The sequence below is a fragment of the Grammomys surdaster genome, unplaced genomic scaffold, assembly GCF_004785775.1.
Source record: "Grammomys surdaster isolate TR1022 unplaced genomic scaffold, NIH_TR_1.0 513, whole genome shotgun sequence".
NCBI lineage: Eukaryota > Metazoa > Chordata > Mammalia > Rodentia > Muridae > Grammomys > Grammomys surdaster.
The window spans coordinates 258704-402882 of NW_021604932.1; the positions used below are offsets into that span (position 1 = coordinate 258704).

The 144179-nt window shown below is 37.6% G+C and overlaps 1 protein-coding gene, 1 long non-coding RNA gene and 3 pseudogenes across 2 annotated transcripts; 2 read left to right on the forward strand and 3 right to left on the reverse strand.

Annotated features, from left to right (window-relative positions):
- Positions 1–22903: 22903 nt before the first annotated feature.
- On the forward strand, positions 22904–59435 carry LOC114633062 (annotated as a pseudogene).
- LOC114633064 lies at positions 40840–49041 on the forward strand (annotated as a pseudogene).
- A 4573-nt stretch (positions 59436–64008) lies between the features above and the next one.
- On the reverse strand, positions 64009–64495 carry LOC114633045 (annotated as a pseudogene).
- Positions 64496–73710: 9215 nt separating this feature from the next.
- On the reverse strand, positions 73711–92262 carry LOC114633065. Its single transcript, XR_003713164.1, has 2 exons — positions 92028–92262; positions 73711–74112 (listed from the first exon to the last, which is right to left on the reverse strand). It is a non-coding gene; the product is annotated as an uncharacterized LOC114633065 (long non-coding RNA).
- Positions 92263–101084: 8822 nt separating this feature from the next.
- Positions 101085–143332, reverse strand: LOC114633054 (cytochrome P450 2C13, male-specific-like). The gene is given in 10 exon segments (XM_028781675.1): positions 101085–102297; positions 107512–107653; positions 113009–113196; positions 115694–115835; positions 129077–129253; positions 130344–130504; positions 134555–134704; positions 140768–140930; positions 143166–143248; positions 143251–143332. Coding segments are annotated over 10 exon segments (1470 nt in total). The 3' UTR covers positions 101085–102115.
- Between the last annotated feature and the right edge of the window lie 847 nt (positions 143333–144179).

The following is a 144179-nucleotide window of genomic DNA, read 5'->3' on the forward strand; positions in this document are numbered from 1 at the left end:
CACACATCATATCTACTCACTGCTACATGGATATTAGCCCAAAAGTTCACGATGCCCATGATATAAAACTCAGACCATATGGAGCTTAGTAGGAAGGAAGGCCAGGGTGTAGATGTTTCAGTCATGCATAGAGTGGGAAATAGGATGATCTCAGGAGGTGGAGGGTGGGGTGATCTGGGATGGAGGGAGGAAGAGGAGGGAAAAGCTTTGTTGTTGTTGTTTTTGTTGAAAGTAAACCTAGGCACAACCCCCAACCTGCATATCTATTCCTCCCTTTTACTTGTCTTCATTATGTTTCTCTACAGAGTACTTATGCTTCTGGTCATTGTTCATCTGTTTCAAACACAAATAATGCCAGTAATTATAGTTAACACTCAGTCAAAGGGCTATCTTACCATCCTTTCTTTCACATTCTCTTTTTTGTTGGGGAAGAAGAATATAGTGTGTGCATGACTAGGTTCCTTGTTTTTTTGTTGTCTCAAGTAAATCTGAGAATCGCTCTTTCTATCTCTGTGAAGAATTGAGATGGAATTTTGATGGGAATTGGATTGAATGTGTAGGTTGCTTTTAGCAATGTGGCCATTTTTACTTTGTTAATCTGGCAAATCCATCAGCATGGGAGATCTTTGCATGTTTTAAGATCTTCTTCGACTTCTTTTTTCAGATACTTGTATTTCTTGTCATCCAGATCTTTCAATTGCTTTGTTAGAGTCACACCAAGGTATTTTATATTATTTGTGACTGTTTTGAAGCATGTCATTTCCCTAATTTCTTTCTCAGATCATTTATACTTTGAGTAGAGGAAGGCTACTGATTATTTTGAATTAATTTTATATCTAGCCACTTTGCTGAAGTTGTTTACAAGGTGTAGGAGTTCTGTGGTAGAATTTTTGGGGTCACTTAAAGCATACTATCATATCATCTGCAAATAGTGATATTTTGATTATTTCTTTACAATTTGTATCCCTTAGAATTCTTGTACTTGTCTAATTGGTCTGGCTAGAACTTCATGTACTCTAATAGATAAGGAGAGAGTATGGGCAGCTTTACCTAGTCCCAGATTTTAGTAGGATTGTTTCAAGTTTCTCTCCATTTAGTTCATTGTTGGCTATTGGTTTGCTATATATTGCTTTTATTATGCTTTTGTATATGCCTTGAATTCCTGATCTCTCCAATACTTTTAACATGAAGGGGTATTGTATTTCATCAAATGCTTATTCAGCATCTAGTGAGATGATCATGTCTTTTTTTTCTTTGAGGTTTTTTTATATAGTGGATTACATTGATGGATTTCCATATATTTAACCATCCTGCATCACTGGGATGAAGCCTATTTGATCATGGTGAATAATCATTTTGATACGTTCTTGGATTCAATATGTGAGAATTTTGTTGAGTATTTTTGTATTGATATTCATAAGGAAAATTAGTGAGATGTTCTATTTCTTTGTTGGATCTTTGTGTTTGAGGTATCAGTGTAAATGTCATTTTATAGAACAAATTATGTAATGTTCCTTCTGTTTCTACCTTTTAGAATAGTTTGAAGAGTATTGGTATTAGGTCTTCTTTGAAGGTCTGATAAAATTTTGTGCTAAAACCATCTGGTCCTGAGCTTCTTTTTTGGTTGGAAGACTTTTAATGACTGCTTCTATTTCTTTAGGGGTTATAGGACTGTTTTATGGGATGGTTTATCTGATAGTGATTTAACTTTGGTACCTGGCATCAGCCTAGAAAATTGTCCATTTCATTCAGATTTTCCATTTTTTTTTTGAGGATAGGCTTTTGTAGCAGGATTTGATCATTCTTTGAATTTCTTCAGTGTCTGCTGTTATGTCTCCCCTTTCATTTCTGATTTTCTTAATTTGAATACTGTCTCTGTATCCTCTGTATCCTCTGTCTAGTCTTGTTAAGTGTTTATTTATCTTGTTGATTTTCTCAAAGAAGCAGCTCCTGGTTTTGTTGATTCTTTGCACAGTTCTTTTTGCTTCTACTTGGTTCATTTTAGCCCTGAGTTTGATTATTTCCTGCCATCTACTTCTTTTGGGTATATTTGTTTCTTTTTCTTCTAGAGTTTTCAGGTGTGCTGTCAAGCTACTAGTGTATACTCTCTCCAGTTTCTTTTTGTAGGCACTCAGAGCTATGAGTTTCCCTCTTCATACTGCTTTCACTGTGTCGCATAAGTTTCGGTATAATGTGCCTTCATTTTCATTAAATTATAAAAGTCTTTTCTTTTCCTTTTTGTTCATTGACCAAGTTGTCATTGAGTAGAGCATCATTCAGTTTCCATGTGTATGTGGGCTTTCCATTGTTTCTGTTATTATTCAAGACCAACCTCAGTCCATGGTGATCTGAGAGGATGCAAGAGATTATTTCAATCTTTTGTATCTGCTGAGGCCTGTTTTGTGACCAATTATATGGTCTATTTTGGGGAAGGTACAATGAGGTGCTGAGAAGGTGGTATATTCTTTTGTTTTAGGATGAAATGTTCTATAGATATCTGTTAAATTCATTTGGTTCATAACTTCTGTTAGTTTCACTGTGTCTCTGTTTAGTTTCTTTTTCCATGATCTATTAATTGATGAGAGTGGGGTGTTGAAGTCTCCCACTATTATTGTGTGAGGTGCAATGTGTGCTTTGAGCTTTAGTAACACTTCTTTTACAAATGTGGTTACCCTTGCATTTGGAGCATAGATGTTCAGAATTGAGAATTTATCATTGCAGTTTTTTCCTTTGATGAGTATGAAATATCCTTCCTCATCTTTTTTTGATAACTTTTGGTTGAAAGTTCATTTTATTTGATATTAGAATGGCTATTCCAACATGTTTCCTGCAACATTTGCTTGGAAATTTGTTTCCAGCCTTTTACTTTGAGGTACTGTCTGTCTTTGTCACTGTGGTGCACTTCAGCAAATTACTGAATCCTGTTTCCCTAAACAGTCTCTTAGCCTATGTATTTTTATTGGGGAATTGATTCCATTGATGTTGAGAGATATTAGAGACCAATATTATTGCTTCCTGTTATTTTTGTTGTTAGAGTTGGAATCATGTTAGTGTGTTTCTCTTCTTTTGGGTTTTTTAATGAAAAGAGTAATTTCTTGCTTTTATGGGGGTTGAGTTTTCCTCCTTGTGTTGGAGTTTTCTATCAATTATCTTTTGTAGGGCTGGATTTGTGAAAAGTTTTTTTGTCTAACTTTGTGTTTTTGTCATGGAACATCTTGGTTTTTCCATTTATGGTAACTGAGAATTTTGCTGTGTATAGTAGTCAGGGCTGAAATTATTGTTCTCTTAGGGTCTGTATGATATCTCCTCAAGGTCTTCTGGCTTTTACAGTCTCTGTTTAGAAGTCTGGTGTAATTCTGATAGAACTGCCTTTATGTGTTACTTGACCATTTTTACTTACTGCTCTTAATATTCTTTATTTTTTGTTTTTGTTTTTGTTTTTGTATATTTTATATATATTTCAGATGAGATACCCTTTCCCCATTCTTCCCCCCCCGCCAGGAACCCCCTATTCCATCTCCCCTCCTCCTGCTTCTATGAGATTATGCTCTCACCCACTCACTCCTACCTCCCCACCCTAGAATTCCCTCATAATGGGATATCCAGCCTTCATGGGACTAACAACCTCCTCTCCCACCTATTTCCAACAAGACCATCCTCCCCTACATACACAGCTAGAGCCATGGGTCTCTCCCTGTGTCCTCCCAGGTTGGTGGTTTAGACCCTGGGAGCTCTGGTTGGTTGATGTTGTCGTTCTTCTTTGTAGGGCTGTAGCTCATGCATGGGCGTGGGTCCTGTTGTGTTGTGTTGTGTTGTGGTTCCTGTGTGTCTATCACGGCTCAGGGAGGCAGAAGCTCAGAATTTGACTGAGTTCACACCATGCCGTACCAGGCAGATGCTGGGCTGAGAAGCCTCGGGGCTCCACCAGGGCATGGATTGTTCTCAGCCTGAAGTCCCATGGGAGCAGAGGTCCTGAGTGGGGATCTATTTCTTTTAGTGCTTTCTGATCATTCAAGTTTTCTCAGTTGAGAATTCTTTATTTATCTCTATACTCAATTTTTAAAATAGAGTTATTTGATTGTCTGGAGTCTAATTTCTTGTGTTCTTTGTATATGTTGGATATGAGCCCTCTATTAGATGTAGGATTGGTAAAGATCTTTTTCCAATATGTTGTTTGCCATTTTGTCCTATTGACAGTGTCCTTTGCATTACAAAAGCTTTACAATTTTATGAGGTCCCATTTGTCAATTCTTAATCTTAGAGCATAAGCCATTGTTGTCCTGTTGAAGAACTTTTCTCTTGTGTCCATGTGTTTGAGGCTCTTCCTCACTTTCTCATCTATTAGTTTTAGTGTTATCTGGTTTTATGTGGAGGTCCTTGATCCGTGTGAACTTGAGCTTTGTACAAGGAGATAAGAATAGATTGATTTGCATTCTTCTACATGCTGATCTCCAGTTGAACCAGTACCATTTGTTCAAAATGCTGTCTTTTCTCCACTGAATGGTTTTCACCTTCTTTGTTAAAGTTCAAGTGCCCATAGGTGTGTGGGTTCATTTCTGGGTCTTCAATTCTATTCCATTGATATTCTTGCCTATCTCTCTTCCAATACCATGTAGTTTTTATCACTACGGTTCTGTAGTACTGCTTGAGGTCAGGGACTGTGATTCCACAGAATTTCTTTTATTGTTGAGAATAGTTTTCACTATTCTGTTTTTTTTTTTTTGTTATTCCAAATGAATTTGAGAATTTCTCTTTGAAACTCTGTGAAGAACTGAGTTGAAGTTTTACAGAGGATTGCATTGAATTTGTAGATTGCTTTTGGCAAGATAGCCATTTTTACTATATTAATCCTGCCAGTCCATGAGCATGGGAGATCTTTATATCTTTTGAGATCTTCTTCAACTTTTTTCTTCAGTGATTTAAAGTTCTTGTCATACATATCTTTCACTTGCTTAGTTAGATCCACACCAAGGTATTTTATTTTATTTGTGACTATTGTAAAGAGTGTCATTTCCCTAATTTCTTTCTCAACCTGTTTATACTTAGATTTTAGGAAGGCTACTGATTTGTTTGAATTAATTTTATATCTATCCACTTGCTGAAGTTGTTTATCAGGTTTAGGAGTTCTATGGTGGAAGTTTTGGGGTCACTTCAGTATACAATCTTATCACCTGCAAATAGTAATATTTTGTTGTCTCCCTTTCCAATTTGTACTTCTTTGACCTCCTTTTGTTGTCTAATTGCTATGGATAAGACTTCTAGTACTATATTGAATAGGAAGGGAGAGAGTGTACAGCCTTGTCTAGTCCCTGATTTTAGTGAGATTGCTTCATTTTTCTCTCCATTTTAGTTTGATATTGGCTACTGGTTTGTTATATATTGCTTTTACTGTGTTTAGGTATGGGCCTTGAATTCCTGATCTTTCCAGGACTTTTTTTTAACATGAAAGGGTGTTGAATTTTTTCAAATGCTTTCTCAGCATCTAGTGAGATGATCATGTATTTTTCCCCCTTTAGAAAAAAAATATATATAGTATTGATGGATGTCCATATGTTGAACCATTCTTGCCTTCCTAGGATAAAGCCTAATTGATCATGATCGATTGCTTTGATGTGTTCTTGGATTTTGTTTGTGAGAAATTTATTGAGTATTTTTGCATCAATATTCATAAGGGAGATTGGTCTGAAGTTCTCTTTCGTTGTTGTGACTTTATGTGGTTTAGATGTGAGCATAATTATGCCTTCATAGAATGAATTGTGTAGAGTTCCTTCTGTTTCTGTTTTGTGGAATAGTTTGAAGAGGGTTGGTATTAGGTCTTCTTGTAAGATCTGATAGAATTCTACACTAAAACCATCCAGACTTTGACTTTTTTTTGGTGGGGAGACTTTTAATGACTGCTGCTATTTCTTTAGGGGTTACAGGACTCTTTAGATGGTTTATTTGCTCCTGTTTTAACTTTGGTACCTGGTATGTGTCTAGAAAATTGTCCATTTCATTCAAATTTTCCAGGTTTTTTTTTTTTTTTTTTTTTTTAGTATAGGCTCTTATAGTAAGACCTAATGATTTTTTGTATTTCCTCAGTTACTGTTGTTATGTCTCACTTTTCAGTTCTAATTTTATTAATTTGGATACTGTCTCTGTGCCCTTTTGTTAGTTTGGCTAAGTGTTTATCTATCCTGTTGATTTTCTCAAAGAACCAGCTCCTGGTTTTGTGATACTTTGTATGGTTCTTTTTGTTTCTACTTGGTTGATTTCAGTCCTAAGTTTGATTATTTCCTACCATCTTTCCTCTAGGGTGTATTTGATTTTTTTGTTCTAGAGCTTTCAGATGTGCTGTCAAGTTGCTATTGTATGCTCTCTCCAGTTTCTTTTTGTAGATACAAAGCTATGAGTTTTCTTCTAGATACTTTCTAGTTCCGTTCATTAGCATGCAAAACTCACGATGTCCCCATTCTTAATAGCTGAATAGTATTCCACTGTGTCAATGAACCACATTCTGTTGTTGCACATCTGGGTTGTTTCCAGATTCTGGCTATCACAAACAAGGCCACTATTAACATAGTGGAACATATGCTCTTGTGGCATGGTGGGGCATCTTTTGATATATTCTCAAGTGTGGTATTGCTGGGTCTTCAGGTAGATCTATTTCCAATTTTCTGAGGAAACTTCAGATTTACTTCCAGAGTGGTTGTACCAGTTTGCAATTCTGCCACAGTGGCGGAGTGTTCCTCTTTCTCCACATCATCACCAACATGTGTTGTCATCTAAGGTTTTGATCTTAGCCATTCTTAGCCACCTTACACCTAAGGTGGAATCTGAGGGTTGTTTTAATTTGCATTTTAATCTAAGTGTGGATGTTGTTTAGGAAATTACAGGAATAGAGCTTTGGAGAGTAGTCCCTAGGCTGGTGTGTGTGTGTGTGTGTGTGTGTGTGTCGTAGCATTTCTTCATCATCTCTGCTTCAATTTCTACCTCCATGTTCCTGTCCTACCTTCCCTCAATAAGTTTACAAGAGAATTAGGAAAGGATTTTTTTTTTCCCCAGTAAGTACCTTTAGATGATTACATGGGTTTAGTGGTTTGCTGTGCCCATGGCAGGCAAGATCTTTAATGGTGAAGGCCCTTATCAGATCTGAATGAATTAAGCTGGTATGTAAATTGTACTTCTAAAGTACAAAGTTTATCAAAAGGGCACAAGAATGGGGCAGAGCAGACAAAAGGAGAATGCTGGGGTTACTTGAATGCAATGTGTCATGATGTGTTGAACTGATATTTCTAAGTGGAAAATTGACAGAAAGTTGAGAGCTGTGTTCATGAATATTTGGATGTCTTTAAAACTTTTCACCAGGTCATGAAAGATAAATATGATAAAACGGTACAGATATATAAATGTGAAACTACTCCTATGTGTGGAAAGTTATTCAACTAGAGCATACAGTGTACATTTATCTCCTCTAAATATTCTAGATAAAGACTGTTCTCCAAGTCAAAAGTACCTTAAACAGAAATATATGTCCTGTAAAATAGACAGATGGATCAGGGAGAAATATTGTGCACCATGGAGAACTCACTAAGGCAAAGGCCCCCTCTACATTCCTGTATCAAACATTACTCTTTTGGCTAAAATGTGGATAAAAATTACAAGAGATTTTCATTATGTGTTGGGGCTTGTTAGTGTTTCTTTTAAACAATGCCCTTACCTGACCAAGACCAATTGTATTTTCTTAGAGAGGATAGTAGTGGGTCTTCAGAAATATGTTAAAGAAATTTTTAACATAATGCTAAGTTTTGAGTGCCTGTAGATTTAAAATAATTTTGAACAGCAAAAACCACACTTTTGAGGTATATACAACAAAACTGTGTGAGTTGAAAGAGACAGTCAGGAGCCATAATGCTGGTAGGTCACATCCCAGAAACAAGTGAATGTTACTTTATGTTATTTCCCCAAGAATTATTGACTAAGAAGTCTACAAAATTCCCCAGATTATAAGGCTATTACTACTGTTGTTAGCTGCATTATATATGGCAAGGCCTCATTTCTAAAAGCACCTCACTTTTTGGGTACATGACATGGAGAAATCTAATTAAAAGTGAGGTGGAACTTTCCTCCTTTATGGGTAGTTTTTATACTACTTGAAAGGAACAAACCAGATCTCATGGAAACACTGTCACCAACAGTCCTATTCAGTTGAGGACCCCACATTTGTCACTCCCACCATACAGTGAAGACTTGTCAGTTGATATAATAATGAAGTTTCCTGGTAGAGTGTGAGAACCACTACATAGGAAGGAATTTACATATGACTATGTAAGTCAGGGTTTTCACCTATGGCTAGGAAGGTTAGTGATAGTTTATGTCCAAAGAATACCATTTCAAAACCTCTGGCTCAGTTCATTGCCTTGCATTTTTTATGTTGGTTCTAATTTTGTGTGGAGACTTGGGTAACTATGTGGGACTATAAAATCCTGGGTGTTCGGCCACACCCCCAGAGCCCTGCCACGAGGTCTTCATGTCCCAAGTAGAAGGCGGGGGCGGGGGGGGGAAACAAGTCCCTGCCTCGAGATTTCCCTGGCCCTGCCCTTCTCCCCCCCAACCCCCGCTTCTGATATATAAACAAACACCTTCTGACATGTTTCAGGAGAGCTCCACACCATCCAAACCTGTCTGTTAATAAATCAAGGCATCTTAAATCTCCACATGTCTCATGAAATCTTGGACTCATTGCATACGCCAAAACCCATGCGATGGGGCGGGAGTGGGAGAGAGCTAGTGAGCAGCCGGACACTTTCTCCTGAGAGCCGAGGTTCCCAGAGTGTCTCAGCACGCTGTCATGCTCTCCCTAAGGGCGGCATGCGGGACATTCTCCTCCCACTTTTGTTTGAGCCCCAGCGACTCGTCTGGTGCGCAGCGTCCGGGTGTCTCTGCTCTTGGGACTCTGCAGCTGCTTGTGCCGAGGTCGCGGCTCCTGGGACCACCCTGACATCTGTGTGTGGGCACATGGGTGCTGGCCCGCGCCCATGCCCGGGCCACCCCTGCGTGACCTGGGCGGGAGATCTGCATGACATAACTGGGGTTAGGTTGATGCATGCAAAGGAAGGCCTGGAATTGAGATCTCAGGGACCCTTTATTTATCAGTGCTGTAACTAAGGGAAGGGCAGAAGTTTGGGCCAGAGAATGAGGTTCTAAAGTCCTTTGACCTGTCAATATTGAGGGATATGAAGACTGTAGAGAGTAGGCCAGGATCTCCAGGTATAGGGAGTTTTATGTAGGGATTATTGAAGATAGAAGAACAGTGGAATTTCTTTTTTAATAACAGGTAAGCTTACTATGAAGAGTTCATATACTTCATTCTGGTTTTGATTAGTTCTTTCTTTATATGTTTGACACTATTGTCTCAGCATACAAACACATGGTGCCATGTGTTTGTGTTTGCCATAAGATAGGCCTCTGTCATGGAGTTTTTCTTTATTACCACTAGAGGGTGATCTAATCTAACTACACAGGTGGTATATTTTCAGCATGAACTGGATTAAAAAGACAGAGTGGAGAAGCTTAAAGATCCCCAGGCATCTATGGCACTCAGACAGCATGGAAGTACAAGAAAAGTCACAGCAGGGGCTAACTTTTATTAACTGGTTGAACATATTGCTTAAGAATTCTTGCGCAGGTGGTGTCATGTGGCATGGGAAGCCAGAGACAACCCCAAGCCCAGTGTCATAGGTCCTGGACAGGAAGAACACCCACAAGATGACCCCTGCCTAGTCCCATTAGGCCCAGGTGGGAAAAACAAACCTTAGCGGACCTCCATCTTGGTGCTATGTGGCATGAGTGAGCCATAGAACTGCTGAGACAACCCTAGCCACCCAGAGGCCCTGGGTATCACTAAGATGATCAAGTAAGTGGTAGAAAAATGAAACACAGAGTAGTAGAAGGATGTGGGACTAATGAAGAGAGGCAGAAGTGGAGACTCCAGAGTAGTGAGGAGGAGCCTGATGTGAGTAGTCAGAGATACTACCTAAGGCCAAAGAGGGGTCATGACCTCCTGTACTGCTACCTAAGACCTTGTCTGGGTTCATGGCCCTACAAACAGTGTGTGTGTGTGTGTGTGTGTGTGTGTGTAAATTTCTGTTATCACCAAAAGCTAAGAGGCTGTTCCTGGCCTGGGCTGCCACGTGGGGCCATGTTGACGTCTGAGGGCTGTGTAGAGATCGATTCATTCTTTGCTTGTGCCTCATAGGAGTGGGAGAGCTGGCCTTGAGAGTATCAGAGCAGAAGAGCTGATCCTATCCCTTTCCAGATGCAGCACTCTGAGAATAAACTCTATGCCTCACCTAGGACATACAGTTCAATTGGGCCTGGTTGCTCAAGAGTATATCAGCTCTGAGCATGTGAGACTGGAAAAGCTGAATGAGTAGACATTTGCCTACCATGAAGTGGAGTGGGCACTGGGGAAATGCCCTCTCCACCTGCCACAGTTGAGAGGCTGACCCTGGGGTCATGAGAGTAGGTGAGCTGGCCAACCCAACCCTACCTGTAGCACAGGGAGAGAGGCCCTGCACCTTGACTTGCATGGGTGAGCCAGATTCTACAGTATGAGATCTGGCCTTGTCTCTTGTTGATTACAGCATTGGGTGAGCTAGCTGGAACAGTGTTGAAGAGCTTGCCATGGTGGTGTGGGCTCAGAAGAGCTGGTAGGATTACCAACCTAGCTACCACCCAGGCCTAAATACAAGGCTTTGAATTGGCCCACCCCAACATCTACCTTATGTATGAAATATTGGAGTGAAAAAAAGCAGGCCTTGCAGATCCAAAGCTATAGGATCTCTATGACAAATGGTAACAAGATATCTGAGAAGAGTCCCTGTGTGTACCCATTATTGATGGTGTAGCAGAAGCCACAGTCCTTCAAACAGACCAATGACTCATTGCAATTAACAGTTGTAAGTAATGATGTGTTAACAAAAGTGTGCACCGTGGGGCACATTGTGATAGACTACATCTTCTGCAACAGGATTTTATTATTTTTTATTTTTATTTTTATTTATTTTATTTTTTTAAATTTTTTACTTATTCACTTTACTCACTTCCTCATTTCTGGTCACCTCCTCCCACAATCCTTCAATGATTGGGTGAGGGCCTCCTAAATATCTTCTCAGCCTGCCGTTTCAAGTCTCTGCAAGGCTAGGTGCTTCCTTTTCCATTGGCCTGACAAGGCAGCCCAGATAGAATACCTTATCCCAAGTGCTGGCAAAAGCTTTTGGGATAGGCTCCACTCTAGTTGTTCAGGACTCACACGAAGACCAAGCTGTGTATCTGCTACATATAAGCAAGGAGACCTAGTTTGGGCCTGTGTATATTCTTTGGTTGGTGGTTCAGTCTTTGAGAGCCCCGAGGGTCCAGGTTAGTTGATTCTGTTGGTCTCCCTTTGGAGTTCCTATTTCCTCAGGGGTTGGAATTCTTCTTCCTATTCTATAACAGTCCCCAAGCTCCATTCATTCTTTGGCTGTGGGTGTGTGTATCTGACTGAGTTAGTTGGTGGGTAGAACCTATCAGAGGAGAGCCATACTAGGCTCCTGTCTTCAAGCATAACAAAGCGTCAGGGTTTAGTGCTTATCCATGGGATGGGTCTCAAGTTGGACCATTATTGGGTGGCTGTTTCCTCAGTCTTTGCTCCATTCACAATTCCCACATTTCTTGTAGACAGGATAAGTTTTGGGTGGAAAATTTTGTGGGTGTGTTGGTGTCCCTGTCTCTCAACCTGGGTTCCTGCCTGGCAACAGGAGACAGACTTCCCAGACTCCGTATTCCCAAACCTGTGAGTCACAACTAAGGACACCTCCATCTTGAGAGCCTCCCCTGTCTCAGGTCTAAGTCTCTTCATGGAGATTATGCCTTCTTCCATGTCCCCTGTCAGTTGTAGCTTTTGATTCATTATCATGGTCATCCAGTTATCCCCTTGTCCCTCCCCATACCTGACCTTGAACCTCCCACTCTCCTCCCCATTCCACTTCCACTCAGTTCCATGCCTTCATCTGTCTTCTGTGACCATTCCATTCCCCCTTCCAAATGAGAGTCAAACATGCTTGATTGTGCCTTCCTTCCTGTCCAGCCTCCTTGGATCTGTGGAGTATTGCATGAGTATCCTGTATTTTATTGCTAATATCCACTTATAAGTGAATATATATCATGCATGTCCTTTGGGGACTGGATTACCTCACCCAGGATGATATCATCTCCATCCAATTGGATATAAGATCCATCCAATTGCCTGAAAAATTGAAGAGGTCTTTGTTTTTCATAGTTAAACAGTATTCCATTGTGTAGATGTATCACTTTTCTTTATCCATTCTTCAGTTGAGGGACATCGAGGTTGTTTCCAGTTTCTGGCTATTACAACTAAAGCTGCTATGAACATAGATGAGCAAGTGTCTTTGTGGTATGGTGGAGTACCTTTTGAGTATATGTCCAAGAGCGGCATAGCTGGGTCTTGAGGTAAAACTATTCCCAGTTTTCTGAGAAACCACCAAATTGATTCCCAAAGTGGCTGTACAAATTTGCACTCCTGCCAGCAATGAATGGAGGATTGTGGTACTTGTTCTACATCCTCACCAGTATGTGCTATCACTAGAATTTTTGTTCTTAGCCATTCCAATCTATGTAAGATGGAGTCTTAGAGCCATTTTAATTTGTGTTTCCCTGATGACTATGGACTTTGGACATTTCTTTAAGTGGTTCTTCATCAATAGAGATTTGTCCTGTTGCAAATTCTGTTTAGCATTGTGCTCCATTTTAAATTTGGGTTATTTAGGTTGCTGTTGTCTAACTACTTGAGTTCTTTATAAACTTTGAATATTATCCCTCTGTCAGATATAGAGTTGGGGAAGATCCTTTCCCAATTTGTAGGCTGACATTCTTATTGACAGTGTCCTTTGCTTTGCAGTTTCATGAGGTCCCATTTATCAGTTGTTGATTTTAGAGTCTGAGCTATTGTTGCTCTGTTTAGGATATTTTCTCCTATACTAATGCATTCAAGAATATTTCTGACATTCTCTTCTATGAGATTTAGTGCGCCCACTTTTATGTTGAGGCTTTTGATCAACTTACACTTGAGTTTTGTGTAGGGTGATAAATATGAATATATTTTCATTTTTCTACATGTAGATGTCCAGTTAGATCAACACTATTACAAATTATTTATTCTTTACCATTGTATGGCTGTGGCTTCTTTATAAAAAAATCAACTGTCCACTTCATTAAGATTTTCTAATTTTACCAAGTAAAGGCTTTTGAAGTAAGATCTAATGATTTTCTTTCAATTTCTTCAGTGTCTGGTTATGTCTCCCTTTTCATTACTGATTTTGTTTTTTTGTATACCATCTTTCTGTCTTTTGTTTAGTTTGGCTAAAGGTTTGTCTATCTTGTTGATTTTCTTAAAGAACCAGCTCGTGGTTTCCTTGATCCTTTGTATTGTTTTCTTTGTTATTAACTGATTAATTTCAGCCTTGATTTTGAGTATTTATTGCCTTCTATCCTTTTGGTGTGCTTGCTCCATTTCTTTTTCTAGATATTTCAGATGTACTCTTAAATTGCTGGTATGAAAACTTTCTAATTTCTTTATGGAGGCATGTAGTGTTATCTACTTTCCTCTTAGCACTGCTTTAATTGTGTCTCTTAAATTTGAATATGATATGCCTTAATTTTCATTGAATTCTAGAAAATCTTTTATATCTCTCTTCTCTCTTTCTCTCTTTTCTTTTTCTCTCTTTTTCTCTCCTTTCTTTCTTCTTTTCTTTTTTTCTTTCTTTCTTTCCTGAAACAAAGATCACTGAGTAGAAAGTTGTTCAATTTCCACTGAGTGTGTAAGCTTCCTGGTATCTCTGTTGTTGAAGCTTTAATTCATGATGTTCTGATAAGATACAAGGTATGATTTTACTTTTCCTGTAAATATTGATGCTTGCTTTGTGACTGTCTATATGATCAGTTTTAGAAAAGGAACCATGAGGTGCTGAGAGGGAGGTATATCCTTTTGTGTTTGGGTGAAATATTCTATAGATTTTTGTTAGATTCATTTAATTCATAATTTCTTTTAGTTTCATTACTTTCCTGTTTAGTTTTTGTCTGGATGACCTGTTGTCTCAATGACTTGTCAGTTGTTGAGAGTTGGGTGCTGTAGTCTCCCATTATTAATGTATGGGCTTAGATGTGAAGTTTAAGCCTTAGTAATTTTTTTAAAATGTGGTTGTCCTTGGTTTGAGGCATAAATATTCAGAATTGAGATACCATTGTGGTAGAATTTCCTTTGATGAGCATGAAGTGTCCTTTGTCGGTTTTGATTAATTTATGTTAAAATTCAATTTTATTACATATTAGAATGTCTATTCCAGCTTTCTTCCTGGGTTTATTTGCTTGTAAAACTTTCTTTCAGCCTTTTACTCTAAGGTAACATCTGTATTTACTTCTGAGATGTGTTTCTTATATGTAACAGAATGATGGATTCTGTATTCATATCCATTCTGTTAGCTTTTGTCTTTTTATGGGAGAATTGAGTTCATGGATGTTGAGAAATATTAATGACCAGTGATTGTAATTTCCTGTTATTTTGATGTTGATGATGTTTGTGTGTGTATGTGTGTATGTGCTTTTCTTTTCTTCTTTTCTTTTCTTTTGTTTTCTTCTCTTCTTTTCTCTTCTTTTTTTCTTTTCTTTCTTTTCTTTTTTTGATGGTATGGAATTATCATCTATATATGGTGATTGAGAGTTTTGCAGGGTATTGTATCCTAGATTAGCATCTGTGTTTTGTTTTGTTTTATTTGTTTTGTTTTTGTAGAGGCTACAAGATATCTGTCCAGGCCCCTCTATCCTTCAGAGTCTGTTGTAAGTCTGGTGTAATTTTGATAGGTCTGTTTTTGTATGTTACTTTCCACTTTTCCCTCTCTGCTTTTAAAATATTTTATTGGTTATTTTATTTGTTTTCATTTCTTTTTTTAATTAATCATTCCATTAGTTTACATCTCAAATGATATTTTCCTTCCAAGTTACGCCTCCACAAACCAGCCATCCCATATCCACTCTCTCCCCTGTCTCTTTGCCTCTATTAGGGGGCTCCCCCACACACCCATCCACCCCCACACTACAGCCCCAGCATCTCCCTATGCTGGGGCATCAAACCTCCACAGAACAAAGGGCCTCTCCTCTCATTGGTGTCAGACAAGGCCATCTTTTGCTACATACATATCGGGAACCATGGATCCCTCCCTGTACACTCCTTGGTTGGTGATCTAGTCCCTGGGAGTACTAGGTTATCAGGTCTACTGACTTTGTTCTTCCTGTGTGGTTGCAATTCCCCCCTTGTTGCTTGTAATATTCTCTTCCACATTGATGCACCAAATGTGGGAAAAGGCCCTGTGGGGGTGCCCTGGACTGGCACAGCAGAGACCGGTGGATGGGCAGGGGTGGAGTCCCAGATGCTTCCCATGCCAGTGGGTCCCACATACATTAGAAGGTCCAAGGTTCCAGAGGCTGGAAGCTTTGGTGGGAGCAGGCCCCAGAAGACACATGGAGTTTGTGGGCTTAAAAGTTTATTGTTCATGGTGTGTTAGTTGAGTCTGCATTTGCGTGCCCTCCCCTCCACCAAAGCCAAGAAAAAGCTGGCGTAAATAGAGGAGGGGAAGAGAGGCTTGGAAAAGGAATAAGTTAATTAGCTATGCCCTCCCCCCCAACCCCCCACCCCCGCCTTAGGTAGCTCATAAATATGGAAATCTCTGTTAGTCACAGCCTCTACCTGGATGGTGACACAAACTTACTCTGAACCAAAGGTGTCTGCAAGATGCAGGCTAATGGAGATGTAGGCTGCATGTGGGAGGAGTCTGGAATCGAGGTGCATGATGAGATACGATGTCCCTCACAGGCCATGTCCCTGTTGGGTCTCTGGCTATCTCAAACCCAGTGCTCTACCGGGAGACCAAACCGTCCCTTTGCAGCCCCATAATATTCTTACTTTGTTCTTTATGTTTTGTGTTTTTAAGCTAGGAAAGTTTTCTTTTATGGTTCTGTTGAAAATATTTAATGGGTCTATAAACTGGGACCTTCTTATATTCTTATTATTCTTAAGTTAGGTCTTTTCATGATGTCCCAGATATTGTGGATGTTTTCTTTTAGGGAATTTTTAGATTTAATGTTTTCTTTGACTGATGTGTCAGTTTCTTCTATTGCATACTCAACACTGGAGATTCTCTCTTCCATCTCCTGTATTCCATTGATGATGCTTTCATCTGTTGTTTCTATTCTCTTCCCTAGCTTTTCCATCTTCAGGATTCCCTCAGTTCATATTTTCTTTATTGCTTCTACTTCCACTTTTAGGTTCTGCAAAGTTTTATTTGTTTCCTTCACCTGTTTAATTGCATTTTCTTGTATATCTTTAAGGAATCTATTTGTTTCATCTTTAAAGACCTCTACCTGTTTGATTGTATTTTCCTTTATTTCTTTAAGGAATTTGTTGGCTCTTTAAAGGCCTCTATCATCCTTATAAGATTTGATTTAAGGTAACTTTTTTGTGCTTTGATTGTATTACAATATTCAGGGCTTGTTGTAGAAGGGTAGCTGTTCTCTGAAAGTGTGTTTTTCTGAGGTCCTTTAGCCAAATGGTTGGTTTGGTCCATGATGATTCTGCTTTAGTAGGTATTTAGAGGGAGGTTAAGCTCAATGGTCCTGGTGTGCCAGGCATCTGATGGATATCCATACATTGTATGGTTCAGAATCTATAAGTGTGTATGGTTCAGGAGCAGCAGATCCAATGAAGGTAAGCAAAGTGATGACAGGGACAATGGATGTCTACCTGGGCTATGAGGCTGATCAGAGCAGCTTGGTGCTTCTAGAAGACTCGACAAGCAGGGAAGATGGGTTGGGAAAGTGAATTTTACATGTTCAGTTCAGAATCAGCAGATCTCTTCAAGGTGGGCAGAGAGGTTGGGGGTGAATGAAGATCCCCCTGACATAGCAGGCTGATCAGGGCAGCTTGGTTTGTTCCAGAGGACAACAGTATTTTTTATGCTTTATTTTGTTTTGTTTTTTTTTTCTCTATTTGTGTTTCTTATTTTATTTTGGGGGAGATGTTGCAAGGGTAGATAAAGTATATGAAAGGATGGGAAAATGAGTAGGATTGGGTTGGATGATGTGAAACTCACAAAGATTCAATAAAAAGTTAAAAAGATAGCATTTTCAATGAGAGGAAAAGAAGAGTTCAAGCAACATGAACCAGGCAAAAGATTATTGCTACTGTGTGGAATGGGAAAGCAAGGAATACTAGGAGGTATGACTACCATTGAAGACCTAAAGACATGCTTGAAGTTTCAGAGATGCAGAAAATAACCAGGTATTAATCTAGAAAATTTATATTTTTTGCTGAAGGTGGAATGCATATGTATGTTGTGAGCTATAATAATGATCATTTGGAAAGATATGCCTGCTGGTTCAATAGTAGCAGAGATGTAATTTGAGTATCTAACTATTTTATGATTAGATTTATGGCTTTCTCCATAAAGTGGAACCAATATAGGGCACAGCTGTTAGTTCTAAGAACCTGTGACTTAGATAGGTCACAGGAGAAGTGGAGAACCCATTACTGTTACTTTGTTAGTGATATGTAGTATTAAGCCAATTTCTAACAACTTCTCATTATATCATAGTTCAAGTGAATATATCAACCCTCATAGTAGAAACATCTTTTTGCAGTGGAGGTCAGTCAATTTAGAAATATATAACTGGTAAAAACACAGAGAATAAATAACAGTGTCCTTAAATACTCCCCTCCCACAAACACACTCACACACTCCTACGTATCATGGCTCAGAGATCATTGGGGAAGAGTAGATAGAAATGGTCTAAAACCCAGAGGTTGTAGATGACTATAGTGAAGCAATGTTTTGCTGACACAACAAAGCAGTTGTACATATCAACTCAAAGCAGCTATACCAGCATAGATAAGACCTGACTAAGCTCAAGCCAGACAACAAGGAGCTGAGCAATAGGCATGAAGCCCCACTTATATATCAGAAGCTTTAGCAATTGATAGCTTCTGTAAGATAGTAAGAGACAGTTTTCTTTAAGAGTGTGGGCCCTCAGAGGTCTAAAACACAACAGTGGATTGTCACACACTCAAGGCTACAAAGGCAATATTCATTGGAATCTATGGGTTAAAAACAAATATGAATAAGGACACAAATTTGGACATATTTGGAAAAAAGACCAGATCTAGGAAAATATGGAAAAGAATATATCATCAAATTATGTATAAAATTATCAAAGAATTAAAATATCTTAAAAAGAAGAATAATCTGTCCTCTGGGTTGGAGTAGTCATCTATTTGTGATTACACACTGTATGATCTTGCCCTGCAAAAGACATAATAACTATGATGGGACCGGTTATAATTGTAATGGACCTCCAGATCTTAGCACAACTGACTTCATGATGGAAGTACCATTCAGGCCATAAAATTCAGCACACAGAAAATATTACTTGCCAAAATGAAAACAAAACAAACAAATGATAACAACAAAAATCTCCCCAAAACCCAAAAACAAAACCCCAAAATGATCTTAGTCATAAAAGTCTAGTTCTAGGAAAGTCTCTACATGTATTAACCTTTCATTTTTGGCTTCTGTAGTTCTGCTTCTGGCTAACCATTGTTAACTGAAGTATGTCAACATAGAAAATGGCTTTGTGTGTGTGTGTGTTTACGGCACATCATGAGAAAGGCACAACGATATACTTAAATCCAGTACCAGCTGTCTAATAGACTCTCTATTGGCTTAAACATATGCTTGAACAGTCTTCCTTAGTGGATACCCTTCAAAAGTAATCTTGTATGTTTCAATTTGTTATCTGCTTCCCATATTCTCCTCTTCTATGAAGACAATTACTTTCCATTGAGTTTCCTGCTATTGAGGGAGGTATGGTGTGGGCAGCCCTTTTGAAACCAGTGTTGTTTGTTGGAACTCATCCTAAACCTGTATCTCAGACCAGTTCTGAGACCAGTTCAGAAAAGGTGAAGGACCAAGGTCATGCTGCTTATGTACTGATACTTTTGAGGGTGACATGTCACTCAAGATTTGATTAGTTACCCACATTGGTTCTGGTGGGAAATACAGCAGGTAAGGACATATGTCTCTAACTGTCCCATAGACTCTGTTCTTAGCTAGTACTCTGGGTATTGAGGGCCCCAGGATCTCACCAATTTAAGATTTTACAAACTTTCAATTTTTGTCTAGCTTATATTCAGTAAATGCAACTTATTTATTTGGAATTTTTGGTCAACATGAATCAGGCAACAAATTCTACTTCCCTTGCACAAGATAACAGAGCAAGATGACTGGGTCACCAGAGGTCTAATGATTATTAAAATAGAACTTTTCTGATCTCAATGTCAGAAAATAATAATCTAATCATTAACTAGTTTTGAAAGATCATTAAGATCAAAGTTTTCTGATCTCTATGTCAAAAATGATGATGTAATTATTAACTAAACTCATGTTTGTTTTGAATAAGACTGAATAAGCTCAGTATTGACTCATAGTATACAGTCAGTAAAGGTTGGTGGATGCAATAGAACTGAATGTCTATATGGAGGAAAACGGGCAAGATAAGGACTCAAACCCTGGCTCTACTACCTATAATTTCTGTCTGCTTAACCAAAGGACAGAATCTCCAAGGCTCGGCTTTTAATCTCTAGTGGGAATAATTTTGCCTTAGACAAAGAAAGTAGAGAAAATAAGAAGAATACTGATATGAGCATGTTAAGAATATCCACAGAGTTTTTATAATATGATTAATGAAATACTATACAACATAGCCTTAAAAGACATTTTTGTGCTAAGAGAGCTTAGCAATATTTGCTTAGTCAATTTAGAACATCTATAAGGCCATCTCTACAAATCAAGCCTTTGCTTGAGCTTTGCCATTATAATTAGAATAATACATATCATTCTATTTATATTTGAATTTTTATAATGTCTGTGTCATCACATTCCATTCTGGACAGTCTGGTCCTATTCTACTATAATTTCTAATATCACCAAACACCTATGATTTAAAAAACTGCTCTTTATTCAACCTTCTTTATTCCATAACAATTTCTTATATCCTTAAAAATTGCAGAACTATGATGATGAAGTTTATGTCAACTTGACACAAGGTAGAGTTATTTGGAAAGAGGAACCTTCAATTGAGAAAATGTCTCCCTAAGATCTGGCTGTAGGAATATTTTTAATTAATGATTGACTGAGGAGGGCTCAGAACATGATGGATGGGTGCATCCATGGGATGGTGGTCCTGGGTTTTAGGAGAAAGTATGTCATTGAATTAAATTTCTTTTTCTTTCAATGAACTGTGTGATTGATTCTTCTGTTTGTCTTTTCACCATTAGGACAAATAGCCTCTGTCATAAATTTCCATGACTTGTGTTATATAGTTGTCAAAGACAGGATGATGCATCATCTTTTATTCAAGATGTCTGAGTAACACTAAACACAATTTATTTACTTAGTTGTAGTTGTCAGAGTCTGTTAAATACATATAAAACTACAGTTATTAAGAATGCATGTGTAAATGTTTAAGGTAACAAATAAATATTTTAAATATACAGTAGTTAAACGTGCACATAGTCACTCATAAATAGACTAACCTTGAGAAGATAAAGCAGATGAGTATAGTTTGAACTATATCATGAGACTTGGTTTAAGCATGAAGAACATATTAGTTTTGTCTTTATCACTAGGATAAAATCTACATAAAAGGTAGATTAAAGAGTAGCAGCTAGATGATTAGTCAATTATGATGTCATATTAATTCTGTAGCCACAAGATAAAAGCTCCATGCTGCCTGATCACAGCTGTGTCAGTAAAGAGGCGCTCAATGGATCTAGTCATGTCCCTGGTACTCACACTCTCCTCTCTCTCTCTCCTCTCACTTTGGAGACAGAGTACTGAGAGAGGGAAGCTTCCTCCTGGCCCCACCCCACTTCAGATTATTGGCAATTTACTCCAGCTAGATGTGAAGAACATCACCCAATCCTTAACCAATGCAAGCATGCCTTATGTTCCTCTAGCACCCTGTAAAGAAAGATAACTCAAACTCTTAAAAGTTTATTTTCATTTTGAGATTACAATTACAGAATTATTATTTTGGGATTATATTATATTCCCTCTTCCCCTAACTTAGTGGAAAACATGATGTACTCTTTACCAGAGACAATTAGTAAAAAAAAATTTGGAAATGGCAGTAAAATAAAAATGGGGAGAAGTATGCACAGCCTTTTCATTTTTGCAAGCCCTCCCATATACTCTTTCTTATTCTTTTTAAAAAAATCTATGTCCTATTTTTAAATTAATTGCCATTACATGCATATATGTACATTTATATACACATATTCCTAAATATAACCTATGTAATCTGTATAATGATATTTTTGTGTATCTTTTTAGAACTGGCCAAACAGTATTGGAATCAATGATTGTAAAGTTGAATTTCTTGTCCCCATCAGAAATTGAGGGTGATTTCAACAACTTTGGGTCTTTGCATATTATAATAACATTTGCAAACTTGCAAAAGTTGTGTATACATTTTCCAATTTTTATTTTATTGTTGTTTGTCACAAATTTTTTGCTAAAATTCTGTAGTAGAGGGCACATTACATCATACACCAAGTTAGGCAACACTTTAGAAATGTGTTTTTATTGGACTTATCCTTTGGTACTGATGTTCTCTTAATAACTGATGATTTATTAAAAGAAAATATCTATAGGTATGGCATAATACAGAAAATAATAGAACTAAATATATTTGATAGTATCCAAATTAGTTTTTATTCTGTGACCAGAACCATGAATGACCCAGGGTAAGAAATTGTTCTCCTAGGAGATGCCCATACTGTGTGTAGCTTGTAGTTATGATGGAATGAACTTGGGGTCCTCACTATGGAATTCTACTCTTCTTCTTGGGACAAAGCTCCACAAGAAAAGCTTTGCAGGTGTTTCTGAAAGTTATCTGAGCATTGATTCTTATTTTAGTAGGAATGAACATGGAATTAGATTGCCTAGACATCAAGTGATAAAAGAGCAGAGTACCAATATTGTTGTTGTTGTTATTATTATTTATTATTATTATTATTATTATTATTATTATTATTTATTCACATCCAAAATGTCATACTTCATCCCCTTCAGAGAATTCTTTTCCCAATCATCTCTCCCTTTTGTTTCTGAGAGGGTACCTCCAGGGATACTCCCTCCCTGGGGTATCAAGTTTGTATAGATTCCAGCATATCCTCTCCCACTGTAGCAAGACAAGGCAGTTCTCTCCTACATATGTGGCAGGGAGGGAAGTGGAGGGGTGGGAGGTTGTTGAACCTGCCGGGTATCTTTTAAGTTGGTGACTTAGTCTTACAAGCTCCCAGGTGTCCAGGTTAGTTGACACTGTTGGTCTTCCTATGGGGTCACTATTTCTTTCGGTTCCTTCAATCATTCCCCTACTTTTCATTAGGGGTCTCTGTTCAGTGCCTGGCTGTGAGTGTCTGCATCTGATTCAGTCAGCAGCTGGAAGAGCCTTTCAAAGGACAGGCATGCTAAACTCCTGTCTTTAAGCACAGTATAGCATCAGTAACAATGTCAGGGTTTGATACACACCCATGGAATAGAGGCTTTGATTCATGAGAAATTCATCCCCCAAATGAATCTGGAAAACTCTTGCCTTAGTTACTTATTGAAACAAGATCCAGAGAACTGTTGAATATTTTGATGTGACAATTCACTGTAATCTAAATATCATTTGCCTGGGCTATCACAGTGTACATGTACCCACTGACAAGTGACAATTACCTATTGCTTTGCTTTCCAATTTTCAGTTCTCAAAAGTCTATGGCCCTGTGTTCACTCTGTACTTTGGCATGAAGCCCACTGTGGTGTTGCATGGATATGAAGTAGTGAAAGAAGCCTTGAATGATCATGGGGAGAGTTTGCTGAAAAAGGAAGTTTCCCAGTAGCTGAAAAAGTTAATAAAGGCCTTGGTAAGTAACTGTGTATGTTCATGTGTGAGCTGGGCAGCATTCACAGTGAGGAAAAAGAAAGCTAAGGATAGACTTGATCCTGGGGCTCAGAATGGACCTCTCTATGGTTGTGTCTTCTCAGATACTCTTTCTTTTTCTGTTCCTATTTGTTTAGGAATTGTTTTTAGCCATGGAAGCAGATTGAAAGAGACAAGATGCTTCACACTGATGATCCTGAAGAATTTGGGCATGTGGAAAAGGAACACTGAGGACCATGTTCAAGAGGAAGCACAGTGTCTTGTGGAAGAATTGAGGAAAAACAATGGTGAGCAAAGCTTTGTGCTTTGATTTTTCCATTCTGTTATAGGTTAGAGTTCAAAGGATCTACTGGTATTATTGTGTTTCAAATGTTTTTCTGTTGTTTTTAAATCAGATAACATGAACACAGCTTTTTAAAAATCTTTAATCTCTTTTTTACATTTCAGTTATAACCCTCCTCCTATTCTGCCTTCTGACTGTTCCTCATGCCATTCCTCCTTGCCCATCTCCAAGAGGATGTCCCTACACCTCCACACCTCCCAGTCCTCCACACCCTGCCATTTCCTGGAGCCTAAATTCTCTTAAGAGTTAGGTGCATTTTCTCTCATTGAGGCCATATCAGGCAGTTCTCTGCTGTGTATGTATCAGGGGCCTCTGACCAGCTAGTATATACTGCCTCGATGGTAGCTCAGTGTCTGAGAGAGCTCAGGGTCAGGGTTAGTTAAGACAGTTGGTTTTCCTATGAGGTTGCCCTCCTCCTTAGCTTCTTCTAGCCTTTCTAAAATTTAACCACAGTGGGCCCTGGTTTCTGTCCATTCGTTGGTTGTAAATATCTGTTAAAGTCTCAATCAGGTGCTTGCTTGGCCTCTCGGAGAACAGCCAGCTAGGCTTCTGTTAGTAAGTAAATCATAGCATCAACAATAGTGTCAGGCCTTGGAGTCTCTCCTGAGATGGATCCCAATTTGGGCTAGTCACAGGACCTCCTTCCCCTAAGTCTCTTCTCCATTTTTGTCACTGCAGTTCTTTTAAAGAGGAACAATTCTGGGTCAGAGTTTTTGATGGTGGGATGGGAACCCCATCCCTCCACTTGATGCCCTGTCTTCTCCTGGAGGTGGATTCCACAAGTTCCCTCTCCCCACTGTTTGACATTTCCTCTAAGGTCCCTCCCTTTGAGTCATGAGATTCTCTCACCTCCTAGATCTCTGGCACATTCAGAGCTCCCCCCTCCCAGCCATGTCCTGAGGTTGTATATTTCCTTTCATTCTACTGGCCTTCAGCGTTTCTCTACTTGTCTCTGACCACGTACTTGATCATGATTTCCTTTCCCCCTGCCCTTCCCCCTCTGCTCTACCACACAGTTTCCTTCCACCCTTTCCCCCACTCTGGTTTCTTCTCCCTCCCAAGTTGGATTGAAGCATTCTCACTTGGGACCTACTGCTTGTTAACCTTCTTGAGTTCTGTGGATTGTATCCTGGGTATTCTGTGCTTTTTTTGTCTAATATCCACTTATTAGTGAGCACATACCATGCATGTCCTTTTGGGTCTGCAATATCTCACTCAGGATAATATTTTCTAGTTCTGTCAATTTGCCTGCAAAACTCATGATGTCCTTGTTTTTAATAGCTGAATAGTATTCCATTGTGAAAATGAACCATATTTTCTGTATCCATTATTCCATTTTGGACTTCTGGATTGTTTTCAGCTTCTGGCTATCACAAACAAGGCCAGTATGAGTAGTGAAGCATGTGCACTTGTGGCTTGTTGGGGCATCTTTTGGGTATATACCCAGGGGTAGTATAGCTGGGTTTTCAGGTAGATCTATTAACAATTTTCTGAGGAATCTTCAGGTAGATTTCCTGAGTGGTTGGACTAGTTTGCAATCCCATGAGCAATGGAAGAGAGTTCCTCTTTCTTTGCATTCAGATGACCACAGATGCTGTCACCTTTGATCTTAGCCATTCTGGTTGGTGTAAAGTGGTATCTCAGGGTCATTTTGATTTCAGCCCTGAGTTTGATTATTTCCTGCCATCTACGCCTCTTGGGTATATTTGCTTCTTTTTCTTTTAGAGTGTTCAGGTGTGCTGTCAAGCTACTAGTGTATGCTCTCTCCAGTTTCTTTTTGTAGGCACTCAGAGCTATGAGTTTCCCTCTTCATACTGCTTTCATTGTGTCATATAACTTTTGGTATAATGTACCTTCATTTTCCTTAAATTATAAAAAGTCTTTAATTTGTTTCTTTTTTTTTTCATTGATCAAGTTGTTATTGAGTAGAGCATTGTTCAGTTTCCATGTGTATGTGGGCTTTCCATTGTTTCTGTAATTATTGAAGACCAGCCTTAGTCCATGGTGATCTGATAGGATTCAAGAGATTATTTCAATCTTTTTGTATCTGCTGAGGCCTATTTTGTGATCAATTATGTGATCTATTTTGGAGAAGGTACAATGAGGTGGTGAGAAGATGGTATATTCTTTTGTTTTAGGATGAAATGTTCTATAGATATCTGTTAAATCCATTTGGTTCATAACTTCTGTTAGTTTCACTGTGTCTCTGTTTAGTTTCTGTTTCCATGATTATTAAGGTTAATAGTTAAAACAGCATGCCCAATCTGGCTTGTTCTTATGGGGCTTCCATGTTCCTGACTAGGCAAGGCTTGAAGCCACAAGTAGCTACCTGCTCTTGCCTTTGCCTTGGCTCAAGCCGGCCAGAAGCACTAGCTCTGGCACTCACGAGATGCCAGCATGAGAGATGGCTCTGCCAATCTACCACTCTGTCTCTGCAAGCTTGGCTGAACCCCAGAAAATACCCACGATGTCCATGGCTCCTAGTAGAATGAAGACTCTCATGTTTACTAGCTAAAACCAGCTAAAGCAAGCAGGACTGCTACCTGTTAACTCCTCTCAGCTATTTCTAATTAAAATCTAGAAAAATCCTAACAATAAACTCAGAGCCATGCAATTGCTATAGACCCTTAACTCACAGGCTAAACCATCGCAGATCATTTAAAAAGAATTTAAAGTAGGACTGGGTCTAAGTCTTGCACCCACCAACGTTGAATTAATAGAAAAAAATATACCAATGAAACACTAGAAGTTGCAATGAAAATAAATTTGTACTATCTAAGAAATTAAGACTTCAGCTTAGTAACAACTATACAGGTTTGTACCACTAGTTTATGGCTATGTAATCAATTCTAGTTGTTCCTCCTTGTTCCAATAAAACCATTTCTTTTCCCTAAAAAGACAGCCTAATATTAACCACCTCAGTCCTCAAGTCCAGGGAATTGGGCTGCCAACTTTCATTAACTTCCTCAAGCTTAATATGGGCACTGAGATATTACAAGAGGAGTGGGGGGAGGGTAAATTGATAAGTCTCTGATGCCTGTCTTCATTGGATCCAGCTTTCATCGTAAGTCCAGGACTTCAGGGGTTCAAACAGGTCTTCTCAGCTTGTTTGATAGGAAATACACCAAGGCTGTGTATTCTGCAATATACAATTCTCAAAACAAATTTTAATATCAAGACAATTTTTTGTTGGAATCTAGACTTCTGGAGGCCTACCTCTGTCATGTCTGATCCATATAATTCTGGGAGATAGAAATACCTTAATCATCTCTTCTGAAAATACACAGACAAAACTTTTTTCCAAAAACAGCATATCCTTGGGCTAGTAGCCAGCATATTTATCTTGACCTCTTTCCCAGAGGAAAAATATAACCACAAAACTGAAAATCACACCCATTTTGAAAATTAAATCAATCTAAGACAAATGAAGTAACCAAAGTACTATATGTGGCTATTCGTAGGCCTTTACTATTGTGCCAAGCAGGAAATAAACCCAGAATTCCCATGGGGCCCATGTTAGATAGAACCCCCAGGTCTCCTCTGAGGCAATATATCATTTATCTTTGTATCTTTTTGTTTGGCTCTCTGTCTAGAACAGTTTTTTATTTCCACCATCTGTTTGGCTATCTCAACCAGCCTCTATTTATACACTGTACTCTCTACTCCAGAGTGAGTGACAATTTCCCTATCTTAGTTCCGAACCCCAGGTGAAAGTCTTCATATGATTCAGACATTTGTTTATAAATGTTTCCTAAAAGCAAATAATCTCTATATTGTAACTTTACACTTAAATCAGTAACTGCTCCACAAAAGAGACTTATTCATTTGGCTGTCTTACTGCAGCAGCCTGCAATTTCTCTCAGCCAGGACCTGCCTGCAGCAGTTTCTTTGTTCAAGCTTCCCGTGTTAGGAGTCATGGGACCTGTTTCAGCACTACTAACTCACTCACTTTCCTTTCTTAAAAAAAATAAAAATACAACTTTTACTCTCAGGTGGATGACCAAAATTGGTGTATCACTTGTTGAGTTTAATATTTATAACAGCAGCATCCAACCTGGCTTGTTCTTATGGGGCTGCCATGTTCCTGACTAGAAGAGGCCTGAGACCATGAAGGGTGGCATGCTCTTGCTGCTGCCCTGGCTCAGGCCAGCCAGAAGCACCAGCCCTGGCACCCACAAGATGCCAGCATGGGAGATGGCTCTGCCAATCTACCACTCTGTATCCACAAGCTTGGCTGAATACAAGAAAATACCCACCATGCCTGTGGCTCCCAGTAGAATGAAGACTCTCATTTTTAAAGATTATCTAATGGCTTTATACATTTAGAAATACTCAAAAACTTGCCCACATAATTAGAGTTGTTTCCCAATAGCTAACCTTAAGATATAAATCGTTACCCAGGACTTTTCTGGACCCGGGTGTGGTTCTCCATGGCTGAAGTATCCCACTATTACTATGTGAGGTGCAATGTGTGCTTTGAGCCTTAGTAAACTTTTTTTTTTATGAATGTGGGTGCCTTTGCATTTGGAGCATTGATGTTAAGAATTGAGATTTCATCCTGGTAGATTTTTCCTTTGAGAAATATGAAGTGTTCTACCTTATCTTTTTTGATAACTTTTGGTTGAATGTCACTTTTCTTCCATACTAGAATGGGTACTCCAGTTTGTTTCTTGGGACTATTTGTTTGCAAAATTGTTTTCCAGCCTTTTAATCTGAGGTAGTGTCTGTGTTTTTCACTCAAGTGTGTTTCCTATATGCAGCAAAATGCTGGAGCCTGTTTACATATCCAGTCTGTTCGTCTATATCCTTTAATTGGCAAATTGCATCCATTGATGTTTAGAGATATTAAGGAAAAGTGATGTTTGCTTCCTGTTATTTTTGTTGTTAGAGATGCAATTATGTTTGTGTGGCTATCTTCTATTGGATTTGTTGAAAGATTAGTTTCTTGTTTCTTCTAGAGTTTAGTTTCCATTCTTGTGTTGAAGTTTTCCATCTATTATTCTTTGTAAGGCTGTATTTGTGGATAGAAATTGTGTAAATTTGGTTTTGTCCTGGAATATCTTGGTTTCTCCATCTATGTTAATTGAGAGTTTTTTCTGGATATAATAGTCTGGGCTGGCATTTGTGTTCACTTAGGGTCTGTATAATATCACTCCAGGATCTTCTGGCTTTTATAGTCTGGGGTGAGAAGTTCAGTGTAATTCTTATAGGTCTGCTTTTATATGTTACTTGACCTTTTTCCCTTACTGCTTTTAATATTCTTTCTTTGATTTGTGTATTTGGTGTTTTGATTATTATATGATCGGAGGAATTTCTTTTCTGGTCTAGTCTATCTGGAGTTCTGTAGGCTTCTTTTATAGTCACGGGGCTTCTCTTTCTTTAAGTTAGGGAAGTTTTCTTCTATAATTCTGTTGAAGATATTTTCTGGTCCTTTAATTTGGGAATCTTCACTCTCTTCTATACCTATTATCCTTAGGTTTGGTTTTCTCATTGTGCCCAGGATTTCCTGGATGTTTTGGGTTAGGAGTTGTTTGTATTCTGCATTTTCTTTGTCTGTTGTGTCAATGTCTTTTATGACATCTTCTCCACCTGAGATTCTTTCTTCTATCTCTTGCATTCTGTTGGTGATGCTTGCATCTATGACCTCTGATCTCTTCCCTAGGGTTTCTATCTCCAGGGTAGTCTCCCTTTGTGATTTCTTTATTGTTTCTACTTCCATGTTTAGATCCTGGATAGTTTTCTTCAATTCCTTCACCTTTTTGGTTGTGTTTTCCTGTAATTCTTTAAGGGATTTTTGTGTTTCCTCTTTAAGGGCTTCTACCTATTTACCTGTGTTCTCCTGTATTTCTTTAAGAGAGTTATTTATGTGCTTCTTAAAGTCCTCTATCACCATCCTGAGAAGTGACTTTAAATCTGATTCTTGCTTTTCCAGTGTGATGGGGTATCCAGGACTTGCTATGGTGGGAGCACTGGGTTCCGAGGATGCTAGTTATTTTTGGTGTCTGTTGTTCAAGTTCTTGAGCTTGTCCTTTTTCATCTTGGTATCTCTAGTGCTATCTGCACTCACTGTCTCTGAATGGAACCTATCTCTCCTGTTATCTTGCTTATATCAGAACTCCTCAGAGTCCAGCTGTCTCTGTGATCCTGTGATCCTGAGATCCTGGATATAAGAGCTCCTGGGACTCAGACTGCGTCTGTGATCCTGAAATCTTATGATCCTGGGTATGTTAGATCTCCTGGGTGTTCAGGTTCTGTTGGATATTTTGGCACTGTAGGCAGAGCTATGATCCTGGGTGTTTTAGAGCTCCTTGGAACTGCTATGAGTGTAGTGGATCTTCCAGTGCTCTAAGTACAGTGGTTTCTCCACTGCTCTGAGTATAATGGTTCCTCTAGAATGGGTCAGGATATAGTGTCTTCATGGAAGCAGACCAGTTGGGAGTCTTCCCCAGCAACAAAAACCATGTGGATGGGTTGGAATTGGAGTGGTATCAAGGAGGGTGGGGTTTTGGTGGATAATGGGTCCTCAGTGACCCAGACTCTAATCTGCTGCTCTGGGAATTTCAGGTTGTGGGAGAGGGTTCTTATTTGCTGCTCTGAGTACAGTTGTTCCTCTAGGATGGGTCAGGATATGGTGTTTTCACCTCAGCACACTAGCTATGACTTTACCTCAGCAACAAAACATTTCCCTGATTTCTTTCTCTGTCCATTTATCCTTTGAGTAGCAGAAAGCCACTGATTTGTTTGAGTTAATTTTGTATACAAACACTTTGCTAAAGTTGTTTATCAGCTATAAGAGTGCTCTGGCAGAAGTTTTCAGGTCTCTTACATATACTATCATATCATCTGCAGATAGTGATATCTTCACTTCTTCCTTCCCAATTTGTATCCCTTTGATCTCCTATTTCTGTCTAATTGCCTTGGCTAGGACTTCAAGTACTATATTAAATATATATGGGGGGAGTGGGCAGCCTTTTCTTGTCTCTGATTTTTTTCTGTGGGATTGCTTCTTTTTATTTAGTTTTTTAAATTTAGTTTGATGTTTGTTATTGGTTTGCTGTATATTGCTTTTATTATGTTTAGATATGGATGTTGAATTCATGATCTCTCTAATACTTTTAGCATGAAAGTGTGTCTTATTTTGTCACAGGCTTTTTCAGCATCTAATAAGATGATCATGTGCTTTTTCTTTTGAGCTTGTTTATATAATGGATTATGTTCATGAATTTCCATATATTGAACCATCCTTGCATCCCTGAGATGAAGCCTATTTTATCCTGGTGAATGATCATTTTCATGAGTTCTTGGATTTTTGTTTGTGAGAATTTTATTGAGTACTTTTGCATCAATATTTTAAGGGAAATTGTTCTGAAGTTCTCTTTCCTTGTTGGGTCTTTGTGTGGTTTAGGTATCACCCTAACTGTGGCTTCATAGAATGAATTTGGAAGTGTTCCTTCTGTTTCTGTTCTTTTGGAATAGTTTGAGAAGTATTGGTATTAGATTTTCTTTGAAGGTCTGATAAAATTCTGCACTAAAGCCATCTGGCCCTAGGTTTTTTACTTTTTGGGACACTTTTAATGGCTTCTTATTTTTCTTTAGGGGTTATGGGATTGTTTAGATGTTTTGTCTGATCTTGATTAAACTTTATTACCTGGTGTCTGTCTAGAAAATCACCCATTTCTTCTAGATATTCCAGTTTTGTTGTGTATAGGCTTTTGTAGTAAGATCTGATGATTTTTTTGAGTATCTTCTGTTTCTGTTCTTATGTCTCCCTTTTCGTTTCTGATTTTGTTAATTTGGATACTGACTCTTTGCCATATGATGATTAGTCTGGCTAAAGGTTTATCTATCTTGTTGATTTTCTTAAAGAATCAGTTCCTGGTTTTGGTGATTCTTTGTATAGTTCTTTTTATTTCTACTTGGTTGATTTTAGCCCCAAGTTTGATTATTTTCTGCCATCTCCTCTTTTTGGGTAAATTTGATTCTTTTTGTTCTAGAGCTTTCTGATGTGCTGTTGCACTTTTAGTGTATGATCTCTGCAATTTCTTTATGAAGTGTTTTCCTATTAGTACCGCTTTCATTGTGTCCCATAAACTTGATATGTTTTGCCTTCATTTTCATTAAATACATTTGGTTTATAACCTGTATTACTTTCACTGTGTCTTTGTTTTGTTTCTTTTTCAATGACCTGTCCATTGGTGAGAGTGAAGTGTTGATGTCTTTCACTATTATTGTTTGGGATTCAATTTGGTTTTTGAGCTTTAGTAAAGTTTCTTTTATGAATGTGTGTACCCTTGATGTTGGAACATAGATAATCAGAATTGAAACTTTCTCTTGGTGGATTTTTTTTCCCTTGACGAATATGAAGTGTCCTTTCCCATCATGCTTCACTACTTTTGGTTGAAATTCTATTTAAATGAATAGGAGTATGGCAACTCTAACTTCTTCTTGGGAAGATTGCCTTGAAAGACTTTTTTCCAGCCTTTAACTTTGAGGAAGTGTCTGTCTTTTTCACTGAAGCATGTTTCTTTTTTATAGCAAGATGCTGGATTCTGCTTGTGTATCCAGTCTGTTATCTGATGTCTTTTTTATTGGAGAATTGAGTCTGTTAATATTGAGAGATACTAAAGATAGATGGTAACAATCATCTTGTTATGTTTGTTGTAGGTGGCATTACATGAATGTGATTTTCTCCTTTTGATTTTCTTTTGAGACGATTAATATCTTGTTTTTTTTCCCTTTGGTGTAACTATTCTCCTTGTATTGGAGTTTCCTTCTAGAATCCTCTATAGGGTTCGATTTGTAGATACATATTGTTTAAATTTGGTTTTGTTGTGGAATATTTTGGTTTCTCCATCTATGTTGAGAGTTTTGTCTGGGTTGGCATTTGCATTTTCATAGGGTCTGCATGACCTCTGTCCAGGCTCTTCTGGGTTTCAGGGTCTCTGATGAGAAATATGGTGTAATTCTAATAGGCCTGACTTTATATATTACTTGACCTTTTTCTTTTACAGCTTCTAATATTTTTTCTTTGGTCTGTGCATTTTTTCTTTTGATTATTACCTAATGAGATCATTTTTCAAATGCCCCTCTTATCCTTCTTCCCTGTTTCCCCTCTGTAAATCTCCCATACTATCTCCTCTCCCCTTTGCCTTTAAGTGGTTGTTCCCCCACACATCAACTTCCTCATCACCTCCTTAGCATACCCATACCTGAGGCACCAAGCCTCCACATGACCAAGGGCCTCCCCTTCTATTGATGTCAGATAAGGCAGTCCTCTGCTACATACATAGCTGGAGCCATGGATCCATCTGTGTATACTCTTTGGTTGATGGTTCAGTCCCTGGGATCTCTGGTGAGTCCTATTAGTTGATAACTTGTTCTTCCTATGGGGTTGCAATGCCCTTCAACTCCTTCAGTCCTTCCCTTAATTCTTTTATGCAGTGATATGCAGAACCGTAGGAACATACAAAGTGATTCCACTGATTCAGATAGATTTGCAGTTTGTGCATGATCATGTGGATCACTTTCACTGCCCATGCACTCTCCTTTATAAGGACCACCTTCTCTGTCAGGATATGAAAATGAGGCTTTTACTTGTTCATCCATTGTTCAGAAATTGAGTGTAAGGAATTTGTTTTCTTTCTTTAGGTACAACACAGAGATACCAAAGATACCATCTTAAAAACCAAACTTCGCTTATACTCTACTCAATTACCATGAAGGTGGAGACTTCTTCATAATTTTAGTTCATATCTTTGCTCTTACTCACCTCCAGGCTGAACTAGGCAGTTATGTCTTTAAAAACACAGAAAATCACCAAGGGCCTTGAAGCATTTTGGGGACATAGATGAGTGAATATTTCATATAAATGCAGTTAGACTAATGCATGTAAGATCAACACATATTCCAGGGCTAGAAGATTGTTAGGAAGAAGTTCATACCTTGCTCTTTCATATATTATATTTTGAACAAAACATGGAGCAGCATTCTCATAAAAGATGTCCGGCTTCCTCAAATGGCATAGGTCACAAAAAATATTAAAAAGAAAATGTGTATCATTTCACAGAAGTGCCTGAACCACTGGAACGGGACATTTCTCTGTGTTCAAAAATTTCCAGATCACCTTGGGATGAAGAAGACTTTGTAGATTCGCTATGATGCCCTGCAGTGGCCTCAGGGTACCCCTTCCCAAATTTAGAGTATTAGCAATGGATATTGGATGCATATGTGCAATATATGTGCTACCTAGAGACAGAGGTCCCTTTATTTGCTTTATGATCTTTATGAAACATTAGTAGTCTCAACTCCACAACCTTCCTGGTGCTTTGAACACAGGTGTGAGCAAACATATCCAGATGACAAGTGTTTTTGAATGATATATTTCTCAATACCATATGTTACTTGGAAATATGGCCCCCTTTGTCTATTTGTCTAAAAAATCTCCTCCTCACTCATCCATTTTTCTTACCACATACTCTTTAACTCAGCAGTTAGTGTTATTGTCTTGTAGTTGTATCAGTGCAATGTATATGGGGCTAACGCTTATGTACAAGGAATAATTATCTTCCTTACCATTTCCCTCTCAGTAAAATGGATGTGTGTAGACGGCCTGTCCCACATGGAGCTATTTTTATTGCTGACCATGGTTTTACAAAAGTTTAAGCTGAAATCTTTGGTACACCCAAAGGACATTGATACAACTTCAGTGTTCAATGGAATCTCTGTGCCACCATCTTACAAGCTCTGCTACATTCCTCTCTAAAGAGACCAAATTGCCTGTCTCCTAATGTATGCTCCTTTCTCCTTTAAATAACTCAAAATACCTCAAGATTTAAGAAATTCCCACATTCCATTTTGTAGTTTCTGGAGATATATGTACACATATATCTGCATTTCCCTATTCTCTGTAACTCTGTTCCCATCCCTTGTGCCTATGAAAATCTAAATTTGAGCTGTCACTGTGGCTTAGTTCTCACACCAAGAAATTATTATCTTATTATAATTCACAGTGATTTATCTTCTGCATGTTCTCAATAATAAAATCTTATAATTGATGTACCATTACTCAGAGTTTTATTATAATTCACACTAGATACAAAACACTATAGATTCTCAATATATCATGCTGTTCCATATAATTAGAACAGAACATGTAAAGTAAGAGTGCTAGGGAGAGAGCTTAGATGCCTCATGTTTTCTTAGTCATTCAAGCCTGAAGACTCAATTTTCATCTCCAGTGAATGTCTCAAAGTCTAGACACCACAGCATATACTTTTTACACCAGTGTTTAGGAGGCAGACACAGGAAAATGCCTTGGGATTCCTGGTCACAAATACTAGATCAATTGCTATGCCAGGGAGACACAATATCTCACAAAACAAGACAAGAAGTTCCTGAGGAACAGCATCCAAGTTTTCTTCTGGCCTCTACCACTCTGTTTTCAAACATGCACCTAGTCTTGTATACACTATCTTCCCCTTCCACAACACAAGAGAATGTGAAAAGAAGGATGGTAATATAGCTCTTCTGCTGAGTGTTAACTATAGTAATTGGCAGTGTTTGTATTTGAAATAGACCAACAGTGACTAGAAGCAAATGCACTCTGTAGAGAAACATAATGAAGACAAGTCACAGGGAGGAATAGACATGTAGATTGGGGGTGGTGTCCAGGTTTGCTGTCAACAACAACAAAAATCAGTTTAATGTCTTTTTTTGTTTTTATTTATCCTTTCCTCATATAATACATCCTGACTGCAGCACTCTCCCATTTCACTTCTCCCAGTGCCTCTACCACCACCCTTCTCCCCTAGATCCATTGCTTCGCCATTTCCCTTTAGAAAATAGCAGGTCTCCCAGAGATAGCTATCAAATAACAATACCATCTTGTATAACAAGATGTGATAAGACCAGGCACAAACCCCCATATTATGGTTGGCCTCAGCAAGCCAGGTTTACCTGGTGACTGGCATTACGAGTGGCCACAACCTGGGGCCCACATTCAGAGAATGCCAGGTGTGGGTGCGCAACCCTCGTAGCCTAAGACAGGGAGCTCACCATTCTTTGGTGCTGGCTATGGAAGAACGTCAACTAGCCTAAGACACGGGAAATGGCCAGTGCCTGTGATTCTCATTTAAAACAAAAAGGGGGAGATGTAGAGAGCCGTGACAGGCAGAGTTTTTGCTGGCAATCTGATGCTCTCACAAGTTCTATAATTTACTGCCCTTGTGTAAGGGAAAAGCGCTCGAAGTCACAAGCCCTTCCCAGGGCATATAGGATTTTATGGGCTAGCAGCCAACCAGATATGTACACGTCGCTCCAGGGGGTATTTAACCAGGACCTTCTCGGGGCTCGGGGCCTTCTTCCAGCCGGTTTTCCACCAGCCAGCCTTCTTCCAGCGGGTCTTTCTCTATAACATTCTAATAAAGATCTGCAGAAGAACTTTGGTGTCTGTGTGTGACCTCACTGGCGAGTGCACACGCGGAACAGAAAGATACTGTGTAAATTTGTTTTTATCGTGGAATATTTTGGTTTCTTCATCTACGGTAATTGAGAGTTTTGCTGGGTATAGGAGACTGGGCTGGCATTTTTATTCTCTAAATTGTATGTTTAGCATGTGCCCAGGATCTTCTGTCTTTTATAATCTCTGGTGAGAAGTTTGGTATACTTCTCAGGTCTGGCGTTATATGCTATTTGACATTTTTCTCTTTCTGCTTTTAATATTCTTTCTTTGTTTTGTGCATTTGGCATTTTGATTATTATGTGATGGGAGAAATTTCTTTTTGGTCTAGTCTAGGTAGAGATTTGTAGGCTTCTTGAATGTTCATGGGCATCTCTTTCTTTTGGCTAATGAAGTTTTCTTCTATAATTTTGTTGAAGATATTTTCTGGCCCTTTAATTTGGGAATCTTTGCTCTCTTCTATACCTATTATCCTTATGTTTGGTTTTCTCAACGTGTACTGCAATTCATGTATGTGTTGGTTAGGAGTTTTGTGCATTTTGCAAATTCTTGGATGGTTGTGTCAATGTTTTCTATGGTATCTTCTACACCTGAGATTCTCTCTTCTCTGTCTTGTATTTCTTTTATCCCATGAGTCCTACCCCAAGAACTCTTAGGGTATCACCCCCTTTTCCTTTGTCCAATGATAGGATGCTAGGAACTTTATTTAATGATCAAATATCAAATGGGGACAAGGACCTCCATTGTTTCCAGAAGCAGATTTCCAGTTGAATCAAAGCATTAGAACTAATCTCTCACACCTCACCTTCTTGTCAAAAAATAATCAAAAAGAAACAAATAAACAAAAAAACACACAATACAAAACTCTTCTCTTAGACATAGATTGAGTATAGCCATAACAATTATGTAAATCACAGAGTATGGTATGCAATTAGCATCCTACAATTATTCCATTATACTTGTCAATTGGATAAAGTATTTTACCTTCAATCCTAACTTAAAGAGTTTTCAATTCTATACCTGAATTATGTTTTGATTTTAGCCTTTCCACCCTCTGAATACCATGCTTTTAACTCTATATTATATTTCTCAATGCTAAGCAACTTAAGTTTGCTTATGAGACCATAGCTAGCCTTCAACCCTCAGAAATCTGAGAACAAATTAAATATTTCTTAAATATATAGGAAACATAAAACAGAGCTTCTAAAACATAAAACAATTGTAGAAACAGCTGACTAACTGGGAAGCTCATATTCCTTATAATATTGGAATATCTGACTTCAGCTTTCTGGCCAGAATCACCTGAAAGACTTTGAAATGGAGCAGGAACGATGAAGGACTAGTTTGTCCTGTCTTTGCAGAACTGAGTTATCAAATCTCTCTTATTGTGTGTCCTTTATTGGACAGTATTTGTTTTATAAGTAGATGGATAGGTTTTCTGGGCTATCTCTGTCACATGACTACCTTTTCATGATAAGCACCCTCACCTGTAGATAAAGTTGCTCAATTCTTTTTTAAGGAGAATGGGGAAGGTTTTATTAGAAGACACATCTCCTTGTTAAATGATTCTTAATAATGAAATAACATTAAATGTCACATTCTGTAGATTTCTGGTGTTTTTGAAGACGATTTATTTATGTAAAGTACATTTAAACTGGTAAACCTTAGCTACTCTTAGCCATTCTATTGGATTAAGTTGAAAGCACTTTACTATAATTAAATTAGAATCTAACATAACATGAGATTACTATCTGGCCCTTAACCTGTGTTACTTAATCATCTTAGTTTATTATAACAGCTATTAGAAAGACTTTGTCAGTGCTTTGTATTCTTTTTTTTGTTTTGTTTTGTTTTTTATTGGATGTTTTATTTACATTTCATATGTTTGTCCCCTTACTCCATCCCCCACCCACCCAGAAACCCCCTATCCCCTCACCCCTCCTCCTGCTTCTCTGCGGATGTACCCCTACCTGCCCCCCACTCCCACCTCCCCACCCTCAAATGCCCACTCCCTGGGGCGTCCAGCCTTTATGAGGCCAAGGATCTCTTCTCCCACCTATGACCAGCAGGGCCCTCCACTCTTACATATACAGCTGAAGCCATGGATCCATCCCTATGTGGTCCCAGGCTGGTGGTTTAGACCCTGGGAGCTGTGGTTGGTTGGTATTGTTGCTCTCCTCATGGGGCCACAAACCCTTTCAGCTCCAATGGTCTTCACTCTAACTCCTCCATTGGGAACCCAATGATCAGTTCAATGGCTAGTTGTGAGCATCTGCCTCTGAATATGTCAGACACTTGCAGACCTCTGAGGTGACATCTATATCAGGCTCTTATCAGCATGCACTTCCTGACTTCCACATCAGCATCTACCTTTGGTGACTGCACATGGGATGGATACTCAGGTGGAATGGTCTTCAGACGGCCCCTACTTCAGTTTCTGTCCCTCACTTTGTCTCCATATTTGCTCCCTTGAGTATTTTGTTGCTCCTTCTAAGAAGGACCGAATCACTCCCACTTGGTCTTCCTTCTTCATGAGCTTCATTGGCCTGTGAGTTACATCTTGGGCATTTCAAGGTTCTGGGCTAATATCCAATAATCAGTGAGTGAATACAATGTGTGTTGTTTTGTGATTGGCTTACCTCACTCAGGATGATAATTTCTAGTTCCATCCATTTGCCTAGGAAATTCTAGAATTCATTGTTTTTAATAGCTGAGTAATACTCCATTGTGTAAATGTACCACATTTTTTAAATCCATTCCTCAGTTGAGGGACATCTGGCTTCTTTCCATCTCCTGGCTACTATAAATAAGGCTGCTATGAACATAGTTGAGCATATGTCCTTGTTATATGTTGGAGCATCTTCTGGGTATATTCCTAGGAGTGATATAGCTGGATCCTCAGGTAATGCTGTGTTGAATTTTCTGAGGAACCGCCACACTGATTTCCAAAGTGGTTGTACCATCTTGCAGTCCCACCAAATATAGAGGAGTGTTCCTCTTTCTCCACACCCTCGCCAGCATCTACTGTCACCTGAGTTTTTAATCTTAGCCATTCTGACTGGTGTGAGATGGAATCTCAGGGTTGTTTTGATTTGCATTTCCCTGATGACTAAGGAAACTGAACATTTTTTTAGGTGCTTCTTGGCCATTCAAGTTTCCTCAGTTGAAAAATCTTTGTTAAGCTTTATACCCCATTTTTAAAAATAGGGTTATTTGGTTGTCTGGAGTCTAATTTCTTGAGTTCTTATCATATATTGGATATTAGCCCTCTATCAGATGTAAGATTGGTAAAGATCTTTTCACAATTTGTTGGTTGTCATTTTGTCCTATTGACAGTGTCCTTTGCATTACAGAAACTTTGCAATTTTATGAAGTCCCATTTGTCAATTCTTGTTCTTAGAGGATATGCCATTGGTGTTCTGTTCAGGAACTTTTCCCCTGTGCCCAAGTATTTGAGGCTCTTTCCCACTTTCTCTTCTACTAATTTCAGTGTATCTGGTTTTATGTGGAGGTCCTTTATCCACTTAGACTTGAGCTTTGTACAAGGAGATAAGAATGGATCAGTTTTCATTCTTCTACATGTTTTCCTCCAGTTGAACCAGCACCATTTGTTGAAAATGCTGTCCTTTTTCCACTGGATAGCTTTAGCTACTTTGTCAAAGATCAAGTGACCATTGGTATGGGGGTTCATTTCTGGGTCTACAATTCTATTCCATTGATCTTCCTGCCTGTCTCTGTACCAACACCATGTAGTTTTTATCACTATTGCTCTCTAGTACAGCTTGAGGTCAGGGATGGTGATTTCTCCAGAAATTCTTTTTATTGTTGAGAAAGTTTTCATATCCTGGTTTTTTTGTTATTCCAAATGAATTTGAGAATTTCCTTTTCTAACTCCGTGAAGAATTGAGTTGGGATTTTAATGGGAATTGCATTGAATCTGTAGATTGCTTTTATCAAGAGGGCCATTTTTATTATATTAATCCTGCCAATCCATGAGCATGGGAGATCTTTCCATCTTCTGAGATCTTCTTTGATTTCTTTCTTCAGGGACGCAGGGATGGTTCAATATTTGGACATCCATCAATGTAATCCACTATATAAACAAACTCAAAGAAAAAAACCACATGATCATCTCACTAGATGCTGAGAAAGCATTTGAGAAAATTCAACATCCCTTCATGATAAAAGTCTTGGAAAGATCAGGAATTCAAGGCCGCTACATAAACGTAGTAAAAGCAATTTACAGCAAAGCAGCAGCCAACATCAAACTAAATGGAGAGAAACTTGAAGCAATCCCACTAAGATCAGGGACTAGACAAGACTGCCCACTCTCCCCTTACCTATTCAATATAGTACTGAATATCCTAGCCAGAGCAATTAGACAACAAAAAGAACTCAAAGGGATCCAAATAGGAAAGGAAGAAGTCAAAATATCACTATTTGTAGATGATATATTAGTATACTTAAGTGACCCCAAAACTTCCACCAGACAACTCCTAAACCTGATAAACAACTTCAGCAAAGTGGCTGGTTATAAAATCAACTCAAACAAATCAGTAGCCTTCCTCTACATGAAAGATAAACAGACTGAAAAAGAAATTAGGGAAATGATACCCTTCACAATAGTCACAAATAATATAAAATACCTTTTTGTAAATCTAATCAAGCAAGTGAAAGACCTGTATGACAAGTGCTTTGTATTCTTAAATGAGTTGCATAGGCACAGTGCCTAGCTAAGAGTAACATTACTAATTTCAAATTTCATATCAATATACAGATTTATACTCATGTAAGATTATGGCTACACATTGCTTTGTTCAAAAAGAAAATTTAGTAATCTATCCTATTTATTTCCTCCCTGTTTAAAATTAGGACCATTTTCAAATTATTCTTTAAAATGGCAACTTATCTATAATTTGGAAAATAAATATGACTGGGCAACCAAACACAGGGATTGGAAATCATGACATTCTTTGGCTTCTTCCTGCTGAATAAGGGTGATGAGAATTTCTTTAACGAGGTAGAGAAGTGTATGAAAGTTAGAAGGACTGATTACACTTAAGAAAGCTAATTTAGCATTTGTTATCTAGTCCCTATATGTTTAAAAGGGTTAGGGCATGACTGAAGTTCTGACTGGATCCATTTGAAAGGTTGGATAAGGTGAGATCATTTGGAATCAGTAGCAATTTTTTAAGCTGTTTTGCAAGCAAGTCTCTGGAAAGCATCAGTTCAGCATCTCTGAGGATGAATCTTGCCAAAGCTGTACATTCTGTTATATGACTCTCACCACCAAACTTTTAGTACCATTATCATGTTAATATGGATTGTGCAATGGGAACAGATAAACTAATGATGAAATTTTGTTCCTGGTTTGAGCATGTGAAAGACAACTATCTTTTTGATGAGTTAATTTTATGAATAGCCAATTATGAGAATCCTTCCTTTATGCCATATGAAGGATGGCACTATGAATCTTAAGATTCCATAATCAACAAGATTTATTTTCTCATTTTAGCTGAAGTTTTGGCTTGAGACATATTTTATGTTTAAGCCAGTTATTGGGCTGTTGCCATGTGGAAGAATTAGAATATCAAATTACCTATCTTGTGTCAGGCTGTAGACATCTTGGGTTGGCACGAGCCTGGAACCCGAGACTGCAGGTGTTTGGCCACACCCCCAAAACCCAGGGCCCAGACACATGGTCTCATCTCCATTTAACCTGTATGGTCAGTCATGTAAGACACAGGTAGAGGGAATGACTAACAGGCCTTGAGATTTACACATTAATGAGTTATCTAAAGGCCAGGGGACATAGCTAATTAAGTTATCCCCTTTCTAGCCCCTCCTCTTTCCCACTCTCCACATAAGAGAGCTCCTCCTGGCATTTGGTGGGGGCGAATTCATATCTAGATCCAACTACCATCATGAACAATAAAATTTTCATCTTGGATTACACATGTCTTCTGGACCTTGGACTTTCTTGCATATGTGGGAACCTCCACTGTGGGAAAAGCCTCCCGGACCCCTCCGGCAAGGTCCATGGGGGAGCCCAAGCCACCCCCTGCATGTGCATGTTCAAACCCACAATTGTGTTCCATTTTCTTGATTTTTGTTTTCTTTTTGAGATCTTCAGGAGTTTTTACCCTGTCATATTTGACCAATACCACACTGGAAGGCATCCAAAGCCTTTTCTCCTTTCCTTTCAACGCAAAGTTGAAAGTCTCCTAAAGTAGAATTTTTGGTCCAGTAACTGGAAATCATTAAAGTATAGCTTGATCTCTCTCCCAGAGGAATTTTAATGTAATCATCAAACTCATAACCACACACATTTTGAAAATTAAAGCATTTTAAGGCAATTAAAGCAATCTAAACAAATATTAACCATTGAGATAGTGCTTCATCACCATCTCCTGCTTTTTGACCTATAATTTAAGATCTAAAGCCTCAATGTTTTATATATCTACATATACTTAAGTCCTCCCTTCTATGAAGATTATTATCTCTATGGTACGATATGATTGTATATCCTATTGAAGTATGCCCCTTTCTCCTATTATAATTCTCAAGGCCTAAGTTTATACTGTCTGAGATAGGTTATGCTTCCTATCCCCTGCTTTCATCCTTATTTTTTAAGGATTGAATGCTTCAATGTTAATTATCTATTTCTACTTACTATATGAGCCTATTTCTAGGCTCTATTTATGTCAAACTAGGCAAAAGCAATTCCAGAAATTACAAGTGGAACATGTTAAAAAATTATGAGACTTTGCCTTGGTGAGATTTAATTTTTGTGTAAAGCATTTTTCAATTCAATATCCCTTCTGTCCTTGAAAACAATTAAGTCAAATTTATTTGTCCTTATCCTTATATGTTTGTAGAAAGCAGGTTGAGGTAACAATCTGCCCCTCTGTCTCTTATTGTGTTCCTCCTCCAGAAAGTCTCTTTGCACAGCATGGAGCTCCCAGATTCCTAGTTTAAGCTCTTTGTATCAGTTTTGAACCTCAGGAAGAAATCCCTACACGTCATGGGTAAACTCTGTATATTAACTTATATTATTCAGACCCAAAAGGACATGTATGGTATGTACTCACTAATAAGTGTGTATTAGCCAACAAAAAGTACAGAATACCCAAGATACAGTCCACAAAAACAAAAAAATTCAGCAAGCTGAAGGGCCTAAGTGAGGATGCCTATATCTTACTTGGGAGGGAAAAGAAAGTGACCACAAGGGGGCAAGGAGGGACCTGGAAGGGAAAAGGGATGGAGGCCTGGTCAGGGGTATATGATCTGGTATTGGGTGTGGGAAAAGGACTGAAATTCTGGATGGTCAGCAGAAAGAATGGAAACAGAGAACCTCGGGAGTTAGGAGGTTGGGGGGACCCTCCAGAATGCACCAGAAACCTGAAAAGTAAGGAACTCTCAAGACTCAAAGGGAGGATCCTTAGATGAAATGCCTGACAGTAGGGAGAGGGAACTTAGAGAACCCACCTCCAACAGGAAGACAGGGCACTAAGTGAGGGAGGGGGTTGCCTTCCCTCAGTCAAAATTCAGACTCATAATTGTTTCTGTCTGAACAAACTGCAGGAATGGAAATGGAGAAGAGCCCGAGGAAAGGAAGTTTCAGGAAAAGACAGGCCCAAAGTGTGATACTTCAAGGGGAAGTCCTAAGGCCTGACACTATTACTGAGACTGTGGAGTGAGTACTCATAAAAAGGAACCTATCATGACTGAGCTCCAAAAGACCCAACAAGCAGCTGAAAGAGTCAGATGCAGATATTTGCACCCAGACAATGAACAAAAGCTGCTGACAACTGCCGTTGAATTAGTGAGAAGCTGGAAGAAGCTGAGGGGAATGGCAACCCTGTAGGAGGACCAGCAGTCTCAATTAACCTGGATCCCAAAGATCTCTCAAACACAGGACCACCAACCAGGCAGCATACAGCAGCTGATATAAGGCCTCCAATACATATACATACAGCAGAGGACTACCAGGTCTGGGTTCAGTCTGAGATGCACCTAACCCTCAAGAGACTGGAGGTCCCAGGGAGTTTAGAGGTCTGGTGGATTAGAGGCTGGGGACATCCTCTTGGAGACAGGACTGGGAGGGAGAAGTTACAGGATGTGGAACAGTCAGAAAGTGGACTGGGAGGGAAATAAAGTCTGAAGTTTAAAATAAATAAGTAAATAAATTAAAACAAAACCAATTCAATAAATTTATAAATGCCCATCCTTTATTCATCTGATGGGTGGAGGCAGGCTGATTTTATTGTCAGCTTGTGACTGTCTTCCTCCCAGCATGTGGTAAATCCCTGCCAGGGGCTACATTCCTTTATTCTAGTGTCCTGCCCTTCTGGAGAACCATGTGACTTGTGACTCAGCTTGGCAGGATGAGAAACCAAATCTTCCCTCTTTGTAAATTCATCTCATAGTGCTTGTGTTTTATATCTTTCATTTGGAAATCTCTAAATTATTTTAATAGGGAGTTCTCCCACTACATTGTACCATATATAGCAGTGAGTTTGGGCTACACCACTTTGACTCCTGGTGGATCCCATGCAAGTGCCTGCACAGGAGCTATCTGGATTCAGAAATTGAAGACACAAACACATGCAACTTAATTTTTAAATACCTTGGCAACATCAAATTCTGGGCACTCTTCCACCTTCCCCTGATACCCTAAACCCAATCTAGGAAGTGGTCAGTTGCCACTTTCCTGAATTCTTACTTAGCTCATTGGCTTTATCTCCTGCAGCTCTCTACATTCATCCATATCCCACTGCTTCATGGTGATTTCTCCTTCTCCTACTCACTGCAGTCTAGCTTGAGCAACTCTAAGAATCCTGCCTTGTGTCCTTTTCCAGTGATTGACTGCTGACATCTTTATTGATCAATCAAAAATCAAATGGGGACAAGGATCTTTTTATGTTTGGACAAGTAGATTCCTGATTATAACCAAGCATTAGAAACAATCTCCAACATATATCTGCATCAGAATCAGCTAACAAAACATCATCATTGTAATAATAAATAATGGACTGAGCAACTTGCCTATGAATTATTTCTAGTGGTTGTAGCATAAAATATTGACATAAAGTTGTACTATTTAACATTCCTTGTAGAAGAACTTTTCATTGATATCTTTTTACAGCGTGAGCATCTTTATAAGTGGGCATTGCTATTGTGTTGGAATGGCAGCTTCTGTTTGAATAGACCATACCAGGGTGAAGCATTTCCTTGTGGTAGAGGTTTTATTAGGGAAGAACAGGGACAAAGAGGAGAGAAAGAAAAGACAAAGAAAAAGTTCAAAGGTGGGGAAAGGTTTTCCTTACCTAGGCTGTGACATAGGCAGTTCCAAGGTAAGTGTGAGTAGTTGGCTCCAAGAAGGTATGCAGAGTTGTCATGGCAACAGATGTCACCTATGTGTGACATGAGTTTGGAGCTGGTTTGTTAAGCTGGCTCTGAATACCAACATACCTCCCTTTTTCTTATTACAAAAAGAACAGAAAAAATAGGGGAGGAGGAAGCTGATGGTGGAAAGAGAATAAGAGAGTTGTGACTCCTAGAGTGCTTCCTGTTGTCTAGAGGCATTGTTAATTTTAGGGTACAGCTCACTTTCACCATCAGAGTCCACTGGTAGAGGTTCAGGTCTTGTGACATTAGGAATTGGTACACTGAGGTCAAGGTCTGAAGCAAAAGGTAAAATGACAAGTTAGTGCCATTTATGAGGGGTGATGTCAAAGAGGTAAGGACTTAGAAGGAGTGTTTACTTCTCTTACTTTCCCAATATCTAGAGGTTGGGCAATTGAGCCATATTTTCTCTGGATGTGTACTGATGACCTGAGTTGATTTTTGTGATAGAGCTTACCAACAACTCCTCTCTCCCACCTGGGATTCCATGAGTCTTGTATGTAGAAAAAAAGTGTCTTGCAGTGTTGAAAGAAGAGATGATTGGTCTGTTATCCTAGCATGTGTATCTGACAAGACCATTACGGGCAACCCATATTCATCTGGTATTTTCTACAATAATCTTTTTTTCTGGTCAAAGAAAAAGCAAGTTGAGAGATCATAATATTTAGAAGGGATAATAACAGATACAAGGATGACAGAAATTTGGATTGGTTCCTTGCATCTGGCTATGGAACAGTTTCCTGACCCTATTTGGAAAAACTGTTTGTTATCTGTGGGGGTTTCTTGAACCTCGAATCTCTAGATGTAAGGGCTACCCTGGATGGAAATGAACAGCAAGTGAAGGAAGGGAAACCCATGGCCAATTCAGTCAGATAGAGCACAGCTGCTAGAGTGGAGTCTCATTTTCTGGGATTGGAGACAGGGTAGGTGGTCTCGACATCTTCTGGAGCTTTACAGAGCACTGTCTTGTTAGGGTCAATGAGTATGAAGAAGAGTCATTTTTAGGTGGATGAATGAAAGGTTTGAGATGAGACAGGTGGACCCAATGAGAGAGTCCCTCAAGTTTAGCAGCTGTACGGGTCATGAGAATTACCTTAAAAGAGTCCTGTCTTTAGGAGAGATGGTAAAAGAGCCTTTTCATTTAGGGGAGATGGGTGAGGGCCAATGGTCTGGAGGGGATAAGAGGACCTGGTCACCAATGTTGACAGACAGTAGATAGGACACAGTGTGTGGTTGCTGTAGATGGTGGTCAGCAAAGTTCCATAGGAGAAAATGGAGGTGGTAGAGTAATGGGTGAGTAGTTGGTCTGGGAGGAGAGAGCATTTAGGGAAAGACCAGGGGTTAGGACCAGATGTCCATGTGTAAGTTCAAAGGGTGAGATGAAGAGAGGTCTCTTGGGGAGATCTCATATCCTGAAAAGAGCCAGAGGTAAGAGTTTAGCCCAATCAAGATGAAGTTCCTATGATAGCTTGACAAGAGTGGTTTTTAAAGAGAGGTTAGTTTTTCCACCTTACCTGAAGATTGAGAGTGGTAGGGAATATGAAAATGCCAAAGGATGTCTAGGGCCTTAGATAGAATTTGAGAGATCTGGGAAGTAAATTCAGTACCATTATCTAACTGGAGGGAGGCTTGGACATCAAATAGAGAGATGATATCTGGGAGGAGGAGATTAGAGATGGTCTGAGCTCTTTTGTTAGTTGTGGGAAGTGTCTCTACCCACCCCAAAAATGTGTCTACCAAGACAAGGAGGTACTTGGCATGTTTGACAGTGGGCATGTGGACAACATCAAGTTGCCAGTCAGTTCCAATAAAGGAACCTCTAGCTTGATGGGTAAGAAAAGGGGTGTTAAAATACCTCCAGTTGGAATCTGACATATGACAGATTTTGCAAGAAGCAGTGGTAGATTTTAAGAAACTTAACTCCTCAAGAGTAGGCTGTAGGTGGATCTTAACAAAATAAGACAACACTTGTCTGTTAGGATGAAAGAGTTGGTGAAGATAGGACAGAGTTTGACTAGTGTCAGGGGCTGAAGGTGGAGATGTGGGTTGCACTGTAAGGATGTCTTTAAGAGGGTGAGACAAGTCTAAGCCCCTAAGGGCTGCAGTTCTAGCTGCCTCATCAACTCAGTTGTTTCCCTTGGAGACAATAGAGTCATCCATCTGATGGGAACTGTAGTAAACAATCTCAATAACTGTGAGGTGATGGGAGGCCTTTAGCATGGCCTTAATTTGGTTTGGATTAGTTACTGACTGTATAGGTTAGAAACACATATACATATTGGATATTTTCTACAACACATTGGCTATGGCTTCTATGTTAAAAAATCTCTGTTCATACTTTCTCTTCCTCAAACTTGTAACAATTTGACACTAAAACTGATTGATCTCTCTGTTCAAAATTAAGTTGAAAATGTTTCCTGATGTGGTTTTGTTTTTACTTATTGCATTTTTGTGCTTATGTAGTATTGCTTTCAAAATACTGAAAAATTTCTAATTGAGTACATGGTAGTACAGATAAAAAATACCAAATTTTTATAGTAATAATTTCATTCAGAAGGAGTTCATTGCTCTTTCCTGGAAAGTCTTATGTTTTGAGAAGTGGGGACAAAAAGACATCGGTAGAGGTGAAGTTACTAATGTCTTATGGGAATCATGGAACTAACTTTGGTATGTGACAATGGAACTTGCTCTGTAATGACTGATGTAGTATAATGTTAGGATATCAGTTTGCTCTCTTTAGCTGAATGAGATTCTTGAGATAACACTGTTGTTTCTTACAGATGAGGTCCACGGCTAATATTCAAAACTTGTAAATGTTTATGTCCGTAGACAGAACTAAATTGTAAATAGAATGAAGGACAAAATAGGAATGACATATCACCTCACAAATTCCTTGTGTTTATAAGCCTAGTTTGAGGCTAATGTTGCATCAGGTAAACTTACAACCCTTCATACTGACGCTAGCTCATGATATTATTAGAATAAAGTTCTTAGTGGAACTAATAAGATAATAAGGAACCAGTTATCTTTTCCATAATTAGCCTGACAGGCTTTAGGCTTTCTAGGCCATGAGAATCGTGCCTCCTTTTTAGAAGCTCTGCCATGAGTAGTAGAGAAGCAGTCATAGGTAGTCTGTAAACAAATGATTATGAATAAAATACATTCCACATCTATTGAGACTACAACTTAATTTTTCCAATTGCTGGACACTTTGGGGAGTTTCGCAGCTTGTCTTCCCTGAATGTGGAGACTGCAAGCAGTTAGGATGCCGCACTTCCGGGGTGACTTCTCTGGCTAGCTGGGTCTCTGGGCTGCTCCCAGAAAAGCACCTCCAGCTCAGCCTCCAGCAGCAGCTGCACCATCTGCAGTTGGCTCACCTGCTGCTGTCCCCCTACCCCTGGCAGCCAGGCCTCATGGCCCAGATGGCTACCACTTGTTGCCGGTGTAGCTGTGGGCTCTGCAGTGGGGCACAACCTGGGTCAGGCCATCACTGGGGGCTTGAGCGGAGGTGGAGATGCTGAGCCTGCAAAGCCTGATATCACTTACCAGGAGCCGCAGGGATCCCAGCTACAGAACCAGCAGTCTTTTGGACCTTGCTCTCTAGAAATCAAGCAGTTTGTGGAGTGTGCCCAGAACCAGAGTGATGCCAAGCTCTGTGAGGGCTTCAACCAGGTGCTACGGCAGTGCAGGATTGCAAATGGGTAATCTAATCAAGAAGTTCAAGGTGAAGAAATGTAAAATTGCTTCTGTAGTATAAGTGTGGACCCTTATTCTAACAGCTCCATTGCTTCGGAATGGCCATGAAAGAGTTATAACTATAGATGTTTACTGAGGCTTGTAGTGTTGGTTACTGGGCAAATGTTTGGCCTTCTTGAACTTAACTGTATTGTAATTGTGAGCTAAAAACAATAAATTGGTTTATTATGAAAAAATACTATTCATTTTAGTTTTAAAATTTAATCATATTTAGTTAAGGTGCATTCTAATAAATGTGACAGGCTTGTAAAAGCTTTGAAAAGAACAATCCTAGAAAGCTTCAATAACATAAGGTCAATTTGTGTTTTAGTTGAAAAGAACTTGGCAGTACCAGCTCCCCAGATTTTTTGTGAATCTTCAGAAATTTTATGATTTAGCTCCCACCAAGTCATGACTATTGTAACTTACACTTTGCCTCACTTTGTTTCATTTTAATTTCTCTTTCTACTACCCTTTCTATTTCTTCTTAATATTTTCCAAAATAGTCCTTATCTTTCTTTCTGTGTATATGCACATATGTACATGTACATATACACATATGTACATATATGTACATATACACATATTTCTGTATATATACATATATTTCTCTGTTCGTGTATCTGTGCATTCCTGTAGACATATAACTTACATTTATGACATCACACATCTACTCTGGCACATATCGCTTCATTTACATTCTTATCATATAAATACAGAGATAGATGGAGGAATAGTTAGATTTTTGTACATGAAAAAAAGTGGTATTTGTCCTTACAAATATTCCTTACTGTGCTTAATGACTGTTCTATTCCATTTAACATTCTTGATGAATTATTACATTTGTAGTCTGATTCATCTGAGGTGTATGCAGTCAGATGTGATGAGCTAGAATTGCCAGTGTTAAGAGAAGCATGAGTCTTTAGGAAAGGAAGAAAACAGAGAAAGTGGTAAAGCTGGGTCCTCAGGTAATACTATGTCCAAATTTCTGAGGAACTAACAGACTGATTTCCAGAGTGGTTGTACCAGCTTAGAATTCCACTGAAAATGGAGGAGTGTTCCTCTTTCTTCATATCCTCATCAGCATCTGCTGTCATCTGAGTTTTTGATCTTAGGCATTCTGACTGGTGTGAGGTGGAATCTCAGGATTGTTTTGATTTCCATTTCCCTAATGACTAAAGATACTGAACATTTCTTTAGGTGCTTTTTGATCATTTAAAGTATCTCAGTTGAGAATTCTTTGTTTATATCTGTTTCCCATTTTTAAATAAAGTTATTTGATTGTCTGGAGGCTAATTTCTTGAGTTCTTTGTATATATTGGATATTAGACCTCTATTGGATGTTGGATTGATAAAGATTTTTTCCCAATCTGTTGGTTGCTGTTTTGCCCTATTGTTGATGTAATTATTTAAACTGCCTCTGGCTCAGGTCAACTATCTAAGCTGCAGAGGCTTTGCCTAGCCCAGCCGCCATGTTTCTCAGCCTGAGGTCACCTGCACACCGCAGATAGAACCAGCCCACTAGAAACACCAGCCCTGCCACCCACTAGATACCAGCATGAGAGATGGCTCTGCTAATCTTCTACACTGTCTCTGCAAGGCACGGCATTGCCCAGACCATTTCTCCATCCATGTGGGCCCAGTAAGAGAATGAGACTCTAATTCTTATAGATTAATCAAAGGCTTTATATGTTTGATAATGATTAATAACAAGATGCCCATACAAAGAGAGTTGTATCACAATTAGCTAACCTAATTGTAAGTTTATAAGTTGTTCCCCACAAGTGCTCTCCATACCTGTGTGATTCTCCATCCTCCTACATCTCTACCCTCTCTAGCTTTTCCTCTTCCTTTTTCTCTTCCTCTCCCAACTCCTCCTCTTCCTCTCTGTACGCCTCCCACCTTAGTTCCTCCTACACCATTTGCTTTTCAGAATCTTTGAAATTTTGTGATGTCCCATTTGTCAATTTTTGATCTTAGAGCAAAAGACATTGGTATTCTATTCAGGAGCTTTCCCCTTGTGCCAAGTATTTGAGGCTCTTCCCCTCTTTCTCATCTATTATTTTAATGTATCTGATTTTATGTGGAGGTCCTTGACCCACTTGGACTTGAGCCTTGTACAGGAAGAAAAGAATGGATCAATTTGCATTCTTCTCCAGTTGAAACAGCATCATTTATTGAAAATGCTGTCTTTTTTTTCCACTGCATGGTTTTAGCTACTTTTTCAAAGATGCAGTGACCATAGGTATATGGGTTAATTTCTTGGTCTTCAACTCTATTCCATTGATCTTCCTGCCTGTCTCTGTACCAATACCATGCGATTTTTATCACTATTGCTCTGTTGAACAACTTGAGGTCAGGAAGAGTGAATCCTCCAGAACTTCTTTTATTGTTGAGAATAGTTTTCCCTATTCTGGGTTTTTGTGTTATTCCAAATAAATTTGAGAAATGGTCTTTTTAAAGCTATGAAGAATTGAGTTGGAATTTTGATGGGGATTGCATTGAATCTGCAGATGGCTTTCTACAAGACAGCCACTTTTACTATGTAAATCCTGTCAGTCCATGATCATGGGAGATCTTTTTATTTTCTGAGATCTTCTTTGATTTCTTTCTTCAGAAACTCGAAGTTCTTATCATACAGATCTTTCACTTGATTGGTTAGATTCACACTAAGGTATTTTAAAATTGTTGTGACTATTGTAAAGGGTGTCATTTCCCTAATTGCTTTCTCAGCCTGATTATCCTTTGAGTAGAGGAAGGCTACTGATTTGTTTGAATTAATTTTATATCCAGCCACTTTGCTGAAGTTGTTTATCATGTTTAGGAGTTCTCTTGTGGAGGTTTTGGGATCAATCACTTAAGTTTACTATCACATCATCTGCAAAGAATGATATTTTGACTTAATTTTTTCGAATTTGTATCCCTTTGACCTTCCTTGATTGTCAAATTGCTCTGGCTAGGATTTAACGTACTATGTTGAATAGGTAGGGAGAGAGTTCGCAGTCTTGTCTAACCATGATTTAGTGGCATTGCTTCAAATTTAATTCCATTGAGTTTGATGTTGGCTACTGGTTTGCTGTATATTGCTTTTACTGTTTTGGTACTTGTCTTGAATTCCCAATCTTTCCAGGTCTTTTTCCTGTAAAAGGATATTGAATTTTGTCAAATGCTTTCTCGGAATCTAGTGAGAAGATCATATGTTTTTTTTTTCTTTGAGTTTGTTTATATAGTGGATTATATTGATGGATTTCTGTATATTGAACCATTCCTGCTTTCCTGGGTTAAAGCCTACTTGATCATGATGTATGATCAATTTAATGTGTTCTTGGATTTGGTTTGTGAGAATTTTATTGACTATTTTTGCATCAGTATTCATAAGAGAGATCGGTCTGAAATTCTCTTTTTTGTTGGGTCTTTGTGTAGTTTAGGTATGAGCATAATTGTAGCTTCAGAGAGAGATTTGAGTTGTGTTCCTTCTGTTCTATTTTGTGGAATACTTTGAAGACTATTAGTATTAGGTCTTCTTTGAATGTCTGATAGAATTCTGCACTAAACTCATTTGTCCCTGGACTTTTTTTGTGGGGAGACTTTTAATGACTGCAGCTATTTTTTTTAGGGGTAATGGGACTCTTTAGATAGTTTATTTAATCCTAATTTAACTTTGGTACCTGAAATGTCTAGAAATTGTACATTTCATCTACATGTTTCAGTTTTGATGACCATAGGCTTTTGTAGTAGGATCTGATGATCTTTTGAATTTCCTCAGTTTCTCTTATTGCGTCTCTCTTTTGAGTTCTGATTTTATTAACTTGGATACTGTCTTTGTACCCTCTGGTTCATCTGGGTATGTGTTTATCTATATTGTTGATTTTCTCAAATAACCAGTTCCTGGTTTTGTTAATTCTTATGTATAGTTTTTTGTTGTTGTTGTTTCTACTTGGTTGATATCTGCCCTGAGTTTGATCATTTCCTGTTACCTACTTTTCTTGGGTGAATTTGCTTTTTTTTTTTTTGTTCTAGAAATTTCAGGTGTGCTGTCATACTGCTAGTGTATGTTCTCCCTAGTTTTTCTTTTGTTTTAATTTTTGTTTTTTTGTAGGTATTTAGTGATATGAGTTTTCCCCTTAGCACTGCTTTCATTGTGTGTCATAAGTTTTGTTATTTTATGGCTTGAATTCCATTAAATTCCAAAAAGTCTAACTTCTTTCTTTATTTCTTCCATTACCAAGTTATTATTGAGTAGAGTATAGTTCAGTTTCCATGTGTATGTTGACTTTGTATTGTTTTCATTATTATTGAAGAGCAGCCTTAGTCAATGGTGATCTGATAGGATCCAAGGGATTCTTTCAATCTTAATATATCTCTTGAGACCTGTTTTGTGACCAGTTACAAGGTCTGTTTTGGAGAAGGTACCATGAGGTGCTGAGAAGAAGGTATTTTTGTTTTGTTTTGTTTTTAGAAGAAATGTTCTATAGATATTTGCTATATCCATTTGGCTCATAATTTCTGTTAGTTTCACTGTGTCTATGTTTTGTTTCTGTTTCCATGATCTGTCCATTGATGAGAGTGAAGTGTTGAAGTCTCCTGCTATTATTGTGCGAGGTGCAATGTGTCCTTTGAGCCTTAGTAAACTTTCTTTTATGAATTTGGGTGCCCTTACATTTGGAGCATAGATGATCAGAACTGAGATTTCATCTTGGTTGATTTTTCCTTTGATGAGTATGAAATGTCCTTTTTAACTTTTTTTTTGATAACTTTTGGTTGAAAGTCAATTTTATTCAATATTAGAATGGCTACTCCAGCTTGTTTCTTAGGACCATTTGCTTGGAAAATTGTTTTCCATCCTTTTAAAATGAGGTAGTGTCTATCTTTGTCACTGAGGTACATTCCCTGTATGCAGCAAAATGTTTGGTCCTGTTTATATATCCATTTCATTAGTCTATATCTTTTTATTGGGAAATTGTGTCCATTTATGTTAATAAATATTAAGGAAAAGTGATGCTTCCTGTTATTTTTGTTATTAGAATTATGTTTGTATGCCGATCTTCTTTTGGGTTTCTTTGAAGAAAATTACTATCTTGATTTTTCTAGGTTGTAGTTTCCCTCCTTGTGTTGAAGCTTTCCATTTATTATCTTTTGTAGGACTGGATTTGTGGAAAAATTTTGTTTAAATTTGTTTTTTCTCATGGAATATCTTGTTTTTTCCATGTATGGTAATTGAGAGTTTTGTTGGGTATAGTAGCCTGGGCTGGCAATTATGTTCTCTTAGGGTCTTAATGACATCTGAGCAGGATCTTCTAGCTTTTATAGTCTCTGGTGAGAAGTCTGGTGCAATTCTTAAAGCTCTGCCTTTATATGTTACTTGACCATTATCCCTTACAGCTTTTAATATTCCTTTTTGTTTTGTGAATTTCAAGTTTTTATTATGTTATGGGAGAAATTTCTTTTCTTGTCTACTCTATTTGGAGTTCTGTAGGCTTCTTGAATGTTCATGGGAATCTTTTTCTTTAACTTAGGGAAGTTTTCTTCTATAATTTTGTTGAAGTTATTTACTAGCCCTTTAAGTTGAAAATCTCCACTTTCTTTTCTACCTATTATCCTTAGGTTTGGTCTTCTCATTGTGTCCTAGATTTCCTGAATGTTTTGGGTTAGAATCTTTTTGAGTTTTGCATTTTCTTTGACAGTTGTGGCAATGTTTTCTATGGTATCTTCTGCAGCAGAGATTCTCTCTTCTATCTTTTGTATTCTGTTGGTGATGCTTCCATCTATGACTCCTGTTCTCTTTCCTAGATTTTGTATCTCCAAGGTAGTCACCATTTGTGATTTTTTTTATTGTTTATACTTCCATTTTTGGATCCTGGTTGATTTTTTTTAATTCCTTCTCCTGTTTGGTTATGTTTTCTTATAATATTTTAAGGGAGTTTTGTGTTTTCTCTTTAATAGTTTCTACCTGTTTACCCGTGTTCTCCTGTAGTTCACTGAGGGAATTATTTATGTCCTTCACAAAGTCCTCTATCCTCAACGTGAATGTGATTTTAAATCTGAATCTTGATTTCTGGTGTGATGGGGTATCCAGAACTTGCTACGGTAGGAGTACTTGGTTGTGATGATGTCAAGTAACCTTGGTTTCTGTTGCTTATGTTCTTGTGCTTGCCTTTCACCATATGGTTTTCTCTAGTGCTACCTGAACTCACTGTCTCTGACTGGAGCCTGTCTCTCCTGATATCTTGGTTGTCTAAGAAATCCTCAGAGTCCAGCTGTCTCTGTGATCCTGTGATCCTGAGATCCTGGGGTCAATAGCTCCTATGAGTCAAGCTTCCTCTGGGATCCTGAAATCCTATGATCCTGGGTGTGTTAGAGTTTCTGGGAGTCCATCTTCCTCTGGTTGTTGTGGGATTGGGTACAGACCTAGAATCCAAGATCTGGTCAGGGGACTGGCTCAGACTGTAAAAAACTGGTGCCAATGGACCAGGATATGTTGTCTTCATAGGAGCAGACCAGCTAGGAATCTGCCTTAGCAGAAAGGACCAGGCAGAGGTGGCAGAAGGGGAGTGGTATTTGGGAGGGTGGGGTTTTGGTGGGTGATGGGTCCTGAGTGTGCCAGGTTCCCAATTGCAACTCTGAGACTTAGGGTTGGGGGGGCTAGGGTTCTTACCAACTGCTCTGAGTACAGTAGATCCTCAAGGATGGGTCAAGATATGATGTCTTCATGAGAGCACCCCAGCTAGGAGTCTGCCCCAGGAGAAAGACTTGTACCTCAATTTTACATGGCAATTTTTCCTGATGTCAATTTTTTTTAATTCTTTATGTTTTGTAGGTATCAGTTTTCTATATGATGTGTTGTTGGTAAAAATCTTTTCTCATTCTGCAGGCTGACACTTTATTCAAATGATGCTGTCTTTTACCATACAGGAGCTTTTCAGTTTCATGAGGCCCATTTTGTTAATTGTTCTTAGTGACTGTGCTATCTGTGTACTGTTGAGAAAGTCTTTCCTATGCCATTGAGTTTAAGACTGATTCCTATGTTCTCTTCCACCATAGTCAGTGTATCTGACTTTAGTTTGAAGTCCTTATCTATTTGGAGTTGAATTCTGTGCAGAGTCCTAAGTATTGATCTATCTGGATTCTTCAACAGATAACTATCTAGTTTAGCGAATACTATTTGTTGAAGATACTGTATTCTTCCCAGTACATATTTATGGCTTCTTTTTAAAAAATGGCGTGTCTTCATAGTTATGTAGACTCATGTCATAGTCTTTAATTTGATTCTGTCATTAAGCACTTCTGTTTTAATTCTAAAACCATGATGTTTTGGTATCAGGAATGGTGATGATAGCAGAATCTTTTAAATTTAGGGTTGTTTTAGCTATCCAGGTGCTGCTGCTTCTGCTACTGCTGCTGTGTGAGTGTGCGTGTGCATGAGTGTGTGTGTGTATGTATTTCCATGTGAAGATGAGAATTATCCTGTAAAGATCTGTGGAAAATAGTGTTGGAATTTTGATGGGGACTGGACTGAATTTTCAGATAGCTTTTGAAAGAATCATTATTTGAAAGATTCTACGTACATGAGAGATGTATTCATTTTCTCATATTTTTCTATTTGGAAGCTATAAAGGCATGAAAAAGATTTCCCACCTTTTTCTAGTAGGCTTAAATTCAAGATACAGAGATAGTTTAACATTCATAGATGCAATCTACCATATAAATGGACTGAAAGAGAAAAACCACATGATTATCTTTTTATATCAGTGGTTCTTAACCTTCATAGTGCTATGACCTTTTATTTTAATACAGTTCCTCATGTTGAGGTGACACACAACAATAAAATTATTCTGGTTGCTTGTTGGATGATAAAATCATGCAAGGAAGCTTGGTAAGGCAGATCAGGTTGACACCCAGAGACTATGTGGGCACATACCTGAGACTTAGGGAATTCCATGCTTACTGCCAGACTCTTGGATTGGAACATATGCCATGCTCCTCACATAAAAGAAATGTATCCTATGGTCACATAGGCCCAAAACAGAGTTCTTCATGCTAATGAGATACCTAGAGGCACTGAGCACTTAGCCAATTAGCTTCCATACATTTCTCCCTGCAAAAGGTACTTAATCTCTGGCCAGACCCTGAGAAAGGGGTTATGCATCTATTTTCCATCATGAATAGCTAATAAATGATTGGTAAAACATGGACTGTCACTTTCATCAAGGTCCACTGTGGGGAACCTGGGGAAGTCCTTTGTCTATAGACCCACAGCACAACTCTCCAATCAAAGGCCCATTTGTATTTCGAATCTCCCTCTGCTAAGTTAAGGACAAATACTCTTGGGACAAGCCAGAGCTCCCCTTTTCCCCACTCACACCTGGGTTAGATGCTGTCCCTCAGGCCATGGGACACTAACTTTGTTCTCTGCTCTTCTGTGACTCCAAGAATCACCTGGGTGTCCAAAAGTCTGAGAACCCATGGGCCCAGCCTCTTTGCAATCTTGGGAACCCCCAAACCAATTTCATCTTTACCACATTTCAGACTGTGCTATTCAACCCTGGAGTGGTGTCTCAGCATTTCCATACAGCCCAACACTGTCCTATGAGTGGCATCATGGGACAAGCACACTTAAACTCCCTGTCTTCCACCTTCCCAAGAGGCTATTCCCAGCAGTGGGGCAGGTATGAGCTCACAATTGTTACTTCATAACTACAATTTTACTACTAAATCATGATGTAAATATCTGTTGTGTAAGATATCTGATACGTTGATTATTCTATCCACAAAGAGCTTGCAACCCACAGGTGGAGAACCACTGCATTAGTTGAAGAGAAGGTTTTTGAAAAAATTCAACACACCTTCAAAAAAGGTCTAAAGAGACTATGCCTGCATAAGGGATATACTTCAAATTTATAGAGGTAATTTACATCCAGCCCACTTCCAACATTAACCTAAATATACTGAAACTCAAAGTATTTCCACTATAAGTAGGATAGACAAATTTATCCCCCTCTCAATATTTATTTAATATAACACTTGAATTATTAGGTAGAGTAGTAGGCAACTGAAGGAGATCTAGGAAAAGGAAAGGGAAGAAATCAAAGTATCTCTATTTGGAGATGATATGATTGCATAATAAGTATAAAAATTACATCAGACATCTCCTATAGCTGACAAATATTTTTTAGCAATATGGGAGGGTATAAAAATTAATATAAGTTCTTTTGCTTTGTTTTAGGTTTTTTGTTTGTTTTGGCTCTCTGAGAAGCACTACAGTGGTGGGCATGAACAAACATCTTGTAAAAGACAGCATGAAAGCAGCAAGAAGAAAGTGGTGGAATCATTTTCTAAGAAGGACTAATATGATATAAAATCTCTGCCAATATTTATTATAGAACCACTGGAAAACAACTTATCAGAAAGACTCAATAAATCAAAATTTCATCTGATATCCTTATAAGGGTCATGCACTTGGAGTGAGCCTTGCTAATCTACAGAATGATGAATTTGCATTTAGAAAATTCAAGCTAATTCCTGAAGATGTTCAGGGCAAAAACTGTCTGACTAACATCTACAGCATGGATCTTACCCAGGAAAATCTGTGTTCCGTGGTCAAAAATTGGAAGACCATGATTTAAGCTCATGTTGATGTTAATACATCGGATAGGTATCTGCTTCATCTTTTCTGTGTTGGTTTAACTACAAAGCACAACAACCAAAAACACAAGACATCCTATGTGCAGCACCAGTGGGTCTGCCACATCTGGAATTAAATGATGGATCCACGAAGTTCCCACAAATAACATAAAAGACATGGTTAATAAACTGATTCAGCACTGGGAAACACATTAAAAAAAGGTTGCCAGTCCATTTATCCTCTTTGTGATTTTTTTTTAATAAAAGCATAAATGCTGAAGAAGTACAAGCTTGAATTAGGAAAGCTCATGGAGCTCCATGGTAACGGTGGTAATTCTAAAAAGTGACTGGTGAGGAGGGATGCGCTAAAGTATAATGGATATGAACATCCAGCCCAAGAATCTGTTTAAACTCAAGATCTTCAATAATGACAAATAAGAAGTCCTATTTGTGAAAAACAAAACAACACACAAAAAATTAGCATCTTTCTCATAAGACTGAAATAATGAACGAAACAGCTTTTACAATAGCCTCGAATCATATGTAATATATATTTGACTAATCGTCACCAAAGAAATGAAAGACTTTTATGATTTTAAAAAATGAAAAAAAAAATAATTTGTAGAAGATTCTACCACATTTCTTTTGTTTTGTTTCGATGTTCAAGTCACAATTTTTCTGTGTAAAAAGCTCTAGTTGTTCTAGGCTCACTTTGTAGATCAGGCCGGCCACATATTCACAGAGATCTGTCTGCCTCTTCCTACTGAGTGCTGGGATTAAAGGTATGTACCATCATGCCTGGCTCTATCACACTTTCAAAGAAGTTCTACAGCAAATTTGTATCAAATTATTGAGAGAGAGAGAGAGAGAGAGAGAGAGAGAGAAGAGAAATAACATACAGAAGTTTCTTCTATGAAGCCAGTGTCACCTATATAGCAGTATCAGGTAAATATAACAATAAATGTAATTGATACATCATATCTCTAAAGAGCATTGATTTAAAAATGTTGAATAACATATTTGTAAATCACATATAGACACATTCACAAATCACATATAGATAACATCACAAAATTTTCCACAGACATCATGGCTTTTTTCCTGACATGGAGGGATAGTTCAATATATGTGTATATAAATGTAATAATCACATAAATGGACTTAAAGACAAAATTCGCATGATCATCTCGGTAAATGAAGAAATAACCTTTGACAAAATTCAACATGTCTTCATGATAAAAATTCTAGAGAATGTAAGGCTGCAGGGAACATCCCTCAACAACAACAAAAAAAGCTATATGCAAGAACCCATGTCCAACATAATTTTAAATAGAAAAAGCTTGAGGAAATACCACAGAAGCCAGAAATCAGACAGTGATGTCCATTATCTCCACTCATTTTTAAATATTTTACATAAAGTACTAGCTGGGTAAATATGACAAAAGAAGGAAATTAAAGGCATAAAATTGGAAAAGTTGTCAAACTATTCATACCTACAGATAACATCATACTACAGAGTAGTGATTATTCCAACCCCCAAATTATCAGAAAACCTCTAGAAACACTGCACAAATTCAGAAATGTGGGATGGTACAGAATCAACTCGCACAATTCAATAGCTTTTCTACATATCAACAACAAACACAGAAAGAAGGAGCTCCTGGGCCCACTTCTATTAACAATAGTCTCAAAGAAAATAAATTATTTAGTGACAAACATAATAAAGGAAGTGAGAAACCTTTACAGTTAAACCTATTAAACTTTGACCTATTCAGAAAGAGATGGAGAAATACAATCTAGAGAATAGAAATACATCCCATGCCCATGGATCAGTAGAATTAGCATTGTGAAAATATCCATTCAACTGAAAGCTACTTATAGACTTAATATAATCTCAATCAAAATCTACTGTAAATGTTATCTCAAAGTTCATATATTACCACAAAAGAGCATGGATAGCCAAAACAATATTGAACAGAAAATCAACACTGGAGGGATTACAACTAAGATCTTAAAATATATTGCAGAGTCATAGTAATAAAAAAGCATGCTAATGACACAAAAATAGCCATATAGACTAATGGAAAAAATAGAAGACCTAAACATGAACATACATTACTCCAGAGACAAAACTGCCAAAAATATGTTGGGGGAAGAAATAGCTTTAAAATGTGTTGCTGGAAAAATTGGATGTTGACATGTATAAGGAAATGTTATCTGGATCTATCATATTGCAGAAAATCTAACCCCAAATAAAAAAAAAAAAAAAAAACTTTACCTGAAACCAGAAGCAATGAAACTACAAGAAGAAAACCTATGCAGTAACCTACATGATATAGTTGTTGGAAAGTGCTTCCCCAATAGGACTTCATTTTCCCAAGAATTAAAGCCAAAGATTGTCTAGGTACTTCATGAAACTAAAACACTTCTACATAGTGAAAGGAAGAATTGACTGGGTGAAATGAAAGCCCACAGAATAAACACGAATCTTTCCCAACTGTACTGACAGATGGTTAATATCCAGAGCATACAAATAATTAAAAAAAAAAGAATAGTCAAAAGAACCAAATGACTTATTCCAATAGTGAGCCCAAGACCTAAGTAAAGTTCTCACATGAATAAAAAATATCACTAAAACTACCAATGGGAAGTAAAACCGTGCCAGGAAGTTTGGTAAGGTAGAGCAGGTCAAGAGCCAGAGACTTGGTGGGCACACACCTGAGGCCTAGGTGACTCCCAGCTCCCTACCAGACTCCTGACTTGGAACCTGTGTCATGCTTCTCACATAAAAGAGACATGACCTGAGGTCACATAGGCTCAAAACAAGAATTGTCCCAGATAATGAGGTGCCTAGAGGCCCAGAAAGTATAGCCAATAAGCTTCTCTCCCCAGATATTCCTCCCTGCAAAAGGTATTTAATATCAGGCCTACCCTGAGAAGTGAGGTATGGTTTTATGAATTATAAATCCATTTCCCACCATGAAAATAAACTGCTTGGAACAAAAGATTGTCTTTTTTTCATAGAGATCCACTGTGGGGAGCCATGGAAAAAGCCTTTGCCTGCAGAGCTGCAGTCTAGTCTCCTGTAGAAGGCCTTCCTGTGCTCCCAAACACAACTGCCACTAAGCCTGCATCCTCCAAACCAAGGAATATCCCTGTTGGGACTAACTAGAGCTCCCCTTTGCCCTCTGGCCCAGACTAGACACAGATGTTAGGCCCCAAACTCTGTTCTCTTTTCTTCTGTGTCTCCCAGCAGCGCCTGGATGTCCAAGAGCCTGAGACTCCATGGCCCCAGCCTCAGTGTAGAAATAGGGACCCCTGAATCAGCTCAGGCTTTCTCCCATCCCTTGTGCCATGCATTGGAGCTTCCTTCCAGCCCAGTACCTGCCCAGGCAGCTGCATGGAATAAGTGCCATCAAACTCCCATAGTTCCACCTCTCCAAGTGGCTGTGCCCAGTGGTAGAAGTGATGCGGGACAACAACCCTACAATTACTGTGGCCCTCAAAGTTCATTGTTCTTAGCAATCAGGAAAATGCATATCAAAATAATTTTTCAGCTTACTCCAGTCAGAGGGGCAAATATCAATGGAACAACAACAACAACAACAACAACAATCCCACTGGAGATGGTGATGTTGGCTCATTCATTGTTTCAGGATTACAACTGTTTTAGCCATTATGGAAATTGTGGAGAATTCCCAAGAAGCTAAAAATAGATTTACTGTATGACCCAGCTATTCCACTCCTTATCATATGCCCAAAGGACAGAGAGACTTGCTCAGCAAAGTTCATTACTGCTTTGTTTACAATACCTAGGAAACTGAAACCACCTAAATGTCCTTCAGCCAATTAATGAATAATGAAAATGTAGTATATATACATTATTGAATACTATTAAGTGTAAATAAAAATAAAATAACGTGCACTATGGTTCTTTCTTTCTTTCTTTCTTTCTTTCTTTCTTTCTTTCTTTCTTCTTTCTTTCCTTCCTTCCTTCCTTCCTTCCTTCCTTCCTTCCTTCCTTCCTTCCTTTCTTTCTTCCTTTCTTCCTTTCTTTCTTTTTTGCTTTAAATAAAAAGTTGTCTTAATTAGTGTTTTACAGCTCTCAAGAGACACCATGACCAAAGCAACTCCTATAAAAGAATATGGTGGTTTCTGTGACCACAAAGGCCAGCATAAGAAGAATGCATATAAGATAAGAAGGTAGTTTGGTTCAATACAACTGAGTAGCTGCTATTGGTACAAACTTTGAGAGTCTTACCTTGAGTTGTTTGTTTTAGGCATATTTAAACATAGTTTAGAAACAAAGTTTTTCTGTGATAATTAACTCAATATCACATGCACAACAAAGCTTAAAACATGACTACACTGAGTCTCTCTGTAAAGTTCAAGTGACATCTTCCATAAAGGCAGGTTCTATAGATAAACTGAGAAAACAGGTTCAGGATAAGGGGCCAAGGGTTAATGTGGCCTGTTCACCCAGACAGTAAAAGGTCTCCAGGCTATTAACCTTCTAGGTGGCAAACTGGATATATATTTCTCCCTTGGAAGATATAACTGTGTGTTTATCATTTCTGGTTTCCCTTGAGCATGCCTCTGACAACCCTCCCCCTTTTTAAAGTTCTTTGAAGAGAAAATGCTGGCTGTAGTAGAGCCCAAGTTTGAATGTATTGCAGGCATAACTAGGCTAACTAATGCAAAGAAAGCATAAGAGAATTATAAGAATAATCAAAAGTGGGCTAAGCAAAGGAGAAATCCATTTTAACTATCATGACCATTTAAAACTCACTTGAGAGATTTCATCTCTTAGAGAGAGATGAGGAAAATATGGAACCTACAAGAACTTCAGTAAGAATAGAGATTACAGGTTCTAAAGTTCTTTGTGTTTCATATTTTCCTCATACATCTCTAAGTCTAGCTGGATTGCAGAGTTAGGTTTATGATTATGAATAAAATCTAAATAAGAAATAAAAGAGATAGATGAGTTGTGCAAACACCATCTCCCCTCTAGTTGTACCATCTTGGTGGCAGATTTGTCTGTCTCCCCCTCTCTCAAAACTCCACAGTCTTCAGGGCTCCCAGGAAACCTGCTGCAGCCAGGGCAACAGTTAGGACAGCCCCTGAAATAATAGCAGCAGCTAGGATTCCCCCCCCCCCCAAGCAGGTGCAGAGCAGAGGGGATATGGTGTTCATGCATCTCATCTATCTTTTTTTATTTAGATTTTATTCATAATCATAAATTTAACTCTCAATCCAGCTAGACTTGAGAGATATGACATTACAGGGTATTGCTATCGGGTGTGTTGGAGACTCTTCTGAGTTACAGAAAGAGTGGTCTGGTGGGTAAGATGACTGACAGTCAAAAGAATCAGAGTTGTCCACAGTCAGAAATGATGATCTTCTTGCTGGCCTTGTCCTTCCTGGACTTAAAACATTCCATGGCTTTCATGATGTTAATGCCTTTTGTCACCTTCCCAAAGACCACATACTTGTCATACAGCCACTCAGTCATGACAGTGTGGATTAAAAAGCTGGAAAGTGTTTGTATTTGGTCTAGCATTTGCCATGGACAAATGTTAGGAACTGTATGCTTCAAGATGAAGTTCTCATCCTCAAATTTCTCTCCATAGTTTTCTCTCACCAGTGCCATTATAGCAAATCAACACCCTGCACATGAATTCTGGAATAATTCTGTGAAATGAGGAACTTGTATATCCAAATCCTTTATCTCCAGTACTCAGAGCATGAATGTTTTCTGATGTCTTTGGAACATTTTCTGCAAACAGCTTGAAGGAGACATAGCCCAAGGGCTTGCTGTCAACCAACATGTTGAAGAACATGGTTGGATTGACCATGGCTATAGCAAGCAGGGACAGAAAACATCATATCTGAAAAACCTCATTTATCTTTTTCTGCAGATTCTTAGCTTTTCTATCAATAGTATAAGAGAGATCTGATACATGCCAGGAAATTATTGATAACCAAGGTTATACATGAGGAAGAAATAATCTATAGTAGCTCTATTTTGTAAAAATCATCTTTGAAACTTCTCTGTGTACTTCAGTATTTATTCTTGGGTCTGCCAACAAAAAAGCCCTTGCAGCTACAATCATTATAAGATACGTTAGATGCAAAAAAATCATAACTATTTTGGGGGACAACTTTCTTAATTCTACTGATTGCAAAGATTTCTTGAGCAAAATGGATGTGATATACTCTTTGGTATTATAAACCATCAAAACCTGGCAAGAAGGACAGTATAAGTAACATTTTTCAAAAAAAGAAAAAAGAAAAGAAAAGAAAAAGAAATCTCAAAGGCCTATTGAATGTTTTCTTTCTTTCTTTTTTCTTTCTTTTTCTTTTTTCTTTTTTTTGCTTTTTGATCAGTGTGAAGGGTACAATTAGCAGTGGAATTGAAATAAGCAAGGGTATATATATATTTTAAAGTATAAGCAATGTAATAAAAATGATTTACAAGGATATCAGAAACTTTCAATTAATATGAGTGCAGGTGAATATTAATTTTCCACTTTTAATTGTCAATAATGCATCTGAGTAATTTCTGTGCCCTATAAAATAATTTTATAAGAAACTTAAACACAAATCTAAACATTCAGATAAAAAATAGTCATATCTACTTTAAATCCTCAGAATACATGTCTACTCATCAGCAATATATATTAAATCATGTCAGGAAACTGAGGGCAAAAATGGATACAAGAAATCAATCATCACCATCCCAACCTTAGTGAGAGTCATGTTAGCCAGTGCTGATATTTCTCTTATTCCCTGAACTCAAAAATTTACTACCTTATCTATTAAGAGTGTTATAGACTTATGTTTTTCAAAACTTACTTTAATAAGTGTTTTTTAATGCTCCAACATCCTTCATAGCACTCTGACAAAAGATAGAGAAGGAAGAAAGGTTAATAGGACAAGGGGGATGAGGGCCTATTTAGAAGTAGTTCTTTGGGGTGATTCCAATTTTCATTGTCAGTAGGTCAGTTTAATAGTGTCACCAAACACAAATCAGCTGCAACAAGGCTCTGTCTATTGGTGTAAGCTATTGGAAGCTGAAAAAAGCCATCTGAATATCACCAGAAGTTTTTTGGTGTGTTTCTCTTTATGAAGTCATGATTTGCAAAGATCAGAGAACAAAGAAAGGTGATTAAATCACAGAGTGTCCTTAGCAAAGACCAGTGTCAATGAAGCCCACTGATGACCATCAAAGAATTGCTAGGTGAACAAATGTAATAATCTCTTCAGAGAAAACCAGCATCAGCAAAGCCCTATGAAAACCAGCAAGGTGAACTAATGCCAGAGCATCATCCATTGTCTGTTGGGTTACACAATACTCTTTCCAAATATCACATGTCCTCTCAAGCATTTGTCCCAGAAAAATATCACAAATTCTTTCACTAGACACCTTCCCATACATTGCTATCTGTCTGTTTTCAATAAAGCATCTTCTCATATATCTGCTTCAGCAAAAAAGAGACACATTGTCTCATGTGTCTGCTTCAACAAAAAATTCTCTCATAAGGCAGCTTCCAGAAAAATATCACATGACACAACTTAGTCTTCAACAAAACCAGAAATTCCCATTTCAGCATGTGCCTTTCTGAACTTCAAATTATTCTCTAAGATTTTTCTACATCAGAGTCAGTAACAAAAAATAACTTCTAGATTTACTAACAGTTTTATTTTTTTCAAAAGTTTTCTAAGGATGATGGTCATTGCTGACAATCTACATTTCTAAGTTCTTTCCTAGGGTAGTGATTGACTCATTAATATGCTCCAGCAGCAACGAATGAAAAAGATTAGCTTTATTATTGTGAGTGCCAGTGATACTGGCCAGTAAGGGGCTGGAAACCCCCTTAGAGTTTTCACACAATTCTTAGATTAAGAGGGATGTAAAGGCGACAAGGAGAGCAAAACTGTATAACAGCTTGAATTCCTCAGGACCTGTAGACCTTGGGACCAGGCCTCAATTGAGTCACACTCATAATGGCTGTGCTAGCCTGTGTGCTCCATATCATGAGTTTCTCCCCCATGGCCCTTGGCACAACATCATGATTACTCAGGACTAATGTATACCCCACACCACCACTACCACCAGCATGAGTCATAGAATGCTAACACAATCTGGAATCAAATTTGAGGTGTTGTGCTGGCATACATTACTTCATGGCTATGCATGAAACAGCTTTTCAGATTTCTCAAATTAATGGTCTCTCTCTTCCAATGACCCAGTTCATTTCTTAGCATCCTTATGGTAGCTCACAACTGTTTGTGACACCAGTTCAAGGAGTCCAAAGGCCTTCTTCTAATCTCCTTGGGTAGCATGCACATACATAGGCAGAGATATAAATTCAGGTGAAACACCTACACACATAAATAAAATTTTAATTAAAATTACATTTATTTAGTGTGTAAATGTGTGCACATATATGTACACTTATTGATGGAAGGTGGTTCAAAGGACAACTTGCAGGGGTTGGTTCTTCTTCTACCATGTGGGTTCAGGGATTCAAATTCAGGTTTGACAGCAAATTTCTTTGCCCAGAAAACCATCTCACCAATTCTTAAATATTTAGAATTGAACACAAGGACTAACACATGCTAGGAAGATGCTCCATAGCTGAGATGAATTCCAAGAGAATTACTGAGTTTTTAGTGGTCCCTTTTGCTTTTTTGAATGCTTATTTGATTGATCATTGATGACTGACTGATTGATTTTTTTTTTGTCTCCCAATGTGGCACTGCCTATCCTAGAATCCCCTGTGTAGAACTTGAAGACATCTACCTACTTCTGCCTTTCATGAGCTAGGAATAAAGGTGTGTACTGCCATGCTGACCCCTTAAGCTTTTTACCAAAGGCAAACACTACACTTCACCCAAACTCAGCCCTATATGAAGGCATCTCAGAAGGGCCAGAACAAGCAGCTGTTCCAGTCATCCTGCCTCAAACAGTAGAAACAGGTCCTCTCACTTTCCCACTGAAGATGCTTGGCTGCTTGTACTTTCTGAAGGGAAGGAAAGAACAGCACCTCTTCTCACATGTACAGTGTGTACAGGCAAAGCAATTACGGGGGGACCAACTTAGCAAATAGTGGGCTTTCAAATATAATCTATCTTCTTGTCATAGCTTACTCAAACAACACAAAAACTGTCTGAAAATAAAAGAAAGTCTGAAATTGTAGAAGGGGCAGAGAGAGAGAGAGAGAAAGATGTGAAATCCCTACTTGATAGGAGAAGTCATATGGTTTTTGGAACAAAGAGACAAGGATTGGAACACTGGAGCTGTGTGGTGAGGCAGCCCTTATTCTCAGGCTACACGGCTATCTGCCTACCCCAGGTTATTTTCTCTCACTTAAAATGCCCAAACTGGAAATTAGAATTCTCTTTTCCTTGCTTACTACTGGTCTTCCAACTACTAGAAATATTTGCACATATCTCTTCTTTAAGGAACTACTTTGTTCAAGTTTCTTTTGCTTGTCTGTTTCTGAGGAGGAAGGGAAATCAGCTAATTAACATATAGCTGTTTTTCTAAGCATTTCACTGCTCAATAATCTTCCACAGCTCCACCACACCCACAGAATCAAGCTCATGTTCCTAACAAGGACAGTTCTCTGTAAAGTGACTCCAGGTCATCTGAGAGTCCAGGGTTCTCTGTCAGAAGCCAGCATGAACCTAGGGGTTTGTTGACCACATCTTCAGATTCTTCATCTGAGGGTGCCTTCAGCCAGCACTGCTTCCTCCATGTATGATGTCTCCATACATACCTTCACTCTTTCAAGGTATCCTTCTACTGATAGATAAATGGAGAAACAAAATATGATATATAGAAACAATGGAATATGATTCCAGCTTTAAAGTGACAGAAATGGACAAATGTGATAGTTTAGAGGGTAAGTCTGAGAATATTTCCCAGGATCCACATGGTAGAAGGGGAGAACCAAATTTCAGAAGTGGGTCTTTGACTTCCATATGCCCGCTATGGCACATGAGCACATCAGAAATACACATATGTACATGCACATGAGCATGGGTACACACAGAGTAAATAAGTATGTAAATGAACAAGTGAATAAACGTGATTTTAAAATTAAAGGAAAGGAGTTCTGAGGTGTGCTACAACATAGATAGATGCTGCACTGAGCAAAAAAGTACATCACAAGAAGAGAAAACTTTTTTGTTGTGGTTGTTTTTCTGTATATTTAGTGTTCTGATTAGTAGTATATGGTGAGGGGACTTTCGTTTTTTTGGTTCAGTGTTTTGGTGTTCTGTATGTGTTTGCATACTTATAGGCATCTTATTCTTTAGATTAGGAAATTTTTCTTCTATAATTTTGTTGATAATATTCTCTGGGAATTCGAGCTGGGATTCTTTTTCTTCTATTCCTACCATTCTTACATTGAGTTGTGCCATACTATCCCATATTTTCTGGATATTTTGTCTCAGGATGCCTTTAAATTTAACATTTTCTCTGACCAATTTATCTATTTTTTCAATTGTATCCTCAAGGTCTGAGATTCTGTTTTCCATTTCTTATATTTTGTTAGTCAAGCTTGTTTGTAAACTTACTCTTCACTTGGCTAGATCTTTCATCTCCCAAAATTCACTCTTTTTTATTGATTCTATTTTCCATTTCCAGGTCTTAAACAGTTTTCTTAAATTTTGTGACTTTCTTTAAGGAATTTATTCATTTCTTCCAATTTTTGCCTTTTCCTCAATTTGAGGAATTTATCCAGTTCCTATTTTATCCTCAATTAAGGAATTTTATCCTATTTATTTTATTCTGTTTATCCTCAATTAAGGAATTTATCCAGTTCCTATTTTAAAGTTTTATCATGTTCACATAGCTGGTTTTAGGGATTTTTATTGTGCTTAAGCTGTGCTGGAATATTAAGGGATTGTTGTAATAGCATACCTGGCCTCTGCTGGTGACATGTTACCTTGGATGTTGTTGATTTTCTTAGGCTTCTATCAGTCATCTGGGTTTGGAGTGATTATAAATTTAGGAGCTAATTTCTGATTTGATCTTGTTTAATGGGTGTTGTTTTCCTTGGTTTCTGTTTCCTTTCTGGCCTATGAGGCCTGTAGTTGAACAGAGGTTCTCTATCAGAAATGGAGTTTGGATTGTGGCTAACCAGCATGATCTCTGATCTAGCAGGGGGTCTCACCAGAGTTAGGAACTGGAACGTGGGACAAAGTAGAAAAAAAATGTGAACAGAATAGATACCAAGACAGTGAAGGATGGGGTAGATGATATATCTACACATTTGCAGTCTGCAAGGCCTATGGAAGAATAGGGTGTGCCCTTCTGAGTTGAGGGCTGGCATGAAGATGAGGCTGTTTTGGAACTTTCTTTGGGACCACCAGCTCTTTAATAATGACACTAAGAATTGTTTCCAGATAGCTCATAACATATTAACCCATTTATTGTATTCTAGTTCTGCCATGTGGCTTATTAGTCCTGGCCTACTTTTCCCTCCTTCTCTCCCTAGAGAATACTTCCACACCTGACTTTCTCCTAGAGCCCTCTCCCTCTTTGAAGTCCCATATTCTTTGCTATAGGACATCAGACATTTTAGCAAACTGTTAAAAAGGTGAGCAAGGGAATGTGGCAGGATTTTCCCTGTTCAAGTACATTAAACTATTAGTGCAGCAGGAGGTCTGTGATTGGACAGGGAAAAGGGAGGCAGAGCTAAGAGACAGGGAGAGACTGGAGAGGGAGGGAAGGAACCAAGATGGAAGTGGACAGACAGGATGATTCAGAACCATGGTGGTTTTAAATAGCCTCAGGTAGTTATGCATATCATGTAAGGATAGAATAATTGGAATAACTTACCTGATCTAGGTGGGCAGCTTTTACCATTATCAATTGGCTTTGAAATTATTGTGAGGGCATCTTGTGATTTGAGAATTGTTGATAGATAAATCTGACTGATTATCTATTAAGCTTCTAGAGTTTTGATTTTACTGGGTTATTAGGTATTGTGATATCTAACCATGAGGTGGGCAGTCATTAAATGGGGCTGGTGTAACAGCGACGATGCCAAGGGAAATTAGCAAGTCTGGTGGAGACATCTTGGTGGCACTGAACCATAGAATCTGCCAAGATGAGAACACCCAGCTAGAGGGTTACTGGAATGTGAAACTGCCAAGCAAGTGAGGTAATGACAGTAAAGGAATTAGTGGTTTCAGAGACAAGCTAATCAGAGCTAGGAATACCCAGACTGGTTGATGTGGGGACTAGCTAGAGATAAAGGCTACAGGACCACATTGGGGTAGAGAGTTGGTGGCAGTAGCACAGGAAGCCTGTTGGTTGTTATTTTTTTATACAAGTAAGTGTATACAAAGCATTGAGATAGGTGATGCTTAACAATCCATGACTAATTTCTTGTGTTTTATTGGGTATAGGTACCATCCTTGTGTTGGAGTTTGCCTTCTAGTAGCCTTTATAGAACTGGATTAATAGAATGATACTGTTTAAATTTAATTTTGTCATGGAATATCTTGGTTTCACCATCTATGGTGATTGAGAGTTTTGTTGGGTATAGTAGCCTGTGCTGGCATCTGTGGTCTCTTAGGGTCTGTATGACACATGTCCAGGATCTTCTGGCTTTTAGTATCTCTCTTGAGGATTCTGATGTAATTCTGATAGGTCTGGCTTTATATATTACTTGGCTTTTCCCCCTTGCAGCTTTTAATATTATTTCTTTGTCCTGGGCCTTTAGTGTTTTGACAATAATCTGACAGAATGATTTTACTTTCTGGTCAAGTCTATTTGGTGTTCTATAGTCATCTTGTAGGTTATGATCATCTCTCTCATTAGGTTTGGGAAGTTTTCTTCTATGATTTTTCGAAGCTATTTTCAGGCCCTTTGAACTGGAAATCCTCACCCTCTTTTATTTCTATTATTCTTAGGTTTGATCTTTTTGTAGTGTCCCAAATTTCTTGGATGTTTTGAGTTACAAACTTTTCATGTCTTCTCTGACCAATATATTGATTTCTTCTATGGTATCTTCTATGCCTGAGATTCTCTGTTCATCTATGTATCCTGTTGGTGATGTTTGAATTTGTAGTTCCTATTCTCCTTCTTAGATCTTCTATCTCCAGGGTTACCTCAATTTGTGTTTTCTTTATTGTTTTTTGTTCCCATTATTAGTTCTTGGACAATTTTGTTCATTTATTTTACATGCTTGACTGAATTTTTCTGTATTTCTTTAAGATATTTGTTTCCTATTTATTGGCTTCTACCTGTTTGATTGTGCTTTTCCTGTATTTCCTTAAGGGATTTATTTATACTATTTTAAAAGCCTCTATCATGCTCATGAGATGAGATTTAAGGTTACAGTCTTCCTCCTTAGGTTTGTTAAGATATCCAATGCTTTCTGTAGTAGGAGATCTCGTTTCTGGTTGTGCTGTATTACACTGGCTTCTGTTGACTGTGTTCTTTTGCTTGCTTTTCACTATCTGGCTGCTTTTGGCTTCCTTCATAGCAAGTTATAAGTTGGAACAGACCTTCTGGGAGGTAGACAGAATTGTAGGTAGAGGATTGGTGTGCCAAACAGAGATAGTGGATGAAGGTGTGGACCAGAAGGAAGATGGAACTCTGATAGGATGGGGCAGATCTCATGGCTGTTGGGCTTGCTGCTGTCCCAGAAGTAGGAGAGTCAAGCTTATTTTTCTTGCTACTACATGGCCTTTGCCATTCTCAGAGGGATATTCCATAACCACTTCCTTCTATGTTTGACTCTAAAACCATAACCACATGGCTGAGATGGCAAGTTCTGCTCCTTGATGGAGCTGGAACATGGCCCCCTCTTTTCAATAGCATCTTTGACAGCTTTCTGTTTTAGATAGTTTACAGCCTAATGTTGGCTGTTCTTGAACTTTTTCTATAGAGAAGGATGGCATTGAATTCAGAGATCCACATGCCTTTATCTCCTGAGTGCTGGAATTAAAGGACGTACCACAACACCTGGACCTTTTTTTTTTTTTTAAATTCTATGTCAGAAGATGGAAGAATAGTTGGTGGGATATTATCTCAAGGACTATACTCCCTTATTTCTGTTTAATATATTTCAGCTGTTTATCTCCTTGAACTAAGGACTTAGCTTTTTCTTTTCATTTTCTGATGTCCCTTTGCTCTTTGAATCAACATTCTTTATTTTTCCATTCTCAGCTTGTTCCATTTTATCAAAATATTCTTCACAAGTGGAAACCAAAGGAGTGAGTCTATGCTTGGCTGTTTGCAGATTTCCTTTGCCAATGCAATTCATCTAAATCTCTTTACTTTAGCCTCATGCAGACTCTTAACAGATGGGCAAAATGCAGCCACATTTTCCACAAAATATCACAAGAATGATTTGTAGAAAACATACTAAAATTCTTCTCCTCTGAAACCTCTTGAGACAGGTCTCCAAAGTTCAAATCATCCTAAGCACAACTGTCTTCATGTTCATTCTAGTATGTCCCATTAAGCAGCACTTGATACATTCTACTGCTTTCCTAAACCAAAGTTCCCAAATCCACTTTTCTCCAAATAAATGCATAGTCAGGCATATCCTAGTCCCTTCTTCTAACTTATGGCTTAGTTATGTTTTTAATATTATGAAATGACACTTTAACCATATCATGTCTTATAAAAGATAATATTTAATTGTGGCTGACATACAGTATCAGAGGCTTACTCTATTTAATTTTCATGGCAGGAAGCATGGAAGCACATAGGCCTGCATGGTGTGCCGGACACTACTCGCGCCTAGGGATCACAGGCGGCCGTGCTGGAGTGAGCAGACACAGGCAGAGACACAGGTCGGCAGGAGGCAGAGACGCCGGGCATGCAGGACACGGGTCGGCATGGGAGGCCGCGTGAACAAGAGCGGGTGGAGATGTCCTGGGCGCCGGCTCAAGGCCTTCACGGGACCCGCGATAGAGTGCAGAGAGTGCCGGGGTGGGCGGCCGCACGACTAGCTTGAGTCCCTCCCCAGCCCCGCGCGGACAGGGGGATACAAGATTTTGACTTACTCGAATCCAGAATTCATGAGACATGTGAAGATTTGAGACGTGTTGATTTATTAACAGATGACTGGGGGGTTGGGTGGTGAATGGTAAAGGGCTCTCCTGAAACATGTCAGAAGGTGTTTCACTTATATATTGGAAACGGAGGAGAAGGGCAGGGCAGAGAAATCTTGAGGCAGAGACTTGTTCTCTCTGCCCTCTCTCTGGGCTCTGGGGGGCATGGCCAAATTACAGTCCCACAATGGTGGTGGAAGCAGATCCAAGACTTAATCTTCAGGCAGCAAAAGAAGATTGTTCAACTTCACTTGGTAAAATTGAACATTTGGAATTTAGTATTTTAAAAGTCAGCATTTTGGTGCTCCAACTGAGAAGACCCGACAGACAGAGTGATCCTTCCAGCTGCAGACAAACTTAGAAGCCATCAAGTTTTGTAAGCCATCTAGGAAGTGCTCAAGGAGAGAGTTAAAAATGAGAGATGCTGTAATAGAAAGGTCTGATATCCTGTATAGTGCTATTCTATATGGCTTAAAAAGCTAAATGACTTAATTGAAATTTGCTGAAGATTGATTATGATTATTATATTTTAGTATTTTATATTTTGTCTTTAATAGTTATAGTGGTTTTTCACATGTTCTGAAAGGAAAAACCTTATTAATACAAGAAAAAGTAAAACATTAAAATACACCAATAAGATACAAGCTTCAGAAGGAAAATTAGAAGCCTTATAAATGAGAATAAGAAGAAACTCAGATACAGACAGGGGAATTTAAACAAACTTGAGAGAGACCTAATAAAAATACCTAAACACATCACAGAAATTAAACAAGCATTAGGAAGACCTAAGAAAATTACTCAGATAAAGGCAGAAAAATTTAGACCAGAGTCTATCAAGTCACTTTAAAATGAAACCAAGTGGGAGCTGCCCAAGATTGCTAGAAAACTAAACTTAGTTTATCCAGTTACTGTAAAAAAAATTCTACCAGGAGACAATAGGCACTTCTAAGCTTATAATGAAATTAAATTTTATTGTATATACATATTAGATTTGAGGATATTTAAGAAAGTTCTTCCTATGATATGCATTCATTCTACATGACACAGATATTAATTTCATGGGCAACTCATGCCAGAACTATGGGACTGCGTAAGGGTAACCTGGTTCATGGCTGGGCATGAGCCTAGAATCCTGAGACTCTATGTGAGAACTGGCAGGAGTTCGGCCTCGCCCCCTGAACCCAGACTCCTGATGCGCAGTCTCATCTCCATAGACTTACATTGTTCAGTCACATAGGCCATTACAGCCCCTCCCAAAGTGCACAGGTAGAGGGTGTGACTACAGGCCTCAGGCCCTAGGGATTTGAATACTATTGAAGGCCAGAGGGTGGAGTAAATTAAGCATTCCCAGAAACTCCCCCTTCTTCCCTCCCTATTTAACTTGGGACTACCCTGAGTTTTACCGGGGTACATCCAGATTCATCCACCATCCGCCATGACAATAAACCCTTTTGGAACCAAGGACTTCCTCATGTCATTGAGGCCTGCTGCCATCAAAGCCCCCAGCTGCTGGAACCTTAAACCTTCTTCTGTATGTGGGACCCGCCAGCGTGGGTGGAAAGCCTCTGGGACTCCATCACAACTGCTGCGGCTTTCTTTTTTCCCCCACAGAACTGTGCCCCAAGACTGGAAAGATTTGGCAACAAAAATATTGAAATCTGGACATCAGTTACAATGGTGCACATGGTGGGAAAAAAGGCAAGGGCCATAGAATAACAAAATCAGACTAGAGGCATTGATATTTTCCAAAATAAGGTGCTACTTGATGGTCAATATGCTCAATTACAAAACAGCTTGAATCAGGACAGCAAGGCTCCTCAGACAGAAGAGAGAGTCCATAGCCAGACAACGGAGGTACACTGCCCACCAATCCTTTGCCAGTTGGGTCTGCTTGAGGTATATCCAGCAGTATAAGATCCACTGGCATCCATCTTCTCACTCATGGATCCTCCTGCCTCCCTGAGAAGTCCTACTGGCATCAGGATTATACAGCTAACCAATCAGGAAAAAACAGATGCCTAAAGGACAGTGTAAGAACACAACAAGAAAAGCCAGGGCAATATGGCAACACTAGAACCCAGCTATTCTGCTACAATAAGTTCTAGATATTCTAACTAAACTGAAGTACTAGAAGATTATTTTAAATCAGATTTTACAATGGTGATATAGGGCTTTAAATAGGAAATAAATGAATCCCTTAAAGGAACACAAGAAAATACATTAAAACCAGTAAAGACCTTAAAAAGGAAGCAAATAATTGTAAAGAAATAAAACATACAACCAAACATGTGAAGAATATGAATAAAGCTGTCCAAGAATTGAAAATGAAAATAAAAGTCTTTAGTTTCTTCTTTTTTTCCTGATACAGATTCATTAAGTAGAGAGTTGTTCAGTTTCCATGAGAGTGTAGGCTTTATGGAGTTTGTCTTGTTGAAGTCCAGCTTCACGAAATGCCACTGAAAGGCACTTTAGCTACATCACTGTGACTGGCCTCAAGTCTTCTTGTACCCCTTACATGTTTTCTGGGTTGAAATGTCCCTGTTCTTCTTTGTACATTACCCATTCAATCCAGAAGAAGGTGAACTAGGTTATTTTCCTAATGTATTTTAGCTCTATGATTTCTTTGTAACTTGGTTTACTTCTGTGAGTCACTTCAGAAAACAATGATAATTATATCACTGTTATTAGTGCTGCATGGCAGAATAGTATTCCCTAACCAATAGATATTTGATCCTTGCTACTTTCTAACTATTTTTTTTGGTTTTTCAAGACAGGGTTTCTCTGTGTAGCCCTGGATGTCCTGGAACTCACTCTGTAGACCAGGCTGGCCTTGAACTCAGAAATCTACCTGTCTCTGCCTCCCAAGTGCTAGGATTAAAGGCATGCACCACCACTGCCAGGCTGCTACTTTCTAGATAAGAATAGAAACATTAAAAAAAATTCACTACTTCATGCCTTTCTCAAGAAATAAAAACTCATTTCCCTGGTTCCAGTGATACTAGTATCTCTAGAGAATTACACAGTGGCTCCCAAATGGCTGGTAAACTTGCAGTTTGTTCTGACTGAGGAACATAATTCTCCATATCCTCACACTGTTCTTGATAAGGAGATTTCTTCCCTGTAAAGGCATAAGAATGTGGCTTTTGATTGTTCATGCATTGTTAAAAATAGAAAAATCTAGAGTATACAGCATTTGTGTTCATTCTTTAGAGAAATCACTGAGATACCATAGATGCCTTCTTAGAAAAAAAAACAGCATTTATATTTATTTGATTATCATCAATATGAAGACATCAAATTTAAATTTGTCTTTTCCATATCATTTACCTTTAAGCTTAGTACTGCACATACAAGTTACTCAAAATATATAAAAGTACCAAAGCACTTAAAGTGTAAGTGTACACTCATTAATGAATGATACTTGTTAAATTGCAGATAGATTAGAGCAATTAGAAAGACTCCCAGATCTCTGAGTTATTGGAGAGTAATCATAATTTTTTCTCTCAAGCCTTATGTATTAATGCCAAAAGGGAGCAACATTCTCATCAGTTCCTAACTGCCTCAAATGGCACAAGTAAGAAGACAGCATATATCATTAAAAGAAAGTCATGAACCATTTCTACTCAGATCAGAATGCCAGAATCTCGAAGGTCAGCCTGAGATAATAGAGATATTGTAGATATGGTAAGAAACTCTGCCATGATCACTGGGAATCCTGCTCTTCCTCATTCAGGATGAGAGTAATGTATATTGAGTCTATACCCACTGTGTGTACTCTGTATTTGGATGTACTGTTTCCTTCTTTGTTTTTTTGATTTTGATAGTGAACACAGACTTCTCTTTCTTTATTCTCCTAGGTGGTCTGAATACAGGTGTGAACAAGCACACCTGGCTAAGGCTAACAAGTATTTTTTTTTTTTAGCAGTGTATTTCTTAACAGAATATGTTACTTGGGAAATAAGTTTGCTTTACCATTTTTGTTGTCTAATTAATTGCCATTTCACTCTGACATCCATCTAACCACCTATCCAATAACTCCCAATTCATTCATAATATTTTGTGTCAGTTACAGGTACATTTTGAATAGAACATAGTAGTCTTCCATATTTTTCTCCTAGGAAAATAGATTTGTGTAAGACAGGGAGCTGTTTCTTCTTTTGGCTATCATTTTAAAGAACTTCTGGTTCACCCAAAGGACATAAGTTCGATTGCAGTGACCAGTGGATTTGTCTCTCTACTACTCCCTTATAAACTCTGATTCACTTCTCTTTAAAGAAGATAATAGTTTCTCAGTCTGGCTATGTTTTCTTCTGCAATCCCTTCTAGATCTGATCCACCTCTTCCTCATCAAGGATACAGTGTTCTCCCTCTCTTATTATATAATCCTACTGTCTCAAGATGCAGGAAATAACTGTCACCAATTTTGCAGTTTTTGAAGTCACTTAACAAATGCAATGATATTTTCTGTTCTATATAAATGTTTTATTATCCCTCTGCTTATGTTTCTTTGTTCCTGAGCTAAAATATAGTTTCACTGTAAAGTAGTAGGTATCATAATATAGATCTTGCTTATTTTCTTCTGCATATTTTCAATAATAAATAAATTTGCTTTGTGTACCTGTTCTCAGACTTGCTTACAATTCAGGTAAGAAATGAAACAAAGTAAAGTTCTAAAACATGCTGGCCCAATGAACAAGAAGCACAGAGAATGCAAGATATAGTGCTAGGGAGACATAGTCTTAACATACAAACATGAAGACCTAAATTTGATCTCCTGTATATATGTAAGAGAGCAGGAATGGTGATTTGTGTTTATTATAGCAATGCATGGGGAGATAGAATCAAGACATTCCAAGAACTGCAATATCCTGTCCTAATTCTTATGTCTTATGTCATACCTGTCTCACAAAAAAAGCTGCCAGCTCCTGAATAATAAACCCAAGATTCACCTCTGACCATCATATATGTGTATATACATGTACATTCATTTTTTCACACACATGTTCCTGATAATGAAAACCTACCCACATGTATGTATATGCCCACATATATACATGTAAAGCTGAATGTAAAAGGGAAGGTAGAATAAAGCTCCTTGATCATTTCTTAGAGTCACTGAAAACATTTGTATTTGGAATAGATGAACAGCGTCTAGGGGCAGCCCCACTCTGTAGTCAAAGGGATGAATACCCATGCAGGGGTGAAGGTCATTCCCCACATTTCTGATACTGTAAACAAAAGGTAAATATTTAAATATGTTCCAATATGAACTGGGTATATGTTTTGTTTCAGATTGCTTACCATATTCTCTATGTACCCCTCTTCTCTCCTAACAAGGAAAACATTACTAGCTGCTGCTGCTGCTACTGTTGCCACTGCCACTTCCAATGCTGCTACAGCTATGGTGGCACCTGCCCTGTGTGGATCACTTAACCTCTTTTTTTCCTCTTTTCATTACTGTAACATTTGGGAAATACATAGCCAGACCAGAAACTATCCATGTGAAACCTATCCATACCAAGATTTGCTCAACTTCTATGTCTAGTGTACAGAGACAGCAGATGCTATAGATGGAAGTGGTCAGATAGCACACTCTGCATGCAAGATTCTTGTTTGCCTTCTTTGGTTCTTTGGGACACTTTATTGGTGGTATCCAGATACCCTCAGGAAAGAGTTAGAATATAGTATGACAGAGCAGGAATGAACATGGTCGAATGAGTCTTCCTGTACAACTACTATTTTACTAATAAAGCATAATCCCTAACAACAATCAATAAACACTTGTCCTTATACTGTAGATAAGTGTAGTCTTTACCCTTCATCAAGGAACATTCTCTAAGCAACAGACTGAGACAATATTTTATCCATTTCTTTTATTGGATATTTTCTTATTTATATTTCAAATATTATCTCCTTTCCTGGTTTCCCCTCCAGAAATCCCCTACCCCATCCCCCCTCCTCCTGCTTCGATGAGGGTGTTCCCCCATCCACCCACCCACTTCTGTCTTGTGGGTAAATAAAGCCACAGTGGTGTCCTGGAGGCTTTCCAAGAGGTGGGTCCCACAAACAGGAGGATGTCTAAGGTTCCAAAGGCTGGAACCTTTGGCTATGGCAGGCCCCAATGACACAAGAAAGTCCTTGGTTCCAAAAGTGTTTATTTTCATGGTAGATGGTAGATGGATCTGGATGTACCCCCCTGAAGCTCAGGGTAGACCTGAGTTAAATAGGGAGGGAGAAAATGAGAGGGTATTAGGAAGAATGCTTAATTTGCTCCACCCTCTGACTTTCATTAGTATGTAAATCTCTCTAGGACCTGAGGCCTGTAGTCACACCCTCTACCTGTTCACTTTGGGAGGGGCTGTAATGGCCTGTGACTGAGCAATGTAGGTCCATGGAGACTAGACTGTGTGTCAGGACCCTGGGTTCTGGGGATGTGGCCGAACACCTGCCATTTCCCCTTTGGCTTCTCGAGGTTCCTGGCCCATGCCGACCCATGAACCAAGATACCCTTATGCAGTCCCACGCTGTCTCCCTGCCCTGACATTTACCTATACAGGGATATTGAGCCTTCACAGGACATAGGGCCTCTCTTCCCATTGATGCCTGACAAGGCCATTCTCTGCTACATATGCATTTGGAGCAATGGGACATTCCATGTGTACTCTTTCGTTGGTGGTTGAGTCTTTGGGAGCTATGGGATGCTTGGTTGGTTGATATGGTTGTTCTTAGTATAGGGTTGCAAACACGTTCAGCTTCTTCAGTCCTCTCTCTAGCTCCTCCATTTGGGACCCTATGTTCAGGCCAATGGTTGGTTCTGGAAAAGCCTCTCAGGAGACCCCTTTATCAGGCTCCTGTCAGCCAGCACTTCTTGGTATCCATATCCACAATAGTGTCTGGGTTTGGTGTCTGTATATGGGATGTATCCCCAGGTGGAACAGTCTCTGGATGACCTTTCCTTCAGTCTCTGCTCCACACTTTGTCTCCATATTTGCTCCCATGAGTATTTTGCTACCCCTACTAAGAGAACTGAAGCATCCACACTTTAGTCTTCCTTCTTCTTGAGCTTCATGTAGTCTGTCAATTATATCTAGGGTGTTCTTAGCTTTGGGGCTAATATTCACTTATCTGTGAATGCATACTATGTCTGTTCTTTTGTGATTGGGTTACCTCACTTAAGACAATATTTTCTGATCCCATTCATTTGCCTAAGAATTTTATGAAATCATTGTTTTTAATAACTGAGTAGTACTATGTTGTGTAAATGTACCATATTTTCTGAATCAATTCCTTTGCTGAAGGGCATCTGGCTTTTCCCCCAGCATCTGGCTCTTATAAATAAGATTGCTATGACCATAGTGGTGTATGTGTCCTTGTTATATATTGGAGTATCTTTTGGGTATAAGCCCAGGAGTGATAGATGGGTCCTTAGAGAGTACTTTGTCCAGTTCTCTGAGGAACTGCCAAACTGATTTCCAGAGTGGTTGTACCAGCTTGCAATCCCACCAAAAATTGAGAAGTGTTCTTCTTTTTCCACATCCTTGCCAACATCTGCTGTCACCTCAAGTTTTGATCTTAGTCATTCTGGGTGATATGAGGGGGTGTCTCTGTTGTTTTGATTTGCATTTCCCTGATGACTAAGGATACTGAACACTTCTTTAGGAGCTTCTTGGAAATTCGATATTTCTCAGTTGAGAATTCTTTGTTTAGTTGTGTACCCCATTTTTAATAAGGTTATTTGATTCTCTGGTTTCCAACTTCTTGATTTCTTTGTAGATATTGGATATTAGCCCTCTCTTAGATGTAGGATTGGTAAGAATCTTTTCCCAATCTGTTGGTTGGTGTTTTGTCCTTTGAGAGAGTCCTTCACTTTGCAGAATTTTTGCAATTTTTTGAGGTCTCATTTGTCAATTCTTGATTTTAGAGCATAAGCCATTGGTGTTTTGTTCAGGAAATTTTCCCCTGTGCCCATGTGATCAAGGATTTTCCCCATTTTCTCTTCTATTAGTTTCAGTGAATCTGGTTTTATGTGAAAGTCCTTGATCCACTTGGACTTGAGCTTTGTACAAGTAGAAAAGAATGGATTGATTTGCATTTTTCTACATGCTGACTGCCAATTGAAAGAACACTAGTTGTTGAAAATGCTGTCTTTTTTCTACTGGATGGCTTTAGCTACTTTGTCAAATATCAATTGACCATAGGTGTGTGGGTTCATTTCTAGGCCTTCAATTGATCTAGCTGTCTGTCTATGTACTAATACCATGAAATATTTTTTTAAGCACTATTGTTCTATAATAAAGTTTGAGGTCAGTGATAGTGCTTCCCCCAGAAGTTCTTTTATTGTTGAGAATCATTTTCTCTATCCTGGGTTACTTGTTTTTCCAAATGAATTGGAGAATTGGTCTTTCCAACTCTATGAAGAATTGAGTTAGAATTTTGATGGGGATTGCATTGAATCTGTAGATTGCTTTTGGAAAGATGGCCATTTTCACTATATTGATCCTGCCAATCCATTAGTGTGGGAGATCTTTCCATCTTCTGAAATCTTCCATTTCTTTCTTCAGAGACTTGAAGTTCTTTTGTGCAGATCTTTCATTTGCTTGGTAAGAGTCACACGAAGATATTTGTATCAATTTTGACTACTGTGAAGGGTGTCATGTCCTCTCAGCCTGTTTATTCTTTGAGTAAAGGAAGGCTACTGATTTGTTTGAGTTAATTTTATATTCAGCCAGTTGGCCGAAGTTGTTTATAAAGTTTAGGAGTTCTCTGATGGAATTTTTGGGTCACTTAAGTATACTATCATATCATCTGCAAGTAGTGATACAAGGCCTATACCTAAACATAGTAAAAGCAATATGCAGCAAACCGGTAGTCAACCTCAAATCAAATGGAGAGAAACTTAAAGCAATCCAACTAAAATCAAAGACTAGACAAGGCTGCCCACTCTCTCCCTACCTATACAAAAAAGTACTCGAAATCTTAGCCATAGCTATTTGACAACAAAAAGAGGATAAAGGGAGACTTTTATAAAAGATGCAATCAATTAATTTGAACATTTCTGTTGCCCAGTCACAATGGATATAGCTACAAAACGTTCCTACATCTGAGGCTCAGGGAGCATTGTAGAAGACAGGAATAAAGATTGTGACATTGTAAGATTGTGTCTCATATCCTATGTCAGAATCTACTCCCATTAAGTCTTATCAATACAGTCCAACCAGGAGCTAAAAGGGATGACATTAATGGTTATGTCAATGTGGGTGGGAAAAGAACCTCAAAGCCTTAACCCCACAGAACAGTCTCTAGGCAGCTGAGAAATGCTTGTAAGTTGGGAAAATATGTCTTTGTCAGTGTTGCCCTTTTTGTAATGTAACTTCATAAAACATATTATGGGCAGTTGGGAAGAAAAGTGTTTGGTTTGTTTGTGCTTCCATATCACTGGTCATTGTCTAAGACAATCAAGAAAGTCTCAAACAGGACTGTAGCCTGGAAGAAGAAACTGATGGAGAAGTGCTGAAAACTGGCTTACTCAACATGGCTTTTTTTTTACTTCTTTTTTATAGAGCTCAGGACCTCCAGACCAGATATGGTACAACCTACCATTGGCTGGACACCTCCTCAAATAATAACCAATTAAGAAAATGTCTACTGGTTTGTGCACAGCAAGATCTTACAGAGCTATTTTCTTAAATGTTGGTTCCATTTCTCAAATCAATTTAACTTGTATCAAGTTGGCATAAAACAAACAAGCACAAGAGTCGTCCTCAGGAAAAAAAATGCAAATTATTCTGATAGTATAATATAATTTCGACAGAATTTGTAAAAAAAAAAAAGCCTATTCTTGCAGTGCTTCCTTTTTAGATAATGACTTTAATATATATTGTCTTATAGACATTTATATCTTTAAAAAGAAGTAATTCTAGCATTTGATGTGTTTTCCTGAGGAATTTTCCCTCTGGAGAACATTTTAAATTTTTTAGTTTATTTTAAGTTATTTGTATTCATACAGCATTAATAGTGAAAGGAACTTTATTATTTTATATAAGTTTTGTTGAACATTTTTATTTAAGTATGCCCAAAACATTTTATTTTAAAAGTAACGTTACTTTACAAATTTATTTTTACATTAACCTAGTCAGTATATATTAAACACACCTTATGTCTTGTGTTTAATATACACTAAAATGAAAAAAGCATAATAATGAAAGAGAATCAGTTTATTTAGAGGAGGAAAAGAATGATTGCAAACAGCTGAGAAACCTCTGCAACCCGATAGTGATTAAGACCTAAGACAGCATGAGAACCCAAAATCATGGCATAACATATATGTTTAAGGAGTTGCTAAGAAATAAGAAAAACAGACTGTGACTATTCAGTCTCAGTAAGGGGCCCTATTCAGATCTATGGAAGCTAAGTATAAACCAGGTTGTGAAACAAAGTTTGATCTAGACATTTGTCCATTATTCTCCCATCTTGCACTTGACATTTACCATGAAAGGAAAAACACAAAGTTGCTTTCTCAATACCATGATTTCAAGGAACCATGTGAAGAAGAAAATTGATTTGTTGGTTGAAAGAGAAAGAATTAGGTAGAATGAAGAAAGAAGAGAATGGGCAGTGTTGAGTCCCTGAGTAGAGCATCTTAGAGAGCTTTTCTCTGTCATGTTTCATGAATATCTACAGCTGAATCCACCACTCCAGAGTGTAATGCAGTGTAACAGTCTCTGTATTTTACCAGCCTCATGAACAATTGTTTCCAAATATTTATTAGAAATAATGAAAGAAAATCATAAAGACCAAGAATCATGAAGTAGCAAAACACAAGTGCTGAATAAAAGCATAAAACTCTTCAGGGAGATCTTTGATTCACACATGTGCTACTGATACTGAGACAGCACCCAAATCCCCAAGAGCAGCTTATGGTGTCTTAGTCTTGATAAAAAAGTTAAATGCAGGAATAGACTTCCACACATAATGTAACCCTGGTATTCTACTTTTGCTTTCTTCATGAAAATGCTGAAGTATCTTTTCTATTATATTTCCATTCAACATCCAGCAACATCCCAATGTATTGAGTAAAATTTTCACAACTCATGGAAAATGACAGGTTTAGAACGGTGCTTTGGAACCACACTTAGAAAGCTCCAAATTCAATATTTGTTCTATGGATGTTGCAGACATGAACAGAGAATTAGGCATAAAGAGCAGTAATGTATATCCAGATGTGCACATCAAGTTGGTTTTTATGCAAGCTGAATTATCCACTTGAATCTTTATGAATAATGCTAACACAAAAGAGGAAAAAATTACAAATTAAATTGAAAAGGCATATATCAGTCACCAAGGGTATCGTTAATGAATCTTACTGTAACTTTTGTAATGAAGAATAATATTAATATAAATGTAATTATTACTAAATGAATATTGACTTCACTAAGTATTATAATTCAAGATCTACTGTTACGGAAGTGCCAAGATAAATGTGTGTATATATTTGCATGTATATGTTTTCATTCATTGTTATACTGGTGTCCATGCATTTTATATTGATGTAGTATAAATAATATTTCAACTTCTGATATAACTCAATAGATATGGACCCGAGTATATAAAAATAATTATTATTTAAACTATAAATATCTATTCACTTGTGATTGTATCTAACTGACAGCAGTTTAGATGAGAGGAACATATCAAGGATATCATTTAAAATTGTATGTATATATGCACACACTTAATAACTAATTACAGATGTCTTTCACTAGTGAGTATAATATCTGATTAATTGTACTATGTTTTATCATTTTAAATATTAATTTCTCCTCATATTTTTTCTACTGTGGTAGTGAATATTTAGTATTTGATAATGAATCATAATTTCTCTTTCAAAAATAGTGATATACATTTATGTCATAAAATTATAATAATATACCTATGTTTCTGCCTGAGGAAGAAGAATATATTCATGTTGTATGTAGTACTCCACTAATTTGACAAATATCACTTTTACTTAAACCCATGTAAACCCATGTAAAAATTCCAGATGTGCTGGGACATGGTGGTAATCTTGTCCCTGGTGTGCTGGAGATAGCAGAACGGAGAGGCACACTGGGTAAGGAGTCCACCCTAAACAGTCAGCTGCAGGTCAGATCGTGTGATGAAACTAGGAAAAGACTCTTAAAGAACAGCTGAAATTTTCATCATGCTTACAAACACACACACACACACACACACACACACACACACACACACACACACACTCAAACTCTATTCTCCTTGAAGATCTGAATCTCCTGCTTCCCTTCTCTTTCCTATAGCTGGCAGAATTCCTGCCCTGTTCTTTCTTCTGCTCAGCCATTGGGTGATCAGTATTTATTGACAAGGGAGAAAATAAATGGTAAGAATTGGTTACACAGACTTGAGACTGAAGATTCTTGGTATAAGAATTAAAATATCATCTCTGGATTGAAAAAAATGTATGAGGGTAGACAAATCAGCATGAGTAACACATGGTAAACTTTACATAGTGCACAAAATCATTATGCTTTCAGGGATGAAGTTCTCTTTTTAGTACCTTCTGTGTATTTGGATTTATGGATATAGTTTTGTAATGGCCTGTCCCTTTGTAATGGCCCATTCTGCTACTTTGTAATGACCTGGCCTATTCTGCTGCTCTGGTCCACAGGTCAGGGTCTAGCAAGAGAGAGAGAGAGAGAGAGAGAGAGAGAGAGAGAGAGAGAGAGTGGGAGAGAGAGAGAGAGAGAGAGAGAGAGAGAGAGAGAGAGAGAGACAGGACAGAGGGGCGAGAGAAGCAAAAGATGGATACAAGACAGAGTCTGGTCAAGTATCTTCAAGTCTCTCTTATTGAAAGGAAATCTGGGTATTTATACACTTTACCACATGCCTTGCCCTTGTGGACAAGTTCAACTGAAGGTAGTATGTCATGTGCCTTGTAGCCATGGATACCATGTGCACCTTGCAGCTGAGGGCACTAAACAGTGTAACAAGATATTTATCAGAGTGTGCTCAGCTGTTGTGGGCTGTTGAAAACAAGTCTTTTGTAAGGGTATATGACTTGAGATGGCTGTAAAGATGATAGCCACTTTCGGTTAAGAGTTGGCTCCCAACATAGTTTAAATTTGATTTTGTCGTGAGGTATCTTGGTTTTCTTATTTATGGTGATTGAAATTTTGGCTGGGAATAATAGTATTATAGCCTAATGTCTGTGGTTCATTAAAATCTGCAGTATATTTGTCCATAACCTCTGGATTTTAGAGTCTCTGCTGAGAAGTTGTATGCAATTCTTTTTTTTTTAATGCACCCTGGTTGGTAGCTCAGTGTCTGAGAGGTCTCAGGGTTCCTGGTTAGTTGAGATTGCTGGTCTTCTATTGGTGGTGAGATTGTAAACTGGTATAACCACTCTGGAAATCACTGTGGAGGTTCCTCAGAAAACTAGAATGGAATTTGGGCTAGAGCCCATTGGAAGATTTGCTGGGAAGTTGTGATGAGATAAACACATAGTACCTGAATACTAGTAACCAGCTACAGGGCAAAATGTAGGTTAAAATAAATGAGATATTTTAAGTTATATCTAGTCATAGAATAGTGTAGCTATTTGATCAGATTATTTGTAAATGTATTTTGAGTCTGAGTCTTATTTCTATGAACATGGGGCTTAGAAGCAGAACTAGGTCAAATTTGTACAAAATGTTGCCCAATGTGAAACATTAAAACCCAAGCTAAGAGCTGAAAAAACACCCAGATAAAAAGTGGGAAAAGTCAGGCTAGCAGAACAAAAGCATCAGAAAACATCCCAGAACAACACAAGACAAATGACTTAGATTGAGGTTTTCCTAGTGAAAGAGTAGGAACCCAGGGAGAGATAGTATGACAGCTCCTTTTTAAAGAAGCGTCCTAATAATTTAAAAGTTGAACATAGGAGTTTAAAAATTCTCCAAGTGCAGAGTATAGCAGCAGCCAAGAGGGAGGAACCAGCTCTGGTTCACCAGCAGGCTGAATGTAGCCAGTGAAGTAGCAGATTGCAAAACCCATATTGATTTTCTAGATGCCACAGATGTGGTATTTGCCACTTCAGGTTATCCGAAGCTTGGCATGGCAGGAGTAACCAATCCTGTCCTATAGGAATTAATGCTCTGCTTTCATGACATGTGGAAATGCAGCCATAGGTTGACTGTTGTAGCTAGAATTAGTCTGGAGGTAGAAATGTCTCTGTGAACATACATGGGACAAGTCCAGGCATAACACAGAATCTGAGCTAAATATCAGGAGATACAGGAAAAAGAGATAGGTAGATCTCTAGTAATTCAAGATCAGTTCAATTTACACAATAAAATCTGGGTGAAACACTTTACTGATAGATTAAGCCACTTCCTCAGGACAGTCTAAAATTCAAAGTGACATATTTTTTCCTTAATGATACTATGTAGGGTTTGCTTAAAAATGGAAATGTTTTTAGTAATTTAAAAAGTAAATATATCCATCTTAAATTTATATAAAGAGAAAGGGAATATAGGTAAATTTATTCACATAGATATTGACCTTCAAAGAATGGAGAAAGAAATAGAATTGTTATAAATATTTTCAAAGGTACATAAATAATAGATAAATACATATGCCTATGCCATTGATCTCAATGCTTGGGAGACAAAGGCAGGAACTCATAGGTTCCATGTGAGTTTGAGGCCGGTCTAATCTACAGAAGAAATCCAAGTCACCCTGTCTTGCACAGTGAAACCCTGTCTCAATAAATAATAATAGTATTAAGTTATTTTAATTTTTTTAATTATCAAAATGATGGTTATTTTAAGTTTTATGGTTGTGGTGGTATTGCAAGTTCTCTAATGAAAGAGGTCAAAATAGAACAGGTCTAAGTTTAAAATGGACTGCAAGATTGAATCAACCTATACTTTTGAAGACTTCAGGCTACAGGATCAAGGATATGCTATTTTGGGAGAAAGACTATAAGTTTGTGTTAACAGGAAAGAAGAAAAGGCTTTGGATTGCTTCCAAATTAATCAGGATCAGATTTGATAGAGGAAGACTCCCTACAGTTCTTGGCTGTAGACAAGAAAAAAGAAATAAAAACCAAACAAGAAAGGTAACCTGGGTCAATGATCCTTTTACATGGGAACAGCCCTAAAACTGGCTGAGACATTAAAAAAAAAATGTTCTCTAGCCAGAAATTCAGTTATACATACCCAATGGATTGTGTGGACTAGAGAGTCATCAAGCTTCATTGTGTCATACATTACTATGACATTGAATGGACATATATATTACAGCTTGATTTTATGATCAAACTAACTCATAAAGACAGTTGTCTTTAACCTGCTCCAGCAAGAAGAAAATAATTCATCTTTAACTGATCTGTGTATATTGTACATTCCAAATATTATATTAGTATAGAAATATATTATCTCTAAAACTTCACAAGAAAAAAACTACCATAAATGCAGCCCTGACAATAGTCACTTTAAGTTTTTATTGATATAAATTTTTGTATATTGATATGATATTTAATATTAATCTTGGTATAGCATAAAAATGTATGTCTCATCTATTATGTGGGTATTATGCCTATGCAACTCATTTAAAAATACCATATTTAGTCCCAGACTTTTAAATAGCTGCTATTACAAGCTATTTAGGATAATCAATAATACAAGTTAATAGTGAATCAATCAATCTTATAGTGAGCTTCAATACTAGTTTGGATAATCACAAAATTATATATTCTGGATTAAAGGGATAATACATAGCTAAAAACATATAATGTTTGATTATTCAAATATATTATAGATAGATGGTCTGCAAAAACCTTGGATAGAAGTATGATATGGCATTTGTAATTATTTCATTCTTTAAAAAATTCTTTTACTGTGAGACAGGCTTGCTCCTGACAGTACCTCATTTCACTTCAAAGTTGATGATGAGCATCAGTAGCATCCATATGGAGTTTCTTAATTTGTGGCCAGCTAGCAACCGGACAAAGAAAATGCCCATACTTCAACTATAGACAAATATGTCTAGGAATGACAAATAGATCAAGGGAAGTCAACTGCAAAGCTCTGCTGTGAGAGAGCAAGTAAGTCCTTCATAATTCCTGGTTCACATAAAAACTGTCAGGTATCCTAGGTCAGAAGGTTGAAGTTGAATACTTCAAAGTTATAGAGGCAATATTCCCTGTCTAGGTAATCAGCTGTCTCTGTGATTTGTATAATTTTTGAAAGCTGTATCCCTGCACTTCCTGCATATTCAGGTAATAAGTATTTCTTCTCAGGTCTCTGATGTGGTCCAAGGCTAGATAGTCATAATCTTATTATAAGCATAAGTTGTTTAAGATTTAAGATGTTATAAGTCTAAGAAGATGTTTTAGGTTAATAATACAAGTTAAAATAGAAAATTATTTAGATGTAGAAAGATTTATATTTATATTTATATTTATATATAGAACTCTCAACTCACCAAGACAGTATTTAGGCAGCCAAATAGAGTAAACTGAAAATGTATAGCATACCTTATAGTTTTCATTATTGTTTCATAATTGTATTCAATTTATATTTGAAAGAAAATAACCTTATAGAGGACTAAAAAGGGAATTGTTGAGAGAATATCTTGTATATTGTATGGATGTATCACCTATCAATTAAAAAGCCTATGTCTTATGGATTAGACAGGAAATGGAAGGTGAGACAGCCAGGAGGGGAAGAATTCTGGGATAGAGTCAGGTGGGAGATTGGTTGGGATGTTGTGTCAAGATGGATAGATGATACCTGTGTATAAATAGCCTGCCATGTTGACAAAGTGTAGGCTAGAATAAATGGGATATTTTAAGTTATATCTCATAAAAGAAGATGCCAGCTATATGGCCAAGGGATTTGTAAATATACTCTGAGTCTGAGTCTTATTTCTGGGAGCAGGGGGCTGGGAGTCATAACCAGACCTAACTGCTACACATATTATGTCATATTTATAGTTGATATTATGTTTTCTTCCATGTAACAATGATGTGTCCTGGTTTTTGAGTTGTTCCTTCTATTTCATGAATCTAAAATAATTTTACTTACACTTTATTGCTAGAATATAAAATGCTTATAATTATTTATACAAAATTGAGAGTTCTATATATAAATCTAAATATGCAGAATATATATATATATATATATATATATATATATATATATATATATGCAGAATACATATGTATGTACCTACATATTCTGCATATTGCTTCACTATTGAGAATGAGTGCTTGCTCAGGATTAAAATTAAGATCATTGCTGACTCTTCAATAGCTTACTATTTGACTGTTAATATATTAATGATTAAGAAGTTACTGCTTAAAACTTGTAAAGTACCTTAAATCTTCTCAAGGGTAAAGTGTCCTTTTGATATATTTTCCTGATAGTTTACAATTGTTTCCAATTCCTCAGGCTCACCTTGTGATCCTACCTTCATCATGGAAAGAACATGTGGAAGGAATATCTGAGTCCTTTGCTATAAAAATAGCAAAAGAGAAGGACAAATGCTAGGGTTGCTCAACCCTGTTATCTTCATACTCATTGATTTCATCAATGATATCCACAGAACTCTTTTATTATAAAGTACCATATTCTCTTCTAGAAAGGTGGACTATTACTATTAGGTCAATCTTCTACTATGCAACATTATTGGCTTCTTTTCAACAATTGCACACACCATCATATAATCAAGAAGGAATATTTTAGTTTAGAAAGAAAATAGTCTCTTAAAATTGAAAGAATATTTGTGACAATAAAAGCTACCAACAGTCACTTAGTAGTTTTAGTGGTTTGATATATTGGCTGGGATCCTATGTGACAGGTTGACATGTAGCAATGACAAAATGAATGATTTAATTGTGCTTTAACTATAAAAACTCTCAGTCTCCTTCTAGTCTGTGCCTGTGCTCTGAGCAGTCCTAGGGCACTAACTCTGTACCCAATCCCCCAAAACCCAGAGGAGGCTGGACTCCTAGGATTTCTAACACACCCAGGAATATAGGATCATAAGATCCCAGGATCTCAGGAGATTTATCACATCAGGATTTCATGATCCCAGAGCAGCCTAACTCACAGAAGCTCGCACCACCAGGATCTCAGGATCACAGGATCACAAATACAGCTGGACTCTGAGGAGTTCTGATACAACCAAGATAACAGGAAAGACAGGCTCCAATCATAAATAGTGAGTGCAGGTAGCACTAGAAATAACCAGATGGTGAAAGGCAATCGCAAGAACATAAGCAACAGAAACCAAGGTTACCTGGCTGCTGAGGGTCACCCCAGGCTCGGTGGAAATGATCTTCTTTCTTCTTGTCAGTTCTTCGTGAGGCAGCAAAAGGAAAAGAGTGTCAGCATGGGGTGGGGGGGGTAAAACTTTGTCTTATGACATATTTAAAGTTGCTGCATAATAAAATTTTACTTATCTAAGTTACTATACTACTGTAGCTGACCTGCCTTCTGTGATCATCTGAGGCCAGAAACTGCAGTTTCTGGCTCTTACCACCTCTTCCTAAAAAAAGCAAAGGATTAAGTAAATAGCCTTTGTACTATCTCAGCAGGAACTGCTGGACTTTAACTTACACCTGCTAGTGTGAAGTCACAGGAAGAAAAGACACTTAGAGAAGTGATTATAGAGTTTATTACTAAGTGTTTAATATTTCCTATGAAAGCTATCTAAGAGGAAAAGTAGAAAGATCCTAAGTGGGGAAAAGGAAAAGAATTCTAGAAAGGAAAAAATTACAATAGCTTAATGGCAAACATAGATGATGACATTCAATGCCTGGAAAAGTCCATCTCACACCTGGAGTGAAATACTCTCTGGCTGAGGTTGTACTGCAAAACAGAGTGGGATTAGACTTAGTATTCCTATAACAAGAAGGGTTATGCAACGCTTTTTGTCAAGAGTGTTGTTTCTATGTCAACTATTCTGAAGTTATTAGGGAGTCATTAGCTAAAGTTTGAGAAAGTATAGATAGATGCCAAAGGGAACGAGAGAATTCCAAAGGCTGGTATCATTCACTATTCGATTCTTCTCCTTGGCTAATAACCTTCATCTTCACAATCGTAGGACCCCAGATCATCATTTTACCATTCTTCACTTTTGGGCCATGCATAATCAATAAATTTTTTCAATATATGAAACAGAGACTAGAAATTATTCAACTGATAATAATAAGATCCCAATATGAACCAGTTAGGACAGACAATCAAGGTTTCAGAGAATTCACAATTGGCCTCTGAAGTTAACAGCAGAGGTGGGAATGAAGAGACACAGGGAGCCTGCCCCTGTACTTCTCTGCCACAGGGGTCTAGAGAAGATAAAGCTCTTTCCTTCCCTCTTTCGTAGGTGGTACTGACCTTTGAAGAGGGCCCAGCCTTGTGCTGAATTTATATATATATATATATATATATATATATATATATATATATATATGCAGACATATACATCCATCCATCATATATGTCAGGCAGTAGAGGACATCCTGGGGTGTTTGACCACGCCCCAGAACCCAGAGATCTCCATTTCACCTATATGGTCAGTCACGTAAGACACAGGTAGAGGGCATGACTAACAGGCCTCTGCCTCAATCTAAAGGTCAGGAGACATAGCTAACTAAGTTTTCCCCTTCCTAGCTCCTCCTCTTCCCACTCCCCAATATAAGGGAGCTCTTCCTGGCATTTGTCAGGAGTGCACATCATCTAGATACAACTATCATCATGGCCAATAAACTTTCATCTTGGATTCCACATGTCTCCTGGAACTTTGGACTTTCTTGTGTAAGTGGGAAACTCGCCTGCAAAAAAAGCCTCTGGGCTCCACTGCTGCAGTAGCCCATGGGACTCCCTCCCATGGCTCAGACAGAATCTCACTCTTCCTGACTCTCGTATCAAACCCCTGTGTTTCTTGCTTTGAGTTTTTCTTCAAAGTTGGCCTTTCTTCTCTTTCTCTACATTTAATACTACTAAAAAAAAAAGGGGGGGGAATACTCTGGCTTCTCTGCTAAAGCACCCAGCTACCACATGGCAGGACAGGTCCCTCTCCCACTGCTTCTAAACCCTCTGTGGCCCGCGTCACCTTCTCGCCAGTAAGAACGGACTCAGACACCAGGATCCTTCCAATGAAAATGAGGAAAGACCCCGAGGGGAAGAGGAGCTCTCCTTATATACCCATCGGGTCGGCGTGTCCCTACTCTATTGGCTGATGCTTCTCGGCAGATATGACACGTCAGGCTGCGTCAGTTTTTGACAGTTACCGGCTGCTCAGGCATTTGCCTTACTGGTGTTTAATGGCGATTTCAGGAGGGAGACTACGCATGCGCGGCAGCGCACCACATCTCCCCCTGTTTTAAATATTAATTGGAGCAGAAGGTCTCACTTCACTGGGTGCAATGGACAAAGGCACTCCAGGTGCAGAAGCTGAGACCCTGCATGGGTGATTCTTGGGGAGGTTCTGTAGCCCCTTTCGTTTGAGGCCTCATGATGGTACTGAGCCTGCAAAGGAGAGCAATGCTCAAATCCTTACCTGTCACTGGGTCGATCTCCCCACCCGAGATTGCCCTGTCTTAGGTGGACCGAGTCTTACTTGACACTCCGTCATTGACATACCAGCCCTTATCATGGAACAGAGACCTCATGGGCAAGAATAGTATGGGGGCTATCGATGTTAGTCCCTGAGCATGGACATCCAGATGCCGATAGAGTCACCATTTTCTAAGGCTGCAAAGGCCTGAGCCACCACCACCCTATCTCTCTGTCGTTGAGCTCTCATCCTACACAGCAGAAAAAGGGTACCCGCCAGACCCAGGCACAAAATAGCTCCAAAAAGTCCCACTCCCACCCACTCTTTAAAGAAAGAGAAAGCTGAAGAGATCCAGGAGGAGAGTCCCTCAGTCAGGGACAGATCCACGCGCGTTGAGTTGATGGCCACCATAGCCACTCTCAATTTTTTGAGTGTCTCATCGAAGTTTTCCGACCAATTTCCTGCAAGATATTGAAACAATTTCCTGGACAGATTAGCTACATTATATCTGACTGGTAAGGGTTTTGGAAAGGCAGATAATATGGCCCATCATTGTTCCCCCGATATACTAGGAACCTGTATCCCTTGGATCAGCACGAGGGCTGTCATCAGAGTTTGGAGGATCTGCCTGGGTGTCATCTTCTAATATCGTGAGTCGTCGCGTCAGTCGCTCTGGTAGCCAAAATTGTTGTCTTCTTCCTGCGGAAAAACACAAACCGCTCCCCTGGCTCTTATTAAAATAGGATCCGGGCCTTTCCATTTTCCGGTCAAGACATCCTTCCATTTGACCATCTCTTTTGGCCTGTCAGGCTCTAAACAGTGACGGTCAGCAGCTGAATGGCCCTGACTGTCCAGATTTTTTTAAAATTTGAGGGTAAAAAGTGCTATAGAAACGGTGACTTGTGGCACTGAGGGTAGAGCCTCCTCGACTTCTCCTTTTTGTTTTATTAGATAAGACTTAAGAGTGCGATGAGCCCTTTCTATAATGCCTTGTTTGGCGACAAAATTGTCCAAACTTTTGAGAAGTGTAAGCTGGTTAAATTAAACTGTGTTTGTATTGCCAAAGGGCTGTTGTGAGTACATGAGTAGCAATAATGCAAACAGCCAACAATTTATCATAGTCTATATACTGTATCTGTCGATAACTAACAGCTTACTCTACTCTTAGCAAAGCTGTTCCTCTTTCATCAGTTAATTGTCAAGGGGAATTAGGACTTGCATCTCCCTTGAGAATATTAAACAGAGGTTTACGTTCTCCTATGGTAAGCTGAAGATGAGGTTTTAGCCAATTAATTTCTTAATAACTTTTGAGAATCATTAAAAGTAAACCATTTTTTTGTATGTACACCTCCAAGCAAGGAGATGGCACTAGATCCCACTACAAATGGTTGTGAGCCACCATGTGGTTGCTGGGAATTGAACTCTTAATATTTTTGATTGTGAGTCTAGCCTTTAACGGCGGAACCATCTGTCTAGCCCCAATTATCCATTCTTATTGGAATTTTCTGTGTCACAATCTGCTTAAGATATAACTAAGTTCCCAAATACTGAAAAGATATTGTCTTTGAATCTTTTCTGGAGTGATAAGGACTCTAAAATTTAAAGCTCATTGTATTAGGGCAAAGGCGTACAGAAAAACTCCTTTAAAGAGATCAGCTAACAAAATATACAATGAATAATATACACTGAGAGATTTAAATGTTTAACTTTTGTATTAAAGCAACAACAAATTTTTTTAGGCCATTAATCATTCTTTGAGGCAAGCTTTTTTAATGAATGGCTTCATGGGCTCTCAAAAATCACAAGCAAATTCACTTAATGTAAACCTCTCACCTTTACCAGGAGGTAAAGGAACTGTATAAAACAATCCTCTAAATCTATAATAATGTTATATGCATTAACTTGAATGGCAGCAGGAGTAGGCAAGTCAGGCTGTAGTGTCCCATCAGTTTTATAAATCTTAAGTTTGAACTTGTTTTGGATTAATTGAATAACCAATTTCTTTTAGCTGAGTGAGAATATCAGATAAAAGCCAATCTTGTCTTCTCTTACTCTAGAGCAATTATTTTGTTAACAGGCACAGCTATAATGCCATGGAGGGAAACAAGCTCAATTTTAATTCCTCCAGCATAATCATTATCTCTAACTCCTGGCCCATAAGCTGTTTTGAATTTCTTTTGAGTCTGAGGCTGACACCTCCCTAAGGAAAAAACAAGGCAATAAACAAATTCTAGAAAACACCCTTTTAGAGGCAGGTCAGGACAAAAGGAATGTCTGAAATACAAGCTCCTGCCGCACCCACTCTGTACATAGCCTTAATTCAAATGTAAATGTTTTTAATCTTGGCCTATATCCTGAGGTCTGGCCCAAAGATTATCCTTCCTGCACCAAGGACAAGTTTGTCATGTAACCTTGGTCACCTGACTGTTGCTCAAGCCTTTGTTCCTGGGACAGTCACTTTAAAAACTATCTAAATTTCTTCATTTAAAACATCTTTTTACTTTACGGTTCTGTGCAAGCTGTGGCCAGACCCTGATTGTATGAGGGTGCAATTTCATCGCAAAGACGAATGTATCTAAGTCTGCTTGTATGGTCTGAGAGCTGTGTAGGCAGTTCAACCTGATTAACATTGCCTTCACACTGACCTTCTCCTAGAAGCATGTTAATATCCCAGTCTACATGCCTGCCTGAGCATTCATCATGGCACTATGATTTTACTAGTGTTACTCCAATCTGAGCTCCAAATCAAGTAATCTCCTCCTGACAAAATAGGCAACTCTCCTCTATCCTCTTCTCAACCATAAACATGGATGAGTCAAAGAATTCCAAACTCACAGTTGAACTGCCAACTGTAGCCAATGGAATACTGGCAGTTTAACTATAATTTTGAGTTTCTTTTGATGAAGCAGCTTTTAATATCTCATTGAAGAGATACTGGTTTCTGGTTTCTGAATGACTATAACACTGAGTTAGTTTTACACCAACTTTCTGTTACCAAAGTTGTAAATTTCTAATCACACCCAATAATTTTGAACATTTTTATACTTTTAAAACCAATCAGAAACAACAATGAAGTGGCTATGCATCTTATATATTTAGAACAAACAAAATTTGTTGCCTTTTCTAGCTGTAATTTCAAGAGAAAAGCACCTTGTCACCGAGACTTTTCTAGGACAAAACAACTCTTAGCTTCTTTATAAAACCCAAAAAGCTATTGGTTTCTTTTAAAAGCAGCTTATGCCAACAGTCAATTCCTGGAAAGGCTTTTTCAGCTCAGCTCAACTCTTAGCTACAGGTGTAGGGTAGCTTATCAGCCTCTGCTGTGTATATTAAGACTGCCTTTAAAACAAAGTTAAACTAGACCAAGAGTTGGATATGTAACCGTTTTTGTCTTTTGAACATGCAACATAGAACATACACTTAGACAACGAAACAAAAAACAAACAATCGACACACGTGGACATTGGCGCGCCAAGGACAGACAACAAAGGACATCTAAGAGCTAAATAAAGAGAAATTCAGGACGTCTCCCGAATTTCTTTCTTTTTCTAGATGAGCTCTGAAGTAGCCTTTTCATTCTTTTTTGTTGACACAGCTCAGAGAGAGGACAACTGTTTTTCTAAAACCCTTTCTCTCTCTCTCATATTCAAGATGTACCTTTTCATCTCGTTCATTGGAGATGTAGCAGGCAGCTATTGTAACACCTCAGTACCCTGCTTTCTTAATTTTCCAATTCTTTCTAACCTTGCTCTTCCCATCTGAAGCAGCTCTTTCCTCTTCAGAGGAAGTTAGCTCCTCCGACTCTGAGCCACCAAGACCCGAGGCCTCCAGCTCCTTTACCTGATAAAGAGATTTCTTTCTGAGGCCTCCGCCCCCTTCGTGCACGTCTCTCCCAAGGGTGTCCTTTCCCTTACCTCTCACTTCCACGGACTGAACGTCTTTGGAAGGGTCTGTTTTCTTAGGCATGCCTTTTTTTCCTTTTTCTTTCTGAGCTCCCTTTTTTTTCTGCGCTCCTAAGCAATTATCCTGCTCTGTTTCCTACATGGTGCCCTGTAATTCGTCTAGCACTCCCTGGCCCGCCGCTACAGTAGAGCGGCTTTTCTCATCCTGCAAAACCAGAAGGAAGAGAACGAGCACCGCCTGGGGAGGGAGACGAAATAGATCAAGGCCAAACATGCCTCTCAGAGCTTACCTTTGTCTGCAGTTCTGAATCCACTCCGCGACCGGAGGGTCTCCCTCGGTTCCTGGCGATGTTTCAGCCTGTTCCCGGGTTTCGGCACCAACTGTGACCTGCGTCACCTTCTCGCCAGCAAGAACGGACTCGGACACCAGGATCCTTCTGCAGCAAGCTTTATTCCAATGAAAATGAGGAAAGACCCCGAGGGGAAGAGGAGCTCTCCTTATATACCCATCGGGTCGGCGTGTCCCTACTCTATTGGCTGATGCATCTCGGCAGATATGACACGTCAGGCTGCGTCAGTTTTTGACAGTTACCGGCTGCTCAGGCATTTGCCTTACTGGTGTTTAATAGCGATTTCAGGAGGGAGACTACGCATGCGCGGCAGCGCACCACAACCCTCCATTAATGTTATTCTCCCAAACAGGAATACCTACAACAATGTTTGTGCTTCTCAACCCAAAATTTTCTTGTTTTTATTTAAATGTTTCCTTTTTCCCTAACAGGAACTTCTAAAACAACAATGTTCATGATTTTAAACCAAAATTTTTGCCTTTTGTTTTAATATTTCCTATTCTCTCTAATACTCATGATATATGCCCAACACTTTCTTCAACCATTTAAAATTTCTTCAAGGTTCAAAAGTCATCTAAATCTACTTCCACAGGTTAAATCAACATGCTGATCACCATCTTTCAGCTTTTAATTAACAACCAATTTCCTTTCACAGACAAAGTGTTGCTGCCTATCCCAGTTACATGATTAACACAATGTTTTTGTCCTTCAGCCATTCAAAAACAGACTCAAAGATACCTTCCAGGACTAAAATTTCCTAAAATAACTTTCCCTTTCCAGGATGTAAATGCTGCCAAGTAATTTAATGCTCAATATCCAGGCTTTCCAGGCATCTCCCTGCTGGAGATGCTGCTTCCCTGTGATTATACCCACAGATCCATCAGAGACAACACCATCTTCTGGAACCTGCCTGAGATACCAAGCTGCCTCCTGCCCAGGCATTTCATCTGACTGCAGACTCGAGAGACACGCTAACCCTGAGATCCAGAGACAGGACCGCCTCCTGGAACCTGCCAGGGTGCCTTCTCCCAGCCCTCTCATCTGACTGAAGACCCAGAGATGCTCACTAAGACACAGAAACACATGCTGAGATGGAAGACAGATCCAGGCCTTTCAGCTGCAGATGAACTCTTCCCAAAGTTACATAGCTAAAGTAACATGTTAGTGAAGAAAAGATAATGTCTATTTAGATTAATCAGATATCATTACCCTCAAATTGTACAACATGTATTTAATTGATTCAATGATTCCTTGCTTTCTCAACCCAACCCTCAATTCCCAATACCCTTGGCTTGGTTATGCTACATTTTGGCCTGCGTAGTGTTTTCTTTTGACTTCCTCATCCAAAATTTTCACTACAGATGACACCTCTCCTAAGAGAGGGAATTGTGGGTGGCAAACTATGAGAAGAGGCTGGGTGCCTGGTAGAATGTGCTTAAGAACCCTGGACCCCTGGACCCCTGGATGACTGCATGGACCACTGGGTAACCACTAGGACTGAAGGCATTCAGGCTCTTCCTAGGCCTCTGGCTCTCTCAGCTTCATCCCTCCACAGTCCCTCCCACAGAGGCCCACAGTCATTGGTCACATGGGAGTAACACCCCCACATTTGGGCTACATATATCTCCTATGACCTACACTTTCAGAGATGCCCCTTCTTTCATGAAAGAAAAGAGAGTGGGATGTCAGGCTGTAGAGGACACCCTGGGGTGTTTGACCATGCCTCCAAAACCCAGAGATCTCCATTTCACCTATATGGTCAGTCATATAAGGCACAGGTAGAGGGCATGACTAACAGGCCTCTGCCTCAATCTAAAGGCCAGGAGACATAGCTAACTAAGTTTTCCCCTTCCTAGCTCCTCCTCTTCCCACTCCCCAATATAAGGGAGCTCCTCCTGACATTTGTCGGGAGTGCACATCATCTAGATACAACTATCATCATGGCCAATAAACTTTCATCTTGGATTCCACGTGTCTTCTGGAACTTTGGACTTTCTTGTGTAAGTGGGAAACTCACCTGTGAGAGAAGCTTCTCCACTCCCCCACCGCAGCAGCCCGTGGGACTCCCTCCCCTTCAACAGTGTTCCACGGGGCTCCCTCTTCTGCAGCAATCGTTTGTGGGCTCCCTGTGCTGCCGCACCCCTGCGGGCTGCCTCTGCTGCTGCTCTGGGGACTCAGTTGCTGTCAGTGGGCTGTGCTGGGTCCCTGTGCCACTGCACCAGGGATCCTGCCACCTCTTCATGCACGCATGAGTTCTTTCCTTTCAGCTGCAGTTCGCCAGTGGCTCCGGGGAGTGCTGCCACCGCGGTGCACAGAGTGGGTGAGTTCATAACCATCAAAAATACACACACACACACACACACAAACACACATATTCCAAGCCCCTGGACATGAATATCTCATTCCAAGACTGTATACAGAAGAAGGCTTGCAATCTGATTCTGACTGCTGTAATAGAGATTCACTGTTTTTACACCAGACTTGCAATTCCTGGTGTTCTTCTGGGATTACCAAGAATTGATCATAAAATGGCCAGATAAAGTTAATTTTAGAGTTTTCCTAAAAAGACTAAGATATAATTTTCTGAGAAAAAGACACAAAAATCATAATGCAGAAAGTTCTCAAGAATGCAACATGCAGAAACCAGAATCCAAAGAAAGAGACATCAAAACAGAGATTGTAGCAATCTGAACATCTTTTCTGGAACTGTGTTAAGTAACTGTGCTGATTTCATGATTCTTGCATTTTCTAATAGATTTACCTTTTTAAATGTATTTTCATTTATTAACATTCAATGATGTGGGAAGGGATTAATCAACTAACAATGATAAAATGTGATACTTCCTGTGACTGTTATTCTTGCTGGAATGGACAGAGGAGTTTAGAGACAAAGTAAGCAATATGAAAGTGAAACACTTGCTCAGGTTTAAGATGGGAGACAAACTTAATATTCCTCTTCATTTTAAAACAGATTTTAAATGTTTTAATTTTGATTTGGGTAACGACAAAGCGAGAGTGGACTCACCCAGACAGTGTATTACACCCTTGTTTTTGTACAGTCTGAAGCTACTCCTGATTACAGTTATATGTTTAAAATATAAACAATTCTAGTTACTTTAGGAGATGCCTAGTTAAAGAGATTTCTCATGTCTTCCTCACCAATAAATTCTTTCCCATATGTATTTACAGGGGAAGAGAATAGGCTGTGTGTGTATGTGTGTGTGTGTGTGTGTGTGTGTGTGTGTGTGTGTACAAAGCTCTAAAGGCATATGTGGAGATCAGAGCTCTGTCTTTGTTCTTTTTTCCCTTACGGGCTCTCAAAATGGATTTAGAAGCAGATAATTACAGAACCCTTTTATTTGCAGTGAGTTTTTTCCTTCATGATATTTTTCATTGACTTCAGAAACTGTGTAATGGAGAACTGATATCCTTGGGCAATTAGAGAAGAGAAGCTATGAGAATGGAGAAATACTCAATTGCATTTCTGAGACATGGTGAATGAAGGCTTCTGTGGGTGATTTCAGAAAACATCACAGCAGGAGCTTTCCTCATCCTCATTTTTGTTTAGTGGTCTTCATTAGACAGGAATGAAGCACATCTGGAAAGTGGGAGGCACTGAAACAAGTCCAGAACATACTGGTGCTGTATCAATGTTCTTTGGGTCATCCAGAGATTTCAGTTTGAAATTCTGTAAAATAGTGGTCAGGAATAGAAAAAGCTCCATGCAGGCAAGGCTCTCTCCCACACACACTCGTTTTCCTATGGGAAATAAAGAGTGAAAGAAGGTAATTATACCTTATACATAAATGACTTCAAGAGGCAGTGTTTGTAACTGACATAAGAGAATAAATTTGAATGAGTTAATGGATGAATGGTTAGATGTATTGGTTGTTTTATGGACAATTACTTAAGCAAATAGACAATGGTAAGGCTTCTTTTTTTTTTTTTTTGCTAACATAAGATGTTAAGAAATATATTGTTGAAGACAGGTCACCCGGATATAATCCAAACAGAAATGTTGAAGATAAATGACAGTATAAATCAAATGAAACTAGCAGATATTCACAAATATTTCAATTTAATATCAAATATATACTTTGTTCTCAGAAGCTCAGGGAACTTTATTCAAAAGTGAACACATACTTGGAAACAAATCATGTCTGAACAAACATAAAAAAATTAAAACAGCACCTTGGAAACCATGTAATATCCTTGGATTAAAGTTGGATATCAACAACAACAGAAACCACAGAAGGTTTTGAAAGTCTTAGAAATTGAACAAGACAATACTGAGAGAAAAACATATAAAGCAAGAAATTATATGGTACATTTACACAATGGAGTACTATTCCTCTATTAAAAACAATGACTTCATAAAATGTGCTGCCAAATGGATGGATCTAGAAAATATTCTGAGTGAGATAACCCAGACACAAAAGAACACACATGGTATGTCCTCTCTGATAAGTATATATTAGGCAAAAAGCTTGGAATATTTACAATAAAACTCACAGACCATATGAAGCTCAAGAAGAAAGAAGACTGAAGTATGGATGCTTATGTCCTAATTACAAGGGGGAACAAAATAATCACTGGAGGTAGAGGGTAGGGGTGACTTGCAAGGAAGAAAGAAGAGTGAAGAGAAAAGGGGGCCCGATCAGATGTGGGAGGAAACAGCCGAGAGGTACGGAATATCAGGAAATTGAAAAGAGGTATAGCAATGAGGGATGAGAAACTTGAAAGTCCTCAATGCCAGGAAAGGAAGAGGCTACCATGACCAAACAGGGATGACATTAGCTGAAATACCCAACAAAGGGGAGAGAGAACCTTAGAGGCCTTATTCAGAGATTAGGCACAGCCACCACATGAGGGATGGGGCCACCCACCCATATCAAATATTTAACCCAAAATTTCTCCTGTCTAATGGAAATACATGAAAAAAGAATGGAGCAGAGAATGAAGGAAAGGCCGTCCAGAGACTGCCCCACTTGGGGATATGTCCCATATACAGCCACCATACCAAGTCACTTTTGCTGATGCCAAGAAGTGCATGCTGACAAGTGTCTGATATAGCTGTATCTGAGAGGCTCTGCCAGAGTCTGAACAATACAGATGCAGATGCTGTCAGCCAACCATCTGACAGAGCATGAAAGCCCTTTAGTGGAGTTAGAAGAAGAACTGAAGGAACTGAAGGGGTTTACAACCCCACAGGAAGAATAACAATATCAACCAAATAGACCCCCACCTGCAGCGGTCCTAGGTACTAAGCTACCAATCACAAAATACACCTGGAGGGTCCCAGGACTCCAGGTGTATATGCAGCAGAGGATGTACTTATCTGGCATCAATTGGCGAAGAGGCCCTTGGTCCTATAAATGCTTGATGCCCCAGCATAGGGAAATACTAGAGCTGCAAGGCAGGAGTTGGTGGGTGGGTTGGTGGGGGGAGAACCCTTATAGAAGCAGTGGGATGGAGTATGTGATAGGAGGGGTACAGAGGGGAAACCAAAAAAGGGAGATAACATGTGAAATGTAAGCAAATGGAGTAGCCCATAAAAATTTGGAATGATAATGAAAACTCAAACCAATGACTCAGGGCTGAAGTTAACCAAGTAGAAACAAAAGAATTATACAAAGAATCAACAAAATCTAGAGCTGGATCATTGAGAAAATCAAGAAAATAGATAAACCTTAGCCAGACTAACCAGAGGGCACAGAGACAGTATTGAAATTAATAAAATCAGAACTGAAAAGGAAGACGTAATAACAGAAATTGAGGAAATTAAAAAAAATCATCAGATCCTACTGGAAAAGCCTATACTCAACAAAACTAAAAAATCTGGATGAAATGGGAAATTTTCTAGACAGATACCAGGTACCAAAGTTAAATCAGGATCAGATAAACCAATGATACATAATAAAGTCACTCCTAAATGGCAAAGTCATAGGCTTGTGCATCAAAAAAAAGAGAACAATAGAGATAGGGGAGGGGAGTGGAGTGCTATGTCTTATATTAACTATATGCATATCTGAAAACTCTAGCCAAAAAAGAAGAAATACTATGCAGAAGATGTAAATTTGAAGAAACATTCAAACTCAGGGCTAAAATCACCAAAAAATAGAAACAGCAAGAGCAAAGAAATAAAAAAAAAATCAATGAAAGGAATTGTTCCCTCTTTGAAAAACAACAAGACTGATAAATCCTTTACAAAATTAACTAAAAGATGAAGTTAATCCAAGTTAATAAAATTAGAGTTGAGAATAGGATATGAAAATACAAAGTGAGGAAATTCAGAGAATTTTATAGGAATACTATAAAAATATTGACACCACCAAATTGGAAAAACTAAGAGAAAGTCATAAGTTCTTCATTTACATCACCTACAAAACTTAAATCAACCTTCAGACTTACAGTGAAAGAGAAGCAATAATTAAACACCTCCTATCAAAACAAGACAAAGGTCAGAGGGATTCAGCAATGAATTGTACCAGTTTAAAGCCAATAATCCCAAAACTATTCTTCAAAATAGAAAAAAATAAACTGCATAATTTATGTTATGAGGTCACAATTACCCAGATGCCTAAACCACCTACATACCCAAATATAAAAGAGAATTACAAACTAAATTGTCTTACAATCATAGATGTAACAACTTTCAGTAAAAATGCTTGTTAACACAATACTAGAATTCTCAAAAAGATTATCAAGTAGGCTTCATCATAAAGATGAAGAGATGATTTGACATACATAAATCAATGCAATTCAAGTAGGAAAGGAATATTTCAAAATATCCTTAACTGCAAATGATAAGACTGTATCTATAAAACTCTTAAATCTCTACTAGGTAATTCAACAGATGATAAATCTTTAAGGAAAGTATCTGCATACAAACTTACACAAAAATCAACAGGATTTCTATATACAACTGATAACTGTATTGAGATAGAAATTAGAGTAACAGTATATTTTACTATATTAAAACAAAAAACATATTAGAGTAAATCTGAACAGTGAAGTGAAAGACTTAAAAGACAAAAAATAAAGATATTGAAGAAATAAATTGAAGAAGAAATCAGAAGATGAAAAGATTTCCCAATGCGCACAGATCAGTAGGATTGATAGAGTGGAAATTGGTTTTCCTACCAAAAGCAATCTACAGTTCACCACCATTCTCTTTAAAATTCCAACACAATGAAGAATTTTCAACTTGATATAGAGAAACACAAAACACCCTGATAGCTAAAACATTCCTCAATGATAAAAAATTCACAGAGATATAACTATCTCTAACCTCAAATTGTACTCCAGAGTTATAGTAATAAAATCAAGATGGTATTGACACGAAAGACAACAGGCTCAAGGAGATATTTTATGAATTAGATATCAAAATCACTTGATGAATGAACATGCATCCATGTCAAAAGCCTACACACACAATTTAGGTATGGAGATGTGATATTCATGAAAAGTATCCTTATAGGTGGAGCAGCAGGGAAGCCCAGAATATCTGCCCCAATCACAAGTTTCCATGATCTCATGGTGACCTGGAAGTTTCTTACATCTGTACCTAGAAAGTATTGTCTATCTGTGTTTTATTATCTTATCTTCTTTTATACAAATAAATATGCATAGTGTTTGCATATATGGGTGAGTGAATGTCAATGTTAGCTATTTAGGAAGATCAGAAGACTCTTCAAGGTTGCCTGAAAGAGGAAATACAGGTGGATTTTAGTACCCAAGGTAGGTGCTAGGCATTTTACTGAGATTTATGGCAATAGCTGCATGTTCTCTTCATTGCTGAGTCATTGTTTATTATTATTATTTTTACTTTTATTATTTTTGTAAGAATGTCAAACACTAGCCAAAGTTCCAACAATGACTGAGAATGTGCTAACAAAGCCTCAGTCCTAATAAAGAATTACTGGAAGCTACAGGTTACTAAGAGGGAAAGCCAGGTTTATTCATCAATTATTCATCTGTGGGTTACTGACTCTCCAGAGGTTGTCACTAAACCAATAAGAGTATAGAGGACATAGTGCACTCTGGAATTTTAAGGTGTACAAAATTGGAGAAAAAGAAATTTTCTGATCATGTGTTATGGAAGTGTGATGGTTGTGTTGAAATATTGGGGTGGTTTTGATTGAAGACCTTGTATACATGTATGAAACTAAAACAATAAAAAATGAGATCTAAAAATATCATTCATTTTATTCTACACTCATGGTTCTTTGTGGAAGGTAGAAATTTATCTATCATAATGATGAATCACTTTTGCATTTTAACTGAGATATTGGAAAGCAAAAATTGTGGAGCATTCTCCCAAAGAGGATGCTTGTTCTTCTTGTAATTCTCTCCAACCACAAGACCAACTGTATCAGCCTAATTGCTCATCCCCTTCCTTACATGGACTTTATGCCTATAAGAGCATTTCTGATGTTTTTATTTTATTTATTTTATTTTTTAATAAAATAGTTTTTAAGATTTTTCTGTATAGTTGAGCCTGGAGGAGAGTGACACACAAAGATATACATTCAAAATATGGTTGAATCTTGATCTTAATGGTGATCATCAAAGGCTAAGTGACATTTATTCTTTAGGATAATGCCTTTTGCATCCCCAAGATGTACATAAAAGAATTTCAAATGCATAACCACTAGAATTGCTAGGATAGCATAAATATTTTATTCTGTCTAGGAAAAGGCATCATCATTATCAAGGATAGTGCATAGACACTGGGAGTAATGCTGCTGATCATGCACAAAATGTGGCATGAGGTGGTCAAGGAGGAGTAACCAGGAAGTGGAATATCATGCATTTGGGGGTTGTTGGAGGGGCTAACCAGGAAATGGGATATCATTTGAGATGTAAATTTGTGAAATGATCAATAATTTTTTTAAAAAAAATAGAAGTTGACTAGCAATTGGGAGCCACTTATAAGTCCCCACTGGAGCACTGAGAATGAGTTCCTATTACCTGCTGAGAAAGGCATGAAGTAGTCACTTTTCTTAAAGTTTCCATTCTCATCTAGAAAGTGGCCAGGGTCAAACGTCTCTGGGTTGGGGAACTCCTTGCTGTCATGCAGCACTGATTTCAGTGATATTATTACCTTTGTTCCCTGCAAACAAGACACAACAGAAAAAGCAATGTGCAAATATATCAGAGTGCTAAACATTATTCACCTTTTCCTCCATAGAAGAGGTACAAAAATACTAGGAAAATTTCAAGAGACAAATAATTCAAGGAACAGGGAGGAATCTGATATTAGCCACAATGGTGTGAGTAAGGTGCCTTTAGTGATACTTGAAGTCTGCATTGGGCATTTGGTACAAATGCTGCTGACTCTTTTCTCTTTTCCTGCAGGTTGTCTCAACACCTGCTGCTCTAGTTTGTCAACTGAGTTTCATTGGTCACATAGGTCATGATTTCTAATGGAGACTTGTTTTCTATGTCAAACAAATAGGAAGTCATTCATGTTGGTAAATAAGCAAGGTCTAGACAGACTTTTTTTTTTTACTTATTTTTCATCATTAACATAATTTAGGTTTTACATGCTATGAATGTAAGAGTTTGCTCACACACACAGAGTGTATGCATATAAAGACACATGCAAATATACAAACAGAAGGAAGACTATGGAAGGAAAGAAATTATCATAGGATGCAATATAACTTCTTTTCCCATTTTTGTATTTATTCTTCCTTCATACAATACACTCTGACAGGGTCCTCCCTTTTCTCAACTCCTCTAATTTTATTTGTTAAACTCCTTTTTATTCAAGATCCACTGTCCTGCTTATTGTCTTCAAAAAATAAATAAATAAATGAATAAATAAAGCCAAAAACCAAAAAATGCCTCCTCCTCAAGAATATCAATTGAACATGTTACAACAAGGTCTAATAAGACTAGGCATAAGCCTTCATGTTAAAGCATAACAAGGAAACTTAATAAGCAAAAAAGTTCTTACTAAGAAGAGCAACGAAAAGAGAGGCACACCTCACTACCACTGTTATTGGTACTACTAGACCAATCCTATCAACCATAATGTATTTTCAGAGTACCTAGTGCAGACCATGCAGGCTCTAAGGTTATATCTACTATCTCTTTAAGTACCTATAAGCCCCATTTAGTTGATTCTATGTATCATGTTCTCCTGGTGTCTTCATCCTCTCTGTCTCCACCAATTTTACCTCACCTTCTCTGGTGGTGTTTCCCAAGCTCTACATAATATCTGGCTGTGCGTCTCTGCCTCTTCCCCAATCCACTGCCTTAATAATCCCCTTTGTTGACTTGAGTAGGCACTAATATAGCAGAATATAATTAGAAATAATTTAAATGATTTTTTTGCAAGTTGGTTTCATCTCTTCTATGAGTCACTAGGATGTTCAATATTCAATTCTTAGCCACTTACATCAAGTCAGTGTCTGGCCTATGCCCCCTGACTTGATATGAGACTCAATTTACACCGGTCAGTGGTTGGTTAGTCTCATAAGTTCTGAGTTGTCATTACTCCAGAACATTTTCCAGGAAGGGCAAATTTTAGGTGGAAAATTTTATGCCTGCTGAGGTGTCCTAGTCCCACATTTGGAATCCTTGTCTGGTGACAATAAATGTATAGTTCAGGCTTCTTGTCTCCTAATACTAGGAGTCCTCTCTAGGGTTCCCCTTTTTATATTCCATGGAGTTTCCATTGCACTAGATTTCCACAAACACTTCCAAACACTAACCAATTGAGGTCATCTGCTCCTCTACACTTTTGTTTCATCCCCCTTGTAATATAACCTGTCATGGTCTGTGGATTGTCTCATGATTATCATTTACTTAATAGCTATTATCCACTGATAAGTTAGTACATACCATGTTTATCTCTCAGGGTTATCTCACTCAGGATGATTCAAGTTCCATCCATTTGCCTGAAAATTTTATGATATAATTTTTGTAACAGCTGATTAATAACCCAATATGTAAGTGTATCACAAGTTCTTTATCCATTTTTTTAGTTGAGGGTCATCTAGGTTGTTTCCTGTTTCTGGCTATTTTGAATAAAGCCACTATGAATATAATTGCACAAATATCCTTGTGCTAGGATGGATCATCTTTTAGGTATATGACTGAAAGTAGAAAAACTGAGTCTTGAAAGAGATTGATCCAAGTTTCTGAGGAACTGATGTATTCATTTCAATTAAATTATCTTAATGTGTCAGATTGCACTCCCAACAGCAATACCAGAGTGTTCCCATTGTGTCACATCCTGTCCAGCATTAACTGTCACTTATGAAATTGATCATACCTATTGTGACAGGTATAAGATGGAACCTCAACGTATTTTGAATTGCATTTTCCTGATGGATAAGGATGTTGAATATTTCTATTATTTCTTTTTATTTTAATGGATATTTTCTTTATTTACATTTCAAATGTTATCCCATTTCCTGGTTTTCCCCTGGAAAGTCCCTATCCCATTCTCTTCCACATGCTTCTATGAGAGTGTTCCCCTACCCACCCACCCACTCCTGCCTCTTTGCCCTGACATTCCCCAACACTGGGGCATCCAGCCTTCAAGACCAAGGGCCACTTCTCCTATTGATTACTGAAATGACTATACCCTGCTATATATGCACTTAGAGCCATGGGTCCCTCCGTGTGTACACTTTCATTGGTGCTTAGTCCCTTTGAGCTCTGTAGGCTCTGATTGGTTGATATGGGTGTTTTTTTATATGGGGTTTAAAACCCCTTTAGCTCCTTCAGTCCTATCTCTAACTCCTCCTTTGGGGACCACATGCTCAGTCCAATGGTTGGCTGTGAGCTTCTGACTCTATATTTGTCAGGCTCTGGAAGAGCCTCTCAGGAGACAGCTCCATCAGGCTCCTATCAGCATGTACTTCATGGCCTCCAAAATAGTGTCTTGGTTTGGTGACTGTATATGGGTTATATCCCCAGGTGAGGCAGTCTCTGGATGGCCTTTCCTGCAGTTTTTGCTCCACATTTTGTTTCTGTATTTCCTCCTGTACTTTGTTCCTCATTCTAAGAAGGACCGAAGAATCCAAACTTTAGTCTTCCTTCATCTTGAGCTTCATGTGGTCTATGAATTGTATCTTGTATATTCCAAACTTTTCTGCTAATATCTACTTATCATTGAGTGCATACTATGTGTATTTTTTGTGACTGGGCTATCTCACTCAGGAAGGTATTTTTGAGTCCCAACCATTTGCCTCATTATTTCATGAAGTAATTGTTTTTAATAGTTGTTTAGTACTCCATTGTGTAAATATACCATATTTTCTGTGTCCATTTCTCTGTTTAAGGACTTCTATGTTCTTTCCAGCTTCTGTCTATTATAAATAAGGTGGCTATGAACACAGTGGGGCATGTGTCCTTGTTATACATAGGAGCACCATTTGGGTATATGCCCAAGATTGGTATAGCTTGGTCCTCAGGTAGTACTATATGCAATTTTCTAAGAAATTGTCTGACTGATTTCCACAGCAGTTGTACTAGCTTTAAACTCCACCAAAAATGGAAGAGCATTCTACTTTCTCTATATGCTAGCCACCATCTGCAGTCAACTGAGTTTTGATCTTATCTATTCTGACTGGTTTGAGGTGGAATCTCAGGGTTGTTTTGATCTGCATTTCCCTGATGACCTAGGCTCTCAAACATTTTTTTCTGATATGCTTGGATTTTTCATTATATGGAAATCCATCAATGTAACCCACTATATAAACAAACTCAAAGAAAAAAACCGCATGATCATCTCACTAGATGCTGAGAAAACATTTGAAAAAATTCAAAACCCCTTCATGATAAATGTCTTGGAAAGACCACAAATTAAAGGCCCATAACTAAACATAGTAAAAGCAATATCCAGCAAACTAGAAGCTAACATCAAACTAAATGGAACAAAACTTGAAGCAATCCCACTAAAATCAGACAATAAGCAAGGCTACCCACTCTTTCCCTACCTATTCAATATAGTACTGAAAATCCTACCCAGAGCAATTAGTAAAGGAACAGAGGTCAAATGAATATAAATTGGAAAGGAAAAAGTCAAAATATCATTCTTTGCAGATGATTTGATAGTATACTTAAGTGTCTGAATATAAAATTATCTGAAACAAATCAGTAATATTCCTCTAGTCAAAGTATAAACAGGATGAGAGAGAAATTATGGAAACAATCCATGAGCCTGGGAGATCTTTCATTTTTCTGAGATTGTTGAATTCTTTCTTCAGAGACTTGATGTTCTAGTCATATAGATCTTTCACTTGCTTGGTTAGAAGCACACCAAAGTATTTTATATTATTTGTGACTATGTGAAGGCTGCCATTTCCCTAATTTCATGTTCCAAACTTAGATTCCACCATCCCTCATGGTGGAGGGATCTGGGTCATAAGCCATTCTTCATTTTTCAGTCTTTTTTTTTTAACATTTATTTATCAATAATGATATAGTTTAAGTGTTGGCATACTGTACATAAACATCAATACTTAGAAACATTAACTATATCTCAGAAAGGTCTCTTGGCTAAAACTTAATCTACTCAAATAATTTTCCAAATTGTTCAGTCTTTGAATTTGACAGAGAAATATTAGTTATATTGATTAGGAATTATATGAATACACCCATATATCAGTTGTACCTGTTTATTACTCAGTCCTCTTTTCCTCATAATATTTATGTCAACCTCATAATTTCTCCAAATGAATCATAAATTAATAATATAAATTATATTTTCAGTTTGTGTAATGCTTTGTATTCTCTACATGTGCACATATTTCAAGTGTCCTTATATACTCCTGTAAACATTTTATTTTCACAATTTTAGACATTAATAGCAATATAAATTAATGCTTTCTGAAATTCATCAATTGGGTCAATAATAATTTAATGATAATGAAGTGCAAACATATGAAAATAAAAGTATAGATAAAGTGTTAACCAGACGTCATCTTGAATTCTGCATGGATTTTCTGAGAAAACATCAATGACTAGTTAAATACATGAGATTAGAAAAAGTATGATCACATGATAATTATGTCATTTCTATGCATCAGGTTTAAAAAATGGTAACAAAAAGTATTCATTATTCTGTTAAACTAAAAAAAACTATATACACACTATATCATTAAAAATAAATTATTGTGACTAAACCAAAAACAAGTCAAGATTTAATGTAGCTTTTTTCATAAGTTGAAGAATTAAGTATATAAACTCCTTCTAATTATTTATAGATTTTCCTCTAAATAATAAAAACTTCAAAAAGAGTTTTGGTGAGTTCAACGCAAATTGGAAAATATACCCGAAATTATAAACAACTTATTTTCATCTAATATTTTTTAGAAGAGGTAAAAAATTGTGGAATTGCTACTACTATGTCCCTGCCTGCTTAGAGCTGCTTTCCTAATTATCAACCATCATAAGCAATCTGCAGCAGCAATGTGATGGAGAATACTGGAACCACATTGAAACTTACCTTGGGTATGAAGTAGTTTCTGAATTTAGTGTCACAGATCACTTCATGCACCACACTAAGTGGAGCAAAGTCAATGAATCTCTTAACTTCATGTACCATGGCATTTGTGTAGGGCATGTGCCTCCTGTCCTGCATACAGGGGCTGCGATGCCTCCCAATCACATGGTCAATCTCTTCCTGGACTTTAGCTGGATATAAGCAATATCAAATATTTGAATAGGAAAATTGTACCCTGTTTCTCGCTTTAAGGCACAGCAACCTAGGCCATGAATAAAGTGGCCCAGTAGTATTTCAAACAAACATTTCAAGCTGAAGAGTAAACTTACATGAATTGAATTATTGTAATTTATATTTATATGATTATCATATCACATAACAAATATTAATCATTATATTATGCTAAGTGTTTTCATCCACAGTATCAAATAGCCTGAGATATAATAAATATTTGTAACAATAAAATAGAGTACAATTAATTTGACATTGTTGACATTGATAAAAGATATAAGAAATAAGTTATTAAAATGAAAATTATATGTAGTATTGATTTTAAAATTATGTATCTGAGGGTCTTCGTGCAATTTTATTCTACTTATTTTATTTTTACTATTAGTGGGCAGGTTCATCAACAACAAGTACATAGAAATATATTTGTATTTTAAACAATAACTGTTTTTTTGTACTCAATCATACACACCATTTATTGAGACAAGGGTCGCAGAAAAGAAGAAATCAGGTAGTCTATATCTTATTTATAAATACATATCTGCAAGGAGATAATGAACAAACATACATACTATACACACATGAGTACACATACATGCGTCATTTTTAGATTAACATATTTAGTAGTATAGACAAATTGTGGAAAGAACTGCAGATATATAAATGTGATTACTTATCTCCAATATTAGAGTCAGTTTACATTATTGATATACATTTTGATTTATGCATGATGTTCACTTTAGTTTGTAATTTTCCTCTTTATGGTTTAGAATTACTTCTATGTATTCAAATGGTTGTTTCAGCTCCCAGAATAAATGTGCACTTAATGAAGACATGAGAAGACCCATTGCTTCTGTGTTGTCCCTCATCATCTGTTCATTCCTGCAACATCCACCAGGTGAATAAGAAATCTTGGGCTTTCTAATTCTAGTGCCTAGAACAGTCTATGAAAATGTCATCTTCTCTCATGGGTGATCCAGGTATCTGGAGTTAATTGTTTCCTGCAAAGTTACTTTAGACAATTGAATAGAAAACTCCTACAAGGTTTGATAAAGAAAACAACATAGGGAGCAAAATTTATGGTTGGAAATCTGTTTCTTTATTATACTTTTCAATGTAGAAGACAATCATCAGGTGCTCTTGAGAATTTTGGAGTAGTGTCAAAATTTTAAGTGTAGATTGGGTGTGAACCTGAACATATTTGTGCTTTCTTTCTATTGTTTACATTCTGCTCTTTATTTTGTTATTTCCAATGTATGTTTGGAAAAATTGTCTATTCAAAACTCAGAGATGTTTATAGTGCATTACATTCTGGGTGGTAGACTAGCAGTTGATATTCATGAAAGGTTGGAGAAAAGAGCTCTGAGACTCTATTCAACATTGCCAGTTCTCCTCTTTAATTCTCTATGTTATTCTTTCCCTATCAACCATTCAATGTTCTTTTACACATGTATTTCTGTTGACTTTTTAAAGTATTAATGTGTTTTCTTTGTGGTTATCTCTCACTTGAAGTATGAAGTAATTAAGGAAACAGTGGGCAGAGCAACCTGAGGTTTCTCACCTAGTTTTCTACTTAAAATTTTTAGATGCAAAGAGGGACCCTTTGGGACAATGGAGAGGTACAGTATGCTTTTCTTATTCTATAGAAACTCTTCAAGCATATGTTCCTACATCATATTCTAGGATCTTTGTGCCCCTCCATCTTCATTACTATTGTATTATAGCTATAAAGGATTCAGTTGTTGACTCTTGTCTTGTATTCCTACACTAAATGACCTAATTCTGTCTCATAATTATGCTATTGTCATTTCAGTGGTTATTGACACAGGATGGAAGGTGTGTTTTATTAATGTTGACTACCTGGTTCTATTTACACATAAAATTTTACAATACTGTTATTTGTAAAATGAAACTTTTGATATATTTGGAAAATACAACAGAATTTTTATTGAACTTGATAAACTCTCTATGCTATAGATTTAACAACATAAACTTGATATCAAAGACAATAAATTGAGCATGAACCAAAAATTTAAAATGCTTCACACAACAAAATATATTTTCAGGAAATAATAAGTAATGGGGTATATTTTATGCTTTAAAGAGATGAGTTTTCTTTTATCTACCCCAGAATTAAATTTATCACAATGAAGAAGGCAACTGCAAGAATTCACCTGCTCTGAGGGCCTCAATTTGGGGATGAAAACATTATGCAACCGTGGCCCAATGTATGTCCAAGGTGCTTACCACATATCACCTGTCTGACAACTCAGACAAATTACAAGACTTAATGGACTTTTCAACAGCTAAGGTCTCTTCATTTCATTCAGTGATCATTTCCATTAAAGCCAATGGAACAGAAATTTACATAATGAGATTTTGGGTAACAACGTTCAGGATACCATCTGCATCTTCTTAGAATCTTACAAGAATGCTGTGCATCATCACCTATGTCCTTACCTGTGATGTGTGGGTGCCTCATCAAGAGAAGGAAACAAATTCTCATTGTTGAGCTTAATATCTCTGTCCCACCAAAAAACAGAGCACTCAAAAATGATGCCAGTTGTTCGAGAGTATAGTTCAACTGCTGTTTGCCATTTTCCTAAGAATGATTTGGTACAATTATCTGATAAATGTTGTACTTGCACAATCAACTATAATTGAATATACAATGTTGGACAAATCTGTTTTTTAATAACACAGAATCTAGAAAGTTTAATTGCAAAAACTATTATACCATTTCAGAGATTCTGGTGTAGATAGTCTAAACTTTATTTGTCAAACTTATTTATAGCTGTTTGCCAAAATTACATTCCCAAGATTATGTTCGTGTGTGTGTATGTGTGTGTATGTGTACAGTGCATAATAAATTTACAGAAAATATGAAGAGAAGCTAATTTTTTTGTTGTCTATTCCAATTAAAACACATGTAAGGAGAGTTTTAGTTTTCATGTTATCTGTGCACAAGTATATGCATTTTTCAAAGAAAGCCTACACATTTAACGTAGTAAAAATATTGAAAGATACTTGACTCTAATACTTTATGTCTTCTTTGCTATGTCAACACTCGGTTACAATGAGTCTCTTTGTACCTGAATTTCATAGATTTTTTTATATTTTAAGGCATTTTTAGCTAGACTTCCCCTTATTTTTTAGGAAGCATAATTTGATTTATTTGTACAAATAGAAAAGTTGGAGCCATTCTAACTGCTTGCATTCTGAATAAAAATTTTTCTTTAAATATTTTCTCAAAAGATTTTATGGGTTAACAATCACTGCAGACTCTGCACAAATTTCAAATTTATAAATGAGATAATGAATCATTCCTAGCAAGATTAGCTAGGTTTGCAGTCAGTACAACCAGGCTCCACTCTATATGGAGGTGTATTAGCAATATTATCCATGTAATATGGAAGAATTGATAATGAAAATGCAAAAGCAAGATCCTAAGTCATGAAGACATAGCATGACACATCTGTGACCTTCATAAGATAAAGTAGAGAAGGAGAGGAATGTAGGTGGCAAAACTACAAAGATGCTGGGCTACAGGATTATAAACAAGGTTATAGCTTTAAATGTTGAGGCAGGATCAGAAATAAAACTTATTTTTTTCTGTTATCTTGATATCATCAAATTCTCTAGATTTCCTTCAGGCCATCTAATAGTTTATAATCAACATAATCAAAAGCACTAGCATTCTCTGTATTGATACCAACCAGACAAGACTCTCATCTCCTTTTGTAATGCAGTTTCATGTTTTTTCTAACCATGTAGCATTTATGGCTTGAAAAAATCTTCAATAAATGGTTATGATCTAACTAGGGGTCTGTATGTAGGAGAATGAAAATAGATCCACCTTGCACAATGCTCAAGTCCAAATGTATCAAAGACCTCAACATAAACCAAATACACTGAATCTTTTTTTCTTAATTATTTTATTAGTTCATATTTTAAAAGTTATCTGTCTTCCCAGTTTCCCCTGCACAAATTCCTCACATGATTGCCCTCCACTTTGTATTTACAAGAGTGCTTCTCCACCCATCCACTCACTCCCACCTCACCCCTCTGCAATCCCTCTTCTCTGGTGAATCAAGTTTCCACAGCACCAACTCTGCTTCTTCTCCCACTGATGCTACATAAGAAATTTCATTGGTACAAATGTAGCTGGAGCCATGAACCAGCCCATCTGTACACTTTGGTTGATAGTTTTGTCGCTGAGAGATTTGAGGGTTCTGGTTAATTAATACTGTTGTTCTTCCAATGTATTTGCAATCCCATTCATCTCCTTCAGCCCTTCCCATAACTCTTCCATTATGTTTCCCAGGCTTGGTCCAATGGTTGGCTGTGAGCAACTACATTGCTGTTAATCAGATACTGGCAGAACTTCTTAAAAGACAGTCATACCAGGTTCCTCTCTGTAAACACATCTTTGCATAATCAGTAGTGTTAGGGTTTGATGTCTGTGAATGGAATGGACTTTATGATTGATGGTTTCTAGATGGTCTTTCCTTCAGCTTCTACTCCATTTTGCTCTCTACATTTCCTTTAGGCAGGAACAATTCTGGTTTCAAAGTTTTGAGATGTGTAGGTTATTCCATCCTCAAATGTCAGCCATGTATATCTACTTTAGTATATATTTAATAATAACTTGAAATCAAATTAATGTCAAAAATCTCTCCTCAAATATAACCTTCTCAGCCTTACCTATAGAATCAAATCTATCATAGATTTACAGTCCATAGTAGAACCATCTCAGGAAGATTACCTGCCATTTTTTAGCTTCTCTATGATGGCTCCTGGCAATTTATAAAATATAATGTTACTCAGCTGTTCAAAATGATAAAACTTTAAAAATGTTTCTCTGTAGAATACTTGAAAATGGTGTTTAAGATCACTTTAATATAATCATCCATAATGATCAAGTCAGCTTCCTCACAGAGAAGAAACACTTCTATCAAGATGTGAGCTTTGAGGTCCAGATGATGCTGACTCAAATGTAAACAAAACTGCCTTACACTTGGTATAAGAATTAAAAATCAAAAATAAAGGATCTTATAGTTATTAAAAATGTACACTAACTTTTTAAAACTTTAGATTTTTTTGACAAAACCAAGTATGAAATTACAGCTTGAATGAGAAACCTCATTAATGGTGATGTGCATGCAGAAAAGGAAAATATATCATCAAGAAACATCTGCATAGATGTTTATAAATAGCTGAGAAAATTGTAAAGTAGAACAAATACAAAGACATGTAAATGATGAATAAGTACATTTTAGTTCCCTTGCTTGTAAACTAAAGTTTGTTGTATCAGAAAAAGACAGTACAGAGAGAAGCTGGCAGATTAAGGGCAATCTCTAAAGATTGTCAGTTTGTCTGCTTCTCTGAAGACACCACAGTCTGAAAGCCTATCAAGAGTTCGACTGCACACAGGGCAGCCAGTAAAAGACTGTCCCAAACATCTGTAGGAAGTAGGAATACCGTGGAGCCCAGCATACTCAGGACTCATCAACCCTGAGACTCCTAAGCTCCAGACTTTCACTCAAGTTTGGGCCTGCATCTTCTGCCAGGACAGATCACGAGCTTACCTGATCCTCTGAAGAAACCACAAATATAAAGGATTCACAGAAATTCTGATGCATCCAGAGCAATAGCCACCATAGCCTGAAGGCCTTCTAGGAATACCACTGCATGCAAGGCAACTGACCAAACAGTATGAAAGTTTCCCAGGTGTTCTACTGTACACAAGGCAACAGACTGCATAGTCTGAATGTCTCCCAAGAGAAGAGCTACAAACAGGGCAACAGCTGGACTGGTCCTCTGAAAACCCATCAGTATGCAGGTCTCCCTGGAGATTTAAAGCATCCAAGACAACAGATCAGGAACTTGTCTATACCATGAAGACTCCACAGTCTGAAAGCCTCCCAGGAAAGCCACTGCAGCCAGGGGAGCAGGTCACCAGCATACATGCGTCTCTGAAGACCCAACAGTCTGAAAGCCTCACAGGAGGTCTGCTATAGCCAGAGCAATAGGTCTCCTATGAGACCTGCAGCAACGCAAAGACAGAGAAAGCAGGCTCCAGACAGTGACACCCAGACCAGTAAACATCATGGATGGCAAGATGGTGAGAGGCAAACACAAGACATAAGCAATAGAAGCCAGTATTCTTTGGCACCACCAGAATAAGCTTTTCCCTTCACAGCAAACCTGGGATATACCAAAACACCTTAAAATCAGGAAGCTTTCTAAAATCATACATCATGAAGATGATAGAGTTGTTTAAGGAAGGTATAAATAATTCACTAAAAGAAATACAGAAAAAATCCAGGTAAACAGATAAATAGCCCTTAATGAGGAAACAAATAAATTCATTAAGAAATACAGAAAAATGTTATCAAAAAGCAAGTGAAGTAATTGAACAAAGTGTTCCAAGACCTAAAAGTGGAAGTAGAAGCAATAAAGAAGTCATTACTGGAGGCAACTCATGAAATGAAAAACCTAAGAAAGTGGTCAGGTGTTGGGTTAAGTGGGAGGTCTCCGCTTCTGACCAGCCACAGTCCTAGTGCCACTTAGGAAGGCAGGAAGTGGGAAGTTTGACTGCTCTTACTTCAACCTGAGACAGGAGTCAGGCTGTGAGAAGCTGCAGGACACCACTCCAACAGACTTTCAATCAAAAGTTATGAAGCCAGATGGGGAGTGACACATTGTATTTATCAAAGGAAAATCTACCAAGAGAAAGTCTCGATTCTGAATATCTATGCTAAAGTGCAAGGGCACCCACAGTCATAAAAGAACCTTTGCTAAAACTCATAGAACACATTGAATCCCAGACAATAATAATTGGAGACTTCAACACCACACTCTCAATAATGGACAGGTCATTGAAACAGAAACTAAACAGAGTCACAGTGAAACTCATAGAGGTTATGAACCAAATGGAATTAACAGAAATCCGTAGAATGTTTCACCATAAAACAAAAGATTATACCTTCTTCTCAGCACATCACAGGACCTTGACAAAAATTGACCAAATAATCAGTCACAAAACAAATCTCAAAAGATATGAGATTAAAATAATCCTACACATCCTATCAGATTGCCATGGACTAAAACTGGCAGTCAACGACAACAAAAACAAATGAAAATGCATATACCCATAAAAACAGGACAATTCTCTATTCAACGACAACTTGTTCAGTGAAGAAGTTAAAAAAGAAATTAAAGATTTCTAATACCTCTCTGGATGTTTTAACTTTGCATAGTGAGATTATGAATTGAAAGAATGCTGCTCTGCTGAGATTTGATGCTGCAGATACTGCTGACAAAATTATCTGTGGGCTGAGATCAGAATTTCCATTTTGGTCAAGCTTCAAGAATGGCATATATAGCTTAATCATGTTAGCCCCTTTTGTCTTGGAAATTCTTGTATTCCTGTCCATTGTGTTAAAGCTTGTCTTTCTTTCTCTATTTTTTCTTTTTTCTTAATTGGATATTTTATTTATTAACCTTTCAGATGCTATCCCTTTCCCCATTTCCCCCTAGAAACCCTTTATCCTATCCCCCATTCTGCTACTTCTATGAGTATGTGCCCCCACTCATCCACCCACTCCCCACTCTCTACCTTTGAATTCCCCCACACTGGGGCATCCAGATGTCATGGGACCAAGGACCTTGTCTCATACCAATGCCTAATAAGGCCATCTTCCAGTACACATACAGCTGGAGCCATGGGTCCCTCCCTATGTGCTCCCAGGGTGGCAGTTTAGACCCTGGGAGCTCTGGTTGGTTGGTATTGTAGCTTTTCCAATGGAGCTGCAAGCCCCTTTAGCCCTTTCAGTCTTCCTTCTACTTCCTCCACTGGGGATCCCATGATCAGTACGATGGTTAGCTGTGAGCATCTGACTCTGGCAGATCCTCTCAGGAGTCATGTATATCTGCCTCTCTGGTCAGCATGAACTTCCTGGCATCTACAACCCAGCCTGTGTATGGTGACTGCAAATGTTCTTCCTTCTTCTTGAGGTTCATGTGGTCTGTGAGTTGTATCTTAGGTATTGTGAGCTTTTAGGCTAATATCCTCTTATCTGTGAGTGCATATCATGTGTGTTCTTTTGTGATTGGGTTACCACACTCAGGATGATATTTTATAGATCCATCCATTTGCCCAAGAATTTCATGAATTCATTGTTTTTAATAGCTGAGTAGTACTCCATTGTGTAAATGTACATTTTCTGTATCCATTCTTCCATTGAGGACATCTGAGTTTTTTCCAGCTTCTGGCTATAATAAATAAGGCTGCTATAAACATAATGGAGCATGTGTCTTTGTTAAATGTTGGAGCATTTTTGAGTATATGCCCAGGAGTGGTAAAGCTGGGTCCTCAGGTAATATTATGTGCAATTTTCTGATAAACTGCCAGAATTATTTCCAGAGTAGTTGTACCAGCTTACAAACACACCAAAAATGGAGAAGTCTTCCTCTTTATCCATATCCTCACCAGCATCTACTATCACCTGAGTTTTTGATCTTAGTCATTCTGACTGGTATAAAGAGGAATCTCAGCATTGTTTTGATTTGCATTTCCCTCATGACTAATGATGTTGAACATTTCTTTAGGTGCTTCTCTGCCATTAAAGTTTTCTTTTTTTAAATTTTTTTATTTTTTATTTTTTTAATTTTTTCTCAAATCATAATTAATTTACACAGGGATATAAAGACAGAAAGGCAGGATGTGGGGAAGGGAATGACACTGGAGTGTGGGTGTTCAGGGGGAATACAGATATCTTCTGAACTTAGCTGAGAATTTGGTGTTGAGCTCTGTACCCCATTTTTAACAGGGTTATTTGATTCTCTGGAGTCTAGTTTGTTGGGTTCTTTACATATATTAGATATTAGCCCTCTTTTGGATGTGGAATTGGTAAAGATCTTTTCCCAATCTGTTGGTTGCCATTTTGTCCTAATGACAATGTCCTTTGCCTTACAGAAACCTTGCAATTTTATGAGATCTCATTTGTCAATTCTCGATCTTAGAGTATTAGCCATTGGTGTTCTGTTCAGAAACTTTTACCCTGTGCTCATGTGATTGAGGCTTTTTCCTACTTTTTATTCTATTAGTTTCAGTGAATCTGGTTTTATGTGGAGGTTCTTGATCCATTTGGATTTCAGCTTTACACAAGGAGATAAGAACGGATAGCTTTGCGTTCTTCTACATGTTGACCTCCAGTTGAACCAACACCATTTGTTGAAAACGCTGTCTTTTTTTCACTTTATGGTTTTAGCACCTTTCTCAAAGATCAAGTGACCATAGGTGTGTGAGATGAATGTATATTATTTTGTTTTAGGATGAAATGTTCTATAGATATCTGTTAAAGCTTGTCTTTAACAGCATCAACATGTTGGAAGACAAAGTACATGGCTTGAAATTGAAAATGTAGCCCCAGACATTTAACATGCTGGTAAAGCTAAGACAGGTAAGATTCTGTACAGAGCCTTATCAACCTAATACAGAAGTGCATTGCTTTTGATAATGCATATTCCTCGATGTGTAAGGAAGGCATTCTAGTTAGAATGACCTAAGACACAGGCTCAGTATTGTTTATTAAATAAAAAAGAGGATGTGGAGAGCTATGGGGGCTGATAAGCAGGAATATGACATTGGCCAACTACAACAAAATGGGCCTAAGTCAGGAATCTGACATTAGGCTAGAACAAAGAAGCAATTTTAGTGAGAAATCTAATTCTTAGGCTAAAACAAAGAAGTAATTTCAGGCAGGAATCTAAATCTTAGGCTATAACAAAGAAGTAGGCATCAGGCATGAAAATTACTTTGGGCTAGGACAGAGAAATGTGCTCAGATATTTTGGTCATCCTGATAAAACCTTAGAAACAGTGATTAAGGGACTGATCACAGGACTTTGTTTATTGTCTTGCTTGTTTTTTTGACTATTTGTGTTTACTGTCTTGCTTGTTTTTTGACTATTTTCAACCACTGTACTGTTAATTCCTCAACCTAGAACCAACCTTAATACTTGCATGTAATTAAAATTGTATAATAGCGGATTGAGCAAGAAAGAAACTAAAGGGCTAAAACCCAGGTTATAATGTGCCAACTGCATAGATAAACCATGAAATTTTTATAAAGAGTTTATAGTCACACTACTTATTTTGTAATTAGGTGAGAGAATCAATGTGGAGGTCAATGACTAAAATATTATCTATTATAAACATTATTAAGTATATAAAAGCAAAATGTTATGTACTTGAAAAAAAAAGTTTCCTGGAATTCAATGAAATTGAGGACACAGCATACTCAAACTAATAGAACGCAATGAAAACAGTACTAAGAGGAAATTCTTAGCACTATGTGCTTTAGTAAATAAATTTGAGAAATCCTACACAAGCATCTTAACAGAAACCTGAGAGCTCCAGAACAAAAAGAAGCAAACACACCCAAGACAAGTAGAAGGCAGGAATTACTCAAACTCAGGGCTGAAATCAACCAAATAGAAACAAGGAGAATGATATAAATATTCAACAAACCAAAAGCTGGTTCTTTGAGATAATCAACAAACTGATAAATCCATAGCCAAAGTAACTAAAGGGCCAAAAAAAAAAAAAAACCAACTAAGCATATCAGAAAAAGGAAATAACTAAAGAGCCAAAAAATATAACCAAATAACAATATTAGAGAAAGGAGGAGATGTCAGGGGCAGCCCTGCTTACACACTGAAGGCCTAAAATCAACCATAGGCCTAAAATTAGCAATAGGCCTGTCATTCTTGTATACTAACACCAAGTCTTGGGTCTCAGTGGAAAAATACTGAAACAGATGGTTATAAGCTAATGTAAACAGGCAGCTTTTGTGGAAATTTACAAGCCTGAGTAGTCATAGACCTTGTAAATAGGTAGCCTTGGCAGACAATACCAACATGGATAAGGACAAGCGAGTCATAGGCAGAGTCATAGTGACTTGTCCCCTGAACCTTCACTCAGCAGATACCCGGTTCTGAAAGATATCTGTATTCCCCTTGAACACCCACACTCCAGTGTCATTCCCTTACCCACATCCTGCCTTTCTGTGTTTATAACCCCTGTGTGAATGAATTACGATTTGAGAAAAAATAAATTATAAAAAGAAGAAAGAAATGAAACAGGAGACATAACAACAGAAACTGAGGAAATTTGAAAATCTTATGATTCTACTACAAAAGTCTATATTTAATAAAATTGGAAAATGTAAAAGAAATGGATGAATTTCTAGACAGGTATCACACACCAAAGTTAAATCAAGATTAGGAAAGCTATCTAAAGAGACCCATATCCCATAAGGAAATAGAAGTCACTAAAAACATTCCAAGCCAAAAAAAAAAAAAAAAACAAAAAAAAATAAAAAAAAAAAAAGCCCAGGGCCAGGTAGCTTTACTACAGAATTCTATCAGACACTCAAAAAAGAGCTAATATCAATACTCTTCAAACTAGTCCATACAATAGAACTAGAAGGGACACTACCTAACTTATTCTATGAAGCCATAATTATTCTGATGCCTAAACCACAGAAGAACTCAACAAAAAAGAGAATTTTAGATTAATATTGGGTATGAATATTAAAGCAAACATAATAAAATTCTCAAAACTGAATCTAAGAACTCATCAAAACCATAACTCACCATTATGAAGTAGGCTTTATCCCAGGGATGCAAGGTTAGTTCAATATATAAAAATCTATTAATGCAATCAACTATATAAACAAAATTAAAAAATCACACGATCATCTTATTAAATGCTGAAAAAGTATTTTACAAAATACATGACCCATTCATGTTAAAAGTATTGGAGTGATCAGAAATTCAAGGAACATACCTAAACATAATAAAAGCAGTATAGAGCAAATCAACAGCCAGTATGAAATTAAATGGAGAGATACTGGACACAATCCTCCTAAAATCAGGTACAATACAAGGATGACACCTCTCCCCATATCTATTCAATATAGTCCTCAATGTTCTATCTAGATGGATAAGACAACAAAAGGAGTTCAAAGAATACAAATTGACAAAGAAGATATCAAAGTATCACTACTTGTAGATGATATAATAGTATACATAAGCAACACAAAAATTATACTAGAGAATTTCTTACAGATGATAGACAACTAGAGAAATATGGCTGGATATAAAATTCACTCAAATAAACCAATAGCCTTTCTCTATGCAAATAATTAATGGGCTGAGTAAGAAATTAAGGAAGCAACACACTTCACAATAGACACAAATAATAAAAAATATCTTGGGATAACTCTAATGAAACAAGTAAAGATCTATATGACAAGAGCTTCAATTCTTTTTATAAAGAAATTGAAGAAGAATTCAGAAAATGAAGAGAACTTCCATGCTCATGGATTGTTTAAATTAACGTAGAAAAATGCCCATCCTACCAAAAGCAATCTACAGATTTAACATAATCTGAATCAAAATTCCAACAAAATTCTTCAAAGACATGGAAAGAGCATTTCTCAAATTTATCTGGAAAAGCAAAAATAAAAAAATAAAAAAACAGAATAGTGAAAACTTTCTTAACAATAAAAAATCTTCTGGGATTACCACCATCACTAACCTCAAGTTATTCTAAAGAGCAATTGCAATTAAAAATTGCATGATATTCATATAGAGTCAGACAGGTTGATCTATTGAATTAAATTGAAGACCCAGAAATAAAATCACACAGTTATGGACACTTGACCTTTGACAAAGAATCTGAATATATAGATGGAAAAATGAAAGCATCATAAAAAATGCTGTTGGTCTAACTGGCAAGTCTGTATGCAGAAAAATAAAAATAGAACTATAGGTTTCAATTTGCACAAAACTCACATCCAAGTGGATCAAGGGCCTCAACTTAAAACCAGTTATAATGAATATAGTAAAAGAGAGAGTGGTAAAGAGTCTAGAACTCATTGGTATGTGGGAGGGGTGTGGGGTTTGGGGCAAGAATTTTCTAAACAGAACTCTAATGGTTCATGTTCTAAGATAAAGAATTAATAAATGGGATCTCAGGAAACTGGAAACTTTCTGTAAGGGAAAGGTCATAGTCAATAGGACAAGGCAGCAACTTATAGATTGTGAAAAAATCTTCACTAGCTCCACATCCAAGAGAGGGCTACTATTCGTAATACATATAGAACTGAAGAAACTAACCACCTCAAACCAAACCAATCAAAATGGGGTACAAATCTAAACAGAGAACTCACAAGATAGGAATCTCAAATAGCTGAGAAGAACTGAAAGAAGTTTTCAAAGTCATTAGTGATCTGTGAAATGCAAATCAAAACAACCCTGAGGTTCTACTTTATACCAATCAGAATGGTTAATATTAAAAATTCAGGTGACATCACACACTGGCAAGGATGTGGAGAAAGAGAAACAATACTCCACTGTTGGTGAAATTGCAAAGTGGTACAGCCACTCTGGAAATCAATCTTGAGGATACTCAGAAAATTGGAAATAGTTCTACCTGAAGACCCAGCTATATCACTCTGGGCATAAGCCCAAAAGATTCCCCACCATGCCACAAGGGCACCTATTCCACTATGTTAATAGTAGCCGTATTTGTGATACCCAGAGTCTGGGACCAGCCCAGATGTTCCACAAAGGGAAAAAGAATACAAAAAATGTGGCTCATGCACACAATGTCATACTACTCAGCTACTAAAAATAAGGATAACTTGGGTTTTGCAGGCAAATGGATGTAACAAATAATATCATCTTGAGTGAGGTAACTCAGACTCAAAAGAATATGCATGGTATGTACTCATTAATAAGTAGATATTAACCAAAAATATACAGTATACACAGGACAAGATACAATCCTGAGAACTCAAGAATGAAACTCAAGGGCCAAAATGAGGATGCCACAATCCCACTTGGAAGGAGAAAAATAAAACAATAACTCTGGTGGTGTAGAAGAAATGAGGGCCCTCAGTGGGATAGGGCACAGAGAGAGTAAAAGGGGAATATCATCAAGTAATGGTGTGAGAAACAAGACTGAAACCCTGAGGACCAGCAGGAATAATGGAAAGATGCAACTTCAGTATAGAGGAGGTAGGGTTTCCTCTAGAATGTATCAGAGACCTAGGAAGTGAAAGACTCTCAGGACTCAATGGGAGGGACCTTAGGTGAAATGTCCTTAAGTGGGGTGAGGGAATTTGTAGAGTCCACTTCCAGTAGAAAGACAGGACATCAAGTGGATGAATGAGGTTGCCATCCCACAGTTAAAAATGTTGACACAGATTTATTCTTTCTAAAAGGACTACCGGGACAAAATAGAGAAGAGACTGAGGGAAAGGATGTCCAGTGACAGGCCAAAATTGATATCCAGCTCAAGAGGGAGCTTAAGAGACTGATTCTGGTGTGCTTACAGATATGAGCCAAGCATGGATGCCCTCCAAGAGGCCCAACAAGCAGCTGAAAGAGTCAGATGCAGATATTTTCTCCAACCAATGGACAGAAAGAAGCTCAGTACCCCTGTGGTTGAACTAGAGAAAAGCTGAAACAAGCTGAGGAATAGGACAACCTTTTAGGAAGACTAGCAATCTCAAGTAACCTGGTCCTTTGAGATCTCTGAGATACTGAGCACCAATCAAGTAGCATATCTTAGACAATCTGAGACCCCTGGCACATATATACAGCAGAAGACTGCCTTGTCTGGCCTCAGTGAGAGAAGATGCACCTAATCTTCCAGAGAGTTGAACATCCAGGTTGTTGGGAGGTCTATTTGACTGGGGCTGGAGGTGGGAGTACATCTTGTTGGAGACAGGGAAAGACATATGTATTGAGGAACAGTCAGAATGCATACTTGGAGAAGGATAATGATGGGATTGTGAAAAATATTAAAATAATAAATATTGATAATGATAATAATACAATTGAATAAAAATCAACATTCATAAAAAAAGGAGCTATCACTGGATGAATCCTCACTGGTTTCCTTACAGTAATTGACAACATGTCTTAAAATTCATATGGAAGTTTAACGGATGCAGATTTATCAAACATTCATGAAAAACAAGTAGCAAATTCCAGGGACCCATAGTCTTGATTTTTTTAAAATAGTGTTAAAATGTTTAATTAATGGGGAACTCTGACACTGCACCTCTAGTAAAGGATATAAACAAAGGCAAAGGGAACAGAACTGACTCCTAAAAACAAACCTGAATGTTACCAATAGTTTTATAAATTTGAGTGTCAAAGAAATAGTGGAAAATGGGTCTTTTTCCTAAAATACACAATGCCAATAGTTAATCCTGACAGCACATCTAGTAGACACCTATTGTTAACCTCACTAGGGCAAATTCATTCAAAATTCTTCTCAGAATTTTCATCCATCTACTCTTTCCAATGGTACAACACAACCATCAATTTAAAAACCTCTGTAAGTTCTAGTGTTGCAAGTATGTCCATATTGTTTTAAATACATAAGATATACAAGTGATCCACATACTGTCTAATGATGATGAAAATGTTCATGTTAATACAGGACTACTTATGATTTATAACCAAGTTGGAATTTGTTTCATCTTATCTGCCATTTGTCTTATCTTTCTACTGTACTTGATTAATTTAAATTTTCTTTTCTTTTCTTTTTTTTTTTTAGTTCAAAGTACAGGGCAATATGCTGAAATTAACAAATTCACTCTACTACTCCCAGCCATACTCATACATGTAATAAAATCTATTTTTTCAAATGATACTTGCATGATATTAAACATGACTTGTATATTAGTAAGTATTCAATGAACTATACAATCCTTGACCAATTCACTAATTGTATAATTATATATTAACTGTTTACCTTAAGTCGTTGAATTAGTAAGTAATCAATAAAGTCCTGAGGGTTTGTAACATCCAATGATTCTTCATGTTCTTTAATTTTCTCCAAAATATAACTCTTAATATATGCAAAAATTTTTAAAACTATGTTATGACTTCCTGGACAATAATCAAAAAGTATAGGGAATGCATTGCAAACCTGCAAAAAAATGAAAGAATTTAATAAATGAATACAATATAATGAAGTAACTAAAATTTGCTTATAACATAATACATGACTGTTTTCATTGACAGATCAAAATGAACAAAACTTATCTTGGGTGGTTTGTTTACATATATAATAATTCTCCATTATAATAGAGACAAATTTCTATAAAATGAACAAAGACCATAATAAATAATTTCATATTCACATATCTTTTAAATTTAAAGAATGTTCATGTTAGTTACCCGATGGTTCAGATAAACTCTGTTCTACAAGTTTGAATAACCATAGGATATAAGTTCCTAACACTCACACTTTTAAAGTAACTATAAAAGTTTAAATTTGGGGGGGACTTCATATATAAAAAAAAAATCTAGATCTTGAGTTTTATTTCTATCTACCAGGTTCTGATATGCAATGTCTGTTTAGAAGTAGGTGGAGCTTCAAAATATCCCGAAATCAATAGCATACTACACCACTTTATAATTGTGCATGATCACAGAAGCATTTTGCTTGAAGTGTGCATTCAATGCCAATTCAGGCTTGGACATTTCTGTGAGTGTATTTATGGTCCACACAGTATTAAAATGTTTTTATTTTCATTTTGACCTGTCTCCTTGCTAACTATTATCCCAGCTGACCCATCAAACAACTGTCATTATTAAGTTTTCCTTAAAGCTTTCATTGCCATTAATACTCTTTCTTATTTGCTGAGGTATTCTTGTTTAGTAATATGATGAAACTGTGTTTAATTGTTTTAATGCAGGAAAGGAATTAACATTGTAATAGAATGTTTTATATGTGACTATCCATACTTGAATTAGTGAATGGAATGATTTTACAAACAATTCTGTGGAAGTCACTAAGAAAATTCATGGATAGGCAGGTTGCAGTTTTAAGGAATCCTGTCCTTTGCCACTTAGATTTACTGCTTGTATAGGTAAGGGCTTAGAACTCCCAGATATTCTTTGTGTAATGACAGTCAGAATTGTAGTACTGGCCACCTGACTAATTGTTCCCTATTCATTCTAACCTGTGAGAAAGATGATATATGTGTTTTCAGAAGTAAAGACCATGGCTTTACCTGAAACCAGGGATATCTCAATAATTTAGCGCATTCCTTCAATTTTTCTGTCAGGCTAAGTAAATCCTTATCTTCATAATCAAGACGATTCTGGAAAATAATGGAGCACAACACGTTGCAGGGAGCACATACTATGATGAATTGGGGATCACAGGGTGAGCCTAAAAGTTTAAGAAAATTGTTAAATTCTTTAAAAATATACATACATTTGAACTTGTTAATGGGTTAAGGGACTTTAGAAACTGTAAGCAGTAACTTGGTTATGAATACAGTTAACTGCTAGGTACTAATCTGGTGAAGAATCATCATCATCTTGACCTTAAACCTGACTTAGATTTCATTGTTACTACTTAAATAAGACTGTTCATTAACACATACAAGAACTTGATTTAAATGGTATAACATCCTAAAAATTAGCCAATTATTTCAGCATATGTTATTCAGAACTTAAAGTATGAAGAATGTCCTGAATAAAATCTTTATTTTTATAACCATGTAAATGTCTTCCAAATGTGGCCCCAACTAGTGTTCCAAAAGAAACATGCAATAACTATGCAAATACCAGTAGTTCAATGATATACATGGATTTCCTGGAGGTCTCTGTGTTTATTCATAGACCACTCACACTAATAGCTTTTTTGAACTAGGTATAGCATGTTAAGCCACTGGAGTGTTTGTGTGTAAATGTTGTACTTCTGGTTGATAATGGAGAATAGTTTTCAGCATTACACTGTTAAGCTATGTTGCATTCATCTTTTCAAATGGAATCAATGTCACTGTCTTCATCTTTGTTGTCAAATTCCATAGGTTCTACCTTTGGTGTACTGACAGACTTATACCACTGATGTATTTTCATGATCAATTTATTTCCTCTTACAAGAAATTTGTTTCTATACTTACTCCATGTATTTAATAGACTGTTGAAATTTGAAATGAAGCACTTTGACACATTCTTTTATGACATATTTTCTTAGAGATCTTTTCTGACCATTTGATGAAAAAGCTACTCAAAGCTTTGCATCAAGCATCTCCTTCAATATGTGTAAATATATTCTTTCCCTTTTTACTTATTTCTTATGTTTTTGGATTGGAGTTACAATCTCCAGATTTTACTTTTTCTTTTCATTTTTGAAATGAATGTTCAGAATTTATAGTATTATATCTAATATATATTTGCAGTAACAAGCTTTCTAAGAAGTACCTTTTGTTTGCTTCTTTGGATTGACATGTAGATGTGTTACAGTATTCAAAAAAATCAAGCTAGAGAACTAATTTTTGGTTATATTCATTCAACATGTCTTACAACTTATTCATCTCTTGAGATCTATTGACAAATTAGCATTCTTGACATTAAACTGGGCCTGTGCTCCCAGGTCTCAACCAAAATACTGATTGGGATACACTGTAGATCTTTACAATGTCATCCATGTTGACTATAAGTCTCTTGTTTCCATTTCCTATGCTCTCAACCTTGGCAACAAAATGAGGCAAGTTGATTTGAGGGAACAGGTCTGATGGAATATGCTTAATATTGCTCAGGTATTTTCTCTAACTTTTTGGTGTCTTCTCTCTGAAAAGAAGGGGAAATGACTACAAGAATTCTTGGTTCTGGCATGAAAACATTTTGACCACTAAGCCTGTAAGCTCTTTCTTGTATGCTATATTTTCTCACTATAGGTTCCATTCTCACACAAAAAAACCCCCATAATTCCAATGAGATTTGACATAGTCAAGGCTAAAGAGGCACTGAAATTTTGTTAGATTGGTAGGGTTAATGTGCTTGTGTGTGAGTGAGGGACAAGTGGAGGATCAAATTCTTCAATGTCCCTATCTATGTCAGTAGTACCAATCCTGGAAATCTTCAGGGGTCAGGTCTATGATCTATGAGCACATCGGAGATCAAGGTCAGTCTAATCTATAATCTAGTTCCATGAGTGTCAGATCTACTCAGATAAATACTATCTCTAAATCAAAAACACAAAACAATAACAAAAACAAAATAAAAATATAACCAAAATCAAAACAAAACAAAGCAAAAAATCATGATCTATTTGAAAAGTGTAGTTGAAATACTTGGAATAATATACATGTAGTGACATTGTAGAATTTGAAGGAACAAATTAAAAGAACAGAATATGTCACTCTTATGTATGAAGAAAATGTAATGTCAATAACTGCTAAGCATTTCATGATACAGTTATATGAGTAAATGTTATGTGAGTATTTACTTTTTAATATCCATACGAGGTAAAGCAAAGACTATGACAAAACCAATGAATAGTTTTATAGGTTCATCTTTCAAACAATAAATTTTACTATCTAAGAAATATATATTTCATGGTAATATCAATTATGAAAGTGTAATAAAAACAAAATATGGTGGTAACCAAGAATAATGGGAGGAATTGGAAGGAAAAAATTACTATAAGAGTAAGCAAAGCCAAAATGCATAATATACAATTAGAAAAATGTCTTCATAATATCAACTCAGTACCAGTACAATAGGAACAATAGCATTTACTGAAAGGAAAGTAAATATTCAACATGGCCAAACTTCACATTTAACATATTTAAGCAAAACAAAAATTTATGGATATTTTCTATTAACTATCAAGATATTATATTACAAAAATGTTTAAAGTATGTGGATTATATTGATCATGTGATATACTTCACATATAAGACAAATAAATAATCAGCTATTATGCTGGTTAGTTTTACTCAAGTTGACACAAACTCTAGTCAATACAAAGAAGGACCCTCAGTTTAGTAGTAGCTCCATGAAACTAATCTGGGGTCATGTCATTTTACTCTTTGTTCATCACTGATGATGGGGTATGCTAAACACACTATGGTCAATTCCAGTCTTGAGCTTGTGATTCTGGGTTGTAAGAAAAATTCAATGAGAAAGACAAGGGGAACACGCCACTTAGCATCTCTCCCTCATGTTTTCTCATGCAGTTAATGCCTCCAAGTTCCTTCTTTGAGGACCTACACTGGTTTCCAAAATAGTAAGCTCTGTGAACCCACCACCAATTTAGTTTTGTCAGTGTTTTTTTTTCTTTTAACAGAAAGAAAAATAATAGCAATCTATGAGAGCATGATTATTTCTTTTTATTGCTTCCGGTAGTGAAATTTCTGTGAGCAAAGGAACAAAATTGTGATGTTGAGTTGAAGGTGATCTTAAATTATGTATATTCAAACAAAAGTCACATGAGTTAACAAAATTGGACAATTAAATATGTGGAATTCACTGAGATTACTGATGTTATATCAGGAATTTAACAACTTACAGTATACAATTCTATATACAATATGAAGTTCTTTTAAGCAGAGAGGATCAATTGAGAGACTTTGAGATTATTTTTGTTGTGTGCATACCATTAACATGAAAATATGATTGTTTTTCTTTACTGTAGTTTGAAGTAGAGAAATATGTTAAAATGTTCTCATGTATAAAATTTAATAAACAATGTAATACTAACTTTGAACATACTAGGTAAGTATCATCAAGAGTTTTAACAAAGTTGCAGCCATCAATTTTGTAATACAAAATCTGTAATGATAAAAATGTCTTCCAAGATGATACACACATAGTGAAATACTAGAGGCAGTGAAACTGTTTCTAGCTCAGGTAAATAAATCATTTTACTAGTTTGCATTTGTGCATAAATCTTGAATATTTTGTTTTGAAGTGTGTTTTAGTAAAAGTTATTAATCAAAATAATAAATGTTATGCAAGAGGAAATAATGATAACATTTTTAAGTCATGATAAAATCAGAGATACAATAGTCGATCAAAATTATATTATGATCACCTGTGAAATTAAAAAAATCCCTTACACCACTGTTACCAGGAACTAAAACCATGACTATAAAAGGTCACTTAGAAACTTGAATGAAGCAGTGCTAATTATTAATCTTCAAAAAAGAAAAAATATAATAAGAAAACAAATGCTACCTAGTGCGTGTTCCTTCCACTTCTATGGTAAACAGTATCATTGACTGTCATCCTCTTATGATGACATGCAAAAAACAGATGACATTTTTACTTAGGTGAATTTATGACTCCAATAATGCGTTAAAATTAACATGAGACCCATATTCACGACATCTCATTAGAAAACAATCCTAGAATAAAATAGAAAAACTTGACTCATAAATACATGCATAGACCAAGATATAAAAGTCAGAGTCTAACCTGCACTTACCATTGGTTTTCTTTAGTTCTTTCATGAGCCACTGTGCTTCCTCTTGCACTCAGGACTCAATGGTCCTTTTTCCCATATCCAAATTCCTCAGGGTCTTGAGCGTGAATTGCCTTGTGAGTTTCCATACATTTTCACGGCTAAAACCAATGTCTAAAGAAATTAAAACAGCCTTTCTGGCCTGTGTCTTCCACCAGGGCACATTGTCAGCATGACGATGCCTATGAATCGAAAGTCTGAAGGCATTCCAGGAGATGTGTTGCAACCAGGGCAACAGGTAAAGAATCCTCCCAAATAACTACAGCAGCTCAGAACCTCCAGGAGCCCAGCAGACTCTGTCCAGATCCCCTCTGCCCTAACTTCTCCTCTCTTCTGGCTTGCAAATTCAGCCAGAGCAGATCATCAGTTTGTCTGCCCCTATTAAGAACCAACTGTCAGAAGGCATTTTCAGGAGTTCTGCTGAAAATGCCACAGGGCAACAGATGCCACAGTCTGAAGGCCTCCAACGACATCTGGTACAGGTAGGGCTACAAATCTCCCAGGAGGCCTGCAGCAACCCAGAGACATGGGAGGCAGGCCCCAGACTGACACATCCAGGTGAGGTAACACCAGAAATAACAATATGGCGAGAGGCAAACACAGGAACATAAGCAACAAAAGCCAAAATGCTTTGGCAACATCAGAACTTAGTTCTTCCATCACAGCAAACCCTGGGTACCCCAAAACACCTGAAAACCATTATGCTGACTTAAAATCTTACCTCATGAAGATAATAGAATCCTTTAAGGAGGATTTAAATAACTCACTGAAAGAAATACTGGACAACACAGGTAAAAAGGTAGAGGTCTTTAAAGAGGAAACAAATAATTGCGTTAAAGAAATACAGGAAAATATAATCAAGCAGGTGAAGGAATTGAACAAAACAGTATAAAACAGAAAAATGGAAGTAGAAACAATAGAGTAATGTAGGAAACCCTGGAAATAGAAAACATAGGAAAGAGGTCGGGAGCTGTACATGCAAGATCAACAACAGAATATGAGAGATAGAAGAAAGAATCTCAGGCATAGGGGATACCTTAGAAGAAATTGACACATCAGTCAAAGAAAACTCAAAACATAAAATACTCCTAACCCAAAACAACCAGGAAATCCAGGATACAATGTAAAGATGAAATCTAATAACATTAGGAATAGGAGCGAGCAAAGATTCCAGTTCAAAAGATCCAAAAACATCTTCAACAAAATTATAGAGTACTTCTCCAACCTAAAGAAAGAGATGGCCATAAATGTTCAAGAAATCTACAGAACATCAAATAGATTGGATCAGAAAAGATAATCCTTATATCACATAATTATCAAAACACTAAATGTACAGGATAAAGAAAGAATATTGAATGTTGTAAGGGAAAATGGCCAACATATAAAGGTAGACTTATCAGAATTACACCAGACTTCTCAACAGAGATCCTAATAGATAGAAGAAACAAAATAGAAGTCATGCAAACCTTAAGGGAACACAAATGTCATCCCAGGCTCCTATATCCTTTAAGATTCTCAGTTTTTATAGATGGAGAAAACAAAATATTCTATGACAAAACCAAATTTAAACAATATCTATCTACCAATCCTGCCCTACAAAGAATTCTAGAAGCAAAACTCCAACACAAGTAGATTACCTTCAGCATCAAATATAACAGTTACTATCATCAGTCTTTGATACCTTTCAATATCAATGGACTCAATTCCCAATAAAAGTCATAAGCTAACAGACTGAATGCACAAGCAGGATGCATCAGAGTGGAAGTAAACCATGTAGAAACAATGACTGATACAAAGAATCATTAAAACAAACAAACAAAAAACCTGGTTCTTTAAGAAAGTCTACTAGATAGATAAACCCCAAGCTAAACTAACTAAAGGGCCAAATCAGAAATGAAAAGGGAGACAAAAAAAAAAAAGAAAGAAAAGAAATACTGAGCAAATTCAAAGAAATCAAGAGATCCTACCAAAAAGCCTATACTCAACAAAACTTGAAAATGTAGATGCAGAGATGGAAATGACAGAGAAGTAGGCTCAGATACTTTGGTTATCCTGAAAAGTCATTAGAAACAGTGACAATGAGAGTGTTCATGGAAATTTGTTTATTGTCTTTCTAGCTCATTGATTTTTATTTTCTTGCTTGTTCTGTGCTTATTTGCATCTATTGAATTGCTAGTTTTTCAACCTAGAACTGACCTTAATACTTGCACATAATTAAAATGATATAAAAACAAAAAGAAGGAGGGGAAATGGGATAGGGGGGTTTTTAGGGAGGGGAAATGGGGAAAAGGGATAACATCTGAAAAATAAATAAATAAAATATCCAATAAGAAAAGAAAATGTAAATAAAATGGATGGTTTTCTAGAGTGATATCACATAACCAATTTAAATCAAAAGTAGGTAAACTATTGAAACAGTGCCATATCCCTTAAGGAAATAGAAGAAATCATTACAAACCTCCAAACCAGTAACTGACAAGGGCCAGATGGCTTTAGTGCAGAATTCTACCAGTTCTTCAAAGAAGATTAAGACCAACACTTCTAAAGATATTCTACTAAATAGAAACAGAAGAATGATGCCTAATTCATTCATTAAAGCCTCAATTATCATAATATGTAGTAAACCACACAAAGACCCAACAAAGAAAGAGAACTTCAGAACAATTTTGCTTATGAATATCAATGCAAAAATCACTCAATAAAATTATAGAAATCTGAATACAAGGACATATCAAATACATCATTTACGATGTTCAAGTAGGTTTCACTCCATAGATGCAAGGTTGATTTAATATACTAAAATCCATTAATGTCATCCACTATATAAACAAACTCAAAGGAAAATATCACATAATTATCTCAGTAAACATAGAAAAAGCCATTGATAAAATACAACACACCTTCATGTTAAAAGTATTGGAGAGATGAAGAATTCAAGACCCATATCTAAACATAAAGTAATATACAGCAAACCAATAGCAAATATAAAGTTAAGTGGAAAGTTACTTCAAGCAGTCCCACTAAAATCAGACACAAGACAAGGCTGCATTTTCCCCATATCTATTCAATTTAGTACTCAAAGTTGTAGCTAGAGCAGAAAGACAACAAAGAGTGAGCAAAGGAATACAAATTGGCAAAGGAGAAGTAATGGTATCATTATTTGAAAATAATATGATAGTGTACATGAGCCACTTGAAAAATTCAACCAATAAACATTTACACCTGATAAACAACTTTAGTAAATTGGATGAATATAGAATTAACTCAAACAAATCAGTAGCCTTCATTCAACAAATGTTAAACAGTCTGAGAAAGGAAATAAAGAAACAGCATACTTCCCAATAGTCAAAATGTTATAAAATTTCTTGGTGTAACTCTAACCAAACAAGTGAAAGATCTATATGACAGAAACTTCAAGTGTCTAAAGAAAGAATTCTAAGAAATCCTCAGAAAATAGGAAGATCTCCCATTTTCATGGATATGTAGGATTAACATATTAAATTTGCCATTCTGCCAAAGGCAATCTACAGACTCAATGCAATTCCCATCAAAACTCCAACTCAATTCTTCACAAAATTATAAACAGAAATTTACAATTTCATATGGAAAAACAAAAAACAAGGATAGCAAAAACTATTTTTAACAATAAAAGAACTTCTGGGGAACCACCATCCCTTACTTCAAGCTGTGCTACATAGTAACAGTGATTCAAAAGGGCACCATATTGGTAAGAGACATACAGGTCAATAAACTGAATAGAACTGAAGACACAAAAATAAATCCAAGACTTGATCTTTTACAAAGAAGACAAAGATATACAATGGAAAAAAAGAAAACATCTTCAATATATGGTGCTGAGCTATCTGGCAGTCAGTATGTTGAAAAATGAAAATAGACACAGATTTGTCTCCTTGCACAAAGCTCACATCCAAGTGGATTAAGGACCTCAAATTAACAGCAGATACACTGAATCTAATAGATGACAAAGTAGGAAAGAGCCTTAAAGTCATTGGCATGGAAGAGGGGTAGGGTAGGGTAGATTTCCTAAACAGATCCCCAGTGGCTCAGGCTCTAACATCAACAATTAATAAATGAAATCTTATGAAACTGATAATCTTCTATATGGGAAAGGACATATTCAATGGGACAAAGCAGTAATCTAAAGATTGGAAAATGTCTTCACTAACCCCACATCTGATCGAGGGCCAATATCCAAAATATGTAAAGAACTCAAGAAGCTACCCAACAAGTCATCAAACAACCCAATCAAAAATGGATTATAGAACTAAACAGAGAATTCACAGCAGAGGAATCCTGAGTGGCTGAGAAGTACTTAAATATATGTTCAAAGTCATTAGTGATTAGGAAAATGCAAACCAAAATGACCCTGAGACTCCTCCTTAAAGCAATCAGAAAGGTTAATATCAAATCTCAAGTGATAGCACATGTTGGTGAGGATGTAGAGAAAGAGGAGCTCTCCTATATTGCTGAAGGGATTGCAAACTGATACCACCACTCTGGAGATCAATCTGGAATTTCCTCAGAACATTGTAAATAGATCTACCATAAGACCATGCTATACCACTCTTGGGCATATATCTAAAAGATGTCCTACGATACCTTAGGGGCACATGCTCCGCTATGTTCATAGTGGCCTTATTTGTGATATCCAGGAGCTGGAAAAAATCCCAGATATCCCAAAAAGAAAGAAAGGATACAGAATATGTGGTTCATTTACAGAACGGAATACTACTGCATTTCATTCTATTAATAACAAGACATCATGAGTTTTGTAGGCAAATTGATGAAAATAGAAAATACCATCCTGAGCGAGGCAACTCAGGCCCAGAAGGACATGCATATTATGTAGTCACTAATAAGTGGGTGTTGGACAAAAAAGTACAGAATATCTTGGATACAATCCACATTACTCAAAAATGTTAACAAGCTGAAGGTCTCCAGAGAGGATATTTCAGTTCCATTTGAGAGGAAGAAAAAAACAATCACAGGAGGCAGAGGGAAGGTGTGATCTAGTTAGGAGTAAATGGAGGGGTGGGAAAAGTCAAACAGGATCAGTTATATGGAGGACACAGGAGAGAAGCTCTCAGGGCAGCAAATATATAACTTTGAGAGACAGGAGGTAGGGGGACCCTCTAAATGTATCAGAGACCTGGGAGGTGAGAGACTATCCATCTAAGGTTGCTTCCTTTGAGTCCTGATAGTCTCAAAGGAAGCAACCTTAGATGAAATGCTCAATAGTGGGGAGAGGGAACGTATAAAGTACACCTCTAGGAGAAACACATGACTTCAAGTGGAGAGGAGGGTTTATCATCTCATAGTCAAAACTCTGACCCAAAATTCTTCCTGTCTAAAAGACCTGCAAGAACAAATATAGAGATAAGACTGACTGAAACGTGGTCCAGTGACTAGTGTAACTTAAGATCCATCTCAAAGGGAGTCTTCAAAGCCAGATTCTGTTACTGATGTTATGGTGTGCTTACAGACAGGATACTGGCATGACTGTCATCTGAGAGGCTCAACACATAGATGAGAGAGAAATGCAGTTATTTATACCCAACAATTTGACTGAATTCAGGGACCCCTATGGTTGGATTAGAAAAAGACTTGAAGCAGATGTGGAGGAGACTGACCCCATAGGAAGACCAGTAGAGTCAACTATCCTGGACTCTTGAGATCTCTCAGATACTGGGCCACCAACCAGGCAGCATATAGGAGCTGCTCCAAGTCCTTGGACACAAATACTGACAAGGACTGCCAGGATGGTCCTCAGAAGGAGAAGAGGGACCTAATCCCCCGAAAGACTTGTGGCCCTAGGGTTTGCAGAGGCCTGGTAGAGTGCAGGGTGCAGGGGACACTCTCTTGGAGACATGGAAGAGGAATAGGATGAGGAAATGTGGGAGGGCAGACCAGGAGAGTACAACTAAAAAGATTGTAAAAAGATAAAATAGTACAAAAATAGAGAAATTGGAACAGACACTGGAAATTCCAGACATAGAAGAACCGAGAGTTGTCAGCCATAGTGGAGTTCCAACCTGTGACTGAAAAGCAAGCATGATCTCTACTCTCCACCTTTCAGCTCACTCTGGAAACTGCACAGTACACACATAAGCACACACACACACACACACACACACACACACACACACACACACTTACCTCGTCCTTTAGAAATCTTATCAAAAATTGGGATCTTTCCTCTTCCAGAAAACTCTTCCCTATGATCAATGAGGGCTTCTTTCACTGCCTTATAGCCATGCAATACCACACTAAGCTGGGAGCCGAAATACAGAGTGAACACTGGGCCATAGGTTTTAGAAAACTGGAAAGAAATAGCAAACATAAATATTAGTGAAAAAATTTACTGTATTGTACATATAGTCAATCTATTAAGCCTGATAATAGTACTGTGATATGTAGTGGGATATTTTTCCCCACAAGCTGGAAGGAGCTAAGGTGGAAGGAGTAAGGAGAGGAAGGGGAAGAGTAAAAAGAAGAAGAGAAGAAAGAGTAGGAGTAGGGAAGAGAGCACCATAGAGAGAGGGGTACATGGAAGTGGACACGCACCTGTCTCTAGCAGTCAAAGATAGCTAATATATCTAAGTTGGGTATTGGGTTAAACCTTTGAATGTGTGGATATATTGTTATTGAGCATTACCTAATACATAAAGTCTTTGGATAATCTAAGTATTAGAGTCTCCTACCAGGCCCGTGTGCATGGTGGGATAATCTGGACACTGCCCAGCCTTGTAGAGACAGTGTGGAAGATTGGCAGAGCTATCACCCATGCTAGCATCTCATGGGTAGCAGAGGCAGTGTCTCTCGCCACCTGAACCTGGCCAGTGATTGCAGGCCTAAGCTATTCGGGCACATAGTGGCTGATCAAGAAAAGCCAGATTGAATATCGCCGATTTAAATATTTATTGTAACAGTGTTATAATATTTTTATTCAGAAAAACCCAGTTTAAATTTGTATAACTTCTTACATTATGATGGTTATTATATGCCAATGGGCTACAGTACGCCAGATAATCTCCCAAGATGTTGACACACTAAAGCTAGAAAATTATCACACTAAGATATTAACCATATAACACAAAGAAATTGAAGTAAAATATCCACATTTATTTCCAGAGTTCTTATAAAACTAAGGAGACCCCAAATTAACTCTCTGCTTATTCATTATTTGATACTTTCTTTCTTTCTTTTTTTTTTTTTTTTCGAGGCGGGGTTTCTCTGTATAGCCCTGGCTGTTCTGGAACTCACTCTGTAGACCAGGTTGGCCTCAAACTCAGAAATACACCTGCCTCTGCCTCCCAAGTGCTGGGATTAAAGGCATGTGCCACCACTGCTTGGCTCATTTTTTGATACTTGACCAACACTTTCATGGTAACTTCATAATGAAATGGACTTCAACAGTTAGATGAGGGGTGCAGAACAAGCTGGGGAACACTTCCTATTAAAAGCAGAGAGCCTCGTGATAAAGAATAGAAATCTACAACCTTAGATTACCACTAATCTTCAAATTCAATTCTCATCAATTGTTACAAATGTACATAAAGTGGGTACAGAGTACCATAGCATATAGAATCTTAGGGTAGTCCCATTCTCATTAATCAGCATTATAGGCTCAAGTTACAGGCTATAAATGGAATAAAAAGTGATTGGGAAAATGCCACATATGTTACCACATATTGAGTATGGTTTTACTTCCTGTATGAGTTCTTGCACATTGGATTTACTTCAAATCAGACACCAGTAAATTCTTCAGAGTCAAATCCAAGATTTGACTAATGTGAAGTCCAAGAACAATTCATGTCTTAAATTCTGATTCATGGAATAAAATAGTTTTTGCCCTTCATTTTTAGTCAAAATAATAGAAAATGATTGTAAAAAGTAATATTTCAAGAAGACATAGCTTTGTATACTGTATGTGTGTGTGTGTGTGTGTGTTCATGTGCGTGTGCATGTGTGTGTGTGTGTGTGTACACTATGATGTGCTTACAGACAGAATCCTTGCCTGGCTGACTTCTGAGAGTCCCAACAGGCAGAGGATTGTGACAGATGCACATACTTGCACCCAATCACTGGGCTGAAGACAGGGATCCCTTGGGTTGAATTAGGGAAAGTCTGGAAGAAGGCAAGGTGGGTGACCCCATAGTAAAGCTGCAGTCTCAGTTAAAACAGACCCCTGAGATGTCTCAGACACTGGGCCACTAACCAGGCTGCATAGGCGTGCTGGTCTGAGGGCCTCAACACATATGCAGCAAAGGACTGCCTGGCCTCAATATGACAAGAAGCACCTAACACTTGAGACATATGTATTATATCTGTCTCACATATCTATAAAATGATATATTTCAGGTACTTGACTCTGAACCATAGGACATTCCTAATTTTCTGACCAGAATTAGAATCAAAAGTTAGAAGATAAAACTTTACAGTTTTTGACTTTATACTCATTTTCACAGTATTTTTCCAGTAATATAATTTCATTGAAAGTAGCATGACTTATAGATCCCTTTGCAATATACTTGAAAGAATATGGCATACTCACATTGTCTATGGATTGGTGGATGTCATTCACACTGATTTGGAGGAAATTGCCAATAATTGGGAGAGGAGTAGGGCCGGGGGGAGCTTTCCCCTTCCAGAGCTCTGTCTCCACAATGAGAGGAAAAGCAGAAAGGACAGACTGAGCACCAAAACCACAACTGGACCCATGGAGAGTCTTCTTAAGACACAAGTGTGATCAGGCAGTCTAGAGATTCTATAATGCATCCCCAGAATCAACATTTTGTGTTTGGGCAACTTTGTACAATCAGCTAGTCACTGTATAGCTCTCTTGCAAATGGACTTTGTCTCAATGATAAGGCAAAATAAGTACTTTTAACCTCTTCATTTTTGTCGGGTGTCTATAAGAGATTTTGACTTAATTTTGTTTAGTTGTGACAAATATTGCTGATAAATATGATCATTCAAGATTTGAAATATACTCGAGATAATTTTTAAAATATATTTATTAATGCAATTATACTAAAATTCTGTCAGTTTTCTATTTTGTTCTTTATGTAAAACATACAATATTTGCAATTCTTTATTCTCTTTCTAATCCATGGCTCTTCTCTTTGCCAGTTTTAATATACATACATATATATGTGTACCTATACATATATATGTATATATAACATATGTTGCTTATATATAAAAAGTATACATATAATTTGCATATATATTATATATATTATATATATATTTGTAAAGGTATAAATGCTGGTTACTAAGTTTTTATAATGTTAATTATAATGTGTAATTATGAATATGAATTTCTTTTTGTAGTGCTGAGGTCTATGGAGCTTTTCTTATCTATACAACCCCTCTAGGATATTTTTGGGCAGGCATTTTGATGAAATTTTATGATACTTATGATATGCTGACATTGATCTGAGACACAATCACTTCAGTTAACTTTTAGATACAGAAAGTCTTCATTTGTAAGGTAGAGTCCATGTGGGAATTTGCATTGTATGGATATTTTGTGTTTGCCATGATATGTATTTATTTAATAAAA